This window comes from Spea bombifrons, chromosome 4 (assembly GCF_027358695.1).
Source record: "Spea bombifrons isolate aSpeBom1 chromosome 4, aSpeBom1.2.pri, whole genome shotgun sequence".
Classification (NCBI taxonomy): domain Eukaryota; kingdom Metazoa; phylum Chordata; class Amphibia; order Anura; family Pelobatidae; genus Spea; species Spea bombifrons.
This window is the reverse complement of record NC_071090.1, coordinates 84,956,317-85,070,280: the sequence shown is the minus strand read 5'-3', so window position 1 is coordinate 85,070,280 and position 113,964 is coordinate 84,956,317. Positions and strand designations below refer to the sequence as shown.

The 113,964-nt window shown below is 38.5% G+C and overlaps 2 protein-coding genes across 2 annotated transcripts; one reads left to right on the top strand and one right to left on the bottom strand.

The window, feature by feature from the left end:
* Positions 1-29,282: 29,282 nt before the first annotated feature.
* Positions 29,283-31,238, bottom strand: LOC128490794 (cocaine- and amphetamine-regulated transcript protein-like). The gene is made up of 3 exons (XM_053462862.1): positions 31,047-31,238; positions 30,612-30,689; positions 29,283-29,617 (listed from the first exon to the last, which is right to left on the bottom strand). Exons 1-3 carry the CDS (start codon positions 31,185-31,187, stop codon positions 29,510-29,512), a joined length of 327 nt encoding a protein of 108 aa, XP_053318837.1. The 5' UTR covers positions 31,188-31,238; the 3' UTR covers positions 29,283-29,509.
* Positions 31,239-44,592: 13,354 nt separating this feature from the next.
* Positions 44,593-109,121, top strand: IQGAP1 (IQ motif containing GTPase activating protein 1). The gene is made up of 38 exons (XM_053461954.1): positions 44,593-44,772; positions 54,390-54,489; positions 69,674-69,830; positions 70,347-70,424; positions 70,511-70,587; positions 72,292-72,359; positions 72,842-72,955; positions 76,388-76,566; positions 76,665-76,755; positions 77,364-77,527; positions 81,295-81,379; positions 82,390-82,553; positions 83,453-83,613; positions 84,574-84,698; positions 85,394-85,557; positions 90,258-90,348; positions 90,787-90,954; positions 91,094-91,236; positions 91,745-91,915; positions 92,169-92,252; positions 92,802-92,873; positions 92,981-93,050; positions 94,045-94,253; positions 94,392-94,547; positions 95,062-95,225; positions 95,397-95,621; positions 95,880-96,020; positions 96,104-96,188; positions 97,928-98,160; positions 98,716-98,848; positions 99,370-99,472; positions 99,608-99,743; positions 101,128-101,215; positions 101,390-101,602; positions 102,732-102,898; positions 103,548-103,670; positions 106,706-106,814; positions 108,711-109,121. The coding sequence occupies exons 1-38, from the start codon at positions 44,724-44,726 to the stop codon at positions 108,822-108,824; spliced, it is 4,974 nt and encodes a 1,657-aa protein (XP_053317929.1). The 5' UTR covers positions 44,593-44,723; the 3' UTR covers positions 108,825-109,121.
* Positions 109,122-113,964: the final 4,843 nt, after the last annotated feature.

Sequence of the window (113,964 nt, the reverse complement as noted above, 5' to 3'; positions counted from 1 at the left end):
GACCACGTCCAAATGCATTGAGTTGCTGCCATGTGATTGGCTGATTAGTTGATAAGCAATTGAACAGGTGTACCTAATAAAGTGGCCAATGAGTATATATATATATATATATATATATATATATATATATATATATATATATACACACACAAAACCAATATCACAAAAGAGATTGCAAAGTATAAAGGATTGGAATGGTCAAGGATGTATGTGCTTGATGGAGTAATATGAACAAAATGTATAAATGCATTGCAAGGTTGATTGAGTGACAGATATTAAAGACATTGAATACGTACAACATGAACCAAAACATGTTAACCAGGCAAGCTGTACATCAACAAATGTGTAAGAGACCTTGATCAATGGAGTACAGGATGAAAGTGAAAACATCCGTGAAACAGCTAAACCCAACAATATAAAATTAAAAATATATTGGGATGTATGGGAATCAAATAATGTTAACATCTGACCCAAAATAATGCTTCAAGTATGCAGGAAATTAGAAAACAAACAGAAACGTGAAATAGTCTACAGAAATGGTACAAAACAAGTAAATAATAAAATAAACAAATATTAATGGGGATTATGGGTATGTACAATGTGCACTCAAGACTTCCTAGTTCAGATGAGAAAGTTAATTGAATGTTGGATAGATAAACTTGAAAACAAAGTGTATAACAGGCAAGACAACCCTAATAAATGTGTGCAATGCAAATAGCAATCAATCTGTGGTCAGTTGTCTCATACTATGCCAGGGGTTGGTCATTCTATATGGTCATTCTCAGCTTGCCAGTTCCAGACTTCCCTAATCATAATGCAGATCCTTTGGTCACAGCAAGTCCTTTTCCATCACTGTGGCATAACTCATTTGGTTGATGAGCAGATAACATCAACCAAAGAAAATCACAGAATACAAAATATACAAAGCGATGTGTCATGGTACAAGTTTCGCAAGAGCAGGGTCCTCTTCTCCTTTGCACCAGTTTGTTATTGTATGTGTTTACAAATTGTTCTACTGACTATAACAGCGCTGCGGAATCTGCTGGCGCTTTATAAATAAATGTAATGTAATGATGTATGTACCTGCATTTTGAGTAAAATGATGATTGTGAATAGGGTAAGATGTTATTTTCAAAGCTGAGATACCGTATTTGCTCGATTATAAGACGAGGTTTTTTCCAGAGCAAATGCTCTGAAAAATACCCCTCGTCTTATAATCGGGGTCGTCTTCTAATCAGACCCCAAAAAAATGGCTGGGGCCATGCTGCTTACCGGTCGCGAGCAGCGTCTCTTCCGTTAGAAGCAGGAGGACAGGAAGCTTGTAGCTTCCTCACAGAACTCTATCTCCCCCTCCCTCCTCTGGGGGCGGGGCCAGAGAAGTTGCTGGTACAGCCGGTCCCCTGCAGAAGTCTTCGAGTGAGAGATCTGCAGTTCAGGTAAGGGGGTGGGGGAGGGTTTTTGGGTAAGTATGTGTGATTAATGTGTGAAGTATGTGTGATTAATGGAATGAATGAGTATTTAAATGTGTGTGAATGTGTGTTTGTGTGTGATAGCATGGATGTGTAAGGGGGGTGGGGGTTGTAGCATGGCATAGGGAGGCTGTAATCCCACTACTATCATCCCCAGGTTCCAGCATGTACTGGCTGCCTTGGCTTCATAGGAGTGTGATTGCTGTTAGCAGCAATCACACTCCTATCAAGCCAAGGCAGCCAGTACATGCTGGGTTAAAAGGCATATCATGGGGCTGAGTGGCATATAGGGGGTTAAAATGCATTTCTGGACCTCCAGAAATGCATTTTAACCCCCTATATGCCACTCAGCCCCATGATATGCCTTTTAACCCCCTATATGCCAGAGTGGCATATAGGGGTATAAGGCATATCATGGGGCAGAGTGGCAAATAGGGGGGGTATAAAGCATTTCTGGGGGCAGAGTGGCATAACTGGGGGGGGGCAGGTTGGCAAATAAAAGGAAATTTAAAAAATATATTTACATGAATTAATATTTCCTGGTAAAACTTTTTTTCCTATAGGGTCGTCTTATATTCAGGCTTTTTGTTTTTTTCCTAAATTAATATTTTGATTTTGGGGGGTCGTCTTATAATCGGGGTCGTCTTATAATCGAGCAAATACGGTACTACGCTTAGACCCATCAGATAACATTTTAGGAATGCATATTTTGAAGGGACATAGTATATTCATACAGGGTGTTATACTTTGCAACAAAAGTAATAATTCTGGGTATAGTATAGCATGACTCTTAAAAATGTTACTTCAATCTGTTTTGGATACCCTAGCCAATGGGATTTTGGCTGTCCTTTGTGCTTCATCGAAGGAAGCTGTTTGTATCCATTATGGCCTGAGCCCTATCTTGCCAAATCAACCTTTCATTTTGGATGTGTCTGTGACAGAGCGTGAAATGTCATGGGGACTGTGGCAAAAGTCTCCCAGAAAGACTCCAATAGGACCCTGGGCCAAGGCATTTTTAACACACACACAGCAAATGCAGTCCTCTTGAAAAACAACCTTTGGCTACAGATACAGCACTATGGCACAGGCAACAACTGGTGTGAACCCAGTCACAGTATCAACTGATGTACCAAAAGGTAACAAACTACAAAAATGGAAATGGTACCTGTCAGAAAGAGGAGGATTGTCTGGCCAGGACCCAGCTGATAGCTGGTGATATGAAATTTGAATCGGCAGAGATAGAGATACAACACTTACTCAGGAGTAGAGGACTGCATTGGGCGCAGGCGGTCCTGCTGGGGTTGCGGGCGGGAGCGGGCGGTCAGGCACAGTACCTGGGGGTCCCGGTAATAAGGCTGCCTTCTCGCTGCTCCCTTACAGTGTCTCTTGTCTTGCTCCGCCCAGGAACAAAACGGAGTCATGCGATGTGCGATGTGACATCACTTCCCGTGACTCTGCCTTGTTCCAGGGCGGAGCAAGAGAAGAGACGCTGTGAGGGAGCAACTCGAGGGTAGCCTTGCGGGACTGCGCGGTAAATCTGCAGTTCAGGTAAGGGATTGGCCACAAATGTAGAGGGAGCGGGAGGGAGTGGAACACCCACATTGCGGGAGCGGGTGGGATTGGGCGAAAAATCAGCGGGAGCGGGCAGGAGCGGGTTTGAAAAAGCAGTCCCGTGCAGGGCTCTACTCAGGAGCATTAGCAGTATTTGCAACATGCTGATCAAAGCACTCTCAAATTGAGAGATTTCCCATTTCAATTAATCTATGATGGAACATTGCAATAGGCGGGTGTCACATGGTACAGGCATGATGGTGTTATATAAAACAAATAATAATAACATGGTCTGGGCGTAGGTTGATAATGGTAAGATAATGTGATGAATATTAGCATTCTCTATGGGTTTTATATTTGAGAAGTAAAATTGTTTATTTGGCAGAGATTGCTTGTCTTCAGTATCACTCTTGTGTAGCGTTTGTATTTTTGATATAATTTGATGGGAAAATATGTGTAACCATTATGTCTTCAAGGAGACGAAAAATGTGGCTACAGTAAAATTGAATCTGGCAAATGATTTATCACGGTCAGTTGCCTATATATATTGTAACACCAGAACAACTACCTGTCCAAACATCCAATTCCTGCAATCCCCCGGGAACCATATAAGCACGCATAGTGCTAACGTTACTTTAGAATTAACAGTAAAGCCATGTTACTGTAAAATATGATAAATACAATATTCAGCTATAAAGCCTGCAAGGCCAAAACATATACAAAATTACCTCTGACGCTGAACGTTAATTCTGCAAATGTGTCACCAGAAAATACCAATTACTGTTTTCATTAGCAAGACTTTCAGTTGTTTTAAAGAATTATTTAAGAAATATGATCATTAGAATAAATAATAACTTATAATAATCAGCTACTGCTATAATAATTGCTATTCATCAAAAGAAAAAAAATATTACCATTTAAAAGATGATGAATGATGGGTTTTATCATAAAGAATGGTGGGTTTTATCATAAAGAATGATGGGTTTTATCATAAAGAATGATGGGTTTTATCATAAAGAATGATGGGTTTTATCATAAAGAATGATGGGGTTTTTATCATGTGCAGTGTGTTGGTTGCTAGGCAGATATTTTAATTGATAATTACACGGTAGAGTTGTAATATTTGTTTTCAGTTGCTAACCTTGTTATTTTTAATATAAAGCAGGTGTAAAAAATGATGACAGGCTCCAAAAATACACAAAACTGTTTTGTGTAAACAAGGAGACAAAATGGGCGATGTGATTTGTATAATAGGCAGCATTAAATCTGATAATTAACTGAGCTGCAAAGAAAAAATGTATTAAATATAGTTCAGCTCATAAAAAGTGGAGAAAAAAAAAAGATAGTCTGTTGGGCCTTCCTCCAACACAAAAGAAATAGAGTATATTCACATTTGCATGGACTGTAATATTGTAAGAACAGGACCCCCCCCTCCTTCTGCATCAGTTTGTCTTGACGTTTGTTTCTCTTTTTTGTCAAATTGTATATCGGCAGTTTTAATGTTATTGTTTTTTTCACTGTTCCCCTATTGTAATAGCACAATGGAATCGGCTCATGCTGTATAAATAAATCTAATTTGATTGCATTTTGATCAAACCATTTATATGCGTCTCAGAGGGGATATGATAACATTATATAAATATATACAGGGCCGATATAAAGAGGTCACCCTCCGAGACTGGAAGAGCGCAGGTTTCATAGACGACAAAGGAAGGGATTCTTTACAGTGAGGACAATAAAGGTATGGAATTCACTGCCAAGGGAGGTGGTGTTATCAAATACATTAGATGCCTTCAAAAGGGGCCTCGATTTAATTAAAAAGGCATGACATACAGCGATATAAATCCAGCAGGCATGTGAATCCAGCAGGCAGCTGCACACTACCGGACAGGAGCAGTTATGCAAGGGGCAAATAAGGGGTACTAATAATAATCGTAGTTTGTCTTTAGAAGGGAGTCTGCATGCTTAACTTTGGCCGTCTCGCCATCACTGTCTCAGTCCTGAGCAAGGGTATTTTGTACCTTAAGACCAGAGCCATTTTTAGCTTCTCCTTCAACCATGATCCCTCTTTTTATATTCAGTGTACCCCACAAATTATATTTTTTCAGAGCTTCTATTCATAACTATAAAACAAAATTAATTTATACTAATATATACCAAGAAGTGGATTTTTTTAATTGTGATATTCTTTCACAGAATAGATGCCACTGCTCAACAAAAACCCTATATATCTTCAACACCATTCTCCGATTACAGTAATATCCCACATGGATAGGTTTTTTAATGGTTTATTTTTAATAATTTTGTAATTTTAATAAGTTTAGTGAAGTTTTTTGTTTCATTCTACTGGGATGTGTTTAGAGACTTTTTAAATATTTTTTTTAAAGATTTGTTTTTTAATCCAACACAACTAGAGATCCCCTCAGGGTCTTTGTATAGACTAGAGAGATCTCTAGTAACTAGTGGGTGCCCCAAATTATGCCAGGGTGACATCACTGGGATCCGTATGGTTATTTAGTATTATATGTTTTACTATTATACATTATGTTTTACACTTGAAGTGCATAAAACGCTGTTTCGCTAACTATTACAGCACAAGAACAGGGCAGTTGTGCTGGGCTGGGTGGGTTATAAATCGGCATGATTCTTTTCATACCTAAACAAGTATAAAACACGAAACATAATATATATATATATATATATATATATATATATATATATATATATATATATATATATATATATATATATAGCTTTAGATGTCTCACCTCCAATCTTACTAAATAAATAAATGACCCATAAACATCTCCCAATAATAATAATGATACCTGTACATGGGCCTTCCAACCAAGGGCAGGGGAGAGGAAGGTTCAAAGTCTTTAATCGCCTAGACATCATCTTACCCTACTCCTCCTAACCCTCCATGGTGCTAGCACCACTTCTTCAGCACTCTCCTGACTCCTGTGTGGACTACGGAGAATGGTGGGGCCTCAAACAAGTCCACAGGCCGCTAAAGGAAATTATTTGTTTGAAGAGATAATTGTGTGTTACATGATAAAAAGATGTGCGTATGCATGACTTCTGCGTTGAGAAAGAGCATCCTAATGAGGCTCCTCTTTTAACTACACCTTCACCTTTTTCTTGATGTTTCTTTCCTTTTTTGACATCAGATGAGAAAGTGGTTAATTAAACATTCTTAATTGTAAGACATACAGTACTAACCAGAGTCAGAATTTCATATTTCAAACAGTTCTCTGTGAAAAAGGTTAACTTGAAACAGTTGTTTCACCTCAAATGCAAGAAAAGAAACGTACAGTCCAAATGTGCATTACCTAGTATAGAAGTAATTGTTTAAAAATGTTTGAAATGTTTTTCAGAACTGGGGATTGAAATATATAACTTATTTATCTGTTTTACTGCTTGTGATGTATTATGAACCTTTATGAGATGTTATTTATGAATATGCTAAAGAAATCATCAACTCAGACCCGATGGCCATAAGGCAAACCAGGCCAAAGCACAGCTCCATAATCTTTATGGCGGCAGATCTGGTCCTTTAGTAGTCCTTTCTGGCCATACCTTTAGAGTCTCCTTCTATGGAAATTGTTCCTCTCCCCTACCGCTATCTGTTGGTGTTCCTTAGGGCTCAGATTCATCCACAACATGGTTGACAACTCCCCAATCCACCCAACAGACCATGTTTGCTGCCTTGGTGTCACCTTTGACTCTGCTCTCTCTTTCATCCCTCACATCCAGTACTTCAAAAGGAATTATGGGGAACTAGGAATAATCAGCAATGTGAGACTTTCCTTTGGATTTACTGAGAGCACAAAGGTACTAACGTAATAGACACATCCAGCTAAACTGGAAGTCTTGCGTGTACATGCTTTGTACCTCTTCAGAAGAGTTCATGGACACGGAAACTGTTGGATGGATTCGTAGTAAAACATTTTGTGTGATCTAGATTTGTTAGGATACATTTATATAGAACTATTTAAGATCTAATTACATAATGTGTATTTAAAGCAGCAGAAATTTGGAAAGAAAGATTAGACTTAATTATGCTTGCACGTGTCATTTAGCATCTATATTAAGCCCTTGTTATACCATTTGGGGGCATGAATTTAGAATAAATTAATTCTGCCGAAATGTCAGCCCTTTGTTGCTTATCTGAAATGTTTTAGTAATATAAGCTGCAATTACCTTTTCATTAAATTCTGAGTCATCTGCTGTTTAAAATAACTAAAAACACATTTCACCACTTTAAGTGGGAACCAGTAACAATTAGGAGAAAGATGTTTTCACATGTGATGATGCATAAACATGTTTTCAACCCCTATGCACTTATGTGTGAATTAAAATTTCAGAAATGTAATGGAACTGGGTGGGCAATAAAAACAGACTTTTTGTCTGAATGGATGACATCCTCTTTGCATAAATTAGCTCTTTGGATCCTAAAGCTTGCCTAGAACATCAATTTACTTGAATTAATATTTGGTTTTACTATTTAGTGATAGAGCTGAGCACTAGCTGCTGTCGACTACAACTCCCATGATGCGTGGTGATTTGACCATAGATGTAGCAGTACTTGCAGTGGTGAGATCAAAGTAAATGCATTATTTAAGTAGCAAAAAGATATAATATACACAAATTAAGCTAGATTTAAAGTATTCAAAAACCAATCACCCCATAGACTGCAATGGGAAAACATTAGGTTAAAATTATTGACTAAATCACCATGTACTTACTTCCCTGCCTTCTCTTCTTCATTCTGGAATATGTTTTGCAGCTACATGGAATATTGAATTCTTTTGGTCATTTGAAATCATGTCAGGCTTTCATAAAGCTTTGGCTTTCCACACCCTAAACATAGAGAACATAAGGAATCTTTAGGTTACTTCATATTGCTATATATAGGTTTGAATGTCCCTGCCAACAAACATCATTTTTATAAATTAAACACAGCTGTTTGGAGAAATCCAAATATCCAAAAACATTAGAATTCACACTAGCCTTTTATACACAAACCCCACTCTTTCAAAATGATAGTTTTTTTTTCTGTCCCCTCTACCTTCTCCAAGAAATACGATCATTTGGTCTAAATAGGCCACTTTGAAGTTTACTTTTCTGACCTTGCTTATCATACAGTTCCTAATTCTCCAGAAGGATTTGAATATTATAGCGCTAGTTCATAAGAAGGCTACTAAAATGACAATTGTTTACAGAATTCAAAATTATCTGCAAATGTTTAAAGGATTTCAGCATGTATAGAAGAAAAAGTGAATATGATATAGAAATTAAATAATTAAAATGGCTTTATATATTATATCATGGGAATGGTTTTGAAGAATCCCATACGCCATGGACGAAGCCATGCTCCTTATACATAATATGTTTATTCAAATGTACAATATGTGTTGGCTTTCTCTTATGCTTGTGAATAAGCATTTGTATTTCTGCCAATGCTGCTTCAACAGTAGACCCCTCCTGCAACCTCCTTCCCAAAAACCCTATAGATCTGTCACTTAAAGGGTTAGCAGATACATTTACTATTGTTGAGTTGCTGAAATCTCTTGTTCACTTTAGTTTGACTCATCACAAGTTCCATCTAAGCATTCCTAATCACTGCAGCTTTCCATAGACACTTAACTTGGCTGGGTCTAAACTCAGTTTTGGTAATTTGTCACTGGGATGTAGATAGGTCACTATAGCAACATATACTTCTAAGCATTCAGCAGAAGATAATGAGCCAAATGCATGGGGGTGAGAATTTCCCCTTGGCTATAGATACCCCAGCATATAGCACACTGGATGTTTGATGGTTCTCATAATTCAGTTGCATTCATAGCCCAGGCAGAAAACAAGGAGAATTTATATGTGTAAGAAGGGCTTGATCAGAGATTTAGGGTAGGACTCTGTGGATAAATTTAGATGAAAGTTATTGAAGAGAAGCACTGCTTACGGGGGATAAGCAGACAGCTGCAGGATCAAGTGATAGATGGTATATTAAAGAGATTTGGGTAGAAGAGGAAAGAAATGACACATAAGCTGGAGGCACTGTGCCCTGTCTTCATTTTTCTTCTGTATGCCTGCGTTTGTGTATCATTGCACATTTCCCTTAGTCTGCAGCAATAAAAGGTATATAAAAAGAGCCTCAGGCTAAGACTTTGGATACCAAATGCCTCTCGGATTTTGGGCAAACAATGCCACTCTGATTAGAGCAGGCTAGCTCTATGCGCAGCAGCAGTTTAGTTTGCGTGCGTCATAGGCATATAATTATTGACCTACAGGAGCCCAGACATTTGTGTGAACTGAACTCTTTGGCTGCTTTCTCGGAAGGCATAATTAGCTTCTTGTTGCTAGTTTAAGTGGATGTCTTCAAATACCATCGCTTGCTTTTTTAGGAATGAGTTGCTTCACCTGCAGTTGGAGATTTAGATGTTTCCTGAATCCTTAGAGATCTGAAGCAATCTGCAACCTCTCCATGTTTAACCTTTGCAGGAAAAAGAGACAAGCAATAGTATGAATACACCAGAGATGGCTGTCAAAATAAAAGTTTTAACTTGGACATATTTTGTGGTGAGTTATAAATGTTTATGCCACTTGAACATCTACAGATTCACAATAAAATGTGGATTGCATTATTTGGGAGTCTCGGTACAGATAATTTGGACTGCAGATTCCCCCTGGCACCCTTATGTACAAAAAAAAAAAAATAAAGAGCTTTGTAGATACGCTAAAAAATGGGTGGTGGGCAAAAGGGAAAAATATATGACCAAAAGTGGGAAGAGCAGGTATGGTATATTTTGAATCTCCCTATTGTGAGGCTGGGGTTTCTGGTATCACTGCTCCATGAGCAGGTTGGAGAGATCGGAGGTCTCCTTGCCTCAGCTGGTCATCTGGCATACCGGGCAACAACAATTAATTGCCACAAAGGTATCAATATGAAGGTATCACATCTTCAAAAGAAACGCATGTTATCATGCTGCAAACTGCTTCTTAAGCCTCCGTGTTTTTCAGACTTCTTACATGGAAAAAAGGTGTCACCAAGATGAAGATCCTGAAGGACCAATATGATAATGGTCATTTTTTGTATTTACATTTTCATTCAATATTAGAGCCGTTTTTCGATAAATGTACAGACCATTAAAATATAATATATTGCTGATGATCGGATTCAACTACATCTCAATTTGTTCCAAAACAAGAAATCTAGGGAGGTTACCTGTAATCAGGGCTTCCTATAACATGGCCCAGTACGGTATGTATTTTTGTTTTGTTTTGCATTAAAAGAAGATCAAGAACATCAATCAAATGTCAACATATAAGTCAACACATTCTATTAAATCTAGAAGATTCTTAGCGAACACATTATGCCCCTTTACTCATCCGTCCCTTCGCACAGCAACAGCACATTTTAAATGATATTTTCAGACCTCTGTACAAGGTCAACATTGAATCATACGGTCAAACATTAAATTAACAAGACTGTTTGGTGTTGTCTTAATAGTTCATTTGGTATCTACCACTGAACATATAATAAGAATGTATTGTAAAAATTACATAGGTCATAGAATCTGATTTCTTTTAAAGCTCGCCCACAAGTCCTCTTTAAATACTGTGTCAGGGAATGCTGAGGATCCAAGAAAAGATGTGACTTCTACATATGTTAGTAATCCAGATAACATAATGTATGCATCAACTAGCTACCTATATGATGTTATATTGTATTTTTAGAAATCCGTTTCTGTTACATGTTCGTGCCGAGTGTGAGTAGCCCCGGTGACAACATGCCATTGGAACATAAGTGTAGCAGATGGAACAGTCTTGACAAATCAGGATTGTTGGCAACTACACACTATGTACATAAGTCATTCAGCAAAACATATTAATGTACAATTATGTTGTATCTTTTCCTACTTCACAGGAAATGTTATTAATTTATTCAACCCCTCAATGCTAATTATATAAAAATGTTATCTACCAAGGCAGTAATACAGTAGCTAACTAATTCAAGTTTATTTGCCCTCATTGTATATAGTATAATTAAAATATATTTTTGATTATTTTTTTTTTTTTTTAAAGTTAGCTCAAAGCGGATAACTAGAAACTTACGACAGTGCATGATTTACACATTTCTTGGAGTGATTATGCCCAAATCTAAGAGTAACATGCAGAAACATGCTTTTATAATTATACTTGCCACATGTATAAAAACAGAAACAAAAATCAATAGAGATGCAATTGCAAAAAAATTATGGAGAGTATGAGATACTTTGAATTCTTCATATTGATAACAAGATAATAAAGCATAATAAGGCTGCCAAACACTTTCCATATACCATCACAAGAACCAGCCAGTACTGTAGCAGCAACTGTCCCCAGAAACATAATTATTAATGTCCTTGCACATGGCACTTCTCTGGATAGCATTGCATCGCACCTTACATCCTGATCAATAAGGTCAGGTGACCAGACACCTCGATTTAAATATTTAAAATAGCTTTTCAGCTCCCCATCTTCATTTTAGCTCTTTATTTCCTGCTATATTTTAATTTGGCTTTCGCTGCATTTGTTTGATCTTCTCCATCCATCACAATTCCCTGCGTTCTCCCTCTCCCTGTATCCCAGTCCAAAGCCCTGCTGAGTTAATTTCAGATGTCCGGGCTCCCCCTTTACTCTATCACAGTTGGTAAAGGCATCATACAAGTTGTCCAAGCCCGACTTTCTCCATCTGTATGATCTACAGTATATAGCTTTCTTTGAGTTTAGTAAATAGAGAGTTTGTAAGGGAGTTGCAGTTTCAACTCATAGAATCTCCTATGTGTTATGGAAGGGACAACCTTGACAAGTTTCTTCTGCTGGATGACTGAGATGACCCTGCAAAATGCATAGTAAAAGTAGTGCAAAGATTTTCAAAAGCATTCATAGATTTAGCCAGCCAAGATCTTCTGAATGAGAAGCTCACTAAGGTTGGTACATTATAATGCATAGTACCATCAGGGTATCAAAATATTTAACTTTCCTAAAACCTCTCACTTTACCAAAACCCAAATCTGTTTTGCCTCATTCACCATCCATCTTAGTCCATGTCCTTCTCCTCCAAACATTTACCTGCGCCCACCTCCATTCATCTTGCTGGGAATTCCATCCCAGTCCCACTTTGATTCATTGACTTCAGTTATAGGTGAGTCTCCACTCCTTGTGACAGCCTTCCTTCTTCTCACTTTTTCACAACCCCTTTTGCACGTTTCTCTTCTCGGTTGATGTGTCCTCAACTTTCATGATAATAATAGTGGCCTATCATGTGTAATTGTAGGGCCAGGTACAGATCAAGTGGCCGAGTACATTAGATCCCCAAAAATGTACGTTCATTTTCAGCAAATCTGCCAGGATATTAATTGCCCTGGCTGTAGTATTGTTAATATAGCACAACATAAAAATGCCATTCATAGGTTAATAATAAATTAAATCTCCCTTGTTAATGCCACCCATTTACTATAAATACATCCACCCTTCTCTTAGTAATGCATATTTCTAAAATAGTTGTAATATATATATATATATATATATATATATATATATATATGTATATATACGGTATTTATATATATGTGATATCTTTGTAATTCCACCAGAGAGCACTACTGCAACAGCTAGCTGAAACATTTTCCCATAAATGCTACAATGCTACAAGGCTTGTCTCTGTCCTGTAAGTTCATTTAGCGTCAGATTCAGCATCTCTCATTACACGTTTGTCTAGATTCTGTTATTTCAAGTGGCAGGCAAAATTAAAACTGATTTTGAGCTAAATTAGACTTACAGTTTGTTCATGTCTATTATTAGGATGCATATCCGGTATATTTTTAGATGTTTTCTTTCCAAAAAGTATGTATCAGATAAGTATATTAGAAACACACATTACAAATATAGCATAGAATGCCGACATATTAGCCTGTTCTCGTGATTTCAGTTCAAATTTTTATCCCTTTTGACAAGTTATTGTTACTCTTCAGTGATGCAGGATTTGGGTTTTTTTTTTTTTTTTTTTCAGATGACAAAATGAAATTTTGTTTTTTTTAGATGTAAGCAGAACAGGACATTAGTTGTAATGTTTGTTCGGTCAACATCTGACACAGACTTTGGGTCCAAAAAATGCAAGCTGTAGGTTATTAATACAATAATGAAGTTATCCTAAAACCTTCAAATGTGGCAGACCCTTTATTTTTCAGTGGTATGGTTATATAGTCAGTAGGGTACCTAGCAGAGTGTCCATGGCAGATTAGTGTTAGGTGAAGCAGCCTTCTTCTTTTTTCTTAGCCCTCCAGTGTCACCTCTCCTAGCACCATTTGGTGTCAGACATCTGTTGCAGATGCAGGTAGAAGACAAAAGTATTCCAGAGTATCATAAGTCGATTAGCACACATGGTAGACAGAAAGGTAAGGCAAACTAACTATTTTTTATAAAGATAATTTATACTAAATGATTTATTTAAAAACACTGATCAATTGCAAGGGTGGAGGAAGGCGAGAGTGGTACTCCCCATCAGCAGCTGCAGGACTAGATCACAATCTCCCTCTAGTCGGCTCAACAATGAAGCTGAGCGCCGGGATATGATGTCATACCCCCGCACTCTGCATTAATAGCCAGCGCGTAGTGATGAGGGAGTAGTAAAACGAGTTCTGAAGTGACAGACCCCGCGCTCCCACCACAGGATGGAGGATTGAGGAAGAAGGAAGGAGGAAGAAGGATGGAGGAAGAGGTAAGAGTTGGGGAGAAAGGAGTGTAAAGGCAGTGTATGTGTGTATATATGTGTGTGTTTGTAAGCTTGTGTGCATATGTATGGGCAGGTGTGTGTATTTGTAAGCTGGTGTGTAAGGGCAGTGTATATGTGTATGTAAAGGCAGGTGTCTGTAAAGGCAGTGCATATGTGTATGTAAGGGCAGTGTATGTGTATATGTGTGTGTAAGGGCAGTGTATGTGTATATGTTTGTTCATGGGCAGTTATATAAGGGCTGGGTATGTGTCTATGTGTGTTTATGGGCAGGTGTGTGTAAAGGCAGTGTATGTGTATATGTGTGTTTATGGGCAGGTGCGTGTAAAGGCAGAGTTTAAGGATCCTGGGAGAGAGGCTTACATTAGCCTTTTTTTATTTAAAAAAAAATCTTTGCTGCTGTCGACTACTCTCCCAATGATACTCAACCAGCATTATGGTGGACACCTGGCTGAGAATCATGGGAATTGTAGTTCAAAGGTCACAGCTTTACTATTGAATGCACTTCATGTGCGATCAGCCAACATCATGGAAGCATCAGAATTCAATTCAATGTGTTATTTTTAATATGCATGACTGTGTTGACAAAAATAAAGGGTGTTTTAAGTGGTGATGCAAGCGCAATTGCTTGTATTAGTGAGTTCCGCAATAGCGATTTATAATAAAAAAAAAGTGTCCCTCTTTCACATTTTAAAATGTTGGGAGGTATGATCATGCCCTGCTTTTTGTGTAACATGTCAAATAAGCATTCCATGAAAAATTATGAGTGAGCAGGATTAACCAATTAAGGATTAAAGTTTTCACTTACGAAATAATTTTTAGCATTTTCCTGATGTCTTTGTTGAACAGTATTTGGCTCCTTCTCATCTAGATTACCAATTTAGATTGTTTTAAAAAACTATGCACATATTAATAATGTATATTAAGTATGAATAACATCTTAAAAATAGTGAAGAAATGGAAGAAAAAATGGACGTCACCGTTTTACCCATTATAAATCTGCAAACGGAAGTTAATACAAATGTACTATGTATCTAAATAGTTATGAAAAATCTCATATGCCTAGTGTCCTTGGCACTCTTTGTCCCCTAATGAAGCCGTATAAACAGCGGGGCCCGCTCTGTACACCCCAACCACTTACGTGTTGGATCTGCACTCATGAGGCATTAGAGAGGGCCTTCTTGTTGTGAATAGCTGCAGGAACAGTATAATTAGTCTCTCTTTCCAGCTTTTGTTTTTGTGATGAGCCATACAGTATATAACAGTTGGTTAGGCTATTGATAGCTCTATGTTTTTATCTCCCTATGTGCTAGGTCAGATTAGGGTTTTTGATGTTTGTATTAATTTATGTTTTACATTAAGCTTTCTATATAGGGAGATTAGGGACCTGATTTTTTGTTTACTTAGAGGTTTCAATACCAGCATTTTTCATGTTTCCCACACCGTTTGGAGTGTTGTTTAGGCTTTCTTTCAAAGCATAGGTATCACTCCTTAAGTCTAACCTGTCAGCGTTATCCGGAATCGCTGGCTCTGTGTTGACAGAATAAATATAACGGTGCTTGGCGTGAACACTGGTTACACTTAGATAACCGTGAAAGGTTTGAATATAGCAGAAAATAATGTAGAATGTAAGGAAACATCAAAACAAATGGCTACCTCTCCTAATAAAAATGGGAATCCCAATTGAACAAACATATAGTAAAAATGACAAAAAAACTCTGGTCTCTAGGGTGAGAATACCTGGTGAAGGGTTAATTTTAATTTTTTCACTTTCAACTAACACTGATTAGCTGTTGGTCTGTAGGTGGTCTGGAGCAGCAAGCAAACATTATCTCCCCGCATGGCAGGTGATGGACTTCTGTGCTCATTTTGCTGATTGACGAGAATTGTTTCTGGAAGAGGGTTTGGGCATTGATCAGTACTAGCAATTATGTTTTTTAATGTTACATTTATAATAATATTTAATTAAATATCCTGATGTTTTCTTAAAAAAATATATGTATTATAATCTTCAATATCACAAATCTCTTCCATGTGTAAAAAGCCAGAGAACGCATAGAAAAGGGGTCTTAAGCTATATATAGCTAGCTTGTGCTTTTCTTCCAACACCCCACAGTACAGAGCACTGACACACTCCAGGGCTGTATGAAAGAGGTTATAGTTCTCCTTTGCAACAACTTAGAAATAAATACAATTAAAAAAGTAATTGATAAAAGCTATCCACAGTCCTTGCCATTTTCAGATAGCAAATAGTTTTGCCATTCATAAGTAGCTTTCGTTAAAGCTTTTAGTACCCTTGGCATCAGAATGGGTTTAATCCACCCATCTGATATTCTGAAATAAACTATTTTCTCAGTATCAGAACTTTGTCTCTTGGAATTATACTGAACTTGGCTTGTCTATACCTGAAATCAATTAAGAATCTAAGTAAAAAGGCTGATGCAGCTAGTAACATTAGTGGGTTTGTCTCCACTTGACATGAAACTAATACCTTAATCTTGGCCATGGAAATGGCTCTTGGGAGTCCACATTGAAATGAGCTATTGATCTGCAGCAGCTATCACTCTAGGGGCTAAAACGAAGCAATGGCGATGTTTTTAAGTTAGACAATAAGGTTCAATTATCGTTATTATCGGTAATATTTATGAATCTAAACAATGGAACAGCTGTAAGAGTAATCTTAGAAAAATAACCACTTTATAACAGTGCTTCTCAGCGGATATATATATATATATATATATATATATATATATATAAAACTGTTGGCGCTGAGATAGATGGCATATGGGATAAATTATTTCCCTATCCTGAATGTACTGCGTGTTACAGGATTTTATTTATCACTCTTTCCAATTAGGTTTCTCCTTGGTGATAACTAATATGTACAGTAGTGATAGTAGCTATTTTTTAAAAAAAGGACCTAAATGACCCCAAATGTTAGAAATTTAAAGTTAGTTTTGATCTATACATTTATTAGGACTGTGTACATGACAAGATTGCTTTTTCTTTCAGGTCTGTTCTACTCATTGATTGTAGTGTTATTTGATAAAAAAAAAACCTTGCTAACAGTATTTTTATCACATATTTACCGTATTCTTCTTATACAATTTGATATTTTTAATATATAAACACCCATGACACATGCTTTCAGATAACATGATTCAAATACAATACATCATGAAATGGTTCCTGTTTAACCTCTACTCTCTATGGACTAATTATAATAATTAAAAGGATCAGAACTTCGGTTCTCTGACATTACTACAGTGACATGGAAGGAGTAGTAATTATCTTTATCCATGGCAGATAATTACTGGTCCCAATAAAAATAGTATACGGTGCTATAAGTGGGTTTTTACAGCATGTGGGTAATCCTAGTGGTTCCCAGAAATCTCTCTGGAGACTCAATTCATGAAACAGTATGTAGACGTATATATAGCAATGGTGTTCCCATACTACGCCGTTCACATTATTAGCGCTATGCGGTTTATTAATGATGAATGACATATGCTGCAGTTACATTGCAATTCTTTAGGCTTTTGTATGAATGATTTGTTTGCCACAAATACCAACATAAATCTATAATTCATATTTCATTTCTTTTTGAAACCTAGGCTTACATCTCCTTTGCTCGGATCCTGTAATAAAATATCCAGCCACTTGTGCGGATTTAATAATTCTGCTATTTCTGCGACAGGGATAAGCTTTATATCTAGGTTGTCCAGTGAGCAGTAACTTAGTTGTTGTGGACTGGGATTTAATTGTGTAGAAGAATTACTTTTTTTCCAAACACCGGATTAACCATTTAGAAACACAGAGCTTGACAGTATTTAAGCCCTCTAGTCTACCCATAAAGTCGTGGTTTTTTTTTGTTATATCCTTCTACTAGATATTTCTTCTAAAGGATAATTTAATATGTATATAAATGTATTTGTCAACTTATCAAATTAACTTTAGAATTTGCATTTATGGTACCTATATTATCAAATATTCTTGCACTATTAGTGTGTGTGTATGTATGTGTAAGTGAACGGTGTTTGAGAGAGTGTTTGTACATTTAAGTGTCTAGTTTTAAAGTATGCATGAGTATGTGGAAGTGTATGGGGCCAAAGTGAGTGTGTATATGCACATGTGTATTGTGTTAGAGCCAGTGTATAAGTATGAGCTGTGAGAATGAGTAAGTGTGAGGTGTTAGAGTGAGTGTGTGTGTAAATGCATGAGGTCAGAGTGAGCATGCATGTGTGAGTCTATGGCGGTAGAGATTGTGTGTGCTAGTGTATGGTGTCAGTGTGTATGCATATTATTGTGTGGTGTTAGAGTGTGGGTGTTAATGTATGGTATCAGCACGAGTACACAGTGGGTGTTAGTGTATGGGGTCAGTATATGATGGGAGAGTGTCAAAGGCGAGCCCGGGGTTAGGGAGATTAGGGAGATACTGTGTGTGTAAGTATATACTGAAATGCTGAAGCTAGGCTTTGCTAACCTAAGGCTCCTCCCTGGATGTATATGCATAATCACAATAGTATAATCATAATATATTTAAAATATATTTGATTTGAAAATGCTTTCATGCCATTTCTATTGCCCCCGGCCCCCGGCCCCCCAACTTCAACAGCCAGTTAACTTCAACAGCGTCAACGCACACACTCCATCTCACTCCACTTACACAATTACACATCCATTCTCACACATATATACAACTACACACCCATGCTCACACACACAAGTACACATGCATGCACACACACACAAGCACATATGCATGATCACACACACAAGTGCGCATGCATGCTCACACACACACATAAGTGCGCATGCATGCTCACACACAGACACACACAAGTGCACATGCATGCTCACACACACAAGTATACATCCATGCTCACACACACACAAATACACATGTATTCTCACACATACACAAGTACACATCAATAGATACATATACATATATGCAAACACAGATATACATATATCCTGCCCCCGCTTACCTCTCACCGCTCCTGCAGTGGTTTCTGGCATAGAGAAAGCTGGAGGAATGGATTCAGCACGTGGTCACCACGTGGACAACAAAGAACTACAATATGATTATGGAGAGATCAAATAGAAAGAATAAAAAACTATTAGAATGAACAAATGTACAATGGGAATACCTCCCCAAATAATTAAAACTGATAGTCCCTATAATATCCCTAAATCTGAAGAAAGGAGAAACACCCCTCCTACATATTACATCTCCTGACAATGCCATGGCATCAGCCCAGGGAAAGGTGTGTTAACCTTTGCATTGAGGCAGCACTTGCAAAGTCGTGTATGCGTACATGTGAGGTACAAATCACAACAGCACCCTTGAGAAGAGGTGAATGCATACATGAGAGGTAGAAATCACAACAGAGAACAGATGAAGATCCTTAGATAAGTACAGAGACCAGGTATGAGAGCATTTGGGATAAGTGAGGAGATGTAAGCAGGGTAAACAGGGTAAAGTCATTTAAGCAAGCATGGGATAGGCATAATGCCAAGCTAGATATAGGATAAGGGCAAGTACTAAAGGAGAGTACTCAGAGGTTGGGCAGACTGGATGGGCCTTCTGGCTCTTATCTGCCGTCACTTTCTATGTTTCTATGTTTCTATGTAACTGCTATAAAAAGCTTTGAAAGTGAGAGTCAAGATTTTAAATTATATCCTGAAGCATACAGCCATCTAATGAAGACATGACTGATGGGAGAGGCGTTAGTAAAGTGATGGGTGACAAAGATAAGTCTGGCAACAACATTCATGATGGATTTTAAGGGGCAAGATGGATATGAGAGAGAAGGCTAAAACAGAGTTGCAGTAGTTAAGATGGAAAATAATTAGGATGTGAAGAGCCTTAGTTGCATGTTGTGTTATAAAGAAGTGAAAGCGGCCAATGTTTTTAAGATGTAGGCAGCAGTTTTAAAAAAAAAAAAAGACTGGAGGCAAATGAGAGGTCAGAGCCAAGGGTTATACCCAAATCCTACGGGTCGCGTGAGCGAGGTCTTTCTCCTTTAAATGGGGGTGTTTCCACGATGTCGGCGGGAACGCACACTGACGTCAGTGGGCAGACATGGCCGCGTCCCGCAAGGGACGGCTCCGGGTAGCCAGAGCTCAGAAGTTCCTAGGTATGAGAATAAGAAGTTGGGTGTTGGCCAGTTTGAGTTTTAGGAATTGTGCTGACAGTAAAAAACTGAGGCAATGCAGTTAGTGACATAATTTAAATTGAAAGAGAGATGTCAGGGGAGGAAACTCAGCTATGGGGTACACCAACTGAGGGGGTGCGACTTGGGCCAATCACAGAGGTGGGAATACAGCAGGGTGTAACCTGATATGCTGGGCAACATAAGGGTGTGAGGGAGGGAGTAAGAGAGTGAAAGGGTAAGGGAGGGGGTGAGTATGTGTGTATATATATATATATATATATATATATATATATATCTACTGTATATCACCAGTGTAATACATATACACTCATATACAGCATGAAAGTGTGTAAGTGTGTATTAGCATTAGTGTGTAAGTGTGTGTTAGAGGGTGTGTAAATGCCTAAATGCTGCTCCACGACCCGGAGAACCGATGCTTTACCCTGGAGAGTTTGCTGGTATGCCAGCGAGACCCTTCTGTGCACGTGCTTGGAACACGAGAACAGCCAATGATTGGATCAAAGCTTTGCAAAGTGGACCTGAGGCTTCTCTGTAAAGTAAATGATTTCTTTGTGCAATTATAGTGACACGGTTTTTAGTATGCAATATCCCTGCTTGCTTGCCTGTTTATTTTTTAAGCTTTTGCTTCTGTACATTGTATCTAATCTGAATCAATCTTGTGAATGAGCTGAAATATAGAAAAGGTTCACCTAAGAGACCATATACTTGACTAGGGTAACAGCATAATGCAATATAGTACAATCAAAAATATCCATTGGTTTTCCAATTATTGCCTATACAAAGTGTCCTAATGATACCAGATTGAATTGTTATTGATCAGACCCTAAGGACAGAACTGTCCGACAGATTAATTTACCCTTTTTATGTTCTACCCATAAATTATGGGAGCTGTCAATGTGTTTTCCCCAACAACAATTTGGAAGATACATTATTAATGTTTTGAAGCTTTCATCTTCACTGTAAAGTCTTTCTGTTTCACGGGTTGTAAAACATCAGCTTATATATGGACTTTTAGAATTTATATTCATGTTATATATATATTATGTGGTTCACATACCTTTATTGTTTTGGGACAGCCTGTAAGAATACACATATTATTCTTACGTTCCCAAGGGGAACTACAGTTAATAAAAGTTTTATAAAGAAAAGGTTGGATGTTCTTGTTAAGGGATATTCGTGTAGTAACACATCATAAAGGACATACAGTAGTATGTCATGGTTGAACACTATCTCTTTGGCTCCATGAAACTTATTTTAAATGTTTCTCCTTTCCCTCCTAATTATTAATGGTATTCAAGCCTACACTGCCTTAGCATGCATAGGGCAAATGCCCAGTGGGCCACTGGGTCCTGTAGGACGATGTGCTTTAAATATCTGGACCAAATCTGGCCCTGAACCAGTGACGTATAGAAAATCCTATGCCAAGTACATAGGCTCCAAATTTATAGAGCAACAACGGTCACTAAAAAGGTAATTCATTATTAGCTAATTGAATAGTATAACAAAAAGAGGGCTGGAGCACACAATTGTCAATAAACCTTCTTCAGATATGAAAAGAAAAAAAAAACGTTACTAGAAAAATATATTTTATTTAATCGTTATTGAAAAAAAAATCTTGTTTATAGTGTGTAGTTTTATCCTGATGACAGGCTGAACTGAAATTGGCATTTTCCAGTGATGGTTAAATGGAATATATTTTTCTGGTAAGAGAGTGTATTTAAAAAAAAATTAATTGAACAGTATAGCGTTCTCAGGGAAAGATGTGACCCATTTTTTTATCAAAATTAAATTATTATTGGCTTTGTCTCGGGGTACTACAACTTCATTGCTATCTTTTTGCAGGACCATTTAGATTACTAATGAAGATAACAATAGAGATATTCAAAATGGTTGCCTTGTTTGATGGACGGTTAATTTCATTGTTTACAACTCTCAAAAATGACAGTGGTAACTACCAGTGGGTTTTCTCTCTGTTTAGAACTTTTCCCTGACTTTACTACTAAGAATCAATATTTGAAAAATATCTTTTACCGTTAAATACAATACACTTCAGTACCATCCTTTGGGGGGTGCCAAGAACTAGATCCATCACTGCATATCGGGGGGCTGTAGGGGCCTGCGTTATGACCTTGGTTCTCTCGTTAACTCTGGGTTTCAGTCCACTAGATAGAGTGTAATAATATAATGCTTTGGATTTATTAAGGCTATGACTTAAGTAAAGTATATATTCACAGGAATTAGTATCGGTGGTGGTGAAAGTGGGTAAAGTTGCACCAAACCAATATGCTCCAGCCATTGAACAACCTGTTTCCGCCACTTACAGGAAGCAAAAGAAAATAAATATCAACCAACTGGGGCGCAGGTCTCCCTGCTCTACTTGAATGAAGACCATATATCAGAACCCTACTGATGTCAAATCCAGCTAAGCAGTCAGGTAAACACAATGTGTAGAAACAAGAAGCACTAAGGAGTCTTCAAAATATTTGAAACACCTCCCCCAACAGCAAAGCAACTGTATGTTTTCTTCTTTAAAATAAGTGTCAAGATATTCTTCCTCTGTCTCCAACCAAAGTGTATAAGTCTTAGTAATTGGTCCTGAGGGATTTGGATATATTTCACATGCAATTAATACATTGAATCAATAAACCATAAAATCCACACCAGCTCAACCTGCAAGTACAGCCGCATGCTTTACAAATGAACGTTCTGAACGTTCTTTCCAACAATCCTAGGAGACCTATTTAATTCATCTTTGAGCTTCATGAATTCAACTTCCTCAGACAAAAAAAAATCTTTTTCTAATCCCACATTTTGCTGCAAAGATTTTTAAATCAAAAGCCAGCTTTAAAAAACCTTGAAAGTCTTCTAACTTATTTTTTCTTGTCCAATTATTTAAATCTTGCGTTGATCCATCCAGTTTCTGAACACCACTTTCCAATTAGACTCCCATTGAGCAACTTTTAAGTCTTGCCGAGCCAGGGTCAGGGCACCCAACTCTCTGATACATCAAAGTTGTAATGTATTTTAATTTACCCTCAATCAATGTATACCTCCCAAGTGAAGGTTTCAACAAAAACTTGGGAATCAATCTAGAATCAGTTTATAATCCTCCTGCTATGACACTCTGTATCGCTATTTGAAAACAAAAAAGGTTGAAGTATAATCGGGGTAGGGTGAAGATGAAAGTCTTGCAGGACAAAGTTCTTGGAAACGTAAAATGTATAAATCGTAAAATGTTATTACTCAATACACCCAAGTAATACAGTCTGGGATGACCTGTTCATTAATAGGACCATAAGACTGTACAAAGAACAAAAGGTCATCCACATAGTCTTGAAGAATGTTTTTTTTCACTTATAGTAGTTGTGACAAAACCCTTTCTGCTGAGGGTCATACATTTCACTTTTAGGGATCTTAAGCACAATCCTTTATGGCAATGAGGCTCAGGTACACTGTTGCAGCAAACTGTGTGTTTTTATTTACAGGTGCACATGAAAACCCCCAAAACAAAATCATAAACATAAAGTCTAGCTTCAATCAGATACCTCTCTGGCTGTAGTTTGCTGGCCTAAAAACGCACTACCTAATACCTCCCTGCATTTAAAATTTGGGAATGTGCCCACATCCACTCTCACTCACTCTCTCACACTCTAACTCACTCTCTCTCATTCTCGTTCATGCTCTCTAAATATTTCCCTACCTTCTCTGCTGACTGCTTCTGCATGTTCTGCTCTCTGCATCTTCTGTTATCTGCATCTTCTCTCTCTTTGCTATCTTCGTCCACATCTCCATGGACATAACCCGGTGGAAACTTCCACCAAAATGGCGGTGCCTGCTTTGACCTCCCCTGACCCTCCAATTTGGGGAGAGGGCATCACCAAAAAAGCCATCATTTGGCTATGTTTATCAGTCCTGACAATTACTGACAGCTCTGCTTGTCCCTTTTATTGTACAATACTTTGGACTCTAGCAGGGCAGTTGTATCATTGTATAAGGGCCAGTCTTCCTGCTCTTGTGTTCCAGGTGTTCCAACATAACTTAAATATTGTAGTATTGAATGCCCAGTACATTCTACATATGCGCCTCTCTTTTTCTGCAAATGGTAACAGTGTTCAGTGAAATGTTAACATTTTACAGAGCCCATTTGTCTGTTTGTGAAATGTCATTAGCAGGGAACTCTTCCTGACGAGATTCCACTTTCCAATTATAGGATGTTTTCGTTTTCGTCCATTTCACTTGTTTGTTTACTGACAACAAGATGAATCCGTCTATAAGAGAATGTGACTCTTGTTCAAGAGCATGAAAAACAGAAAACTGAATGGGATATATATTTCTGAAAAAACAGCTAAAATATTATCATGGTGATAAAAAATTTTTTTAAATTAAATCTTAGATATTTTTGCTATGTGTTGTACTATGAGTAAAGGAACATCAGAAGAATTCTTTTTTCCACTTTGTTCGCAATGGTGAGTGTTTTTTTTGAATATCACAAGCTGTGAGTATATCTGGAAGAAAGAGCAATCCTTTTGTTCCAATGGTAGTTTAGGTCTATATTCTCATAGCTTCCAATTAGATTATTAAAAATAAATTTAAAAACAATAAAAAATGGTTATTTTTCATGAGTTGTGTTATAAGTTGCATTTTACTTTGCACTTATTGTTATTTATTGAGTGTGTAAAGGTGCTGTTTAGAGATCTGCTTTCGTTTGCCTCTAGTCCCCAGGTTCGACCCTCGTTGAGTGACACGCCTGCTTGAGCCTTTGAAAGTCTTTGCACCCTCTGACCTACTTTGCGGTTATCTCACCCCATTTCTCTCTTTTTTTTTCTCTCCACCCTTCCCTGTCTTTCTCATTTCCTTTCTCCCATCCTACTTCTCCTATTGTGTGCTATTGCACTCTGAGCCCGTTTTGTTCTGAGCCGGACACTACGCCCTGTACTTTGCGGGGTCTGTTAATGCTACTTGTATGCTTCCTCGATGAATATACCGAATATGCTGTACAACCTTTGCTGTGCCTTTTAGATGTGTCATGCTCTCTGATTTTGGATCCACTTTTGTTTGATATGCTCCCCCCTGTATTTTTCCTGTTTGAAAATGCAAATAAAACTTCTGATTTACCTTGTGTGGCAAATATTCCCCATTTGCTTTCAAATTATAGACTTAAAGCTGGTGCGCCATCTACTCTTGTAGCCCATGTTTCATATGGTTTCCCTTGGTGTGGCTATGGTGGCATTGCACTGTATCAGGCACAGATGATGTTCCACAGCTTTATGTCTTTATCCCTGGTTTCCTGCTCCTCCTGACTCCTTAGGCCCTTTTGTTTGCTGGAGGTCATAATACTCACAGGAACAACCGAAGGGAAACGTGATTGTTATAGACAGAAAATATACTATGTTCTCTTTTTTCCTCTCCAACCAAGGGTTTGATGGCAAATCCTCACACAGTGAGATATACCCGAACTCTTCCCAGAAATTATTCTTTAATCCTGTAAAATTTTCTTGCATTGATAATTGTCTTGTGAAACAAAAGCAGGCATTGGTAGATTGCTTCTATGTTGTTTAATGTCATTAAAGTTTCAGTTTAAAGAACAAATGCTACTGTTTATTTGCTGCTAAGGTTTATTTGCATAGTATAGAGCTCAATTAACATTGAGTCTAAGTAGAGCAACACTGGATAAAATCATTTAAAAAATGTTGTTCCTTGACATGCTGGCACCAAATGTCTTTTAGTTCCTTACAATGTTTTCCATTGTTTTCTCATTAAATATACCTCACTCTTTAAAAGTTTTACATGAATACAGATCATCTTCCTAATGCAAAGTTTCTGTAGGAAGAAATAACCCCAATCTGCCATGTAACTGACAGTGCCCTCTGGGTAAAAGAGTGGGAGTTAGAAGAATATAAGCAAAATCATCTAGAAAAGCAATTTATAATGTAGGATTACCCTCGACCCATGTCTAAAACATTGCTAAAAACTGTCTCTGTGAGGATAATGAGAGCCATAGACTTACTTTTTGATGGACCAGCTACAGCACGTCATCATCAGTAAACGTTTTAGAAAGATTTTCTTAAAGGAACACAATAAACACCAATGATCATTTCTGGCAGTATGTCTAGAATTTTAGATTTTTTAAATGTTTAAAGTTTAGATTTTTTTAAACTGACTTTGACAATCCACATTTGTCATTTGTATCTAAAAGAAAGGTGTTCTTTCATTTAACAAACAACCTCCTAGCAGTGACATTTAAGAAACCAATGGATCTAGTTATACCAGATGCTTTGGGTTCAACTGGAATATCAGAATATTGGGCAATCAGGCGGAATAGGTTTTTTATCAGGCATTATATAACTGCACAAAAAAAGACACATTGCCATGTCTGGACAATTATAAATATAGTTGCCAGCTGTCCATTTACGCTTGGAAAAACATTATGCTAATGGGGCCTGTTTGCTGGATACATCAATCAGTCTTTGAAACAGTAGCAGAAAAAATAAATTATCATTATCATGGCTGTTCCATGTATTCTTAATGGACGGATATTTAATATATACATGTTAAGCAGTATTATAATAATAGAACGTATACCGAACAACATATTATATGATCTTATATTGTATACGAGATACACTGCCTGTTATGTTCTGTTTACCCATTTTACAGAACTGTGGAATATGGTGAAACTTTATGTGAATCAATAAATAATAATAATTATAGCACCAGCAAGCCCAAAGATGACCCTGCTTACAACATTGCTGCTTTAGACAACCCCGACACAATTATTTCTGTTGCATAGCATGGCGAATGCTTTGTAGGCCCATTTTATAAATATCTTTGTTGTTGGCTCACACCATGTCTGAAAGTTCCAGATTATTCCATCCTAAAGTATAAGAGCTCTAAAACATTGCCACTGTATAAGTCTGTGTTACTTGATCGTGGTGTAGACATTGGCAGAGGATGCAAGTAAAAAGAAAGAGCAAGTGCAACTTATGAATGTATAAAATGAAAATCTTACAATGTGAAAACAAATAGTTGTGGTTAGTTCACTATTTTTTTTTTATCGAAAAGGGAATTTATTTGAGCTGTGCTTGTTTGCTCACAACATATAGTATAACAATCAGAAGTCTATTGATGGAGTCATTCCAGTTCCTGTGATGCATCGTTAGTCAGACATCCAGTAACATGAGACTGATAACAATGAAATCATTTTTTGCACAGCGTCGTCCTAATTTCCAACAAATGATATGGTTTGGCTGAGACATTTCTGAACAAGCCTTCAATGTGCACGAAATAATCAGGCTCAGAAGCCAGTGAGTCATTACCGCTTATTTTTCTAGGTATCCTGAAATCAAATGTTGAATTTGTTGGCTGTGTAATCGACACTCCAACCACTTAATGCAAAATGTTCTGGACCTATGTTGACATTCTACTTTTGAGGACAACTTCCTGTCTTCTGCACCAATCATAACGCATGGAACACATGACTAAACACTCTTAAGTGACAAAGATATTTAAATGTACGTTTCAATTGTTCGTCTTTTGGGTTATAATGACAGCTAAAACATATTTAAACATTTAAATTATCATTAATAGTCTTTTCTGGATTGAATTGGTTACGTATCTAAGTGTGTGTAGATAGTGTAGATGACCTTTCAGTTGCAGCATATACGTTAATGCCAAAAGAGTTTGTCAGACATTCCAATTCATTGCACTCAAAAAAAATGATTAAGGTTCTACTCTAACACATCTTTGTTTTCTATGCATTCTCTATTTGTCTTTCATGGGTTTTTGTTGACAATGAACAGTAGCAGAATCCCTTTGATGTGATTTTACAAACCACCATACGTTTCAGAAGCCAATACCAAAGCACTGGGTCACATGGGACTTCATTTTAATTATGTTCAGTAATAGGCATACTGCAAGGTTAGACACTTGGATACATACACTAGGTATTGTTTGTAAGTCTGTCAGAGAACTCATTGAAATGTGTTAATTAGATGCAATCAGCCTCTGCAAGGAATTCGCTGTTCTTTCACATTGCCCTCTTGGGTCATGGAAATTGTCGGTACTTGATTTTGCATCATTTTAGATATATAAATTCAACTGATGCTATTTGTATCTTAGTCATCTTATGTTATTCATTACAATTGTTTGTTAACCCATAATTGTCCAGTGAGCCAGCCATGCTACTCAGTGGGTTGATAAAGGCCAGGCGTAGACATCTTGGAACCCTCAGTTCACTAAACGTTCCAACAGGTCCAGTTTAGGATGATCACATAAACTGTGTTTTCCAGGATACATAAACATTTTACATGTAACGTCATGCAGAACAGGCTTGGTAAATAACAACCTAGTAAATAAATTGGAAAGAATCAATAACATAGTTCTTTGCGAAGAAACAGAGATATGGCCACTCGGTTATGTTAGTGGTGACTAGAGAAGGTGAGTTTAGAAGGAATCAGAGTTTTAATCCCAGCAAATTAAATGAAAGGTAATGGATTGTAAAAGGAAAATATGTACAATTATAACAGTAACATGATATAATAATAGCTTTTAATGTAATCTCCAAATCTATATCGGTTGTATTGTTCTGCTGTTCTCCTCCTAATAAATTAGACTCGTTGATAAGATTCCAGGACATCTTTTCCTTCTCTACCTGTATTTCTTAATGTGTGTTAATCACGTTGTCAAATTGTAATTTCTTATTATTGTCATTGTTCATTTTCCATAAATGTATTGCTCCAATTTTGTTACTCATTGAAGTTTTAAGATCAGACAGTTTTTTCAGGGCTGGGGAGAAATATTTTGTCCCCTTATGCCACAGTTCTCCGCTTCCCTGAAATACGCCCTTACTTTAGACTCTTCCAAACAATTAACACTGATTGAAAAACAAAAATAAGCTGTTTTAGCAAACTAATTTATTTAGTCTAAAAAGTGTGATTCTGGCAGTCCCCTTTTAATAAATTTTGTCATCCCACGAATTTACCTGAACATAATCTACTTGTTTTTCTCCTGGAAATATTACCTTTATGGACTATGTAAACTACAGAATAAGAGCCTTTTTTGAGTGTATCTTTGGAGTTAATCCTTGTGGGTGAATACAAATACAAAATGTAAAGCTTTTAAAAAAACAGACCTGTTCTGGCAACATGACGTAGCAGCGGTAAAATCACAATTATCCTATTTATGTAGCAATCTTAGCAGTCCTTGTGAATGGTAGGAATTGAATACATTTATATATAGTACTATATATCCATACATTTTTTTTTTGTATGTTTTAGGTCATGAAATAAAAACACATACTCCGAGGAAGAAAATGCATTTATTTTTAATGATACTAAGACTAATGCCTAGGCCATTCTCCTGACCCATTGGGTACATATCCTGGGGGGAAACAGCAAATCTCATGTTGTGTATTTGCTTCAAAGTAAAGAAGACTATTTTATGAAAGCAGGCACTATGAGTGATGATCTCTTGCTCAATGATATCTAAAGTGTGGTTGTTTCTGGAGTTTCGGGGATGCCAAATAACGCATGTCTTCAAATGCACTTCAGAAGGAAAGAGTTACAGGATGATCCGCGGGAACAGTCACACAGCTTGCCGATTCTGGGTCCCTGCTTCACTGCACATCTCTCTCCAATGTCACACTGAGCAAAGGGGAAAGAAGCAAAACATGTAGCTTTTTTCATTAAACAGGATTAAGTATTGAAAAAAGGCACTTATTGCAACTCTGTACACCCTACCTTATGGATTTATTATTATTATTATTATTATTATTATTATTAAAATAGTTAAACCATATTTTAGAACATTAAGCATTTATAGATGCAATGCATATTAGTTTACTAACATGTCATCAGCAGCTAAAAGTTCTAAACTCAGTTTATGTCTGTATCTATGGAGTATACAAATGCATTAATAGAATAATGTTAATATTTAAGTATTTATTTTACTAATCTTTTGAAGGACAGTGTGCTCATGCCTGCGAATGCATGGAACTTACAAGCAGGATCTGCAAAGTATAATGTGTTTAACCATTCATAGAAGGGTGATGGCCATTTTTGGTTTATGGATGCATAAAGGGTTAAGAAAGAAGCATTGTTCTTTGTTGCAAAAACAAATTTTGCAAAAAAAAAGTTAATGCTTTTTTAAATTTGATTTTTTTGTGTGAAAGCAAATTACGCATATTTTGTCACAACTGGGTTTAAAAATAAATAGAATATAATGGTTAAAAAATGTAGTTGTGCGTGTGTGTATATATATATATAAGAAGAAGAATTACATACAATTTCAAATAATTGAATGCCTTCATGCATTAGGTTAATTAATGATATAGGGCATATTTTATCATTAGAATATAATGGTTAAAAATATATATTTTGTGGTTTACTAGTTGTTTATTCTCCTTATTAAACTGTGGTGCATATATCTTCAATAAAAGTAGCTGGATTACCAACTGTGCTTATATTCTATAAAAGTGTATGTTTTAAAATGTGATAATGTTATTGTCATTTTAAATTTTTTTTTTTTTTTAAATATTCTATTAACCCCTTTTGTAACAGCGCTGCAGAATCTGCTGGCACTACATAAATAAATGTAATGTAATGGATGATAGTGTCACATAATACAGTAGCAGCTCACCAAAGGAATCTGAGCTTTTTTCTGGTATGTGGGGTATCTGTCCTGAAATTTTCCCAGAAGTTCTTCCATTGCCTCTACCTGGAGAATACAAAGGACGATAAGCAGGTGTCAATTCCATATATTGAAAGAGTAATAATAACAAATAATAATAATAATAATAGTAACATCACTATTAATAATAATCTTGTACTGTATAAAAGAGTCATTAAAGAATATGAAATAATACTTAATTATAAGCTGTTAACTCACTTCACATACAAAGAACACTTTAACAATATTCTAGACACTCATTGTACTCTAAGTAAAATTATTTGATACATGAAATAAACATATGTATTAGAATGCATTTATTAGTTACTTAGATTATGCTGCAGTGTCTACATTTTGGGCTTGCCCATACAGCTGACAATTCAACAGTTATAAAATGCTACTCACCAGCTCTTTCTCAGTTGAGGAGGGAGGTTTCTTGTCATCAAAATCTTCTGAAGACATTTCCCTTGAGGACTGTCCATGGCACAGGCAGATGATAAGAAGGCTGGCACAGAGTAATTTGAAGAGAGCAGTTGTACTGTCCATGGTACTGAATGCAGAGCTCCCCAGATCCAGAGAGTGTTCCCCTCTACGCTCGGTGCAGTGGTGTGGTGACTTTTTGCCCCTGATCATGTTCCTTTTAAATTCAGACAGCCCCTCCTGTTTTGTGATCTCAAACCTATTCTGGAGGCATACAAAATGCTGTGATTCGTGGTTTAACCATTGATACAGACGAATCCTCCAATGAGGCAAGCGGCAGGGAATCAATATTGGAAAATGTACTATTCTCTTAGGGTAAAGCACTTACATTGATGGGTCCTAATAATCATTAATTAACTTTTAAGCATTAATGTGTCAATAATTACAAATCCTTGCTGTTTATTGTACACAATAAATCTTTAGAAAAGAGTCGCAATGAATTTTGTTAAATATGTGTTTGTTAGCTGGAAAACGTGACTTCTAGATAATGAGTTTCAATCATAGTCCTGATTACTGAAAAGGCCTTATACCAGTTTATATAAATATACATATTTTTAGGGCTGTATCAATATCCAGTGTACACGCGGTTACTGTGTATGCCAGGAATTGTGTACTTTAGTGTTTGAATTGAGATTATGTTAGGGGAAAAACTAATCAAAAGGGGTTCTTATATGGTGAGTGCAAAAATATAACCCCTTTTTGCGCCAGAATGCCCCTTTATATGGCAAAAACTCTAGCCTGTTGTAGCTGTTTGCTCTATAGATCTCAGTGGTGTCCATAAACTTGAATGAGGCCCATTCAAGCCAACAGAGGATATAATATATAATCTTCCCAACACATTTTCAAATTTGCTGCCATCTGTGTTGGTTGATTACTTTAATTTTGGGGGCAGTGTTTTATCTCTTATGTGTCCGGCTTCTTTCTTTTCTTTTTTGGATGGCCCTTTTCCTTCGGTCAAAAATAAGGATCAATGGCATTGTGGATCATTGCTGGCTTTGAAAAAGTAAGTGCTCACCCTTTTTCCGACAGGTTTTCATCCTTTGAGTGCCAAGGGGGTGGCAGAAATTCTGCCCCATGTTTCATAACGAACAACACTACATTATTATGTCAAACTCACGTTCCATTTCAAACATTTCATCTAATATAGCCAAATACGATGAGTGTGCCTGTAAAGAAGTAGATATAGACCTCCATCCCCTTTTAGGTTTTTTAGAGTGCTAACAAGACAATATGTTGGCAAGACATGCCACTCGATTACTTAAACTGTCATTTCCTTTTTGTCCTATTTTTCTTTTGTAGCCTTCCCTTGAGCTATAAACACGGCTAAAAAGACATTCGCAGAATTCCTGTACCCTGAGAACAGGAAATAATAGCCCCATAGTCTTTCAATGATACTGTTTTAACTGAAGTCCTGCAGTGTGTGTGGGGGGGTTGGGGGTGCTGCAGATGACAGCAGCCCTGACTTTCCTCGTCTTCATAGCTCCTCTGGATATGGAGATACAGAAACTTTAGTATGTTGATCTTGATAGTTAGCTTAAACTTGCAATTACCAAGGCATGTGTGACCATTATACTGACCGAAGAGAAAAGGGAACATGGAGTAAACTTCCAGGAGTCCAAAACAAGTATAAAACATGAGTTTCTTTCCAAAATATTATGCAGAAATATAGGGAAGTAGACAACAAACACATAAGGCAAGTCTTATACTTCTGGAAGTTTACTCTATGATGTCTTTTCTCTTCTGTTGGTATGATTTATCCAAGCAAAGGGGGGACCAACTACATATTAATGTCCATGTATTTAGAATGCAATGTCATAAAGGTTCCTGTTGGTGTAATGGTCAGCTGTCACAAAACTTTTGTCCATATAGTGTAAGTGATGATTTAATAACCAATAAATTAGCAAATTAGATGCCTGGCTTATCTTGTGCACTATTTTATTCTTGGATTTTATCACAATACCAAAACGGAAAAAAGTGTAATCAATATATCGTATAAGTTAACTGTTATAGGCGGTTAAATCTTTTTGGTTAGAAGAACATGTACTCCACTATCATTTAGCCTTATATGAAACCTAATTCTACTAAAAAAATATGTAACACTACTTTTTAAATATTTTACCAGACAATGAAGTGTTCTAGGAAGCGAAGGAATAAGCACATTTAGAATCATGTCCGGTTCTCAGAGTAGAAACTTTTACATATATATATTTTTTGGATAGAGGGAGTGTGTGTATAATATAAAGGCAGAGCAGATATATGACATTGATTAGTGTAGCTGTGATTTATCTTGCTCTTTGTTTCAGTCATCAATAAGTAACATGAGTAGGCCGTGTACAATAGTGAAATACAGTGCTTCATCACTAATGTTGCTTACCTCGGGGATTGCCTATAACAACTGTGCTTCCGAGAGATTTATCTTACTCTTAACGATCATCTCTTCCAGTAAATGGTTTATATAGGACAAGCTAAATAATACATTTTCAGTGTTACAAATTTAATTAATTGAGTAACAGGGGTAAGAAAGTGTGGCCCATTTTCCCATTTTTGGTACTTTTAGGTTTATTCACTCATTTTAAGGCTATGGATCCCACACTTGGGAGGTCAATTTTAGGGGAACAACATGGATAAATATATTTATAGGGTTTCCTTTGGAGGATCTTGCCAAGGATTTTGTGTGTATACTGGTATACAGTAGGCTAATAATGTTATTAAAAAATGAATCCCAGTGGTATATGTAAAGCATGCTGTAAACACTACGACAAGAGCTTACGTAGTGTACTGAAGTGCAAAATGTGACATTTGGGAAGAGTGACAGACCTGATTTAACTGGCTTTTCTGCCAGATGTACTGCTGTGCATAGCCCTAACATCAAAAGGTGACATACACCACGGAGCATGTAATACCTAATGACTTTTGACAGCACAGGCTTTATGTAAGTCATAAATTAATTTAAAAAATATTAGCTTAAAATATTAAAAAAGGAAAACAACATTTGAGAAGCAGGTAATGCCACCTGTTCTTTTAGGGGTAATCTAAGTTATTTAAAAGATATAAAAATGTAGCCGTAGAAATGTCTGAAATATCCTAATATTTCCTTATGCAGCACCCCAATGTAAAACCAAAATACATGTTTAGAAAAAACATTAACGAAACTGTAAATATAGTAATAAATACCTGGTTGAAAGAAAACTATACTCTATACCGTACACCATTAGGCAAATTACAAAGTACCCACTAGTTCAGGTTTAGATCTTGTGAAAAGCAAATATTATAACTATTTTCCTAAAGAAATACAGGACTGGACTTGGGCAGACTGGATGGGCCGAATGGTTCTTATCTGGCGTCACTTTCTGTTTTTTTATTTAAGTAAAATCCTGGCTGCAAGGCATCTCAGCAGAGACTGAAAGTCTGGAGTAGAGAAATAGGCTTTTATTCAGTTGGTAATAACAAAACCACAAAATCCAAAAGTATGGGCAAATATGTGGCACATCAGCAGTGAGAGTACTTTTGTGCATGGTGTCTTTTGCTGTTGTTTGGTTTGTTATTATGTTAGTATGTTTTTATTAGGTTTGTGAGCGTAATATTAAGGAATAATAAGTCTTTGCTCTTTAGAGAAATATTGTAATATGTACACATGAGGAGAGCAAATCCAGAGGCCAAATGTTAACCACTAAAGTACCCAAAAACCATATATTAGTTAAATCAAAATTCCGCTTGCCTCCCGCCTATCCTGCTTTGTGCAAGCTGTACTTCTGTCCCTTGGTCCAGATATCATTCTCTGGTGTCTTGGACGCCGGAGAATGCATTCAGCATATTCTAGAGGGCTACATCCATCCCTATATTGCACTCACTATACTACTGGCTTAAGTGGTCTGGGGCTATGTATGTTTTTTTTATTTCATATTTTATATATAGTGCTAGAACACTATATATAAAACATGAAATACATTTTTAATATATTTTTAATTTCTTTCATTTTTATTTAGTTGCTCTGATTTTAGGAATCTCTTGGGGATCTCTATTATATCTTATTTATACCAGTGATGTCATGGTGGCATCACTGTGCTTACTACATATTCTTGTGATCAGGAATTTATGGCTCTATAGCCTTGCATTGCTGATTGCAATGTGTGCGATCAGCCAGCAGGGTGGGCAAATGGAGCTTGGTCTCTCTTGTCCTCCAGTGACCTTCCAGCGGCCTGTCTCTATATAATAGTGTACACTGTTGGCAGGAGGCAATCTAGAACCCCCTAATCATTCTTCCACAGGACGATGGCTTTAAGTCTGGTCTGAGCAGAGGAGGCTTTGTGAGGATCCTCGTGTAGGGTATTCGGGCCCTGTAAAAATGTGGGCCAGGAATCCATAACAGGGCTGTTGAGAAATAACTGTTCAAGCAGGATTTCATACAGTTTAATGAAAGCTTATTTCAGTGCAACAGTTCTGAATTTGTTGGCTAACCTGTAGCTTAGTAGCCTGTAATATCTGGATTATGGCAAACAATTACTTTGCCAAAGCTGAGACAACTTCAGCCATCCCTGCAGGCAGCAAAGTAGCTCAGTGTTATTGTCACACATGGCATCCCTGAGAGTTGGAGGCAAGTGTGGGGGAGCAACTTGTAAAAAATGGCCAACTCTTATGCACAGCAGACCGGTGAGAGTCCCCGTACACCAAGGATGACTATGGAACAACAAGGAACCGGCAGAGGACCACCTAGAGTCACGTGTCAGGGTTTATATAGTCAGTTAATTGACTGGTACAATGAAACAACAGGCTACAGGTGTGGAAGATATTTTTTTTACCCTGATAACCCTAAGACTGAAGTACAGCAATCAGTATCCAAAACCCTGACAAACCTTGGTTTGAATGCCAGCTGAGCATAAGGTGCTAACGCTACCTCATCCAGGCTGCTGATCACCGCAGGATCCCTAATCTTCGTGACAGCCACAGCCCGGGGTTGGTCTTTGTTAATGTGAGAGGCTGCAGCTCATTAACTTATCATGGATACACACATAAGTTTTAACCCTGTAACAATACATTTCTACAAGCAAGGGAGGTGAAAAGGTTATGGTGTAGGATATGTATACGTGCATAGTTAATGAAGAATTAATTAAACCCATAACTCTGTTTGAATGCAAATAAACTGGTTAATTCTCTTTACAACATAACACGACACTGTTCAAACAATCTATCTGCTGTACATATACTCAGAACATAAATTAACTTAAAAAAACCTCAATAATACATAAAACTTATTTGAATACTTATTATCTTGCCTTTTATCTATCCACTTTTTATTACCATTGCATCAAGTATGATAGGTGTATGTAGCACGACAATCAGGAGTGAGCATGTTTTCTGTTTATTTTATTAACATAATATTAGTTTTTATATATTTTTTTTCATTTTCTATACGTTGTGTTTACACAATTATTAAGTTTAAATTTTTTTAATAATAATTAGTTTGATACAAATCCATATACAATTACTTCTTCCTCCATGTATCTTCCTACCTCTCCAATCTTCCTGCATAACACATTTCTAAAAACTGAAAGGCTAGCCTGTCATATCTGTGTAAACCAGGACCTTCAGGACAGGCTACCAAATTAGTCAAATCAATTAAACCATTATATGTTTCTATATATGTAACTTCAACATTAGCGGATTGCATGGAGAATTCTGAAGAAAATTGTCCATAACAGCATCCTAAATACAAGGGATTTGGTTAAACCTTGTATATTACAGTTTGACAACTTTAACTTCCATTCTCTAGCAACTGACTTGATCGTTTTTGCATTCTTTGGCCTTGAATATCGGTCTCCACATACATGTCAACAAATCAGTGGAAACTAGTCTCTTGTAAATACATACTTTACAAGACAAGGTCCATTTGGTGGTTGGCGGTAGAAATGGGGTTAGAGGCATGCCTAGGTTTTATTTGTGTAACCAAGTAAGTCGTTTAGAAAGAGAATAATATATTTTATTTACCCAATTTTATTTAGAAACACATTTTCTGCAGTTTTTATACATATTATTGTGACAGAAAACTTTAATATTTGGCCAGTTTAATCTATTCTGAACATTTGTGAGTCCTTCTCAAATGTAATGTGACCATAAAACTCTCCATTAGTGAAAAGTCACTAGTCAACACCTCAAGCAAATGTGCAGTATAATTTGTTATAGATTTCCATTGAGTCGGCTAGCTTACATTAACATAGTAAATGAAAAGCATTGGAGATGGGGGAAATAAAGTACTTTCTAAGAGTGGAAAGTATACTTTAAACACTATTTTAAAATGCTACACACGCTGGATTTCTTACAAAACATTAAAGATTCTTTTGCGGCCTTATACATACACCGATAAGCCAAAACTACTGACAGGTGAAGTGAATAACACTGATAATCTTGTTATCATGGAACCTGTCAGTTGATGTGTTAGAAGTAGGAAAAATGGGCAAGCATAAGGATCTGAGCAACATTGACAAGAATGATGGCTAGACGACTGGGTCAGAGCATCTCCAAAACTGCAGCTCTTGTGGGGGGTTCCCGGTCCGCAGTGGTCAGTACCTATCAAAAGTGGTCCAAGGAAGGAAAAGCGCTCATTGATGCACGTGGGGGTGAAGGTTGGCCCATGTGGTCAAATCCAACAGATGAGCTACTGTAGCTCAAATTGCTGAAAAAGTTAATGCTGGTTCTGAGAAAAAGGTGTCAGAACACACAGTTTGTTGCGTATGGAGCTGCGTAGCAGCAGGAGAAAACAATATTAAAGGCGGTCCTGTTGGAATAGCCGAGATAATACACAATTGGACCACAACAGGATTCGGTAGAGGTATAAACAATGAACAGTTCGGGGCTGACAGTTAGATAATTGTAGAACCAAATGTGGTACTGAAGGCCAAAAGGCCAAAAGGCAAATGAAGGCCAAAAGGCAAATAGAAATAATAAGGAGGATTTTTTTCATTATGATATATAGTTGTGCAGCTATTAGTGGTGCCATTTAAAAGCAGACTTGGTTAGTGCTAGATCCAGATATTTTCAGACATACGTATCACCTCCAGACTTCAGTATTTTACAGGGTTAGTAAAAAAACAGACCTAAACATCTGCACAGTTGCACACAAAATGGCACAATCTGATAGTAAATCCTACATAGAGATGCACTACTTTCAATTTTAATGGGGAACTATATTACAAAGTCCATCATATAGTGAAAGTCTGCAGAAGGGTTCAAAACAGTGTTGGTCAGGTTCTAGCAGCACCAGACTGTAGAATATCAAACGGATAGCACAGTGGTAGACAGGCTTGTGAAGCCAGCCGAAATAAGCAGCAGGTGCCATGGGTAAGATTTTGAGCTTGAGGAAAGCAAGTGGAAGGCATCCAACAGGAAATTGCATGAAATAGCTGGGAATGTGGTTGTGGCAGCAGACTGATAGCAAGCGGGCCTACAAATATGAGGATCCTAGTTCAAGGGATGCTACAGGTAAATGTGATCATCCATAATGCAAAAATTCACACCCAGGGATGGGCAGGATCCTAATGCTATAGAGCAGGGGTGTCCAACCTGGGGCCCTCCAGCTGCTGCAGGACTACATCTCCCATACTCCTCTGCCAGGTCCTTAGCTGTAAGAGGATTATGGGAGATGTAGTCCTGCAGCAGCAGGAGGGCCGCGGGTTGGACACCCCCGCTATAGAGTGTGGTGGCTGTTTAGATCAGAACATCCGAGGGACAGCGTTGAGTACATGTAGCCATATGTTCTGTTCTCTAGCCGACAAAAGTGTCCCAGTGGCATGTGGTCTACACTGGCTCTGGACATGTCTTAATGGCAACTACCTACAACACTACACTTCAGCCACACTCGTAGGCTTGATGGCAGAAAGGGTGTTGGTGTAGCCATACTTCTCTGACCTCATTGCACCTTCCACCATATACCAAGCTCTCTCCCGGCACATTCTGTTCACACAATTCGTCTTTTTTTCTCCCCTCTGTCTATTCAAATTGCAGTAATACGGTATATCACCCTCCAGGTCCTACCACTTTTCTGCCTGGCTCCCCTTCTTTCTCTCTTCTAATATCCCCTGTCTTATTATGGGTGATTTTAACATTACTTTTGACATATCTAACTCTGTTAGCTCGAACCTCCTCTGATCCTCTTCTAGTCTTTCTCAGTTGACTAATTCCCCTACACACACTGACTCTCACTTGATCAACCAATTACCCTTACAAGTAAAACTCCAACCATGGCATACCAAAATGCTGCCACACTGCTGAACCCTACTTCATAAACTTTACTCACTACAAATTCATGCTTTGCACCAACAACTCTACAGCCTACACCTCTCTATGCAATTCTACACCTCTGCTCTCATATCCTCTCTTTCTTCCAACCCATGATGCCTTTTTTCTACCTTCAACACCCTTCTCCGTCCCTCCATACCCACCACAAACCTCTCACACTGCCCAAGATCTTGCTACCCACTGCAAAGACACTTCAAAACTATTAGACAAGACCTCTCTTCTTTGCAACCCCCTCCTACACCACCCACCACCCCCCCTACTCATCCCATACTAACTGCTTTCTCCCCTACAAATGAAGAGCTCCCCATTCTTCTTTCTCCCTCTCACCCAACAATCTGTCCCCTTGACCCCATCCCATCTTGCAAAGTCTCTATCCCCGTCCCTTGGTCCATCACTTACCAACCTATTTCTCTATCATCTGGAACTGTACCAATAACTTTCAAGCATGCACTATTCACACCTATCCTAAAAAATCCTTCCTTAGATCCCATTTGTCTGATTAACTACCACTATATCGGTCTGCTTCCTTTTACCTCTAAGTTGCTTGAACGGATTGTGTAGAATCGCCTTACTAACTTTCTATCCTCTAATTCCCTCCTTGACCCTCTACAGTCTGGTTTCAAACCCCTTCACTCTACCGAAACAGCTCTAAGAAAAGTCTCCAATAAATTGCTCCCTGCCAAAGCAAAAGGTTACTTCTCCATTCTAATAATCTTGAATCTCTCTGCTGCTTTTAATACTGTTGATCACCATCTTCTTCTTGACTCACTTTCTTCAACAGGCATTCTAGATACAGCTCTCTCCTGGATCTCTTCTTATCTGTCTAACCGTTCCTTCTCTGTCAACTTCTCTGGCAAGACATCATCACCTCTTCCACTTTCGGTTGGTGTCCCCCAAGGATCAGTCCTTGGCCCCCAGTACCCGAATTCTGGATCACCAGTAACAAGACGGCTATCTCTCCTACTATCCAGGCCCGATGCCTTGGGGTCATCCTTGACTCAAACCTCTCCTTCATCACTCACATTCAGTCCCTCACAAGATCCTGCCGCTTGCACCTAAAAGACATCTCTTGCATTTTTCACCCATGAATCCACAAAATCTCTGGTTCATTCATGTATCATTTCCCTTCTTGACTACTGCAACACTCCTCTGGTTGACATTCCACTGTCTCGACTCTCTCTTCTGCAGTCTGTCCTAAATGCTGCAGCTAGGCTTATCTTCCTTGCACACTGCTCTTCTTCTGCTTCCTCCACTGGCTCCCTATTTCCCTTAGAATGACATTTTAAATCCTTGTACTAACATATAAGGCCCTCCATAACACTGATACTATATATATTTCTGCCCTCATAAGCAAATACTCCCCTACGCAATCTTTACGTTCTTCCCATGGGCTAAGGCCCCATACATCTGGAACCTCCTCCCACCGAACCTTCAGCTTTCTCCCTCCCAACATTCAAGAAACATCTCAAAACCCACTTCTTCAGAGAAGCCGCACCATCTTAGTTGCTAAATTTTCCATGATACAACCCTCACATCTAGCTCTCACCTTTCCCTGTTCCCTATTATTTGTCCTCACCCCAAGACTGTAAGCTTGCAACAGGGATCTCTCCACCTAATGTATCGGTCTTACGCTGTCAATTCTAGTCTCGTCATACGCCTATGTATTGTAAGAAGCACTGCATAACTTGTTGGCGCTATCAAAGATAATAATAATAATAACTCTAGTCCAGCCATTTTTCCTCATAATGCACCCAGGTTCCACTGTCTGCCATCATGATTTCAATCGCAACACTGACGGCCAGGTATCTCTTGTGGAACCTCCAGTGAGAACTAGAAAAGTAATTTTCTTTGCTTTGCTTCATCTAAAATAGTTTTCAAACTTAGGAGGATGATTGTATTTATAGTGACTTTGTTTCAGCAGTGAAGAAAGAATGATTGTTTCAATCCGCAATTACTCCTTTTGACTAACAGGTCTAGGAATTAAGTTCTTTAATATGTAACATACATTTGGTTAATGTTTGCAGAATTCCTGGTCACACTGACCAGTTCTCTAGTTTTAGTGTGTTTCACTACCGGTATGAATTTTTCTTTCAACGCTTCCTGTAATTAAACTCTAAAATCTAACATTGGGGTGACAAAGACATGTTACATACTATGATTATTGTTATTATTATTATTATTCACAATAAGTGCACAGTGAATTATATGATTTTAAATGCCTTACTGCCCAGGATATATTAGCAGTTAGACATTTGGACAATATAGCTTTTTCAAAAATAGCCATGTATTTTATTATAGAGCTTTATTAATTATTATAGTTATATATATTTATTATAGAGTATAATTAATTATTATAATTATATATACCGGTATTTTTTTAAATTTTCAAATATAAGCTGTAAATATGTAAGAAATAAGCTGTAACAATAGCCCAGTAAGCTTTGAATCTTTGGTGCTATAGTCTAAGAATGTCTGGAATTTTTGAAAAGAGTGTTTTATAATGATTTATTTTATTGTACACTTCATATTAGTAATGATTATCGCACAGGACCACACACAGAATGTTATTGTTGTAAGCCATTCACCTCTGGTGCTGTTTAGTACCAAACAATAACTTATTTAACTGTCTCAAGGGGTTAAATCATGGGCACAGCTAGATAAATAAGAGGGGCATAGAAGGACTGGCAACATTACATAGGTGTAATGCAAGAAAGTTTTATTTTACTCAGAGGGTGGTAGATTAATGGAACAGCCTCCCAGCAGAAGCGGTATAGGCAAATACAGTGAGGGAAATTAAACATGCATGGGATAGGCATAGATATTTTCTGAATCTAAGACAAGACCAACAACTGATTAGATCCTTATGTAGGAAAAATGGCAGAGTAAATGGACCCGGTCAAATTCTACCTTTTTATTTTAATTCATAAAGATGCAAGCAGGACCGGACTGCAAATAACAAGGCGGCTCTGGCACTTTAAGGCCGACAGCCACCTAATGACATAAGAGCGGCCAACAGCCAGATACGATAGGTCGCATGTTATGTTTTTATGCTTACATGGGGTGAGGATGGGCATATTCTGCCAGATGGCCTGGCGGCAAGGGTCCCCATTGGCTACACTTGTGTACATCAAATGATGGCTTTTATTATTTTTTTTGCTGTTGTTATCTTTAGCATACAAAAGGGCAAAAAATCAAACAATTCTAAATATAAAGGCTCATAAAAACCACAAAATATTTGCAGCTGTTCTTAACATTGTGGGGTAAAAATGGTCAAAGCAGTGATGCTTGATTGTTGTTAATTTTCCAGAACTTGCTGGCATCCAAAGTCTGCAACTAGGCCAGCGTCTAGGGGTATAGAGATAAAAGGTGGGGCGAGGGCAGAGAAAAAAAAGGGTAAATAAAATAATAAGTGACAGGCAAAGGGGCAAAGAGGGAAATTTAAGGGTTAAAAAGAAGATGTGAAAGGGTTAAGGGGCATGGAAACTCAAAGTGGTTATGCAATGAACTGTTTCTCTATTTTTTCCTGCAAAAACTATGGTTCAGTTTGTTTTATAAAAAATATTGTATGTTTCCATGTCTTAACAATCAAGGTATAATTATTTTGTGACATTTTGCATAGATTGTTATACAAAAAAATGAGGTGAATTTCAAGTACTTTTCCAGAAGGTGGCACAAGAAAAAACTCATGTGCGAACACGTCATTGTTACCACGGCAACGGTCAGCTTCACAGCAACAACACAAAAATGTCGGTGACGGCAGTTTCCGAACCGCATGCATGCAGTCTGCACCTCCTTACTTAGCAAACAAAGTATGTATGGTGCATGTATATATATATATATATATATATATATATATATACACACACTGCATGACCTTCAACTGAGAAGTAACTAGTAGTTACAAAGAAAAGCAGAGTAAACCCATAAATAACTGGCGCTCAGATGGTTAAACACACAGGTATATACAGGTAGATACTGTATGTACGATTGTTATTACACGTTACATTTTGTAACTAGGAAGGATTTATATCATGTTTGTGGTCATTCTTTGTCATTGTTTTATTTCAGACACAGCTATCCTGTAGCTCGCCCCCAGGCCAGTAGCCTCACATCTCTTGATCATCTCTTGTTCATCTTAAAGGAGCAGGCGTGTTTTATTGTGCAAACCCTCATGTTGAATTAACCCTTTCATCCGGTAAAGACAAAAAGCCCGCTCTCCCACTAAATCCCACTCTGACTGCTGATTTCAGCACTGGCTAGGGAGGTGACATCAACCTGAAGAACTATGCAATGTGAAAGGAGACAACACGGTGCCGTCTATTTCATGCATAAAAAGCATTATTTTGGAAATTCAGCAAATAGGTGACTTTATGGCAGACAGGAGGCTTCATATTTTGCCGCATTCGCCTCCCGTCTTTAATAAAATCATGACTTTTACGTCACAAGCTGGGAAATCTCCAAATTATCAGATACATTGTCTCTTTAGATACAATCCCAAAAGGCTGTATTTACTTCCTTATCTGTAAGGCGTGAGCGATTGTGAAACACCCCCGGCAGCCCGGAGACACAAGAGAAGAAGGCACAGTAACAACTCGGTGCTAAAACAAACCATACCATCTTTACAAGTTCCATGTGTAATGCAAAGCTGTGTCTATTCAAATTTTTAGAACGGAAGGGATTTAAATAAAAATATCTTGTGTAGTCCGGGGTTTATTCACTTAAGAGAGTGCTGTGTTTCAGCTCCTGTACATTACAAAGGGTCAACCCCAGAGAGCTTCTGCTGCAGGAAGAGCTTGGTTGCCTCTGGATAATATATGGTTAAACCAGCCAGATGTGTTAAAAGTCTCCTTACATATTGAATTATGCATTATACAGGGCCAGCTCAGCCCTTCCTGTGGGAGAAACCTGTCAATGTTGGCCCTTCACAATGAATAGTGAAGCGAGAGAGTTAAAACCACAACTCTTCGTTTAGTGAATAGAGCCCTATATGTTTGTGGGGAGTCTTACAGAGACCCAGGGCTGGTAAAGTGACAGCCTCACAGTAACTGTTGACAGTAAGAGACACAGAGGCTGAGACAGAGATTGACTGCCCTGTTTTTGGAGACAGGCTGAGCGGCTCTGCTCTCTCTTATAGGGTAAATGGTAAGGGGCGGGCGGACACACCCAACTCCCTCTCAGGCACGGAGGAGTCTCGTTCACCTCCTGTGAAGTTGTTTCGGCGTGTCTGCCCTCACCACCCCCCACTCCCTTTTTCCACTTGGGCGAACCGAACCCGATCCAGATCCGACACTCAACGTATCTGCAGCCACCATGTCCACCTCGGATGAAGTGGATGGACTGATTCGTCCTCATTATGGCTGTAAGTTGTCCGGGCTGCCTGAGAGTGAGAGGAGTGGATGGGCTGCGTGTTTGGTTAGCGCATGCTTGTGGTGCTTTTAGGGGCTGCCCGTGGCGTGATCAGGGGTAACATTGGGGGGCAGAGGGGTGCATGTGGGGGCAGCAGTGCATTGAGGGCTGGGTCGGGGAGACGCTTCCTGCCACGGAGCTCTCCCTGCGGGGGAAGTGTCAGAGTGTACGGGGGAGGAGGAGGCATCCTGAGTGCACTGGGGGAGAGTCTGAGTAAAGTGTAGAGCATACTGTCAGAATGGGGCAGATTAGGGGAAATACGGGGTTTCCAGGTGCTGACACTCCTTTCTCTGGGGGTTAAAACTCTTAACAGAGTTGACAGACAAAAAAAAAAAAAATCAAGAAAGTCCTCCAGTGATTCCTGTCTGTGATTCAGAAATCGGATTCCTGCTCACAGGTTACAGCAGGAATTCCCAAAAAGTTAACAGCACTGAGAATACTCAAGGCAGTACAGGGCGGGGATCTACCATCTACATCAATGATCAAAAGACAGTAATATACTATTTACAAACAAACACCGAAAGATGAAATCCAATTTACAAATGTATTCTTCGCTAAAGACAATTTACAAACAAATGCTGCAGGTTTACTCTACTGCTTCCGTCACACTGTGACGAACACCATGCAGATGTCATCCAACACATTGTATCACTGGTATCTGTAAACTACAAACGACTGGTTCTATATCAGTTATGTCTCCTGGTCGGGGCAGATTTTTCATATCTTTAATGCAGGCTTCAAAAGGCAATACTTTGTAGTTAAATAAAAGTCTGTGGTCAGGGTAGACTTTCAATAATTGTATTACAGGATCGCTTCCCCATCCTACTATAAGTGCCATCATTGTATAAAGTAGACATCAAGAAGTGATGTTTGATGCTGTGCCTATTAGTATACTTACTTAGCCCACTTCCACCCCTACCATTGTACAGCTGGGGTATACCAAGGGCCATAAATATGATTATGTGTATCTAGAGTCCCTGTATATAGGTTGGGGATAGCTGCCAACTTGTATGCGTTGCTGACTGTTTCTGGAGCCTGGCATTAGGGTCTATTTTAGAAAATGCATAGACAGATTGCTGAATTAAAAGTGTGTTTAATAAACTTGCAGTGAGTTATGGGGTCATTTGACGTTGGAGGCATGGCGCGGGTACTGGGAACTTACAGACAATTTTTTCTGCCACCAATTTAGAAAGAAAATACAAAATGTTTAATACCAGTAATTATATTGATCATGCCCTTCTTGTGTGCTAACACAATAATGTGTGAAGCACCTAACCCTGAGATGTAACACTTGCACTGGTCGGGGTAGTTGAGCCCTGTGTGCCCTGTTTCTGGCTTGAAATGCTGAATTATTAGTGCAGCTATATTGTTGTAAGAACCTCTAACAGGGCTTATGATCAGTCCTGGTGGTTTTTGGGATATGCGATATGAGCATGCTTGTTTCCACAGATCCCTGCTGTTTTATTCACTGGTTATTAAGTTTTTTTTCCTTTTTTATCTGAGACTGCTTACCCAAACTAGCTGATTTTGCAAGTTAAAGATCCGAATGGAATAATAAAACCCCGTTGTATTTTCATCTTAACAAGGAGACCTGAAAGTCTGCTGTTCCCCTGGAGTATTCTGTATACTGCTTCACCTTGGCCCTTCCCCGTAACATCCCAGACTTGACTTAGTTGAAGGGTGTGCGTGTTCACATGATCATTTTCTGCCTAAGCAGCGAGGGTGGGCCAGCCATTGTGGGCATGTAATATATTACTCTAGTAACATGCTTCACCGAGTAATTGCCCCAAACACGATATTAGGCGGTCTGTGGCTTGTTTTTTTGTGATTGATTTTCTTTTTTTTTTAACAATTTCCTATCCAGGTATACTCGTTGACTTGTACGTGGTTAGATGGCATATACTCTATATGAATAACCATGCTAAAATCTCAAATTGTCAACTACTTTATCATAATACTTGCTGGCAGGTCCAGTGCGTTCGATCATTGCCTAGTCAGGGTGTCCGCAACTTTCCTCTTTGTTCTGCTTTCGCTTTCCGAAAGTATGTCATTGTCTCAGTATTTATGTGACCTCTACCGCTTACATTAACCCAGATTCTTCCTTTGCTTGGAATCATCCCCACCATGGTAATCAGCGAGCCATGCTTTAAACCGTATCATATTACACTCTACAATCCTAAAAAGGAAGAATTTGTGTCCTTAGAAGTGGAGTACGTTGTATATTATTTGTGTCCTATAGTCCTATTAGGTGATTTTGTATGATCCAGGACTGGTGGAATTTTGATCTATTTTGTCAAAATGTAGGGTATACCTTTTATTCCTAATACCGTATATAAAGTAGAAATTATTAAAAAACATTGGACACTTGTTTTTACATAGTTGGTGCCATGTTCCACATATTCCTGTTCTTTACTCACCAATTTACTCGCTTATCAGGTATAGTGAGTTCTAAGGTGGAGGCCACGTTTCCTAAATATGAGGAGAGGTGGGGTCCATTTATAGTTTCACTTACAGTAAATAAATATTATACCTTCCGTGATATAAAACGTAGCAACTTCAAGAACATAGGCTTTGAGTATTATTGAATGCTTACCATACTTTTTAAGAACTAGCCTTTGGTCACTGATTCTCAATAAGCTGGCCCTGCATAATGCATAGTTAAATTAGCGAATTGAGTTATGCATTATACAGGGCCAGATGAGCCCTTCTAGCTGAAAGAACTTGTTGGCTTTGGCCCTTCGTAGTGAATAGGAGTTGAAACCACAGCTCTCCAGCAAACTCCCCTGCCAATTCTCCCTTTTTAGTGAATATACCTCTTTTTTTTCTGGCTTTGTTTAGTTGCCCCTGTAAACACTACGCATGCCAAGTAAGGCTTTTGGTTTTGGATTTTTTTCTTTTTTCTAAATTGAAGTTACTGGCCATACTCTTCATTTAGCCGGCAACTAACTGCATTTGTCTGTATTATTTCTTGGCCCAGGCATGCTGTCTTTGAAAGCCAGAACTCCCCTGACACTGCTTGTCTGAGCATGCTACACAACACTGCGGTGTACTGGTACATGCTGCGAGTGTTTAAACCAGTCCATAGGATGTGTATAGAATCTGTTTGAATGGCACCTCATTGTCTGCTCTCGGTATACATGTCACACTGTGTGCTCCCCTCTAATGTTGCCATATTGTACATATTCTCTTTAGAGACACTTCTGCAGACTGAGATTTTTTGTTTACTCGTGGGTTGATACTATGTACAGCATGATGAGAATCACTTGGAACACGTCAGATGGCAAACTGATGTGTCAGAAAAACCACCTCCTTCCTGGTGCGTAAATCCACTAGTGAGCTCTAAAGTATGGCGGCCACACACTTCGCTAATAGTAAAAAAATAAACCCATTCAGTGGAGAAATGAGCATCTGAGTTGTGAGTATAGGGACTCTTCACCTGTTTAAGCTAATTCATTTCCCCAGTTCCACCAGACACACTACAGATAATTAAGACTATTCTGTGGCTGGCTGAACATACTGGGAGTCATGGTCCACCGCAGCCCAGTTCTTAGTAAAGTATTGAAGTTGTTGCACAATTTACTTTGGCAAAGTTTTGAGTAGTGATGCAAGATAGCAACGCCGTAAATCATGTGAAGACAAGCAAATGCTGCAAGTTATCATGATGTGTAACGAAATGAAATTGCAGGCTATTTTGGACCACACTCTGTACCTCCCAAATATTCCAGTGTTTGGCCCAAATATCTTTGTCCCTCTTGTCTAATAACTGTTACATGGGAATGAGTGTATTGGTGTCTCACAGCTCTAAAAGCCACAACAATGTGCAAAATAAAAAAAAAAAAAATGTATTAGTTACATATTGTAAACAGAATATGCTATTATTTAAAATGCCTTAATTATGTAAATAGACAGCAATAGGTCAGAGTACATTACGTTACACCTATTATAGAGAACCGTGACATTAAAAATGTCAATACATTTAAGCACATTGAGAACAAATGGTATTTTTTGGAAGCTTTTGTGACATCCATCATGAAAGCGCACTACCAACTCATGTGGCATTAGAAACCAATGGGTCTCCATACGGCGATGGTGGAAAAAACACAAGTTGGCGTTTACCAATCTCTCCATCATCTATGTACTGGGGGCTGTGGCGATCGGGACTGTAGCCGGCTGCAACCTCTGCATCGCCATTTACTTTACTGGCATAATGCGATTCTTGTTGGGAGTCCATATTCTTTCTTCTTTTTGTGTTTTTTTTTTTTTTTTTTTAAAGCAACAATACTAGAACATATTTTTATTTATTAAATAGGGAGGTGATGTTCATTCCTTTACTCTACCAAGCTTCTCCAGATCAGAAGCTGTCAGTTTTTCCACAGGGACTGTTATCTATCTTCCATGTTATTGTTCCTGTCTAATTCTTGGTTTCCGTTTTCTCATATGGCTATCTTTGATGTGCTCCTGTGTTTACTACCCTACGTAAGGTTGATGGCAGTCTCCTCTGCTGATTCTTAGGATCTACCTTAAGAAAGAGAGTTCTTCTTCTTCGTGCTGAACTTTCGTTTTGTGAAATGCCTGTATTAAAGCATATGCCAGAACTCCACCTTAAAAAAATAGCACCTTTGCATGGAAGAGATTGTGTAGAAGTCTGTGTCAACTAAGCAAATAGTGCACATGGGCCATTTATAAGAGAGATCTCTGGTCTCCCCAACTGGCCCATTGAGCTGCAGCTCAGCAGGGAACCCAATCCCCACATGGGGAGATCTACCCTTGATAATGTGAGATGAGAACTGCAGCTCCTGTCCCTCAAAACCCAGGCATGTTCTTCCATTACACGTGCCATTTGCCGCTGCAAATCCTTAGGCTACTGGTTAGAATTAAAAATAATAATAATAATGAACAACTAACATTCAGTACTGGCTTGTACTATTTTCCAAGATTAGACTGGGATGTAGACTCCAATCCCAGCAGCATATAGAGCGCTGGTTTGCAGCTGTTTGGATACAGGCAGCTGCACGCTACACTTTTACATCAACCCAGACGTGGAAAGGTAGCATGTGATTGTGCGTGTCCAGCAGATGTAGTTACTGCAGCAGCATAAAAGGGACAGCGGTGATTGTCCTTTATGTATAGACAGTCCAGGGCTTGATGGTTTCAATGTAGCTTCTCCTGCACCCAAAGGCTTGCATGAGCTGCCACAAGTTTCCCAAAAGCTTCAAGCTGTGCAACTCTCAAAAATGGTTCTAGCACTTCAGATTAATATGTCGTGACCTAGCAAAGAATTCCTGTAGAAGTTGTCTCTAAATGTGTAAACTTTAGTTTTATTCTCTTATGAGGATAGAATATAATGCACCATGTAAACACAAGGTGGGCAGAAAAAAAATGTAAATTTTGAAATCATAATTTTTTTTCAGGAGGTAATGGGCTCCAAGAGCCATTAAGCCGCATTTTTTTTGTACTATACATTTAGCATTGTTGCCTAACTACCTCTTTAATAAGTAGGAGTGTGAATAAAGGAGATTGCCCGGGGCTGAGGAGTTCACATTTCTGTGCATGAATTTTGGCAACTACATCCAGGCCACTCCCATCAGTAATATGTATGACATCATTTTTATTTTTCACCCAGCCACAGTCACTGCAGCTTAACATGGCCTGGCCATACACAATTTGCTTAAATTGCAAACCATCTGTATATATATCTGCTGTGCCTGGTATTCCAGATATATCTGAGGGTCTGTGATTGACTGTTTCAGTAATTTAGTTAATAATTTAGTGCACGTATTCTGTGCAGTAGGCAAAAAGGCTGAATTCTTTTTATGTCTCCTCACTAGAGAGGATAAATAATCTTGTAATTCCTGTCTCCCTCTGGCATTGGTGTTTATATCCTTTTGTACTTCTGTATAATAAAATCTATTTTCACAAAATGCATCTTCACCCATTGCTGAGCTGACAGTCTGGAGAAGTACACCGTATCTGCAGTTTATTAGGTTTTCGGGTTACTAACTTTTATGCTAAAAATGTACGTTTTTCAATATGATTTGTAATCATTTATCACATACCTTCTGAAAACTTGCTAGTAGTTTAGTTATGGCAAGCCGCCATTGGTTTGACTACCTATAGTTTCAGACATACTATCCTAACAGAGATCGGGAGGATAATGGCTGGTACCTGTAGAGGTTTGCCAATCCATTCCACCCTCGTTGTTAATCACTATTGGGCTTCAAATCAAGAGATTCATTATTACAGACATTTTTTAATTAATATTAATAACCTTACTAAACCTAGAGAGTAGTAAGTAACCATAAACATGGTGCGATTCTAAAATGCCAGTCCTTTAAAAATTAAAGATTTTTCAACATTTACATTGTTACATTTGAGCTAAAATGTTGTACCTTCTAGCGTTTTTACTACAATAATGATTACAAATGTAACAAAAATGTGTTTTTATTTAGCGCAAACATTTTGCACGTATGAAACAGTTTTATTCCATGAGTGGCTGTCAGTAAGCATTGCTTTATTCTTTTTTTACTGCAAAACTCAAATTTATTATTTTTGTTTTTCTCATCGTTATCTTTCTGAGCTGATCTGTATCTGGTTTTTGTAACGAGATCCTAGTTTAATTTTTAAAAAGAAAAAGGTGGGCATTTTGCTTAGCATCGGAGAACAGAATGCTTTTTGTAATTACACATTGAGAAAAACGAATGTTCCTGATTGTGAACACGTCTATGCATCCAGGCATGTACTGGCCATCTGACACACCGGCAAATGCCCGGCAGAGAGGGACTTGCATTGTGCAGTCACCGAATGGATATGGACAATCACGTTGTGAGATTGTAATAATGTAACGTGCGGCCGAGTGTATGCCATTCATGCTTCCGGTCTTGGTCATCCCCAGTCTGGCCTTGCATGGATCTCTTTTGAGTTTCATATTTGGAGCAGAAAAGCAGCAAAAACTGTACTTACTACTTTTTAATCTTTCTTATGTTGTAAATAAATCCCGTGGACGTTTTTATCATTCTTAACATAAACTAGAATTCATGTGTTCTGGTAAAACATCTTATACCAAATTCCAAGCATTGCACAAACCTTATGTTTTAGCGTGAACGGAATCCCCTTGCGTTTGCAATGGGGACTGCATGAAAATGTAAAGGGTCCATTTGGCTATCACATGGATTTAAAGTGCCCCTTTTGTATTGAATTTCAGAAAAGGGTTTCTCACTTCTGCAGTACTCAAGTAGTTTAACATTGACTGTTAAGCTTCCTGAGATGGAGGGTGTGGATGGTTACTGAACCCCTGCAGGATTCAACTTCCCTATCTTGCAAAGGACATCTCCTCCGACAGACTATTGAGTAAGGCCTGTGAGAAGTAGGTCTTCGTATATCTCGCCTACGTGTCTCGGTAAAAGCACTAGTTGTGCTTTGCCAGAGTTATTTGCCCTAAGCTAGTAACATCAGGATCCACTGCATGACCTATTTTAAGTAGGTAGTATGTCAGGGTGTTGGCATTCTGAAAGTAAAACTAAAATGCCACCACTCATTACCAAGGTGACCACATCAGCCATTTTTTTCCCAGGACACACATTTTATTGATTTTTACATAGCGTCATCATATTTTGGAGGACTGTACAATGGGTAAAAAGGACATAGAAGCTAGTTTAGTAGGGCCCTTATATCTTGTTTCTGCAAGTCAGTTATGTTATACACTACATGTTATCTCCCTGCTTACAGAGCTGTGAAAATATGATGGTGTTATATAATACTTAGAATACATGCAATTCTGCTCGCTGTAGTAGCCTCTACCACCCTCTTAGTAAAGTAAAACTTCCTTATGTTATCTCTGACCCTCTATGTTTGGATTATTGTTCTAACATTTGAAATAAACTTCTCTATTGTGAAATCCCTTTAGGTACTCTATAGTGTCTCTATTTCTTCTATCCTCCATGCTATACATATTGAGTTCCCTTAGTCTTTTCTCATCATTTTAATCCTGGAAACCATTCACCATTCTGGTAGCCTGCGGTAGAGCATCACATAACAATTTGAACTTACAGAAGCGAGGGGTGAAGAGAGTGAAAATACATTTCACGTGTTGCTGACCAGCACATGCAGTTTCCCCTTCTTCAGAATGTGGGATGTACAATCTCTGAGTTTCTACATCCCTTATACTGATGGGCAGTGGTGTCTCAGACACTGAAGAATGAAATCGCCAAAGCGGGTTTGGGGTCCTTAATCCTGCGGTACAGAGGCAGATTTTGGTGGGATGTAGTGGCAAACTATGTTCCAGTATGAGTACATGCTGTACCTAGGGAGTGTTTACCTTTAAGTTCCGCTTATCCTGAATATGTCACCTTGTTACTGTGGATAACATTCTGTTTACTTAATGTCTGTAACTTTCTGTTACCTGAGACCTGCACATATGGTGTTCCTGTTGAATAAGCTGTATTTACACTGTGGATTTGTGAAAATGGTGCAGAAAAGGGAATAAGACTATGTATGTAATTGCCATTTTTCATATTTTAAATCAAACACTGTTTCCCAGTGCCAGGGCATTCGCTATATAGAATATTCAGGAGTGCTTTTTAGTTTGCATACATTGTGCATGTGGTTGTGAGTAGTTATCAACAGTCCTGCTTTAGTCAGGACAGCTCTGATGGTGTTGCAAATGTCCAGACTAATGGAACCCCAAATACTCTAAAACGGGATCTTGCTACAACTTAAGAAAAGTGGTCTTATTACCGTAGAACCAACTAATTCAAACAGGGCCTGTCGGAACTGGGCTGCCTGCTTACAGAGGCAAGTATGGCATTATTTAACCCAGAGGTGATATCTCAGCAGTTAGTTAGGCTCCCAAGCCAAGAGGTGCCTAACATCACCCAATATCAACCAATAAAAAATATCTGCTGGTTGGATTTATTGTTTTTGATGGGCATACACATTTCTGACTTCAGAATCACCATACATGAGAACCTTCTGGAGTCTCTGGACAGCAGAGCTAATAACCAGGCCTTCAGGTCAGTGTGGTAAATCTCAGAGTGAAAGAGTGATGTTTGGTCTTGTCCTAATTCTTGAATCATGATAAGACATCATGGGTCAGCAGGAATGATGGTGTTTGAGGAGGGGGTGACTTGGTGCACGTGGATCACGCCTTGGGCAGTGCCGAAATAAATGTTTCTGTAGGCATAGAATTTTATTCACAATATCAGGTGTTTTCCAGGTGAGTTTGTCAGGACGAGCATTTTCAACTTACTGTGTTAAGCATTATGAAAGGCAAACCCCAGTCTGCTTCTTCTGCAAGAGGGGCCTGTACAATGCATTGTGAATGTGGGGACATCTCTTGAAGGTTTTCACTGAATTAATAATGCATTATATAGGGTCAGCAGAGCACTAGCATCAAAGGTACTCCTCTTGCGTAAATATGTGTTTTATTCGGGTCTGTAAACATTCATTAATTTTGTTATTTGATGGTTATGAGCAAAAGAAGTGTGTATTTAACAAATGGTTTTCTATCTGCCATACCAAGAATACAGCCAGCAAATAAATAGGTGTTTGATGCTTGTAATTGTCTGTCTGCAGCTGTTCTTGATGATGAGAGGCTCACTGCGGAAGAGATGGATGAGAGGCGAACACAAAATGTGGCCTATGAGTACCTGTGTCATTTGGAGGAAGCCAAAAGGTAAGCCATGATTAAGAATGTCTAAAGTGAAGGAAGCTGTGATGTCTGGAGCCACGGCTGACATGATCTGTGAAATACATGGCTTTAGGATAACCATACATGTCCTGGGTTTTTCTCTTTTGAGAGGCACAGGGACTAGCAGAGGAATTGGTGCCTAGTGTTATTATACTTCTTAAAAGCACAGTTCCGTCTAAACATAGATTATTCTAATGAAAGATGTAAAAGTTGTAACATCTTGCATATCAGACCCATACAAATGACTGGTGAGCGACAGTGCCGGTGCTTTAATGTGTGGCGGTTGGCTGGATACATGTGGCCATGTAGTCCGTAAACAAAGATTGTACCAAGTGCCCGGGGCCTCTTTTATTACTCCGTCCGACTCTATTGCCTATGATTGGTCCCAAAGAAGAAAATTATTACACAGAATACAGAATAAGCAAAGTATGCTACAACAGATTTTACCTGCAGCTACATTCCAATTGGCTCAGATTACAGATTACAATTCCAGAACGTATGAGGGACACATTTTTTTTAAAAAAATTAAGATTCTGGATTATTTATTTTTTTTCCCCTCCTAATCAGTGCTTTCAGATGTTTGTGGGTGGGTGGTATGACAGATATCCAGGGCTTCACTTATTCAGACTGTGACTGCACCCTTTTATGTTCATCCTTTATAATGTGGTCTCTTAGAAAGCTTTAATGTTGTGTTCTACCATCCAGCATGACCTTGGCTGATGGATACAAGTACTACGTATTTACCTGCTGGTTAACCTGGCTTTATTACCAAGGCTTCACAAGGGATCACATCAGAATAGTAGTGCTGGAGCAAGACCAGGGAAGCATGGAAATTAGCTGCCTGCGGAAAATGACTATTCAAATATTTAATGATGTTGGTCAGAAGGTCTGATTTATACTTTATTTCCTGTTGAAGAGTATTGTCTTTTGTGTGAACATTTATGGACTGATGTGCTCGTCTAGGGATACACTGCTTGAGAGATGAGACCTCACATTACAAGTGATCTGTTTATTCATGTGAGTAGAGAAAGCTAAGCCTTGTGATTAACATGAAGATATAGTCATGTGAGAGGGGTGTTGTGTCTGCTCCATTTAATTGCAGACACTGTATGTTTTGGTTTATTTTACTTTCTATATCAGAGTCACTTTACTGATTAAAGTAAAGTTCTTTGTCCAACTCCTAAATGGCTGCTAAGGCATACTGAAGGTTTTTAACCAAGTGTAAGACAGAAGAATTCATATGTTCTGGCTCGTAATAAAAACATCACATGCCTAAGTTTAATTATCTTGTTGCTAAATGTACCTAGTTAACGTAGACAAGCAGCTTTAAAGGTGGAGCAAGAACGCCAAGTAGGAGTGTACAGAAGGTGATGTTTTTAACAGAATTTATGATAAACTTTTACGGCTTTGGTACAGAAACATTCTTATTTGGTACAGAAACATTCTTATTTGCAGTAGGCAATAGGCAGGACTTTCAAAAGTGGACTGTCCTCTTTCCTTGTCCCACCATTGATTTTGAAATGTATCAAAGCAGAGCACCAGAAAACTACTAGCTAAATACCCTGTTTGTAATATGATGCCTCAATAAAGGTGTCCCTTTGGTTTAAAATGCAGTACGGTCCCACTGATTCAGCTCCTTGGTAAGCAATATAGCCATGAAATATTAGATAGGACTCGCCGTACTTGGGGTTCTTTGACGTAGTGGCGGGCTAAGGAATACACGGCCATATTGAATGACGGAAACCCCAATATTTATGCATTGGATGTCTCTGAATGGTATGTGCTGAATTCTTGAGTTGTTTAAAGACTAGTGTGATGTGCAGGTGTAAGGAGAGCAGTATATGTGCTACTACAGACCGCTCATTTGGAACATGACAAGAGGAAGTGTGAACATTGTGATGAAGAGTAAATGTAACACTGACAGGATGTGACTCACCTCCTTGCAGCTGCCGGTCTCTGGCACTTTCGGTTAACTTATTTGTTGCTTGGAGACTAACCCGCCGGACAGAGGCTTGTGATCATCTATTTACTTGTTGTCACAAACCGTGAAAGCACAAGATGTTAAAGTCATGGAGATATATATAGAATCTGATATAAAAAAGTTATGATGGGGTAAAGGTGATGGAAAACCGTTCCGCTTAAAATTACAGGGTGGCAGACGCATTATTGAACTCTAATTAGTAAATAAGGGTTTATTAACAATTCTGCTACCCCCCAGAATCTGATAAGTAGCTGAACTTAATACACCTGCCATTTTCACTTTACATTTTGAGCCGCATTGCTGTTCATGGATATGAACGCCTAGAACCAACCGCCAAAACGGGCCCTGCGACTCATGGCTGAGAGTGAAGGAAGTTGCCTTGTCGGCAAGTTACCTAAAGGTTCTATAGAAAACTCATTTCAACATAGTTGTTTATCCGTTTGACGGTGGGAGACACAATGTTGTACACAAAGCCCATTATTTTAGACATAGCCGAGGAGGAAGTGGGTTATTGTTGCAATGAGTAATTAAGAAATTCTGCGTGTAGGAGTTATGCACATGGTTGCTAAAGGCAGGGACAGGGTGGATCCATACAAGTTTCTTTTTCTAATATTAAATCTAGGGCTGCAACAACTAATCGATAAAATCGATAATAATCGATAATGAAATTCGTTGGCAACGAATTTCATTATCGATTAGTTGAATCGATTATTATCGATTATAAAATGAGGTTTTTTTCAGCGCAAACGCTCTGAAAAATCCCCCTCATTATATAATCCGTTTAGTCTGACTCACCGTCTCACAGCAGCAGCTCCTACTTACTCCCCCTCCCTGTAATCACTGTGACAACTGGCCCCGCCCCTTCCTTCTCCAGGCCAGAACCACATGGCTGTGACACTCATCTAACTGTAAGTATATATAATGTGTATGTGTGTGTGTGTGTGTGTATATATATATATATATATATATATATATATATATATATATATATATATATATATATATATATATATATATATAATATATGTATGTAATATATATATATATATATATATGTATGTAATATATATATATATATATATATATATATATATATATATATATATTTGGGCTACTGAAAGTTAGGGGAGGTGGGGGTTAATTTAGGGGCAGTTATGGTTAATTGGGTGTTTAGGGTTAATTTAGGGGCAGTTATGTTAATAGGGTGTTTAGGGTTAATTTAGGAGCAGCTGTGGTTAATGGGGTGTTTGGGGTTAATTTGAGGCAGTTGTGGTTAATGGTGTGTTTAGGGTTAATTTAGGGGATGCTGTGGTTGATGGGGTCTTTAGGGTTAATTTAGGGGATGCTGTGGTTAAGGGGGTGTTAAGGGTTAATTTAGGGGCAGTTATGGTTAATGGGGAGTTTAGGGTTAATTTAGGGGAATCTAAATCCTGGGGGCAGTGAAGTGACATATCTGGGGGTATAAGGCATATACAGTATATAAGGCATATGTGGGGAGGGCAGTGTGGCATGTCTGGGGAGGACGGAGTGGTGTATCAGGGTGTATAAGGCATATCTGGGGGTAGAGTGGCATATCTGGGGGTAGAGAAGTGTCATGTCTGGGAGGCAGGGTGGCATGTCTGGGGAGGATGGAGTGGGGTATCAGGGGATATAAGGCGTATCAGGCACAGTGGCAGATGTGGGAGGCAGCGTGGAGTGGCAGATGTGGGAGGCAGCGTGGCATATGTGGGAGGCATTGTGGAGTGGCAGATGTGGGAGGCAGCATGGCGTGGCATATGTGGGGAGGGCAGGGTGGCATGTCTGGGGAGGATGGAGTGGTGTTTCAGGGGGTATAAGGCGTATCAGGCACAGTGGCATGTGGGGGGTAGAGTGGAGTGGCAGATGTGGGAGGTGGCGTGGCAGATGTGGGAGGCAGCGTGGAGTGGCAGATGTGGGAGGCAGCGTGGTGTGGTATATGTGGGAGGCAGCGTGGAGTGCTGTGGTAGGCAGCGTGGCATATGTGGGGGGGCAGCGTGGAGTGGTATATGTGGGAGGCAGCGTGGAGTGGTATATGTGGGAGGCAGCGTGGAGTGGCAGATGTGGGAGGCAGCGTGGAGTGCTGTGGTAGGCAGCGTGGCATATGTGGGGGGGGGCAGCATGGCATGTCTGGGAGGCAGCGTAGCAAGCCTGGGCTCAAATGTGCATATATTGGGGGGCTGGTTGGGAAATAAAGACAAGAAATGTATTATCAAAGTTTTTTTATTCTGCTGTTTGTATTTAACATCATTTGTTTAGTAAATTATTTTAAATAAATGAAAAATTTACATTCATTTTTTTTTATCCGATTAATCGATTAATCGAAAAAATAATCGGCCAACTAATCGATTATTAAAATAATCGTTAGTTGCAGCCCTAATTAAATCCTTCACTACACTTGTCTGTTGCTACTTTTAATAACTGATATCGTTTTGCCACTATGTTACCGTATACTTTTGTGCGTACCATAAATACATTCACATTTTTTTTTTGTGTTACGGGAGAACTCACAGGATAGCTCAACATATTTATATTAATTTTGTTTCTGCATTGAGATCTTATCTACATCAGCATCTTCTTAACTTGTCATATTCTAATAAGTGGTTCGGCTTATTTGCTTCAGCAGTTGTAACAGTTTGTTGACTTTGCTGTCATGGTAACCATATTGTTTCCTTTCTCTTACACACTATGGTCTGTTGAGACCCCCATGCGCATGCTTGCAAAACGCTCTTATTTGTTTTGAAGCAGTCAATCGGACCAGAGAGGAAGGAGCTCCTTGTTTTTCAAGAATGCATACTTTAGAATCTGTTGTTCTTTAGTCAGTGGTGTCAGGGACAGTAATCTGTTTCATCTCACCTGCTAGAATTTTAGATCAAGATATCCAACATTGCATGAAATAGTTTTTTTTATGAAAGTTTTGTTTTATTTCAACAGCTTGGTTAGTAAAAACCTGTTAAAAGTACAAAAGTGTGTGTTGTAAAGAATTACTACCCTGTTTATGAATTATAGCAAATTTTGCAGCTTGCCAAGTAAGGTAACTATACAAAGAAACAAAAAGCGTTGGTTAAGATCTTAGCTAGAAGTGCAAATATTGCTAAGATCTTTTTTCTTAGCTATTCTAGTAATTCTAACCATTACATTCCTCCGATAAGTCATCAACTTATTGGATCATCTCCAGTTCAAATACCTCATTCTAGATAAAATTGGAACTATACATATTTATTTTAGATAACCTAATGGTTTGATGATTAAGATTTATTGTATTACTATGAGATTTGTTGTAATTTGCTTCTTCGTCGCTCAGCTTGTATTTATGTGACTAAAACTGGATTTCTACCCCTTTTTTCCCTTTGGGTTTTAGATGTGTCAACATGAATGTCATTTGACTTGTTGTACCAGCTTCACGGTGTTGGTTAGTTTTCTCGTAAATCAGAATTCTCATTTTCTCATCATTGTATGATTCTAGAGTCTACCTCTGGGTTTATATATCTTCTGCAAGTTTTTGACATTACTTTTTTTTATATATATGAGTAACACATTCACTATATTCAGAACTTGTCAAAACTGGAATGGTTGAAGTTTATTGAATTACAGGCATGCAATAATAATACAGATATCCTGGTCTGCTGTCCCCTTCTAGGACTGGAGATGGACCTCCTGCCTATGTGCATGTATGGAATAAAAAAATTATAAATGAATTATAATGAATGTATCAGTACATATACATCAAATTTATGTATGTATTCTTATACAGGACTATTATTGACCTAAAAGTGAACTTCTCTTTGAAAACATTAGCTTTAAGGATGAAAATAGACATTTTTAGCTTCTTAAAATATGCAGCACAGGAGAGACCATCAGATGTTTTGGAAGTAGCCTAATTACTTACATCAGCCAGTCTTCGCTCAGTGATTTAATGCTACAGATGTGTCAGTTCTTGTCTATTTTATTTAAGTGCTCCCCTGGCTGCCTCTTTTGAAACCAAAAACCATTAGTAAGTAGAATTCTTGCACATGATCTGTGGTATGCTCCCTGCTCTCAGAAGGGGTAGTTAGGGAAACCGTTTAATGAGACTGAAGTTTCATTTTCTAACTCCAATAACGGAAGAATGCCAGCAGGCTTCCATGCAGTAAAATGCACTGGAGTCCAGAACAATATGCCACGCTTTATACCATTTTTGGTGGCGTAACAATCTGTCTGCTATGTCTATCAACGAACTGAGCAGCATTTCATCTTAGGCAAGAAGACGGGTATCAAGTGTCTGTTTTACTGAGCTGTAGAATTTTTAAAAGTGAAAATTAAAAAAAAAAAAAATAGATTTTGCCAAACACATGTTGTTATTGGTTGTCACTGGAACGGGTGAAGGGCCGCCGGCTGTTATCACAGTGATCTACACGGAAATGAATTTCATAAATGCAGGTGATAATGCTAGGGAGTGTCCAGAAACAAAAATATTTTCTTTCAGCTGACAATTAAGTATATTGCGTCCAATGGAAGAGCTTTAGGACACTGATGTGAAAAACCCTGATTTACTCTTGGAACGTGTACATTGTTTGATATACTATAACTGAATAATATTCTAGCAGGGTTACAAAATACAATTCATAGCCCAACCGTGACTTTTTACAATCATCATAGGATTGTATTTGATTATTTGACTTCTTAGCCATTGTTAGCTTTTGATATCAGAAAGAAGCTTATATATTAACTTATTTAAGTATTATGTATACTACTGTATTATAATGACTCTCTAAAGATAGATCATAGACCAGAAGAGTTAAGCAATTTGGTCATTATTTTTTTCATGTAATACAATGGAAAAAATATTTGCTATGAACTGTGTATAAGACACCTATTAAATCAATCATAATTTTTTCCCTCTCTATCTTTTCTCACCCTTGGGTCCTTGATTTGCAGCCAGTTCTTTCCCTGAGCAGTTCCTCTGCCTATTAGTTCACATGAACACTAAACTCAGTGTCACAGAGTGAAAGCATGATGGGAGTGGGAATGCTAGCGCCCAAGAGGCTCTTCTTCTCCTGATCGACGACTTTGTGTGCGTCTCTCTGTTAGTTTATGTGTTCTAAAGCCTAGTTTCAATTACAAAGTAGGAGTGTTTTAGGAAGGAAATTGTGTGAGGACAGGAATTGCATTGAAATTTGCAGAATCAAAAATACTATGGCATGTGAGTGCCCACTCTTTGTTCATAAGCCCCACTTACAGCAAAAATGCCGTGCTCATGCCTCACTCTCTGGGACCATACCAGTATGTGCAGAAGTTATCCTGCAAGGTCACCTATCCATCTAGGCATCTCCAGAGCTCTTTTCATGTGGAAATAACTTGCTGCTAAAGGGTAAATCAAAATGCCGTAAAATATATTAAGCTTGGGTGTGCCAGTTGAACTGGGGCCAACCTCCACTTATCTTCCTTAGTTCATTTCCATATTGAACAATGCTGAAGCCATCATTAACCGTATTTAGAAAGTTGTTGAAAGAAAATTAGGCTTAATTAAAAGTTCTCACTGTTTGGGAATACAATTCTACAAGCCTAAGGGTACGATGTTAATTTAACGGTCATGACAGTATTTTTTATATATTTAATGAAATGTTGACGTCCCTTACGGGTGGAAAGAGGGACAGAGTGATTTTGGTCCCAAAGAATCTACATTTTTGAAGTGACACTTGAGAGGTGTGCCCTAGCCCATGTAACAATCTTCTGTGCCAATGACACAAATGGGGCACCACGAGGCTGCTGAATGAGCTACAAGGTGAAGTGCATGGAGACTGCATTCACGTACACTGTTAGGGTGTATACAAGCCCACCCAACATTGTGTGCCCTGCTGGCTATTTTGTGCTGGTAATGTCAGGAGGAAGCCCTGGATTAGTAACAGAGCAGCATTTATGAGTGATTCATTGCATGGATAGAAGGAAGACCGAGGTGACAAAGTAAGCCTAGTTTACTTCACTTAAACAGTCCACATAGTAAGCACTCTTGGGGTTTGCTGAAAATATTAATTGTGGTTTATTCACAAAAATCCACGGTTCAGACTCTCACAGGAGACTTTGATTTAAGATCTTTATCTGCCAGTAAGAGACTGAAACATTGATTATTTTTATTTAATAATCCATGCTGAACTTTTTTTTTCATCAAACCTGGCGAGTGCTTACTATTTGAACTGTTTGTATGCTAGTCTATGTCACCTGTTGCCCGATGCTCATTGAAAGATAACCATACTTTGGAATGCTCTGGAAAACAGAAGTGGCTACTAGACCTCCAGATCATTACCTTCTTATTTATATAGCACCAACAGATTCCATAGCGCTATAACAATAGAGGAGAGTTAAAATTACTGATAACATAAGAAATTGACAATTCACAAGGCAAATTGGCCAGGAGAATAGGGTTCTGCTATTGCTAACAATATATTAAGAGGTTGAGTCGGTATGAGACAAAAGATTAGAGCTTGCTTAACTGAGAATGATTTCATTGTAAGGTCAGTGCATTATCTTTGGGTGATTGAGTGGTGTTTGGACTCACTTTCTGTCCACTTTCCCTTTGAAGTCTAATTGCGGATGGTCCAGACCCTCTCTGTGTGGCCATTCCTGCCTCCGTAACTTTGGCGTTGTACATGATGTATATGTCTTTTTTTTTTTATGTATCATTCCCATGAGGATGTAGGAGTCATGATCCTGTTTCCTTTTGGTCACCTTCTGACCTTTCCTCCATTCCAATTATTTCCTGTGTGGTGTACAATCACTGTCTCGGAAGTACTTCAGGAAATATAAGCCTCCCATCATGTGTCTAAAGAGCGATCATATCCCGTGTTATTTGCATGTACAGATTTGGGTTAAATAGGTGGTCGATGATGTCTAGTGCACACCAATTTTGTTCTTGAAAATTTAAATGCATTTTTTTGTTAAAATGGACAAACTCATTAACCAAGGTGAGCATAGTTCAGATGCTGTTCGTTTAACCCATTATATGCCCAAGGAATATACTATGCATTGCTCAGAGTTGAGTGGCGGTGATAGAATCTGTTGTGTTTCTAAAAAATGACCACCACATGGAAAAGAAGCACCATAGCATAGTTATTCTTTTTGTAGCCTTGCGAGAAATTAGTATATTTTAAATGTATCCACGATGTATATGTTCAGTGTCCTGGGAAGGCCATCAAATGCATTTTCTACCCCATGCATTTGTTTTTTCCCCCCTGCCCTCAGCTCCTTGGCCTGCCGGAGATGCGTACACCTTCTGCTTCCTTGGAGTGGGCTTGATACTTTACTGTCAATTAAACACCTACGGACAATGAATCCTTCTACAAATTCTGCAATCTAAAATCCATTCACGTATGAAAGGATTTTGTTTTTGGAGGAATAGGTAGAAGTATATTTGGATACAAGAGTTTTTGTATGCCTTCTGTATTTTATTTATGCAATTTTATATTTTCTATAACACAGTATGAAGACTTTAGGGCTTTAAAACACTGGTACACTCATACCCATCAAACGAGGGACATCAAGGGAGATAAGGGAGGATTTGAGTCCAAAACAGTGACACGTAGGGATTATGCGTTTACAGGTTATTTATTCAGTGCCTGATTCAGTTGCTTTTATGTTCAAGATGGTTGTGACTGAAATGTTTTGCTTAAAACTGGTTTAACCTGTTACGTCTTACGGTTACAAAACCTGGGCTGCTCTTCCTTGCTGCCAGTTTCAGTGTCCTTTTTGTTCTTGCAATTCCAACATTTTGGATAAACTCTTCGACCTCCAACTTTCACACTATATAAAAAAACTGATGTCATATATTACAGAGGGTACCGCTTTAGGGAGAAACGGTGGGACGTATATATTTTTTTAATTGCCTATTTTTTTTACGTCACAATGACCTTGCAAATGCTTCACCTACAATCTTCTTCTTTTTTTTTTTATTATTCATAAAAAAATGCAGGTTCATGGCCAGTTGTAAAGAGGGAAGCATACACACTTAAATACGTGTACTTGTGTTTATATTTTGTAGCTCATGGTTATCCAAACATAGGACTGCTTTTTTACTGGTAAGCTTTTATGGTCCCAGAATAATGATCATAAAATATTTTTAGTAAACTAGATGCTATACCTCAGATTTAAACGGGGACTTTTTTATTTATTTATTTTTTTGTAACCATAAACCAAATGGGATTCAAAGCTGTGTGTCAATGAGTTATGCTATATTGGTTTATTCAGTGACCTTGAACCAGAGCTGTAAGATCTGAATTAGTACATTGGGATAGAAGCCTGCGGATCTGAGTTCATGGCAAGTTTTGTTCTGTCCCGTCTGCTTAAGTTTTCCCTTTGCCAATAGGAAACCAATGAGATAATACAGAACACAAATCTCTACAAAGCCTTTTGAACGGACCCCGTGCTTTATTTTTTATTTTTATTTTTTTAACCAAATTTGCTGATGGTAGTACCAGTATAGGACAACTCTGAGCCATAGCTGCCCACATTACATAAAGTAATGCAAATAAAACACGTGTGTGTGTGTGTGTGTGTGTCATTCTCTCCATATGAAAAAGTTTTTCATCACTATACGTATCTGATGAAACCCCAAACAAAGCCTAATTGTATACTGCAACCTGATATTACTGTAAACATCAAAATACTGGGTGCATTCAGGACATTCTGTGATGTCAATGAAATCTATCATCAATTTTTCCAGCCACAACAATTCTACCTGTTTGACGTAATCATTGCATTGCACCATGACTGTGTGGGAGAGGTAACTAAAGGGATGTTGCATCCTCCCCCAATGCATAGTTACAAAAATGCTACGAAGACGTTAGAAAAGGAAGACGCCATGCTGTGAAACAGTCGATTTGTTTATGAAGTCAAAGATAACGTATAATTCTCAGGCTGCAGTATTCTGTGACGTGATGCATTATAAGCTGTGATCTAAAGGGACGCTCCAACCATCCTATGCATATGATATCTGAGAGGTCCCTTTACATTTCCGAGGTGTACCTCTTGCAAAATGCAAGGGGATTATATGGAATACCCCTGTGTGCATTAGCCCCTTTGACAGCCCCAAACTATTTCATTGTTCATCCTAACCGGTGAGCTGCAGCTTTTAAATGAAGAATGCATATTAAAATACTTTAAAGGGACTGTTTACGGTCCTGAACAGCCACATAAAAGGAGTAATCTGAGTACTTTGATATGCATTCTTTAAAGTGAGGCAAAGAGAGAAAACCATGGTCTGACATATGTTGCCACTGATTGACATAACTGGGAACTTCTGGACTCTGGCTACCCGGAGCCTTCCCTTGCGGGACGCGGCCAGGACTGCCCACTGACGTCAGCGGGAAACATCCCTATTTAAATGGAAAATGGGCGGGGAGCAGGTGTTTCCAGACCCCGCTCCCGCAACCCGGAGGAGTTCCGAGGTATGCTGATTGACTGCTTGAAGCATCCAATCAGTGGCAGGAAAGCGCTTCCATTAAAATTAATAGGGGCACTTGCCACGCATGTGTACAAGGGTCTAAATAGAACCCCACATGCCAATGCTGGAGCTGAATGCTAGAAAGTAAATCATCTGTGGGCAGGGAAAGGGGCAAATGCATATGGGGGGATATGAGCGCCTACAACTATACATTAAATATACTATCATCCGGCCACCTTGCTAGGTTTTGTTTTAATAGTTAAAAACTTAGTTCTTTGAAAAAAAGAAATGCCAGGGCTCTAATTTCAGAGCTGAGTTATGAGGTAACAAAATCTGACAACGGTCACATTATGTACATTGAGACAGGGTTTGGCTGTTCCAATATTTATATTTACACATCCGTGTCTAAAAGTATTAATAACTAAGTTGTTGGTATGTATTCCGATAGATTGTCCTTCGTGTTGTGTGTATGTCTATTTATGGATGTCCATATTCTATCTCAATAAATACATGCACTGACTGATTTATGGAAAGTACTGTGAGAGCTCCAACTTTTGCACCCCCCCTCATTTAAGCAAAGTTCAGCAGTACATCTCTCTGTCCCTGCTTTCATGTGAAAAGAATTTTGATCTCCAGCAGAGCAGGGAAGCACATGAGCACGACAAACGAGGCATATCACTCCAGTTTGAAGCTCTTTTAAAGCAGTAAGGCTGGCTAATGGATTTTTAGCTTGGCTCAAATGGATAAAACACAAGGATGCTCAAGAGTAGTATTGCATTTAGTTAAATCCACAAACTAGGCATGTTGTGTGTATATTTGTTTGGGTGGTAGATAGAAGAAATGTTTTAACTAAAGGGGAAATGCCGATTTGATAGTAACTGGTACAAAGGTATAATGCACGTATTCCAATTCTTGGCTGAGGAGGCAAGCGTTGGAAAACTGGGCTCTTGTAGTTAACGAAATACCAAAGCCTCATTGAAAAGGTTTATTTACATTCATTCCAAATCTCAACAAGGACGTTACAGTTAGGAAAGTAAGTGAGGATCTGGTCTCACAAATGCTTGACAAAAGCAGAAAAAAGTTGCTAAGTTCATGGTTACAAATGTCTAGAAGTGTGACGTTCCAGATCCCTGCAAAGAATGAAGAATTTCATTAATACCACAGAGTGTAGGAATGAGAACCTGTACCTTGATTGAACACAAGATAGTTCTTTTGTGATAAATCCTGCTGATCTCCCTATACAGCCTGTAAAAGAATCGTTTAAAATGTGTTAACTGTTCAGGTTCACTCACGCTTTTCAAAACACGATTGTTGTGGTTTATTTATTAACTGCTGATAAGGTATGCAGGGCTGTCCCCAATTAGAGGGACAGTCTCATGTATGCTTTGCTGGCTTAGTGCTGATTAGTGTGAGAAATGCCGTTAGACAACTTGTTACAGGCCTCGTCGCTTTCATGAATGAAAACAGGAGTGTCTTTCCATACTGTTCAGGGTTGTCAAGTCAGAATGGTTACGTATTTCTGACCGCCACCTATAGTGCTACCCTGTATTGTGTGGGGTATATAAATTCAATGAAGGAAATCACTAACTTAAAAAGGAAGTCCCATGGAAAATCTTTTTCTCCTTGAATATAAAATACAGTAATGCAGGTTATGAAACCTGGTTTTATCTAATTTTTGCTCTAATAAACTTATCTGCAGACCTAATACTTGGGCGGACACACCGATTTTACAGCTAATGAGCAATGAATGTTTTTCTGTAGGGGAATAGCACAGTGAAAGCTGCTTTTCCAAATCTTAATAACAAAACTGGCTGATATACCGTGTATGACAAAGTGGGAGTTACAAATTGACCAGTATTTTCAGACCGTCTGTTTTCAATCCCTTCTGCTTAGTCTTGTGGAGCTCACAGCAGTATTAGACAAGTTTTCCATGTGAACGGTTTGGCGGCCGACCATTCCTGAGATGGGAGGTTTCTCGATGCTTGCAGCCCCCTTTAGACCAAGAATCTGCTGTTGGCAGGGTCCCAGTCTACAGAACTGGCCTTGTTTCCACAGCAGCATCTGCAGAAAATGTGTTTCTCCCCCTCTTACTGTCCGCTTTCAGAAATTTTGGTTTAAGAAAGAAAAAAAAAAGAGAACATTTGGATATTCGCTTGCTTTTTTCTTTTTACGATACTAAGTAAAGAATAAACATGTTACATAATATACTGTAATGCACTACTGAGAAAAGCTACGTACCAAACTTGCTCAGGGACACGCAGGCATCCGTGAATATGGGTCCAGGCTATCAGCCACCTATTGGAGTGTAAATCAGCGGTTTAAGCATACATTTTATGTGTTTTTATAACAGATATTTTATTACGTCCTCATTTCCATTATGCGTGACTTAATGCTTTGGATGGAAAATGTTAAATTTCATAAATTCAATATATTTGCCGTCTTAACCCGGCTACCCAGTGCTTTTATAGATACATTGCGTATAAATGAGAGATGCTTTTGGTTAGTTGAGCTGTTATGCAATACCCTCGTAGTGAAACCACAGAACATAAAAATACTGAGATTTAGGCAGATTTTATATCAACATATAACTACTTTCTAATTTGCTTGTACAGAAAGTTGGAAGGCAATATAATGCTCAATATTTAGGTTTAGTTGGCCCTAACATACAAACTTTTTTTTTTTCATTATGATTTGGTTCTGTGTGTTTTGATTATATTCTCCCTGCTTGGCCAAAATGGTCTAAAGCTGTAAAAACCATAGGGTCTATGTAAAGCAAACCCTTACTATAAAAATCAATATTATCGTATTATAATCCATATGGATAGCACAACAAAAGACATTTCTGTTCTCCCTATTGATGCAGCAGTGGGAGAATTGCATTAACTTGTGATCTGCGTAGGAGGAAAGATAGCTGTTTGCCGCATTATTTTTACATGTAATGACTTCATTTATATGACTTTTCTCTTGGATTTTAAACTTGGTTAATTCCGCGTTGTGTAGATCTAGGCATTGTATCCAATGTAATCCTCCTTTTGTTGTTTGACTCATAACTTGATGCTAGCAGGAACTTTCCAATTTCGGTCAAATAGTGGACACATTCATATTAGCCAGCATTTTATTCAGATGATCTCAATAACCTTTCTGAATGAAAATCGGAAATTATTCACTTCACTGGTCTGGAATGAATTGTGCTCCAATCTGGAAAATTCATATTGGTGATTTAATTAGATTTTGAGAAAGGAAACCAAATACAAAAAGAATAAATCTGTATTTCTGAGGACCCTTTTACCTTATTTGCACCAATGACAGTTTCATTTTAATTATTTTAATAAAGCATACATATATAATTGTAATCCCCTTGCAATAGTCAAGTCGGCCCCTACTTCAAATGCCAGGGAGCACACAATAAAAATATTTACTAGAAACAATGCTACCGCCTTCCTGGCCTGTCCATTGAAAGTGATAATTCATAATCATCTCTGAATCCTTAATGCTTGAGGTATACCCCCCACAAATCCATGTTACTGTATTCAAATATTACCTAAAATGTATCTGTCTAGCATTTGTTGGCTGGCACATCGGCCATACCACCTGCAAATGTATGTCAATAAGATATACTTATTGTTTAAATCCTGCAGGATGAAGAATGAAATGAGAGTGTTGGCCTTTTGTTTAGAACAATATTTGTTAGAAGGGTTTAGAATTATCTTTTAAAATTCTAACAGAACTAGAATTCATTTACCGTGTCTTCCTTTCAGGTGGATGGAGGCCTGTCTGGGTGAGGAACTGCCACCAACCACTGAGCTAGAGGAAGGTCTGAGGAATGGAGTCTACCTTGCCAAGCTGGGGAACTTTTTCAGCCCTAAAGTGGTGTCCCTGAAGAAGATTTATGACCGGGAACAAACCAGATACAATGTAATTATTTTATTTATAGAGGTTATTTGAGTGAAAGTAATGGAATAGAATCACTTTGTCTCTTCAGTTGGCGTGGCACTAGATACTCTGGGATGTCTGACTGGCAGAAGGAAAATGTTTCTTAAGCCTATTTGTATGGTCCAAGAGGCTGAATGAATAAAATATAAAGTTATAATGGGGTCCATTGTTTATTTCTTGAGAATAAATGCTTAAGACTATACTGGGTCTGGAGAATAACTAGCTCAAATGGGTCCAGCTATGTAAGTAATCACTGACTAACAGGTCAAATGCATTTTTGGGATGTTGGCTTATGGTGACACATACTGACCTTTTGCTTGAGCAGCAGATCCAGTCCTTCAGTGTGTGGTCACCGACCAGATGCACTTGCCAAGTTGCTGCAAGAGTTTAAGAGTGTGGTATGCTGACGCATTTGTCCAGTTGACGTTTACATTTAGTGGCCTCTGGACAACTATGTTACACTTAATACTGGTGTTCGTGTCCCTTTCCATGTTTCAGGCAACTGGTCTCCACTTCAGACACACAGACAATGTGATTCAGTGGCTCAATGCGATGTCTGAAATAGGTCTTCCAAAGGTACAATAACATAATATATCATAAGATATTTGAATGACTTGCTTGGAAGTGAACTAAGCGTATATTGATGCTTCCATCCTTTACAGATCTTTTACCCAGAGACGACAGATATCTATGACAGGAAGAACATGCCTCGCTGTATATACTGCATCCATGCTTTAAGGTAAATATTTTCAATAAACTTGGTCTGTGAACAGTCTGGAATACATTTCAGCCATGTTCTGTCAAAGCAACTAAGCATTTATCAAAGTCTTGTTATAAAGCTGGGCTGGAAGCCTGACTGGAATTCTCCAATGTAGCTTATCAGTTCTCAACACGCATTTACGTAAAGCCTTCTGTGTTCCATATGTCCCTTAAGTTATGGAGCGCATGCTATTACGCCGCTATAACATATGTTTTATACCGAAATATACAGATTGCAAGAAGCTGTATTTATTGCTCTTTTTAGTGTTCTGTAGGAGCATTGAGTACTGATAGGATTAAAGGAACATGTGCTTATAGATGTATTTTAAATACTTACATTATTCATCAAGCATATTTTTATAACTGGGAAATGCTTCTAAAGACTGAGTTTGTAGATCCGGTGTTTCACTTACTGCTCGGATGTTCTGTATGCTGTAGCTGGATATTTGTCTTGTCCACACCTAATGCATCTCACTATGTACAAACATGTTCTCTGCTGAAATCATAGGAGCTAGATTTTCCCATTAAATGCAATATAGCTTTTCATTTATTGCCTTTCCAATGTGATTGTGAGACATTGAGCAGGTTGCTGCAAAGAAGCGAGTCTCTGCTGTTGGCAAAATATCTTTGTGTCTCCTGCGTATCCTGTTGGAACTTGTTAGCCTTTACAAGGTGCTCAGAGGGAGCGGCAGCCTGATAGGATATTATCCCAGGTTATAGCATGTTGCCCTTTGGCTTTCTAGATTTTGATGGAATGTTCTATCACTCCAGAGATAACTTGATGCTTTTTTAATTAAATTGGTTGTTGTTGAGGTATATGCATCTGTAGGTCGGGCAACTTTTACCAATGCCTGCTTCTGTTTGTGTTGTGTATTTAATACTCGCCTCTCCTTAGTTTATTCCATCTAAAGAAGAGACCTCTGATTTCCCAAAAACATATGTAACTTTTTTTATGTTGGCCCAATAAAAGGTATCCACTTCAACCAAAGACTCCTTTTTCAGCCCCCCAATTCAGTTATACTGTTTTCATGTCCTTTATACCGAGTTTTAATAAATCACATGCAACATGAATGAGGGAACCCAGTGAAATACTCCTTTTGATTAATACTCTGATGAGGAAGATGGCAGTGAAGAAAAAAAACACATTACACAAACTCTTCTACATTGAGAAGAAATGCTAATGATGACTTTCAGACCAGTCAACTAACTGTACATGTAATAACTATATATATATATATAGGTCTGTAGTCCTGCAGGCTAAAAAACATATCCTTTTTTCAATTTGACATTTTGGAGTATGTCACATGCAGTATTCTATTTATTATCAAATCAACATTTCTTCGTCTTCATTGTTGTCTCATGTGGTTCCAAACCCCAACAAGCACACATAGGCAAAAATATTAGATGCGTGTTAATAGGCAGAGCTGGGCAGCACTGATCATCCAGTAGTTGCTCAGCTCCAACTCTCATAATGCTCATCTCACAAAGAAATGAAGCTCAACCGCTGGAAAATAAATGTCATATTTCACTGATTTTTTTAATGCCAGTGCTTTAATACTTATTTATATGATGGTATTTGAAGGTCTAAAGAACCAATAAATGAACAAAAACAACAAAATGCTTAACATATTGCTTTTCTTCTTTTAGAAAATAAGCCAATTTTTATGTTCCTTCTGTATTCTAGCTTGTACTTGTTTAAATTGGGCCTTGCTCCACAAATTCAAGACCTTTACGGGAAGGTAGAATTTACAGGTAAGAAGTTATTCTTCATTTTTTTGGTCATGTTTTTTATGTTTATTTTTGTTATTTTTCTCTTCATTTCTGGTTTTATGGTATGAAGAGATAAAGAGCATATATTTGGTTTTTGTTAATAGCAGAACTAAAAATGATTCCTCTGTGCAACATGATTTATAGACTTTATTTCTCCCTAATTGTATGTAGACTTCCAGTTTTATTATTTTTTTCTGGTTAATGAAAAGACAGACAGGGGTAGTGAGGCTTCATAACAACTCTAGTATAGGTGCATATATTTATTGTATCACAGCTTTAATAGGGAATGCAAGCAAAAATGTCTTATGCGGCTAATCCCTTCTCTGACCTTTTGTGAAACAATGGAGAGAAAGTGAAAAATCTTTAAATAGTAGCCACAATTCCCTGCAGTTAGACTAAATGCTGGATGTACCACCAAGGATTCCAAGGGCTTTTCAGTAATGTAATATTTGTCTTCCTCACAGCTGAAGAGATTAACCTAATGAAGAGTGAGCTGGAGAAATATGGCATTCAGATGCCGGCCTTCGGTAAAATTGGAGGAATTTTGGCCAGTGAGCTGTCTGTGGATGAAGCCGCATGTGAGTACAGATTGTGAGATCCTGCTCTAATTATGGGGATAGGGCATCCTGAGTCTGCTAAAGATAAGGCACAGAGCTTCGTAATATCACAATGTAGGCTTCAGCATATAGTGAATTTTGTTCTCCTCTATGTGGGGCAGCCGTAATGAAGTTATTCTTGACATTATGGTGCAATCGGTTGTTAACTACAGTATATCTGACACATTTCAGGATTTAACTTTAACAAGGGGAGTTTTTTTTTCTCCTATTAACCAGAGACTGAATCTCCATTGACGTATCCAATATATCCTATATCAGGGGCGTCCAAGTTTTTTCTGCAGTGGGCCACTTCATCAGAATTGTATACGTGCGCGGGCCACACTCATTTTTCACTGTGAGAAAATATGGCCTTTAATAAAATATGCAGATTAAAATAAATTAAATGACACAAAACCTTTACTTTTCCTCTCACTGATTTCTGGGCCTAGAAAGTTTTGTGACTACAAATGCAGGATTCTGGATTAGTAAAAATAAAATAGTTCTATTTATTTTAGCGACGCACTAAAATGAAAATTCTGGAACAAAACCGAAAATTCAGGGTTCACTTAGCCGAAACTGAAAATGACCCCCCCACACACACTTTTAATAAAAGTAAGGTACACACCAAAATTGTACAAAAAATTATATATTATGATTGTTAACAGCAATCTCAGGCATACCCAGATTCCAGCATGTACTGGTTGGCTGTACCGGTATTTTTTGTCCAATTTTAGTGTGTAACCACACTTTTATTAAAAGTAACACACCACAATTGGACAAAAAAAATCAACAATATGACTTGGCATGATAGGAGTGTGATTGCTAACAGCAAACACACTCTTTTTATACTCAGGCAACCAGTAAATGCTGGAACCTAGGCATGATGGGACTGTGATTGCTGTAAGCAGATTGCTGTTAGCCGTTAGCAATCACACTCCTATCATCCCAAGTCAGCCAGTACATGTTGGTACAGGGTGGCTGTAAGTGCAAACCCCATACTGCTGGCAGCATCAATACACAAGGGGGCAGCTAGCCAGGTTTCAGCATGTACTGGCTGACTTGGCATGATAGGAGTGTGATTGCTAACAGCAAACACACTCTTTTTATACCCAGGCAACCAGTAAATGCTGGAACCTAGGCATGATGGGACTGTGATTGCTGTTAGCTGTTAGCAATCACACTCCTATCATCCCAAGTCAGCCAGTACATGTTGGTACAGGGTGGCTGTAAGTGCAAACCCCATACTGCTGGCAGCATCAATACACAAGGGGGCAGCTAGCCAGGTTTCAGCATGTACTGGCTGACTTGGCATGATAGGAGTGTGATTGATAACAGCAAACACACTCTTTTTATACCCAGCCAACCAGTAAATGCTGGAACCTAGGCATGATGGGACTGTAATTGCTGTTAGCAGATTGCTGTTAGCTGTTAGCAATCACACTCCTATCATCCCAAGTCAGCCAGTACATGCTGGTACAGGGTGGCTGTAAGTGCAGACCCCATACTGCTGGCAGCATCAATACACAATGGGGCAGCTAGCCAGGTTTCAGCATGTACTGGCTGATGATAGGAGTGGGATTGTTAACAGCAATCACAGTCCCATCATGCCTAGGTTCCAGCACTTACACATCCATGCTATCACACACACAAATCCATTCTCATTCAAACACACTCCCCCACCCCCTTACCTGCACTACAGCTCTCTCAACGCCGATCACTGACTTCAGCAGGGGGCATGGCCTCCCTCGTTCTCCCCACAGAGGAGGCAGGACTGGAGCAGAGAATAGACCCTCCCACAAGTAAGCAGCAGGGCTCTTGCGATCCTGGCTGCCGATCTCACACGGGCCGCACCTCGAGGTCCCGCGGGCCGCATTTGGCCCGCGGGCCGCATGTTGGACGCCTCTGTCCTATATAATATAGAGCCATGCTTTGAGCTGACACTTATCAGGGCTTATCACTTGATAAGATATGGCTAACACAAGTATTTAAAATAGTATTTAAATTTATTCAGTAGACTGGATGAAACAATTGTTTCTGATTATAACTAAAAATTATATAAGTTCTATCTTTTATATAAGACTATCTTTTATTTAGGCAATAGTGGAAGGAAAATATGTAAATGATATGGTTGATGTGGTAACTTGGCCTGCTTGATGGTATTTAGACAGTGAGAAGTAATGGTGTTATGTGCTCATTAGCAATGGATTCTCTTGAAGGTGCTTCAAGCTTGGTTTCATATGGGTAGATATCGGTTTCCTGGAAGTAATTGGCATCATTAGATGCAAATGACTCTTTGATTGCATTAGGAAGTTGCCAAATGCCCAGATAAAAGCTTTTCAGAACGTGTTAAAATGTTCCAGAAATCTAACTTCTGAAACACTTGTAAGATCAAAAATACTAAGGTGGCTGTTACAGACCATTACGATAATTTTGTTTTGGTGTAGCTGTTATTCTGAGCATGTGGTATGGCAGCTGAGGGCTCAGTCTCTTAGGAGTTCCAGATTCTAGGTTTTTGTAGGAACATTTAAGGTCTTAAAACCAGGTTTAATACCAATTGGATCATTGCATGATGATGTTGTCGGTAGTCTACTGTGTAACAGTCCAGGGCATTGTCCATGATACTTACGGAAACTAAAACAACTAATGCAAGACTTGTTACCCACCATAGGGTTTTGGTTTTTAGGTACCCTAAAAACAAAAAAGTGAAAACTTCTACAGCTACTCGATCGGAGTAGAGGTCCCTGTCACATTTGGCGGCAGCGATGGGATGTCCTTCCTTGCCTAGAGGACATTCAAACCACCAACGGGATCCCACTGCCACCACCAAATGTGACGAGACCTGTACCCAACTGAGTAGCTCAGTCGTAGAGATCTTCCTTGCTGCTGAAAGCTCAATTGCTCAAGGGATTAAGTACTAGTCGAGACTTAGTGTAGGGTGCAAACAGAACAAGGTTTATTGAAAACAACACAGATATTTATACACAAACATAATCATATAAGGAGTATAATCCCATCAGCTACCAGACAGCCCGGCGCCTCCATACAGTTCTATGGTCAACAATTCCCACCCGGTTGTCGCTGTTGTGGGGTACAATACACATAAGCAGGAACAGGGCCAGAAGACTTTTCCCTTATCGTCCAGGGCAACGCAGAGCAGGGGAAAAGTGGCCAACTGGGCATAACGTGTGGGACAAAGATTGGAATGTCACAGTCCCATCTCTAAAACAAGTAATGGGAAGAATAATTATAACACACAGTGTAACACTGTGCGTGGATGAGACCCCTCAGACCAATGGAGGTGCTTAATCCACGTTTATATGAGTCTTCATCTCATCAGAAGTCCCCATCTCATCAGAAGTATTTATCTCTAATTAAATGATATGTTTGTTTACCCCATGCTGTGTTTGTTTTTAGTGCACGCAGCAGTGATTGTCATTAATGAAGCAATTGACAGAAGAGTTGCTGCCGATACCTTCACCGCACTTAAGAATCCCAATGCCATGCTTGTAAACCTTAACGAGTCCTCGGCCACTACTTATCAGGATACACTTTACCAAGCAAAGCAGCATAAAATGGAAAATGCAAGAAAAAGGGTAAGAGATTAAACACCAAAATGCTGCCATGGGTGTCTTTCAGTGTTGTATTCTCCATTCGCATTATCTGATGGCAATTTTTCTGTTATTTTTTTTAGATGACAGCAGACAATGCAGGAGCTGAAAGGGATGTTTATGAGGAACTTCTTACCCAGGCAGAGATCCAAGGCAACATTAACAAAGTGAATCGTAAGTGCTTGGGGATTGAATAACAGAGACATTCACCCGTATGTTGGCTAGAGTACTTAACATATCTAGGAGTTGTGTTTACTCCAGATAGCTGTCGATACACTGTGCCAGTATTATACACCTAATTTGTCTTGGAACCTTCTGTTTAATTTTGTGAGACGAGACACAGGACATTTGCTTGTTCTAACATCACACACATCCTTAAAGGTATACAATTTACCATGCCCACTCTATTTAGAATAAAATGCACAAATCCTCCAATTGTCCCTTAATTGGAGTACCGGAGTGCACATTAGAACCGTGTAACGTATTTCATGTGTCTCATCACACACGTGTCTCATTACACACAATCTTATATTATATTTATCCGGTAGCCTAATTTTTCTCTTGTGTGATGCTAATTTGGTCTGTGCCAAAGGGATGTGCAGAATGTTCATCCTTTTACCATCCCATGCCTAAGGATGGAACGGTACCCAAAAAAAACTGTCTGTAGTGTGGGACATGTAAAGGTTTCATCAGCTTTTATACAGATTTTGCACCATTGACTTGTGTAAATACTTGTTTAATTGCTTGGTGCAGCTGGAGGAAATTTGTTCTTTATCTCCTAGTAAAAGCAGCTCTAGAAAGGGTTGACCAGGCTTTGGAGAAGGAGAACCCACAACTGCTGTTTGAGGCTCTGAGTTTGCCTGCACTTTCACTTCGGGCATTACAGAGAGACAACTCGGACTGGTATCTGAAGCACCTTCAAAGTGAGAAGCTGCAGAAACAGGAGGTAAGCTGCTTTTACACAAAGCTGCCGCTATGTTCGTACGACAAAATAATGATAGACTGTGAACTACATGGTCTATACAGCAATGTGTCAGATGCTGAAGCCATGCACACACACATACTCAGTGTGCGCGTGTGTGTGTGCACACAGAGTGCAGAGCAAGGAGGCTGCTGATGTAGATTTGGGGGAAAAAATGATTTGATGTTTTTCCTATTAAAAAAACCCACAAAAATAAAAAATAGCAAGATACATAGTATATGCATGTGTAACCCTTTCAGAGATTTACTCTTCTGGTTAATACTGTGGGGGGAGTGGGTACTAGAAACTTCTAGTCTGCCTGTTTTTCCTAATGTAAAGACTCAATCCTTAATCAGCAATTGGTTTGCGCTTAGACATATGGCTATCCTGAATCTATCTGGTTCATGTTTAAATGCCCTCACTGTATTAGCCTCCTCCACCACTTCTGCTGGGAGGCTGTTCCATGTGTCTGCCACCCTCTCAGTAGAGGTTACAGAAAAAGCCACACCAGAAAAAAACAATACTATGTTTGGAACTTTTTTTAATTACAATATGCCAGCCCTGCCCTTTTCACCGAAATGCTCTGTTTTAGTGATCTGCCTAGTCCCAAAGGCACTTTTATAGGGAAACTGTAAGAAAGCAATTAACACCTCGAAGACCTCTGAGGTCTTGAAAAAGTTTGTATTGATGCATAGGTTATGTGCTAAGTTTAGTAACTCGGTGTTTCCCTGCTCTCTGATTTTCCTAAAGAAGTTTTCAAACCAGCTTAGTGGTGATTTTGGGGAAGATGTTAGTTTCACACAGAGCTCCAAAGCATTCCCGGACGTAGGGTATCTTTTATCATCTCATAATTATGAAGAATAAATGAGCTACTTGAAATTCCTTCCTTCCTCTTAAGTGGCCATTCAATTTTAAATAAAACAAAAGTAAAAAGTGATTGCATTCCTAAAGTATATGCTATTTTGCAATTCAGTTTGCCATCAAAATGACCAATATATACATTTAACCCATTTGTCAGACGGGTTGTACACAATCCAGGCATTGTTCTATCCTGCATTGCAGTTAGTATTACAAGTATTTCTGTGAAGGATCATCTTTAATTACACTTAGATTATTAGTAAAACGTTTTATAGTTTGAGATTCCTTTTTGCTACCTTCTCATGGCCTGATTGGAAGCGTTAAAACATACTAGCGATCTTGTATCATGTTTTACCTATAATGCAGACTATAAAGCACTGATGGGTTTGACAAAGCTAAATCAACAGACCTTATATCCTGTCTGATGTATTTACTGAAACTGAAGAGTATTCAGATTACGTGTTTTCCATAAAAAGAAACGGCTCTGCTGTGATGTAAAGAAATTCGGCATTATCTTTGTCTATTGTGTTCTGGATGACATAGTCCTTTATCACAGATGCGTTAACATTCGGCTCAGGTGGCAGGTAGTTACAGGTTGTGCAATTTACAGCTTTAAACAGGTGGTTTACTGGAGGGGGTAGGGATACTTGGTGGGTAGTCTTGACATGCACAATTAAATAAGAAGCCCACACCCCCTGACTAATTTAACGATGGATTTGCTTTAGGCTTTATGTAGGATAGTGGTGTATTTTTAAAGGCAGACATTTCAAGTGCGTGTTATTTTAGGTCTTGGAGTTAAATGGTGGTTGAGCCCCTTCTCTTATTTCTGATGTTTGTTTGGGACAAGGTTTAAGGGTTAAATTCAGAGTGGTCCCTATGTTAGAGCCTGCTGGGGACAAAAAATACTATTGACTGCTCCCTAGAGTCAAGCTACTCCTGGGAAACTCACTGGCAACTCGGACCTGGAACCTTTCCATGACCTGAGCTCCAAAATTGAACACTGTTCATTGAAGGCTCAATGCTGGGAAAGTCAAGGCTGCTTGGTATAGTTTGTGGCACTCTGGCCTAAACTGGTGTTAAATGCACTTAATCTGCCCACTGCTCCTTTTTTGGTTCCTGACATAATACATAAAACATAAGGTTTTATCTCAATGACTATATTCAGTGACTATGATTAAGTTGAGTTGTGTAGCTTTCTGGTCACCCAAGGCAGATTTTCAGCAGGATAACCCAAGTCTTTTTATGGACACGCTATCACAGGCTGCAGGTGGTCAATCCAGCTACAGATTCACATCCCCTTAGCATGCATCAGATCTCTGTGAACATTGAACATTAGCATACAAACATAGAAGGTTACCCTATACAAAGAAGGCCAGAACTGAGTGACCTGGAACCATTTGTTTTAGAAAATCACCTCTGTGGCCATCACAGCGCAAATAGTGCCTGTCATTCTACTGTTGAGGAGGTTGGGCTGCCTTCTCCTATGATGTAGTCCTGAATACATTCAACAGTATTCAAATATATAATCTCAATGCAATTACAATGTTTAAACACTTTTCTGTTCCTTCTCTCATGGCTCTCTGTAGCATATGGGATCTCCTGATATGCTTTTCTTTCTTCCCTCTGTGATGTGTGTGCAGAACAAACACTGTTACAGCCTATGCTCAGGAACAGATGTTCTGTTTTTCTAGCCACCATTGATGCTTAAGACCTTTGCCGATACAATCACCGTCGCCTCGTGTTTTTGTGAGTGGCGTGAACGTGTAATGTATGCTTTGACTGCAACTACTATATCTATCCTTCTACCGTGTGATTCAAACCAGGCGTGTCCACCACTGCGTGTACCAAAGGGCGTGGACCTGCTTGCATACCCGCAGACACATGTAAGGCTCCTGTATGTGCAGTTATAAATAGGTTTTTGCACATTACAAAAGACTACTGTATTTTGAGAGCTGGAATCTGGGTGTGTGTTTTGAGAGGGTGAATGAAAGACATTGCTGTAGTTGGTTTTAACTCCTCGAGCACCAGAGTCCTGGTGTATGCATACATATAATGTGTGTGTGTGTGTGTTCTTTGCTCAATTCATCTTTTTTTAATTTACCTTTGGAGCACATATTAGTTGCCCATTTTAAATGATTTTTGTGAGAATGTTGTGTGTAAATTGTTGTGCTATATAGATCCGAGTATCAATCCAATCCACAAAATAAATGTTAGTTCAGCCAGCTTGGTGGAATTAACATGTTACTTAATTAATTAATTTGCATGTAGATGCGCCACACTTATGTCTGACATGTTTGATATTTTTTTTTCTTTAATTACATATAAAATATATATATATATATATATATATATATATATAATAATATAATTTGTTTTAATTTTTTTTTTTTAAGATTTTGGAAAATACCTACATACCATTGCAGCTTTCTTGAACATGAACATACACCTTTCATAACCCTTATTTGAGTTTGGCTGTCTAAAAGAAGATACAAATTCTAGATTGTTTAATTTTACAGCCTATGTCCCATTCATGTATTTTTCCAGGGGTGGTGGGTAAAGTGTATGATCTGTCTCAGTAGACCTCTGGTCCTATATTTACTAGGGAGCTCAAGCATGAATCAACCCTGTTTTCTATATAATGTCGAAGACCAGACAATTATTGATGTAGGTTTGAGGCTTTACATAAGGAAGAATTGGACAGACTTGATGGGTCGAATGATTATCTGCTATAAAATTCTCTGTATCTTGCATATATGCCACACTACTTTTAACCATTCTACTCCTATTAGAGTGGTGGACCTTTTGTAGCCTTCATTTCTGATCCCATTGTGTATTTGTTTATGAAATTTGTGACTTGACCTTCAGCGGACTAAGGATTTGTGTAAAACTTTCAGAATGGCCTGACGGGACCGCTGCAGAAGGAAGAGTTACAAGCTGGGGTTGATGCAGCGAACGGTTCAGCTCAGCAGTTCCAGAGAAGTAAGTGGCTTTGCGTTTAGATATTGTGTGTGTATAGTAGGGAGGGATAAGGCAGGAATGAGTCAGTTTAGTCGGCTTTAGTCATCGCCTGGTCGGCCTTCCTGACTATTCCACTCATGGCACTTCTCCAGGTGTGTGCCAGTAGGCAGCCTGCATTAGCACTTCAATAAAACAATGCTTCCTTGTTTTATCTCCAAAGCCATCTGCTTGGGTTCTTATCCAGAACAGTCTGGCTACTACTGTTTCAACAGTTTTTTCAGGAAGAGCTTTCAATAAAACAATAATAAAAGTGTCTTATAACAGACTTTAAAATAATGGGGAAAAAATAGTAAAAGGTGCAAAGCATTCACAAAATGCAGTCATTTTGATTAAAATATATTCTTATAAATAATCCCAAGCTACTCTCCGTGTGAGTCTGTTTTGTAGATTTGATATGTGCTCATGCATTTTTGATATGTATATTTGATTGGATGCACCGAGAAACCATCCTGCTTTAATGACTGGTGCTACATGAAAAACATTCATGAAATGCCATTAGATGGGTAATGTTATATTAAAGTCTTTGTAAGCAGAGATCCACATGGTACCACGTTTATGCACTTTGTAAGTGATGGCACACTCTCTGGTGCTAATTCGATAAACCAAGAAAATATAGTTACTGTGAAAGTAACTATAGCGCTGAGCTGCTCACAACACCTGCGATTTACTTAGTAATAAAACGGTTTTGTAATTTACCTACTGGTATCCTAGAGTTTTAATATCATCCTAAAGCAGAATTTGGAATGCCTGGTTTAATGACTTCAATGAAATGAGCGTTTATGTTGCTTTACCTCTTTTATTATTTAACCCCTTAAGGACAATGGGAGGTCCCTAAACCCATTGAAAACAATGCATTTTGAGCCTGTACATGTACGGGCTTTGTCATTAAGGGGTTAAAGAATTGGAGCACGCAGTAGAATGTATCTTAGTGAAAAATGTTACCTTTGCTTCCATTATCTGTTCTCGTTCAGGGCTGGCTGCGGTGGTTCGGATAAATAATGCTATCCGGAAAGGCGTTGCGGAAGAGACTGTGCAAGAGCTGATGAACCCTGATGCTCAGCTGCCGGAGGTGTACCCATTTGCTCAGAATCTTTATCAGAACGAGCTGGCAACATTACAACAACAAAGTCCAGAGGTGAGATTCTGAAGGCAGTAAAATGGCTGGCTGTATGGCTTCTCTGCTTCCAAATATCACTTAAAAGTGTGTTTTTTTTTTTTTTTTTTTTTTGTGATTTTGGGGACAATGTGGTTTTTGCCCCCCCATAACATAACAACATATCATAACCGCCACACCTTTTCTTCAGTTCCTATCCCGTTGTGTGTGTGTGTGATATATATATATATATCTATATATATCTATATATATATAGATATATATAGATATATCTATATATATATATATATAGATATATAGATACGCATAAAGGTATGGACAGTTTGTAATAAGAATATGTATTTAATGAACAATATCAAAGGTTGACAATACTAAGTCAATTTGTTATAATGTTTTAATATCTATGTTCTCAAATTGCAAACAAAACCTCATGCGTTTCACCAGTTGGGGATCCTCAAAAAAAAAAATGCAGTCCAGCTAGTTCACTTTCTGTTACTGACTGTCTGTAGCGAACCCTTGGGAGATATGAGTCCTAAATGATGTAGTGATAGACTGCCAGTGTTAGTAGGGTAAAGTACCAGTGAAAGTAATGAACTGTAGACAGAGAGTTGTGAAGTGGACAAAAGGTAATATAAATTCATCAAAGACTTCTCTGGGATGAGAGCATTAGAGGCAGTATCAGTCCAATTTTCATCTCTTGCCCTGTTCTATAAGCACCTCTCAGATCCAAGGTAAAGGGAAATTATGCCAAAAACACAACTGGAGGTTAGATGCGGTTAATTATTGCATATGCTTTTGTTTTTAATGCATACAGCAGTTAGCAGCTGTCGTACAAAGACTAAGCGATCAAAAAAAACAGACTTTTTAGTTTGTTAGCTGTATGCGTGTTGGTACTCAATCTTTTCTTTTTCCTCTGGCAGGGTAACCTTACTCACCCAGAACTTCTAGTTGCTGTAGAGATGCTATCCTCTGTGGCTCTCATGAACAGAGCTCTGGATACAGGCGATGTCAATACGGTCTCGAGGCAGCTGACCAACGCAGTTACTGGACTAATGGATGTGGAGGATGAGAATTTGCAAAGGTTTGTATGAAGCTAATGGGAATTTGGCTTTCTTTTCCCTGTTGATGTTGTAGATACTGGTGAAACCCCTGGTTTTCAGTTGCCTAGTTAGTTTGTAGATGGTTGCTATGCAGAATCATTTTTTAACAGCTCTGTTAGCCTGCTGTCTCTGTCATTCAAGACTTAAGCTTAAGGCTTTATCTTTGTAGTATATGGGGCTGTATTTGGCACCCCCTCCCACATTAAAATGTAAAAAAAACACAAAAATGTAATGTGTGCAATAATAGATTTCCCTGCTTTATCCCAGCATTTCCCCTGCCTTTCTGCACCCCCAGGACTACATGATGAAGTAGGAACCACAAATGACACTCTCCAGAGTCCAGTTAGCTAGCAGTGAACTGGACACCTGTGCTCAGCGTGTTACCCAGGACACTCAATGTTCATAGACATGCGAGTCTGTGATCCAGCGGCAGGACTAGAGGTCACCTCCTTGAGGCTGGAGGCAGATACACCTCTAAAAATCACATGGCCTCAGTGCCCGGAGCCTCCCCCACTTAACTAACTAACATGTCCTACAGTGTCACCTGTGCCCTTAAGCAGCCTATCAGGGACAGCTATGCCCCCCAAACTGCTTGTTAGTATTCTTCAACAGCTTGTCTGTGCCATCTTTCCCAAACAGTGTGTCAATGCCCCTGAACAGCTTGTCTGTGCTGCCTTACTACCAAACAGCTTGTCAGTGTCCCAAACAGCCTACCTCTGCCATGTTCGCTCCCAAACAGCCTGCCGTTTCCCTTGCCCACACCACTTACCTGCAGGACTGGTGTGTCTCTCTTCCTCCATGCTATGTGCATACTGATCCAGCATAGAGGAAGAGGGTGGCCCTTTCAGCACATGGGGTCACGTGACAACTATTGTCGCCCCCCCCCCCAAAGTACTCCACTGGTAGTATGCATTCTGATACAATTAATGGTTTGTTTGTAGGTACATCGATGAACTGATCAGACTTAAACATCAGGCACGGGAAGAAGGAACTGAGTTTATTACATGGAATGATATTCAAGGATGTGTGAACCACATTAATAACATGGTACATGAGGAGCATGCCAGTAAGTCCTCTTAACTTTTCACCTATTCCAGTATGTCACATGTGTAATTGCCAATGCATGTATTTGTTCCACCATCTATATAACTATATTAATATAAAAGTAGATTAAAATCACACATAATCGGGTATATTGTAGCATTTCATAGTTATCTAAAAGATTACATTATCAAACAGCATTTTTCTTGTTTTATACATTTTTGTGATGTGTGCACTATATCAAACAATTTGCTGATGTTATTCAGTCTCTTCTTATTCGGGTGATGAGCTGTGCTTGAATTTTGCAGCAGCGTGGTTTCTACAGATCAGGAATCAGTCAGGAATGGTATATAATCTGCAGGCCAATTAGTGCCAGTTTGGCTGCCGCCAGTGTGTCAGTGATAATTGCATGACTTTGTAGAAGATGCCCTAACAAGTAGGATCATGTCACATCCGTAAAACTCTTGGGGATCATAGAGGCAGGACTGCCACAACACTGTAAATGTTTCAGAGATTGTCTGGTATTCGAGGCTACTCTTATATTGGGTAGATAAATACATTTTGCTTTCCTCAAAATTTTCTTATCGTTAACTAAGCATCTATACAAGCTTTTAAGATGAATCGGTAAAATATTTGACTCCGCTCTTGGCTACCTCTTCTGCACATATTGTGATTATATATTAACTGCATGTGTGCCTTGTACTCTTTCCATCACTTTAGGGATTTTAGCCATTGGGGTCATTAATGAAGCTTTGGATGAGGGTGATGCCAAGAAGACATTGCAAGCTTTACAGCTACCAGCAGCAAAGTTAGAAGGAGTGGACCCAAATGTCGCCCAACATTACCAGGATACATTAGTCCGAGCAAAAAGAGAAAAAGCCCAGGTACGCTTAAGATCTTGGATTGAACTCGAGCTGAAACAGGAGAGAAAATTATCTTTGATTTATTAATATTGTTGTGTGTTAAGAGATACATTGCTAAATCGCAAGTGGCAGATGAGTCAAGGTGAGATAGAATAGTTTATCCCACCGGCTTCACTATGTGTCTGTAAGAGTCACGCCAGCTTCTCATGCAAACCGTTCTGAGCTTTTCTGAAAATTGCATGATTAAATGTCTTTTTTTTTTTGTTTTTGTGTGTGGTTCACAGGGTGGAAATGGAATGTGACTCAAAAACTTTGCATTGTTAGAAACACAATTGCATATATTTCCACCTTCCCTGTTTTAGCATTTTTGTCTCTTGTAAGATGCAGGACCAAAGGTTTATGTCTGTGACCATAGTCCCCTCGCACCCCTCTGCGGGGAATATCTCATCAAAGTCTTTGCCGTTTAGGGGTTGGCTGGCGTTGTGTCTGTTACACTGTTGATCTGTGGTTTTTATTACATTTAATTGTGAGGACAAACACGGTCAAATTGCTCTTAATTGCTGTCATATCTGATCAGAAATGTATACTCACAAAATGCCAGTGGCTAGATATTTATAGTTTATGGCTGCTGACAGCACGCATCAGTAAATTCAACGGTTTGTGCTTTTTTTTAGTTCAGCAACTTCAGATGATGTCAAGAGCGATTGTTTCAAATGTCTCAACTCACACACATATATAACGCGGTTTAATGGCTGTCTACCTAACCTTCTCTTTCCAGTTGGTTATTTTGTACCCAAAAGGAGAGTGGGATAAATTATCTATTAAGGATCTCCTTTTAGGTATCTGAACATTTTCAACATATTCATATAGGTGGTAATGATTCATGCAAAAGACAATTTGGAGCAAGGAGTATTCTTGCCCCCAGCCAATCAGTGGCAGGGAAATGCTCCCATTTAATTCAATGGGAGAGCTCTCTGCGCATGTGTATAGGGGATCTTGGTAGAGCCCCTGGAACTTTTGTGCAAGCCAGGGCTGTAGCAGTGGGTATAGGATATGTGCGCAGTGGCAAGCAGGATATATGTATGGCCGAACACATCTCTAAAAAGCCAAGGAGTGTGTGTGTGTGTGTGTGTGTGTCAAATTCATAGGGGGACTGCGTTACTGCACGTAATGACTGGAATGTCTTTTTTTTAATATATTTCTTTTTTCAGATTTGCAATATGGAGTCATAGTTGCCAGATTATCACTGACTTCACCACAGACCACTGCCACATGTTTGGGTTAGAAGTAGTTGACATATCGGACTATTTTATTGAGAAGGATACTAAAACACGCCAGCATGGATCATATAATGCTATAACTACAATGCAAAAAAATATAACAATATTAACATAATTCTTTGGAAGCGCAAAACCAAATCTAATACCCAGCATGAACTGAATAGCTATTTAATTAAAAACTATTACTAAAGAAGGCTCATTAATAATGTTAGGGTTAGCTTTCCTTTTAAAGTGGCGGTACAAAAAAAAAAATATTGAATGAGTGGTATTTTACTCATAAATACAGCAGACTTTACTTAGTGATGGTCTGCTTCCCAGACATTGGCGCGTACATCTCCCCTTCTATAAGTGTCCAGAGCTGAGACCTGGGAGCAGCTGTCTAGATCAGTGCCGTGATGGCAAGCCAGACAGGCTAACATGGCTTCTGCTGAGCCACCTGGTGATGTTACATTAGCCTCAAGCCTAAGCCCTGCCATGGGAAACCTGGAGTTACTGTTATATAACTTAATAAAGGAATGGTTAAGTTAAAAAAATATCCTACCTCTTCAATTCCATTAATTTCTATTCTACGTAGACAATCTTAAGAAATGTGTTATGGTCTTGCCAAGTGATTGCCACAATGCGTGTCCGCAGAGTGTAACATTTCTTCTCTCTATTGCCTAAGTGCCATTGCAGCATTTCAACTTTTTAAGGCAATATCACACATTAGAGAGACGGCCAGTACTTCGCGTGTAATCAACAAAGAGTTAAACTTCCCAGCCATATCGCACGTTGGCTCCGGCGGGGTGTATGTGAATTTGTACAGGAACTGAATGCTAGTCCAAGCATTTCCTCCTGCTGATGAGCCGGGGCGTAATAACAATTTCTTTTTACTGAGCTCAGGGGCTGCCCGGCTAGGCTGCTGATCTCACTTCGGTAAAATTGCCTTATTTAGTCATGCGTTTTGAAGCACATTTTGCAAAACACTGGGTAATTTTAGATATGACAACAGTTTAAAAAAAAAATAAAGCAAAAACTTATTTTAAACACACTATGTAAATATATTATCACAGCTCAGTATTCATTTTTTCATATTTTATTTTTTGGTTTGCAAGATGACTTTAATGCAACATTTTATTTTCCTGTTGAAATTATACATATTCATATATTTACGGAGTATAATACCCTTAAATGTGTGTATTCCTTAACTGTGCTGTTTGATTTTTTTTGGCAATTGGCTTGTGAATGTTTGACTGACTGTGTAAGGTGTTTTTAGATAGTTCTACCATACCGTACTGCAAAGGATTTAATATAAAATGATATAAAATGTATTTTTATTTTATGAAATCGGGAGTGATTTTGGCTTATGTGGCTTACGTTTGGCTATTCTAGGTGTAATATATTCTTAGACTGAATAGGGTATACAGTATCACGGCCATGTATTTCCTTATGCGGATAATTTCATACTCTTTCTACAATGCAAAGTAAACCCACAGCTTCCTGTTTCAAAAAAAAAGCAGTAGCCATGAGATGTGTCATCTATACTGGGAAAACATTTCTTGTGTAAAACCATTTACTGGTAAATAGAATTAAACATCTGCAGCTCTGATATTAATAAATGATACTTTTTAATATGTTTTTCATATTTAAAGTGGCAATAAAGTGCCCCCCGGCAGCCTCACCAGAAAGAATGCATGTTATGCATTGTTAAAAAAAAACTTAAAAGAAACCTTAGGGAGAAGCTGCAGCTCCCCTTCTCCTCCGTGATCCAACGATTCTCGGCACTGGCTCAATGAACCTTCCGGGCAGGGGTCTGAAAAAATCTCAAGCCTGAAACTGCAGCTTCTCCATAAGGCGTAAGGCATTCGCTGTTCAGAAGGAAACACGAGTGTCCCTTTAAACCTTTGTGCCATGAAATGCTTCCATTAAATTAGGTCTATATGATAAATATAGCACTTATATATATTAGACATTAGTCTTTAACTACCTAAACACTGATAGAAACAACTCTAACAACTTCTCTTGGGCTTTTAGGCCTGTGTCCATCCATACTACTTTAAAAACAGGTAGTTGGCAACTACCTGTTTCTCTCTACTGATTCAAAGCAATGGTCTTACTGCACCCCCCCCCCCACGTTGCCAAAGGCTTATAGCTTTAGGCTGCTTGCTGCTTTCCTTAAACACGGTCTGTGTATAGTTCTTGTGTCTGACCACCGCTGGGAAAAAATCTTGAGGAAGAAAGTTGCAGTCAACATTGATTAATGACCTGCAAAAGTTAATGGGCTTTTATATGGAAACCAAACTGAAATCAATGTGTTTGTTGTCTAGAATACAAAATAAGCACAAGAACATAACAATACAAGCTTTTCTGTATATACCCACAAATTATTAAAACATACGTAAATATGTGCCCATCCAAAAACATTGTCGTCATCTTATAGCTCATTTAGTGTGTTTTTTTTAAAAAAAATTTAAAAAAAACAACATATTTAGGTTGAAGATCTAGATTTTGGTATTTAAAGAGGCTCTTAAGTTTAGTAGAAAAACCAACTGCCCTCATGTGTCCACATATATTTCTCATAATAGTAATAACAATAAAATCACATTACGTGATGTTGGAATATGATGTAAATAGGTAGATTTAAAAAAATACCTATAATACTTTACAGGTTTTGGTGAAGAGATGTCTCCTTTAACCAAAGATTCTTATGGGAAATAGAACTGCATTAAAATTGGTGGTGGTGGTATGGGGTTTACAGCATTTTGCCATTCTCCTCTTCAGTTTTTAGATGGAGCACCATAAATTAATGAATACAATTTGCGCATGATAAACTAAAACGAGAATTTTTTTAAAAAAAAATTCTAGACTTCTTTCAACATATGTAACCTCCGCTTAGGTTCAAAGGATTAGGTTAATTATTTTGCCATTTTAAATGTTCCATAAATAAAAAAAAAAAACAACAAAAAAACATGATCATTGGATCCTCTTGTTTAAACATATTTGCTCAAAAAGCAAGATTGGCGGTATCCAAAATTGATCAGTAAGAGGAAAACAAATGCATTTTTTAGTAATATTTTTGTTACAAATTACCTGTTCTGTTATAAAATAAATTATTTAAAACAACAACAATTTAAAAAGATTTACAACATTTGCAAATTCTGTGCTAATACAATTGAACTAATTTGGTTTTGGTTTTATCTTAATTTTATTAACAAGTAATTAAGGTTTCATTTTAGAAAAATCATTTTTTTCCAGAACAGCATAAGCATCATCGGAACTTTAATTCAGTTCTAGATGTGGGTTTGTAAAGCTACAGCACCCTCTGCTGTTCACATTCAGTAATGACTACTTTTGCCGCAGCTTACTCCACCAGGCATAGAAATAGTGGACTTCTTCTGGATCCCTTAGAAAGAAATGCCCTTAACAAACAAATAATTCTAGTAAACGTTTCTTTGTGTTCAGGAAACAAAAGATGATTCGGCTGTTCTTTGGTTGGATGAGATTCAGGATGGAATCGTACGGTCCAACAAGGAAACTGAAGATGCCCAGAAATGTAAGCATCTGGAAAGAAAATGGGTTTCACTTAATAATCAGTAGATTCCACTACTTCCTTCCACTGGAGCAAGAGGAATATAAATTATTTGGGACCCTTATCAGTGGTGCAGCTGATCACTAAAATCACTGAGGTTGGATCGTCATAATGTATAGTGAAGTTGGTCTTTATAAAGACTGGAGGGTTTATCCATCATTTACTATTTCAAGAGGAACTGCACAGTTTAAGGTACCAGGTCATGCTTTTAGCGCTCCCTTTGTTTAAGTGATAATACTGAAACATCATGGACAACAGTAAGAAGTGGGACCATTAATGCTATTGGGAACCTTTGGAAGATCCACGTCCTATTAACAATATATATATATATATATATATATATATATACACATTTATCATATACATTTTTTTGTTATTAAATCAATCCATTTACTCTTCCAGTCTCAGTTGGTATTCTGGCTATTAACGAGGCAGTGGAAAAAGGCGACAGTGCACAGACTCTTAGCGCCCTGCGATCTCCAGACGTTGGACTATATGGGGTAACCTCAGAGTGCGCCCCAACATACCACAACGAGCTGGCTGACCTGAAGAAGAGTAAATCCGCAGAAGGTAATAGTACTGTTTATATCACTGGCATCTGACGTTATAATCTTAATTGAGTTCTAAATCTACACTTGATGAAATAGATCATTGAGTGTCCCATAGCATTCCGTAGCCAATGTGTCCTTTTCTACTTTTTTCTTCTAAGGGGACAATGGAAGTGATTGGGTGCAGCACTGGGTTAAAGGAGGCTATCAGTATTACTTTAACCTGAATACTAATGAAGGTGGATGGGAAGAACCCACAGGATTCATTCAGAATAACACTCAGCTCTCCAAGGAGGATATTCAGGTAACTGGAGAAATATAGAAACTCAGTGTATTAATCCACATGCCGCTTACATCTTAGCTTAGCCCTTCTGGGGCAAAACTAGTACATGAAAGAAAAAATAGCACAAATAAGCTTCCAGCATGCCATTGATGTGAATCACATACCGGTAGAATGTTCATCCTTCCCTGATACAGATCTAACATTGCCGCCATGTTATTCGTAAATCAGAACAACCTCTATACGTTTTATGTAGCCACAAATGCTGATTATTCACACTACTGCCACACCTTATTTGCATATGACGACAGGTTGTAAATGCTGTATAAAAAGTAGTTACGTTTATTCATTTCAAGTTCTTTTTTCTAAGCATTACTGACTATTGGTGTACAATATAATATGCACATCTGCATGCATATAATACGCACAATCTTCTGCGCCTTCTTTGAAGATGGTATGGTTTCACTGCTCTTTCGGCTCCATGTTTGTGTTCTGGCATAAACGTTGTTTTGATCCCCTCTGCCATTCATAGAGCACCATTTCCGGTGTGTCTGCGGCTTACAACAGGGAGCAGCTATGGTTGGCCAATGAGACTCTGATTACAAAGCTGCAGGCCAGGTGCCGGGGCTACCTTATGCGCAAGAAGTTCACATCCAGGAAGAACTTCCTGGAGTCGCAAATCCCAGCTGTTACCTGCATCCAGGTAAATCACAGAAATGCCTTACCTTGTTTATAAACCTGTTTATATAATGACTTACGAACATTTGATTTGTATCCTGTAGATGGTTAATTGTGATTAGCACTGTTATATCCGCCATCATTAAGTGACTGATCCGTCCTGATTTGTTGTTGCCAAGATTTTCATCAGAAATAAAAACCAAAGACCATATGAGAGAGCTGCAATGTTAGTATACAATCTTATATAGATTATATAAATCTTTGATGCATGTTCTTAGGCTCACTACAGAGGACAGAAGCAAAGAAAGGATTACAAAGATCGTTTGCAGCACCTCAAAGACCACACTCCTGAGGTTGTAAAGGTATGTCTTCTCTAAAACTGTTGGATCAGACTGGGAAAAGATCTGAGATAACATTAAAGGAATAATACATAATGCCCCGTACTATGTTTTTTAAATATACAATCCTTAGATTATCTAGAACTGCTGAAGTCATGATTGAATTTCACATAATTCACTGTACTATGTGGCTGTTCTACCAGCTGCGATGAGTTAGTTTTGTTGCTCAGCTATTAAAGTACTAATTAGAAAAAAAATCCGTTTTACGCTAAAGTCCAGGACAACAAAACTGTGAATTACATACTGTATTGCCACACATTTACAGACTGTGGATGGTGGCGGAATCTAATGTAATATTAGTGAAGCATGCATGCAATCATAACATAAAAGACCAAATCAAACAAAAAAATTACAAAGATCTGGAGTGTACACACAAAGTGTAAGTCCAATCTTTAGTACGTATATTGTTGTTTATGTCGGTGAGGTTGTGCAGTTGTAACACTTTTGAAGTACAGCAGGTATAAATGATAACAATGTAACATTGAATTGAATTTGTTGTATTTCTTTGTTTAGATCCAATCCTACACCCGAATGTATCAAGCCAGGAAACGGTACAGAGACAGATTAAAGTATTTCAATGATCACGTAAGGGCCTTGACGCGATACATTGACATGTTATGTTGTATCCAGTCTTGTAGTGTGTTTTGAGAGGGAATGCCTGCTTGATGCACTTTCGTCTTTATCTTCTCCAGATAAATGACATTGTGAAGATCCAGGCTTTTATTCGTGCCAACAAAGCTCGTGATGACTACAAAACCCTGAGTAAGTGATGTCATTCGGCATTCATTGGATGAGCTTTCGCAGGCACTGTAACTGTGGTTATGGGACTTGCTTGAGTTTTCTACATGAGCACCCCTGGTGGTTCCCATCTTCATTATTAGTCCTTCTCTAAAATGCCAAGATAAGAAAAAAAGAGTTTTAGGATCACGGCGTGAAAGCTTTAGAATTTTATTTCTACTTAATGTCATTTTGTTTTATAGTAGTTATTCTTAGAAAAGCATTACTATATTCACCTGATTGTGTATCACATCGTCTAACTTTATAACCTCATAAAAGTCTTGCAAAATCTTCCTACATCCATCATCATGATACTTGCGGTTGTTGTTTTTTCTAGAAACATTACCGGTAACAATCTCCATAATCCACTAACTACAGGAGATTGCTAACAAGTCTTTACTTCACTTCTATGGGTTTCTGCAATACTGTATTTGTGTGTGTATATATGTATGTGTGTATATATATATATATATAGATAGATAGATAGATAGATATTTTATTTTTTAAGGCAAAACATTTCAGTTGCTTATTATTCCATTTCCAAGAAATCTGACATTATGTATTCTAAGAAAAATAGACACCACCTCCAAAGATGTAAAAATGTACTCAGATTAAATATTGATGTGCAGGACATTTTTATGTAATCATGAACTACAGTTCATATTGTTCTTCTAGAAGAAAAATAGAGGCATTTAAATGGTTACATTTATCACTATAGAAGTGGTTTGTTGCGCAAGCATTTTGTCTCCTATCAAGCATTTTGTGGTTTGTGTCCACTTTCTCACGGTCACCACTGATTGTGTTCCGTGCATACAAGGATTTCAGATATCCTCGGGAAAATAAAATAAAAAGTAGGCCACGTACATGATATATTTGATGCAGCCTTAAATGAGAAAACACACAGATATTTAAATTAGTCAGAATGTTTGAAAATAGTCACATGCATTTTTAAAATTCTAATACTTTGCTATGTCTGTAGTCAATGCCAGTGATCCACCCATGGCAGTTGTCCGCAAATTCGTCCACCTCTTGGACGAAAGTGATCAAGACTTTCAGGAGGAGATGGAAGTAATGAAGCTTCGAGAAGAAGTGGTGACCTTGCTCAGGTCCAACCAGCAGCTGGAGAATGATCTTAACCTCATGGATATCAAGATTGGCCTTCTTGTAAAAAACAAAATTACATTGCAGGTACAGTTTAGTGGATTACAGCCTATAGGGATGCATTGGGCATATAAATAGGTTGAGAAAACCTTTAAGAAGCAAGCTAAATGTTGACACAAGTAATTTAATGGCACTAATGTTTCAAATGTTTGTCTTCTTTCATAGGATGTTGTCTCACACAGTAAAAAGTTAACCAAGAAAAACAAGGAACAGCTTTCTGATATGATGATGCTAAATAAGCAAAAAGGAGGGCTGAAGGCGCTGAGCAAAGAGAAGAGGGAAAAACTGGAAGCTTATCAGCATCTGTTTTACTTACTGCAGGTAATAAATGGAGTCATTGACTGTGTGGGAGGGGGGACGGTTAATGCCGCTACCATAGACCTGCCAGAAATGGAAACACATGTTTCACGATCATAAAGGATTATCTTGTGCTATCAGAGAATATTGGGAAGGAGGTATCCTGAAAGCTTGAGTTTATAGCATGTATAGGAACTAAGGTTCATCATCACCAGGAAAGGGAGTTGCAAGTTATGGCTAATTTTTAGCTAGGTTACTACGGTTAATCCTTGGACTGGGAGTATCCGAATATAATGTTACGATCACTATTCTTAGTTTGAGGAATGCCAACTTTGTCATTGTTTAAGGAACATATGTTCCTTAGAGATTAATTTAGTTTTGCCCTCAAACGTATGATTTCAGTTGGATAACTACTGAATATATTGATATCTACATTCTACTATGAAAATAGTCAACCATTAGATAATCTACAAATGTCATGAAAATAAATGCCATATTTTTCTATGGGTTTCTTACTAAACTTTTTGTTTTCCTTTAGACAAACCCAACTTACCTGGCCAAGCTCATCTTCCAGATGCCGCAAAACAAATCCACCAAATTTATGGATTCTGTCATTTTTACACTCTATAATTATGCTTCCAATCAGAGAGAGGAATATCTTCTTTTACGCCTGTTCAAGACCGCACTTCAGGAAGAGATAAAGTAGGAATAATCTTATTTTTATACCAATCTTTAGTTTGCAAGACAGAGTAATGATACTGTAAATATGCCACATAGTGAACCTTGGTGCCTAATTAAAACACCAGCTGCTTTCATTGGTTGAAGTATGCAAGGCTGATCTTTGAAATGTTTATTTTTTTATTTTTTTAACAGATCTAAAGTGGATCAGATTCAGGAAATCGTCACTGGAAACCCCACAGTAATTAAGATGGTGGTCAGTTTTAACAGAGGAGCACGTGGCCAGAATGCTTTGAGGCAAATTCTATCGCCAGTAGTGAAAGAAATAATGGATGACAAATCATTAAATATCAAAACTGATCCTGTGGATATCTACAAATCCTGGGTGAATCAGATGGAATCTCAGACTGGGGAAGCCAGGTGAGACAAGCCACACCGCACAACCTGCAATTACAGCCATGCCATGATGACTTCCCTATAATCCAAACTCATAAAAAACATACCAAATATGTACCGTATTTTTCATAGGTTTATCTTACTATCATGTTTGTCCTTAAAATAGAACTTTTTTTCCATGTGTGTTCCTGCACTGTAGAAATTCATGTGATGTGTGAAATTTTGTACCGTTGGGTAAATTCTACTGTAATTGTTTAATACTCTCTCTCTCTCTTTTTACAGCAAGCTACCCTATGATGTCACACCAGAGCAAGCAATGACACACGAGGAAGTGAGAAACAGACTGGACTCTTCCGTCAAATACATGCGTACAGTAACAGACAAATTCCTTGCTGCCATTATCAGCTCAGTGGATAAGATCCCGTGAGTATACCAAATAAGTAAAGTGCTGAATTATTTTATTATAATCTAATAATTATGATTTACATAATTATTTCTCTCTCCAGATATGGCATGCGTTACATTGCAAAGGTTCTTAAAGATACACTCCATGAAAAGTTTCCTGATGCAGGCGAAGATGAATTGTTGAAGGTCAGTACTATAGGTCTGGAAAGTTTGTTTTTTTCTCTTTTTTTTTTTTTTTGCCTTTGGAAGCAACATAATTCACAAAATAGGTGTCCACGGCCAAGCAGCTGCCCAAATGCCTAAGATCACGTGTTATACCAAGCGTCAGTCGGAGTGGTGTAAAGCACAGCACGCCACAACTGGACTCTGAAGTAGTACAGTAATGAATCACACTTCACTATCTGGAAGTCTGATGGAAAAATCTGGGTTTAGCGGATGCCAGGAGAACCCTAACTACAGAAATGCATAATGCCTTATCTAAAGTTTGGTGGAGGAGGGGATAGTGTTCTGGGGCAGTTTTTCAGGGGTTGGACCCCTTAGTTCCATTGAAGGTTAATGTTAATGCTTCAGCATAAAAAGACATTTTAGACGATTCTATGCTTCCAACTTTGTGGGAACAGTTTGGGGAAGACCCTTTTCCTGTTCCAGTATGACTGCTTCTGTGCAGAAACCAAGATCCATAAAGACATAGTTTGATGAGATTGATGTGGAAGAGCTTGACCGGTCGTACAGAGCCCTGACTTCAACCCCACTGAACACCTTCGGCATGAAGATTGTGAGCTAGGCCTTCTCGTCCAACACCAGTGCCTGACCTTAGAAGAATCCCTTTTGGCTGAATGGGCGCAAATTCCCACAGAAACACTCCAAAGCCTTGCAGAAAGGCTTTCCAGAAGAGTTAATGCTGTTATAGCCACAAAGGGGGAGTCCATATTAATACCCATGATTTCGGAATGTGATGTCAGGTGTCCATATTAGGCTGACCACATCGACCATGTTTTTCAGGCCAGTATGGGAACTCATTAGTCATTTGTACATCCTCCATGCTGCAGGGCAGCATTTTATCAGGCTGGTCAGCAGTATGTAAAAATGATGTGTGTCCTGAAAAACATGGTCAATGTGGTCAGCCTGATGTGATCGTATGTACAATGCTTATTGTTTCATATGGTTATTGGTATGTATTCATTATCTTAGAACAGAGTGAACAGGCACATGTTTAAATTGCATCTTGAAAAGTTAGTATGGGGAATGCATGAACTCTGGAAAACAAAAATGCTTGAATCTCTGAACTCTTAATTTTCTGTAACGTCATGTCTTCTGCTGGTCACAATGAGATTGGCAGTTTAATTCTTCCTTGTGTGTTGGTTTCTAAGCTGTTTCATTTAATTTGCCATTGTTTCGTATCTGTCTTACTATAGCTGCCTATCTAGCTTCTCTGTGTCTGAAACCTGCTTTCTTCTTTTCTGTCCTTCTAGTTCTCTGCTTCTGTTCACTGAGGCATCGATAATAGCTCTGCAGGTGACATTTTATTTTTAAGTGTGGTTATCACAGTGTACATAACTTATATATGGTGTCAGTTAAATTTTATTTAATACTACATTAAATGTCATGTTAATATTAAACCACAAGGCCACAGAATCATCTACAAATAATCTTCTGCTTTATCTTTTGTCACTGTCCCTTGTGGTTTGCTGCCCTTGGCAAGACTGCACAATCCACTCTGTCTTTCACTTGGTTTGCATTTCTAGTTCACTCGCTGGCAAAAGGTTGAAAAAAAGACTTTTTTTTGCGAAACATTTTACTGTAGTAGTAAGCTCCCAGCCCCTGCTTGTTTTGCTTGCAAAAACCATAGTAATATATGAAATCATATTTATTAAAATGTTGAGATTTTTCTGATCACCAACCAGAACCTTGTTTTGATTGTTTAGATAGTGGGAAATCTGCTGTATTATCGCTACATGAACCCAGCAATTGTGGCCCCTGATGCCTTTGACATCATTGACATATCTGCTGGAGGACAGCTGACCACAGATCAACGTAGGAACCTGGGTTCTATTGCCAAGATGCTCCAACATGCTGCTTCCAACAAGATGTTCATTGGAGACAATGCCCACCTGAGCATCATCAATGAATATCTCTCACAATCCTACCAGAAATTCAGGTCTCCCATATTGTCCTACTATTGAGAAATTATCTATAATAAAATGCATTTCTAAACCATTAACATATGAGGGAGGAGAAGATATAAGCACTGTGCCTATGTTTAAACAGTCACCAGAGTACCTTTACCTGAAAAGATGGGAATGTGTTTCAGCAGAGTTTCCAAAACCTATACAGCGCCCAACATCCAAAGATCACTAATGATTTTTGTTTGTTTGTCACGCAATTTAATTTTATTAATTTATATTTCACATAAGGTTGTGACTGCTCTGTAGCAAGACATCTTTCCATAAGCAAATGCTATGGGCCTTGCATGTACCCATTAGGTAGTACTGAGATACTGGCAAATTTGTGAAAGGTCTTGTGGCCAGTTAGAGTGGAATGCTTGGGTTTTATTTTTATCTCGAATGGTCTACAAACCAGTGGGGTAAGAAAATCACAATCTCTCTATATAGGTTTGACAAGCTATAATGACTGCAGTTGATTTTTGTATAATTGTTGGTGTTGCTACAGCCTCTTGTGTCAAGTTGTAATGATTTCATATTACTGTCTTTAGGCGCTTTTTCCAGTCGGCCTGTGAAGTCCCAGAGCCGGAGGACAAATTTAATGTGGATGAATATTCTGATCTGGTGACCCTCACAAAACCAGTGATTTATATCTCCATTGGAGAAATTGTCAATACCCACACTGTAAGTAGTTGGCTACTCAAGTTTGTAACAGAGCTCATATTAGATCTTATCAACTGAATTATCATCTGGGGATATGATTTAAAACATGATTTGATCCAAACTATTTCCTTGAGACAAAACAGGCTAAATACAAATTGTAATTATTCTTACTAACATCTCTGCGTACTTAGTAGGAACTGAACTGGGAAAAGTTTACTATAACAAAACTCTCTGTGATACACAGAGACAACTGAATTCATGTAGAATTTGACAGCAGATACGAACCATTCGTCCCATCTAGCCTGCCAATTGTTCCTCCTGTAAACACTCAGACCTTAATCGTTTTTGTCGTCAGGATAACATTGCATATCCTGTGCATGTTTAAATCCCCTCTTTATTTTAGCCTCTACCACTTCTGCTGAGAGACACTACTAAAACTCTTGTTCTAAGATTTGTCCTCTTTTGAAATAAACTTCCCTCTGTGCTTTGTACGCAATGCTCAGACCCCACAATACTTGCTAATAACAGCACTCTTGTTGCAGCTGCTGCTAGATCACCAGGATGCCATCGCTCCAGAACACAATGACCCAATTCACGAGTTGTTGGATGACCTTGGAGAAGTTCCCACCATTGAGGCTCTCATAGGTGAGTTTACCTGCTTTGAACATCTGTTGCTTTCCACAAAGGTTTCAGGTTATATGGACATGTATTATTTCCCATCGTAATGTATTATGTTATCTGCCTAGTTACTAAATAGTAAATATTTCCTCTCTGCCTCAGGTGAAGGACCTGCCGCTACAACTGATGCCAACAAGGAGATTCTGGGAAAGACTGAGGTTTCCTTGACGTTAACCAACAAATTTGATGTGCTTGGGGATGAGAATGCAGAGAAAGATGCAAAGACAATCCTGCTAAAGTAAGATCTCTCTGTTATGGGACTTAACAGTCACTGGGTATTTCACAAGACGTAACTACTGATTGGCATTATAATTGATGTCATGAGAGTTTACATTGAATATGGCATTTATGCTCATTTGCATCCCTTTTATTAATACATCTGGCAGTAAAAGCTCACTTACAGGGGCCATCTTTAATGCCTCTTGAGCCCGCAACAATAACAGTCGCTGGGGTTGCAACTGCAACTGGGTTTACCACTCCATGGCGCCCAGGCGACCACTTTCACACAAGCTTTGCAGCTTATCACTGTGCTGCTCGCACACTGCGTGAGGAACTACTCTCTTACCGCCCAGGGGAAGGAGGAACGCAGCAGGGTCATGTTAAGCCACATTATGTAGCGGGACTGGGATACTGCTTCCCCTGGGCCATAAAAAGAGAAGTTGCCACAGAGAAATCTGCAGTTGAGTTAAGGGGGTGCGGGAGGGAGTATGTGAATTAATGAGTCTGTGTGTATTTATGTATGTATAAGTGTGATAGCATGGATGTGTAAGTGGGGAAAAAGATGGCACAGGTGGATTGTTTGGGGGCACAGATGGCATAAGCAGGCTGTTTTGAGGGCAAAACTGGCACACAGGTTGTTTGGGGGCAAAGATGGCAAGTCCTATGGGTGCCAGGGCTAGCATTATGAGGAGTGTGACCTGTAAGCCATGTCTGCAATTTCCAAACATAACATTTGATCTGTACCTTCAAAGTTTACATGTGATTTTCAGTTGATCAATACCTGCAAGTCTAGGTTTGTGTGTTATTCGGTTGCGCTATACGTGCAATGCTATGTTTCCATGTGCTATTTATTAATACCTGCAGATACAGGTTTTGTATGTTTTATTCAGATGATCTATACCTAAAATGTTGTTTCATAAGGGAGGAAAAGAGAGTTGTGGTACAGTGAAAGAGGGTGCAAAGGGGCTGGGTGTGCTGATCTAAGTTTTTGATGATAAAAAATGCATGATTTTAAAGAGTTAGAGGCGTATGTGTAGCCATATTAGAGCTTCCTGCTTAGGATAGCAGTAGGATATAAATGCAGTTATCACTGAGGGATCAAGGAAAATATCTAAGAAAGTCTCCTATTAAATGCTCCGGATATGCAGTTGGCAAAGGCAGATGTGATGCCTTAGCTGGAAAATTCTAATCTAAATAATGTGGTAATGGAACATAGCAGAGATGATAGACAAAGCTGTCACTGCTGAGACCAGTTATGGTTGTATTTCAGATGGGACAGCTTTTTAAATAAATAATCTTTACCCAACAAGATCCTGGTATCTGTGGTTATAAATTACTCATATTTAAAGGTATAGTCACTAAAATCTTTTATTAATGGTTTTCCTTTTTGTTTTTTTGCCCAGTACAAAACGTCTTATCGTGGATGTGATTCGATTTCAGCCTGGTGAGAGCCTTACTGAAATCCTGGAAACTCCAGCCAGCAATGAACAGGTATTTTATCCCAGTTTCCCTGAGCTTTTATACATTTCACAAAGCAACCATCCAGCAAATTGGATCATTGTGGGAATTAGAACTGATGAGAGACAATGTATCTGTGTTGTCTATCATGTTCTATCATAACATCTGCTGGCAACTAACCCGGCCCATATGCATTCAATTTACCAGGAAGCAGATCACCAGAGAGCTATGCAGAGACGTGCAATTAAGGATGCTAAGACCCCAGACAAGCTTAAAAAGGCCAAATCTTTAAAGGAAGACAACAACCTCAGCCTTAAAGAGAAGAAAGAGAAAATACAAGCAGGATTAAAGAAGCTGACCGAGCTGGGAATGGTGAACCCAGAAAATCATTACCAGGATCTCATCAATGACATTGCCAAGGTAATTACTCCTTAATGAACATTGTGCCGTTAGATCTGGATGCGCTTCCATTACCACTTCTGCTTAAACTACTTGACCTTTCCTACTTGGGTCAAAATTACCTTTCCATGGTACTTTTGCGTGCTTTACCATATGTTTTAGATTTTTAATGTAGGACAATTGATTGAAGGAGGGAAAAAACTTTTTTTTTTTATTCCTGGTTTAATAACATTTACCAAGTGCTTGTTAAACATAACCACCATTAGATGTCCCTCTTTCTTTCCTTGACTACATCTTCCATTTGGGACACATGAAAAACAGCCCATTACTGGATTATAGTGAATTAATATATATAAAAAATACATATATTTGGTGATATAAAATAAGTATGCAATATGAAAACTAGAAGAAGGTGTGAGTTGGCCCTTCATACTGCAGAGTGTGTACAACTCACTGTTTACAGAGCTCCTTTACCAATGATTTCTACCTGTCTTGCCCAGAGGACGTAACACAGCCTTGAGTCACTGAGAGTCAAACATTATCTCTCTGTGTCTTCTTAATGTTTAATTTTAGATATACTGTATGTGTTATCGGACAGACCTACTTTACGATCTGTCATGTCTAACTAGATAAAATTAGTTCTATAAATGCCACCTACTTTAATAAGATGAACCTTTGTCCCTAGAAAGAGGTGTTGGATACAGTCTGTGTCTCAATACAAAGATGTGCACTCCTGTTCTTGTTTTAGTCTTTCTATTCCTCTTACAAGAGTGTTAATCCCACCTCTCTAACGCAACCATGATTTTTACTCAGAGCAACAAAATTTCACAATGTAGAAGCTGTAATGCAAAGATGTTAACAATTCAGGAACAACAAAGCTAGCAAACAACATTAAGACCACGCCAACTCAATTTCTTCAACCAGCTGCAAAGCATCAATCTGTTTAGCTCTGACATAATCACTGCCTTCTTTATGTAAGAGCGATCATATGCATATTTTGATCTAGGTTAGCTCAAGAAAGGGCAGCAGCCTAACCAACCATGAATCACATACTTACCTTTTCTTACAGCTTAATTAAAGGGTAGAGATGATCGCAAGATTCTTATATAGACAGCTGGTAGTTATGGCAAATGTCTATTTTATTACTTAGGACATCCGTAATCAAAGGCGATATCGTCAGAGAAGAAAGGCAGAGCTTGTGAAGCTTCAGCAGACTCACTCAGCTCTGAATTCGAAGGCTGTATTCTATGAAGAGCAGGTTGACTATTATAAGAGCTACATAAAGACTTGCTTAGACAACTTGGCAAGCAAGGGAAAGTAAGTATGCAGAAAACATTGACCTGATTCGGTGAGAGAAGTCAAGAATCTTGGTCGCAAAACCAAACATGATATTCTACACATACTATGGTTTTTCACAGGGCGCATTTATCAAGCTACTCAGATTTTTTCCTGGATGTGTGATGTAGTGTAACAACAAGTCTTGTTACATTACATCACACATCCAGGAAAACATATGAGTAGTTTTATCCTGCTAGTGTCATCATAGTTTAAAGAGAGATAAAATGCATACATGGGAGTGTACTAGGTTCTTATAAGCTGAAGATGTGTCTCACTATTATACATACATACATACATACATACATACATACATACACACACACTATTTTTATGTTAACATTTATCCAAATCCATCTCCATTTTTGGGTAGACTAAGATTCTCCCAGAATGACAAGTGTTCTAGAGCAGGGTTTTTTTTTCTTTCAACCTTTGACACAGCCTGTTGTATTTGGCCAAAAGATAAGTTCTTCTTAGTTCAACATTCTGTTGCTGTAGCTGAGGACAGGCCTCACAGAGTATACCTAACATGCTGCACAGAGGGTAACCTGATCTTCTGCCATTTTGTCTAGTTTTATCCGGTGTACATTTGCATCACCGTTTATGAATGACTCTCTCGTTTTAAACCTAGAGTGTCTAAGAAACCAGGACAAGCGAAAGGGAAGAAGAGTAAGAAGATATCCCTGAAATATTCTGCTGCTCGACTCCACGAGAAAGGCGTGCTGCTGGAGATTGAAGATTTACAAGTAAACCAGTAAGTCTAGACCCAACTGGGATTCGCATGACGTAAAGCAAAAATTACACAAATTACATTTTCTATTTAAGTCCTGTTGAGGATGATATAGTGTTAGTCTATATACTTTCCAGTACTGAATGGTATGCTCCTTGTGACTACACACATTTGCAGCCTGTTTTACAAATGGAGCACAGGATTGCCCTTTTACATTAATAATGACTCTCTGGTTAACTGTCTGTTCAATGGCCCTTATCTGATTCATAGAACAATAAGTAGCAATGGTGTTTATTCACCAACATTGGTCTTTCTTGCAGAAAGGTAGCAGTCGACACTTTGTAATGTGTGGGTGACATGAGATTTGGCAACTCGTCCCCAAAAACCCATTTCATATAAGAGATATTGGAAGGCTTAAAATGTTTCATGTTTCTATGTTCAGTTTGTCAGTATGAAGGCATAACTAGTTTTTTATGATTCTATTCCCTGCACTGAATTAATGGCACAGTTAAATTAGCCCATTTATTGCTAGATAGTGGCCAAAATCCTTATTGGGTATACACTAAAGTTTAGAGTAAGGTCAAATACATTGTACTGCATGGAGTGGAAAAAAAATACCTTGATTAAAAACTGTGTGACAAAGAACAACCGTGAAAAAAAGCATGGCTTGTTTTACTCAATACATTTCCTGTTTTCAACATCACAAATGAATGAAGTAAGAAAATGCATGTTTAAAATTAGATGCGGTGGCAGATGAAAAACCCATCACACGGCAAGGGGCTCATGAGCTGGATTAAAGACCTTTTTTCTTTTTTGTATATTCTTGTATGTTAGAAGAGTTGGCATGTATAAAAGTTTTGGGTTTTTTCTGTTTATATACAGGGCATTATTACATTTTATCGTGCCAGCACGTTCTGTAGAGCTTTTACAAAAAATATTAAAACTGACAATATGTAAAATATCAAATAACATTAACACATGTTAAAGTGGAAGCCCCGTGGAGAAACATTTTTCTCCTTGAGCATAAAATACAGTACTGGGTTTATTTTATTTTGTTGACTTCCTTTATCTGCAGACCTGGAGGTTGACATTGTTGTCGTTCATGTGGTATTTTGGGGGATTTGCTCACACGCTGATTCTTCATGGCAATGCTAATGAAATCTGTTCCTCTAGAAACTTTTATTAGCCATGGTGGCTGGCTGGATGACCAGTATGATGAAGGAGGCAGGGTATTTGTCTCTTAGATTAAGCTTAGATAACAGCGTTAGAACACATAGAAATGGCTAATATGGAATAATTACAAAACTAGAACTTTAACAAAAGTAAACTGCACATTTTCTTACATATTTTTGATCTGATACTAGTAATATAAATATTTGGCAATACACTGGTACAGACAGAGAAGTGGACTTGCTATTGCAAGCTTACAATATAAAATTATTATTAAATACAAATTTGAACACAACCAATTATATGTTTTATATAGAATGCCGGTGTGTTCTTATTCCTCATTCCTGGCAAGGTTGGCATAGGAAACATAAGCAGAGTGCAGTGATTATGCTGAGGTAATATCACCTCACTGGTTTGCTGCTGTCTTTATGGGACAGTTGCGGCCATTTTGTTTTCAGAGAGCTTTGAAGTAAAATCTAGGCGACAGTGGCTTGATGCGTGATGGACAGTGATGTATTTACCTTGGGCACTGCCCTAGGCCTGATCCCGGGCCCCAGCAGCCCCTTCCTCCACTGCTGAGTGCTATGATATGACCTCACATCCCAGTCCTCCATGTATTAAAGGTGTGTAGTGCTGGCTCGGGACGGTCCTCCATAGTGTAAAAGGGCCAGTTCCGGGTGTCAGAGATGTCCCTAGGTATTCTGCCACCCTAGGCCTAGTTCACCTAGACCAGAATACATGGTGACTGCAGTTAAATACAAAAAAGAAAAACAAAAAAAATGAATACAAGTAGTTGTTACTTCTAAAACCATTAGAAAAAAATAATAAAGCCTTAAAACGTAACTTTTAATAAATTGTTTTAAAAAATGGCAAAATAAAAATGGAAAACAAAATATCTCATCAAAACATTTAAAAATAGGAGCGCATAATTGTATGTATATTCCCTGTTGTGGCCCCTAATAGTAATAAAAACGACTTCCTAGTAAACACTGCGCTGTGTATCTCACTAGAAATAAACACAATACATCATCATACGTGTTCCCAAGTGCTACGCCAGCAGCCCGTCACATATTTTGCCTTTCCTCCATGTTCATGTGTGCAATGTGCTGAAAGATTAGATCCACGGCAATACTTTTTGAATCTATGCATCATCGTTCCCTTTGGCTTAACTGCATTCTCTTGTTTAAAAACGTGGCAGTTTCTTTTGGTCACTATTACGGCAATATATTTTACGATGGCTTTCTAGTCCAACTTGAAATCTCAGACATAAAAGAATTTCGTAATTTGTACACTCTTCCCTTGAGGCTCAAGCAACACCCTTCCCTTTAAGTCAATACAACTTCCCCCTGTGTATTGCATCACACGCCTCTGCTTTTGGTAACTTTTTCCTTTTAGTGTATTTCATCATTTTGAACCTTGTTGGTTGTAGAGACTATGGTGGTATATTCACTAAAAGGAGAGTTTGCAGGAGCGTTAATACGAAGATCCCTGTGTTCTATATTGTTAAATCAGTGAGATTTCGTAAAATTTTCCTAACACATTGAATTATGCAGATCCAGCTCAGCCATTCTTGTTGGAGAAACCAATGAACAATGGAATTGGCACAACCCTTCTTTTAGTGAATAGACTCCAAGGTTTCCTCTACCTTCGACACCACTCCTCTAGAAAGACGTTTTCAAGAATACAAGTTACTGGATGATCTTAATGACTTGAATCACTATGGATATTGTAACGATATAAAACTTTTTATGTGTTTGTTGCTGCAAGGTTACACATTAAAGCTGCAGAAATACTTTTAGCTTAGAGTGGTTAATATGCTGCTGCTATGATGCTGAAGCACTGAATTCTAAGTTGTCATTAACCACGTGTTCATCTCTGATCCCCCGCAGGTTCAAAAACGTGATCTTTGAAATTGCTCCAACGGAGGAAGTTGGGGATTTTGAAGTGAAAGCCAAGTTCATGGGTGTGCAGATGGAAACTTTCATGTTACATTATCAGGTAACTAAGATTTTACCAAAAGCCACCGCGTGGCACTAAATGATAAATGCAATCTGTTTGTAAAGTGTTTTTTTAAATTTTATATTATAACGTAGCTAGGTCTAGAAATGTGTATAGTAACAAAAGCAGATTGATGCAGTTAGAAAATCTTCAAAATGTATCGATAAACCATATATTCCTAATGTGGTACTTGTCTTTCATTATACCATATTTGCTCGATTATAAGACGATGTTTTTTTCAGAGCAAATGCTCTGAAAAATACCCCTCGTCTTATAATCGGGGTTGTCTTATAATCAGACCTCAAAGTCTGACTATGAGACAACTAAGATCCAGATCCCCCGCAGCTGCAGGGGATCTGGATCCTCCTGTCTCAACCCCCCCCCCCCCCCGCCCCACTTACCGGTACTTCAGAGTCCCCGGTGTGCAGCGATGCACGTAGACAACTTCCGCTGCAGCCGGAAGGAGGTGTGGCTAGCAGCGGGGGTTGTCTGCGTGCATCGCGCAGACCTTCCCCGGCTGTCAAAGATCAGAGTTCCCCGCACCGGCACGGGGAACTCTGATCTCTGACAGCCGGGGAATGTCTGCGCGATGCACGCAGACAACCCCCGCTGCTAGCCACGCCTCCTTCCGGCTGCAGCGTGAGTCTACACGCTGCCCCAGCTACATGACAGGAGACTCAGAAGTACCGGTAAGTGGGGCGGGGGGAGTGTTAAATGGGGGGCATAAGGCATTTCTGGAGGCAGGGTGCTCTGTGAAATGCCTTTTAACCCCCTTAATGCCACTCTGCCTCTAGAAATCCCTTTTTAACCCTCTATACGCCACTCTGCCTCCTGAAATGCCTTAAACCTCCCTATATGCCACTCTTCCCCATAATATGCCTTTTAACCCTCTAAGTGCCAGAGTGGCATATATTGTTAAAAGGCATATCATGGGGCACAGTGGCATATAGGGTTAAAAGGCATATCATGGGGCACAGTGGCATATAGGGTTAAAAGGCATATCATGGGGCACAGTGGCATTTAGAGGGTTAAAAGGCATATCATGGGGCACAGTGGCATATAGGGGGTATAAGGCATTTCTGGGGCAGATGTGCATAACTGGGGGGGCAGGTTGGAAAATAGAAGGAAATAAAACCAAAATATTTTTCTCAATCATAGCTTTTATTAAAAAAATAGTTTAAATGAATTAACATTTACTGGTAAAACGTTTTTCCTATAGGGTCGTCTTATATTCAGGCTTTTTCTTTTTTTCCTAAATTAATATTAAGATTTGGGGGGTCGTCTTATAATCAGGGTCGTCTTATAATCGAGCAAATACGGTAATTTTTAGAACTATGCAATTGACAGCCAAGATATCGTTATTTTTTCCTTTTCCTTCGAAGGTGAGTTTACGCTACTGATGTTAACCCCTTCATTAGACTAGAGGATCCTTTTGCAAAAACATGTTTTAGTCACTTAGCCGTGACGTTCAAGAGTTTTGTTGAATACCCACGTTAGTAAGCCGTATCTCAATCTGTCTGGGAATAAGATTTGTAGTGAATAAAGATGATATAATGTGCATCATCAGGCGTTAAACCTTTAAGAATGACAATGACATCTCTAAAAAGTTAATAGCTTGAATGCATCGACAGCAAGATTGTGGTTAAATGAACTGTCTACATTTAAAAAAATATATTTTCAAAATTAAGTGAAGTCCACGCATTTTTCATACTTCTACATGGTAGAGAAAATGAATGCCATTATCCTGGGTGCAGTGTTGCCCTACACTTTTTCCAACCCTGAAAAAAATGTGTAGCTTAATTTACCCAATATTATTTTTCTTTGTTTTCATTTGAAAAACAAACTGTTGAAACAATAAGGTTCGAAAATGTTAATTTTTTGTGTCTTGAATTATAGGATCTTCTCCAGCTTCAATATGAGGGAGTTGCAGTCATGAAAATGTTTGATCGTGCAAAAGTCAATGTAAACCTCCTCATCTTCCTTCTAAATAAGAAATTCTACGGAAAATAAGATGTGACTGTCAAGAGTCTGGCACAGAGAAGAGAGGAGAACTGCACATTTTGTTCCATCTTCGATAAAGACATACAATACCTACAATCGAAACCAAGTACCTTTCTGAGGGTCACAACTCAGCAAGCATCCTGCTAATGGAACTAAAGGAAGCTTCACCACCTTACTATAATGTTACATATGAAATGGTATCTTAAGGGTTAAAGAATGATTTTCAATAGAGAACAGTGATTAGCTCAGGACAGAACTGGTCCTTCTGCACTAACTCGATACATATGATGCGCGTTGTATTTTTTTTTTTTTTTTCAAATAAAGTAAAACCATATTTATCAAGTATATACTAAGCTTATATTGGAGCTTTTAGGTTTAAAGCTGCAAATTCAATTATTTCTTCTAATTATGAGGCTGTTTCTGATTGGTTAGTTGGTATGACTATCCTGGCTGATTTGCAAATGCCGAGAGTGTAGTAGGTGGAAGCATGTCCCCTACACAAGTTTAGCCCATTGGCACCCTCCTCAGGAGTCTACATTGGTGCCTATATTACCTTGTTACTGTGTGTATGGGATTTAATACATTATATATGTATTCTCATGTAATTAATCCATAGCAACAAAGGAGCTAGACTTCAAGGATGGAGCTATTGACAGCCAATGTAGAATTTGTAGACAGGATGTTGATTTTACACTTTCATCATTATTGGGACTTTCCTAGCTGTAACTATAGCTGATACTATTGTTACAATACTGTATCGGACTCAAGGCGTATTCTCTTTCAATTATGAATTAATGCATAATGCTATCAGCTACATCTTAGTTTTAGTCCCTTACACACTTAAGTGTCCAGAAATAATATTTTTATTTTGCCCAATGCCACGTTTTTTCTTCTTCTAGACCTTATTGGGTTCCTTTGTTTGTTTGACAGATCCTGTGCTTATGGTAAATCATAGGTATAGCAGAGTTAAACGGAAGAGTTTATATACACGTATATATATATATTAAAATTATAAATTGATTCAAAATGTTTTATTATAATTAGCATTTAACACTTATTCATCCAGATACACAATAAAAAATCAAGGAGAAAGGCAGACACATGACAAAAAAACATCCATTAATTTAAATAAGGAGGTGAATATACTGTACTGTGTAAAGTCCAAATTTTATATAACTATTAAAAAATGCATTTATAAAGATATATATGTAAATTTACATTCCGGAAGACAATGTGGCCTTGCACAGTGCACATATACACTGAATTAGGTGGGATGCAAATGGCACAGATATTGACCATTATTTAAGTTATCAAAACTGAATAAAAGAGGATACAATTATCTCAGAGAGATATTAACTGTCAGAAGAGCATGTGCTTAAGAATTGTGCTTTTATGTGCTATATATGAAATGCTTTTGAGCACAAGCTATGAACTGTATACATCATAGGTGTTTTTAATTACAGGAAAATTATAATACATTGGCTTTTGATTGTTTAATACCACAATTATAGGATTAGCAATAAGTATGTTTCCCTTAGGTTATTATATACTGCAGATCATTAAACGTCAGGGCTTTTTCTCTAATTGTAAGAACTATTTCAAAACTATTGCTTTTTCATAAATATGCTTTCTTCCAAATTTTACTTTTATATATTTATTTGTTTCTGCAAATAATAGGAATCAATGTCATGAGCTTCAGTTAAACACCTACAGTTCTGCTTTCATGTATGCAGATTGGAATGACTGCTTACATCTGTATTTTTGAATAGCTAAATAAAAAGAGAATTTATATTTTTGTGTGTTTTCTTTACGGTGCACATCACTGTATAAACAATATAATGGTTAGTTGAGATCATAATATATGTCACCGGGAGCCATATGTATAATGCAGGGCCAGCTTAGTCCTTCTTACAGGAGAAGTGGAATTGGCCCCTTCATAATGTGCAGTAGAAGGAAGCTAAAATGTTCACCTCATATGAAAAATTACTGGTGCTTAGGTGCGTGATTTGTTTGGCACACCACGCATCTCTCACATGAGATGCTAACACATTAACACACACACGCACGCTCTAAAGCTGTATAATAACCCATGCACCCACTTAAACACCATATGCCAGGGCCAGGCTACTACCAGGATAACGGGAGATTTCCCGGCCGGTCAATCGGTTTGGAGAATTCTTGGACCACAATGAAGGCTTTGTACACAATGGAGGCTGGGAGCGACAACATATGCATTGTTCTTTGGTAAGGCTGTCTGGGATATTAAACTGTTTTAACTGTGAAATGGTCCCGTAGATATTCTGTGACCTCAAAACTGAGATTAAGAAAGTGATATTTATCTGCACTAAAGGGATTGGATTACACATTTCAGCATACAGTAGTGCCAGTGCTTCTATGTTTTCATGTTCGCATTTACACTTTAAATGGCACTAGAGCTGTATAGTTTCAATGCCAAAATAATAAAAGGTCAGCAGTAAGAATACATGAGAGGAAAAAGGTTGGCGTTCACCCACTCTAGAAAAGCATTGTTTAAAGTAAAGATTAAAAAAATAACACAAATTATGGAAATAAGGTTATTCCTGTTTTACTTTTACAAGGATAAAAAACCACATTAACACATAACTAGCGCTATTAAAGGGTCACCCCAGCCATCTTATGCACTATAAAGGGACTTCTCAGCTATCATATGCTTTAAATTTACTTGATAATCCCCTTGCAAATTCATGAAGAGGCTTTGCAGAATCCCTGCATTTGCATTTGCACTTCCCTGTACCCCAACTATTTTCCAGGCAGGAGATGTGTTCAACCGTACCACCTGACATACATTTTCCTACCACTGGTTGGTTTATGTTACCAGTCAGCAACAGGAAATATCATTACAAGCAGAAAAGGTGGGAAGATGCACCCCTTCAGCTCACCCTAACATAAGTACATGTTTCCTTTTACTTACAAAGTACCTTTACATGCAAAGTTTGTGTAGGCAACTCATGAAACACTGGAGTGCCCCTTGAACGCCTAGAAATGTTTGAAATAATGATGGAAAGCTAGATTTGGCTTCTTCTTTATGGCAGATACAATTATGTCAGAAACATTGCAAGTCCTACAAAAGTACTACAGTTTGGAAATCCACTACATATGAGCCAGCTAGCCTGGCCCTATCACATACAGTATCTCACAAAAGTGAGTACACCCCTCACATTTTTGTAAATATATATTTTCATGTGACAACACTGAAGAAATGACACTCTGCTACAATGTAAAGTAGTGAGTGTACAGCCCGTATAACACTGTAAATGTGCTGTCCCATCAATATAACACAACACACAGCCATTAGTGTCAACCCAAAGTGTCAATATTTTGTGTGGCCACCATTATTTTCCAGCAGACCAATTTGATGCAGTGTGCGGCGTATGGTCTGAGCACTGACGGGCTGAACCCCCACCCCTTCAACCTCTGCAGAAATGCTGGCAGCACTCATGTGTCTATTTCCCAAAGACAACCTCTGGATATGATATAAGATATAATAAAATATTTACAAAAATGTGAGGGGTGTACTCACTTTTGTGAGATACTGTACATGTTGAGAAGGCAATAAATGTTTTTAGTGAAATGAATAAGCATGCATGATCCTGCAAAGTTTTAGTTCCAAATATAGTTTTATATAGCGCCATCATATTCCGTAGCATTGTACAATGGGTAAACAGGATGTAACAAGTAGTGCATAGCTACTGGAAATATGAGCAAAGGTGGAAAGAAGGGATTAGAGTATACATTACATTTATTTATAAAGCACCGGCAGATTCCGCAGCGCTGTTACAGTCAGTAGAACAATTTCATATACTGCTCTTGCGAGCTTACAATCTAGTCGGTGGTTGAGGGGGAAGTGAGACAATAGGATGGGGACGAGTTGATCTGGTTCCAATGATGCTGTACACTTCCCTGAACAGGTGAGTTTTCAGAGAGGTTTTGAAAGTTGCGTTTGAGGCAGAAAGTCTGAATGGAATGGGGAAGGGAATTCCACAGGAGGCGTGTGGCGCGGGTGAAATCCAGCTTTCTGCAGTGGTAATTGGTATTTAGTTTCCCTTCAGTTCATAGGTATCCCTAAGGAGGTAAGTCTGTGGGATTCTCCGAAGGACCGAAGGCAGGGGGAAAGGCATAGGTGGTGGAGGGCATTCCAGAGGATAGGGGCAGCCTTTGAGAAATCATGTAAGCAAGCATGGGTACTAGAAATCTGACCACAGGACAAAGGTCATCAGATGAGCAGAGAGACCAGATAGGAGTACATTTGGAGATGTGTGAGGAGATGCAAGTAGGAAAACTGCTTCCAAGAGCTTTGAAATGCTGAAAAATACAGGCAGCCAGTGAAGAGACAGAGGGGAGAGGTGAGGAAGATAAGTCTGGCATCACCATTCATGGTGGATTGTAAAGGGGCTAGACTGGTATGAGAGAGACCAGCTCAGACGGAGTTACAATTGTCAAGACAGCAGATAATGAGGGCATTAACAAGAGCCTTAGCTGCATCGTATTAGAAAGGGGTGAATGCAGGCAATGTATAAAGATGAAACAGACTAAATGTGAGGCTGTTTCCTGTCACAAAGACAAGCCATGAGTTGGTATGTTGAAAACAATGTGCCCTCCTTCAGGTCCCAAATCTTTGTTTCATGTTTCTAAGTTTTCTTGGGTAAGCATGTATTTAAGTGTTCTACACTATGGCTAAATGTATCAATGCTGGCTCAAGCTAGATTTCTTGGAGCGAGTGTGACCAGGCTTTGGCTGAAGATGTTTTTTCACTTATGGCAATTTTATGACTGTCCAGTGTGAGTGAAGTGATGAGTTTATACATATGAAGGGTGACACTTTCTACATGCTGGTAATAAATTCATATGATCTGTCCTGGAAAACATGGCAGACACCATACATGTCTAACTTGCCAGTGCTTTGGACTGCTTTCTCACCTTCACTCAAATGCATTGTATGTTAACAACATAATTTGCAAAAGTACACTTTGTAAATAAAATACAACATTCTCCATCATAATGCCCCACTCAATATATAAGGATTAATATTCCAACATTGCACATGCCGGAAGGACACTTGTTGTGGTGTGGTTACATGTGTGACATGAGGTAGGGCTATACCAAGACTTTAG

What these genes read in the sequence shown, in the direction of transcription:
- LOC128490794 (XM_053462862.1), bottom strand. Translation starts at nt 31,187, where the DNA reads ATGGACAGTACAACTGCTCTCTTCAAATTACTCTGTGCCAGCCTTCTT. An exon ending in CCTCAACTGAGAAAGAGCTG is followed by an intron (nt 30,690 to 31,046) that starts GTGAGTAGCATT and finishes TGTATTCTCCAG; the next exon opens with GTAGAGGCAATGGAAGAACT. An exon ending in AAAAAGCTCAGATTCCTTTG is followed by an intron (nt 29,618 to 30,611) that starts GTGAGCTGCTAC and finishes CCCTTTGCTCAG; the next exon opens with TGTGACATTGGAGAGAGATG.
- IQGAP1 (XM_053461954.1), top strand. Translation starts at nt 44,724, where the DNA reads ATGTCCACCTCGGATGAAGTGGATGGACTGATTCGTCCTCATTATGGC. An exon ending in TCTCCAAGGAGGATATTCAG is followed by an intron (nt 91,237 to 91,744) that starts GTAACTGGAGAA and finishes TGCCATTCATAG; the next exon opens with AGCACCATTTCCGGTGTGTC. An exon ending in TCTCAGACTGGGGAAGCCAG is followed by an intron (nt 95,622 to 95,879) that starts GTGAGACAAGCC and finishes CTCTTTTTACAG; the next exon opens with CAAGCTACCCTATGATGTCA.